The 133,971-nt window shown below is 46.7% G+C and overlaps 1 protein-coding gene across 2 annotated transcripts; it reads right to left on the bottom strand.

Annotated features, from left to right (window-relative positions):
- Nucleotides 1-14,879: 14,879 nt before the first annotated feature.
- On the bottom strand, nt 14,880-112,226 carry Adcy9 (adenylate cyclase 9). Of its 2 annotated transcripts, none has more exons than XM_042698253.1 (11): nt 112,074-112,226; nt 110,149-111,887; nt 48,876-49,066; nt 38,585-38,746; nt 37,404-37,621; nt 35,136-35,238; nt 31,854-32,062; nt 29,900-30,059; nt 27,593-27,741; nt 23,709-23,750; nt 14,880-19,067 (listed from the first exon to the last, which is right to left on the bottom strand). In XM_042698253.1, the coding sequence occupies exons 2-11, from the start codon at nt 111,842-111,844 to the stop codon at nt 17,876-17,878; spliced, it is 4,122 nt and encodes a 1,373-aa protein (XP_042554187.1). In that variant the 5' UTR covers nt 111,845-111,887; nt 112,074-112,226; the 3' UTR covers nt 14,880-17,875. The 2 variants fall into 2 exon arrangements, with proteins under 2 accessions (XP_042554187.1, XP_042554188.1); XM_042698254.1 differs by having other exon boundaries at nt 38,642-38,746.
- Nucleotides 112,227-133,971: the final 21,745 nt, after the last annotated feature.

Below are 133,971 nucleotides of genomic sequence, written 5' to 3'. Positions count from 1 at the left end.
GCTGCAAACCTTCAACAGGCTGGTGCCAGTGGTTCACGCCTGTAATCCCAGCTACTGAGATCTGAGATCCGGGGACCACGGTTCTAAGGCAGCCCAGACAGGAAAGTCCATGAGACTCCTATTTCCAGTCAATCACTAGAAAGCCAGAAGTTGGAGCAGTGGCTCAAGTGGCTAAGTACTAGCCTTGAGGGAAAAAAAAAAAAAAAGCTTTGGGACAGTGCCCAGGCCCTGAGTTCAAGCCTCAGGACCCGGGCACATGGGTGTATGTGTATGTGCACATGCACACGCACACACGGGATTTCCTTTACCTTTAGAGCAAGAAATATATAAAAAGAAAAATCACAACCTGTTACCATGGCTATAAGAGCCACAGGCATAGCCCCTCCCCTGACTGCACAAACATTATCAAACCTGCCACAGCTCACGTTCCCACACGGAACATTCTTCCACCAGATGTTCCCATGGTTCCGCCTCCTCTCAGTGTCCCCCTCCTCCCGGTTCTCTACTGCCTTATCTTCTCTGGTGGTTTTTATCACCAGCTAAAATACCCTATCTGTGTGTTGTAGTCTGACGCCCACACCAGCACAGTCTCCCCAAGCCTCACTCTGTGTCCTTGCTCCGGGGACTGGAAGGGGGCCAGGCACACGCAGGCACTCAGTGAATGTCTGGGGCTGAAGAGCCTTTTGGACATCACTCAAGTTCCTTGTTGCAAGGGCTAAAGGCAGTTTTCTTCACAGGGAACTCTTTGGAAAGTCTTTGCACGGAGGAAACCTGCAGATTTTGATGCAGGATGTGGGGGTGGGGGCTGGGGCTATAGACAGGACTGGGCTGGGGGAGTCTGGGAAGGAGGCTGAGCATGGAGGCCTGCGGTGGTGGTGGTGGTGGGGTTACAGCACAGGAGGGGTCCACTCGCAGCGCCTGGGCTGCCTCCTGCTAGAGAGGGAGCTCAGCCCTACCTCCTCCGCCCCCCTTCTGTGAGGCCTGCGGTTGTGGGGTTACAGCACAGGAGGGGTCCACTCGCAGCGCCTGGGCTGCCTCCTGCTAGAGAGGGCAGCCTGGTGCCCGGGAGCTCCAGCCCTACCTCCTCCGCCCCCCTTCTGTGAGTTTGGCTGCTGGCCCACACTCTTTCATGACTAGACACCTGTGCTATTTCTCTCTGCGACCCCGAAACCCCTCCCTGAGGCCAGCCCTCACCCCAGTCCCTGCGCCCCACTCCCTTCTCAACTCCCCTCCTCCTTCCGGGGGCCAGGATACCTGCCACGTAATTCCTAGCTCCTAATTCCATAAGGAGGAGTGTTTTCTACCCGTCTGAATCCAGAGGCTTAAGCCCAACTGAGTTTTGCTCACTATAAGACAGTGGCTCACTATGCAGCCCAGACTGGCCTTAAACAGATGATCCTCCTGACGTACCCTCCGACATGCTGGGATTACGGGTGTGCACTGCCATGCTCAACATCTCATTAAAACAGTTAGAGAGGACAGGCAACCTGCTCAGTGCTTTGTCCCTCCATTCTGTTTGGCTGGGCTGTTGGGGCTTTTCTCCTGGGAATGTTTCACCTTTCCTAACTGTCTGGAAAGTAGCAAAGGGATTTAATTACCAAGTATAGGTTAAATAAAAACCACACTGCTCTTCTATCCTTTCTTTGGTACCATACTAAACATGGAGGAACTTTTTTTTGGGGGGGCAGTGCTGAGGGTCTCATGTGTGCCCTATGGCTTCCCAGTAAGCCCTTCTGTTTTTAGTGATGTTGGGGTTTGAAATCAGGGCCTTGCGCTTGAAAAACAAATCACCTGTTGCTTTGAGCCATTATTTTTCCAGGTAGGTTATTGAATTTTTGCCCAGGGCTAGCACAGACCTCAATCTTCTTACTTATACCTTCTATAACTGGGATTACAAACATATACCACCATTCCCAGTTTATTTCTTGAGATGAGTCTATCTTTTTACCCAGTCTGACTTTGAACCTCAATCCTTTTGATCTCCACCTCCTCAGAAGCTGGGCTTACAGGCCAGAGGTACCAAAGCCCAGACTTTCCATTCACAGCTGGCACTCTACCACTTGAGTCACACCTCTACCTCCAGCTTTTTGCTGGATAAATGGAGATAAGAGTCTCCAAGATTTGTCTGTCTGAGGTGGTTTCAAAAGATTCTCAGATCTCATCCTCCTGAGCAGCTGTGATTACAGGTGTGTGTCCCAGTGCCCCCACTCTTCCATTGCTAACACGGACAAGGTTAGCAGAACAGACTTTCCTGAAGTGCTAGGCAGAGTGCGTACAGGGCCCAGCATTATTGCCCTGACTCGGGGTAACACAGCAATGCCTCAGGCTGGGCAGCCATGGCTCAGCTGGTCCAAGAGCTGCATGTCATCACAGAATCACACAGGAAATGAAGTTGCTGGCCAGACTCCCTGCACAGATGCCCTGAGGAGCAGCCACCAGAGCCCGGACTTAGAGAGTCAGAGCGGAAGCCGGGTTCTCAGAACTGAGCAAACCTGTTCTGTGGTGAGAGAGGCCGCGCTGGGGCTCGCGCTTGGGCCGCAGACTCCTGTTGGGGTTTGTCAAGGGACTCTTTTTCCCCTTCTGACAATAATATGATTTGAACTCAGGGCCTTATGATTGCTAGACAGGAACTTTGCTGCTGAGCCATACTTGTGCCTTTTTTGCACTGGTTAGAGGAGGTCTTGTTTTGTTTTTCCCCAAGGTCCACACCTGGACCACAATCCTATTTTACACTCCCTGCTTGAGTTGGGATGACAGGTCCTCACCACCACGCTCAGTTTCTTTCTATTGAGACAGAGTGTTAGCGAAATGAGCTCCCTTCCCATAGCTCAGCGCACTATTTACGCTATTGCAGACTCTGAAATTCATAGGAAGATAAAATGGACACAGAATCACCAGTACAGCAGTGGGACTAATACTGCGCCTTTCACAACCTACCACAGAGTGCGGTCATCAACACCACGGGCGCTCACCAGAGAAGGTGGTGGACAGACGCATGGGCCAGAGCAGAGCCCAGAAACGCAACTGACCTGAGGCAAGGGAGTGAGGGCAGCTCCTGGAAGGGCGTCCGTCCGTGGTCTCTTCACGGGGAGTTGCTGGAACTCTGGAGTCACATGCGAAGAAACCAGTGCAGCCACACGCGCTGTGCCCCTTACAAACACTACCTCTGAGCCACTCATGGGCCGAGCGCCCGTGGCTACGCCTGTAATCCTGGCTACTCAGGAGGCTGAGATCCCAGCGAAGGGCTAGGTGACGGCCTTGGGTTAGCAGCAAGTGCTCCGGGCGGTGCCGACAGGGGGAGAGCCTGATCAAACGCAGGAGGCCTGGCTACACTTCATTCTCATCCAGAGCCAGCGTGTTTTATACGTCCCTCCCCTCCCAGGGGACATGAAAAATAGACTAAAAAAAAAAAAAGTTCTTTGTGCTCGCTGCGATCACGGAGCGAGCGGGCTGCAGCTTTCACCGCGAGACCTGGCAGCCCCGGCTGGGCAGGATGTTCAAGGATGCAGAATCTAGTTGGGGGTCTGCTGACTCACTGTTTCTCAGGCCAAAGACCGATTCCCTCACCCCCACCCCCACCCCCGCCCTAAACCAAATCGGGGTGAAGGAAGTTTAGACATACCGGAGCTGGACCGCAGAACGATGCTTTCTTAGGACATGTTAGTCAAAGAAAGGGACTCAAGACCCATGTGGTGACTCATACCTGTAATCCTAGCTACTCAGGAGGCTCCGATCTGAGGATTGGGGTTCAAAGCCAGTCCAGGCAGGAAAATTCATGAGACTCTTATCTCCAATTAACCACCAAAAAGCCAGAAGTGGAGTTGGCCTTGAGCTCAAACCCTAGTACCAGCATGGAGGAGAGGTAAGAAGGAAGGAAGGAAGGAAGGAAGGAAGGAAGGAGAGAGAGAGAGAGAAAGGGAGGGAGGGAGGGAGGGAGGGAGGGAGGGAGGGAGGGAGGGAGGGAAGAGACCTCATGTAGGAAGCAGGGAGGGTATAGCAAAGAATTGAAGGGAGGCTCAGGCTTCCCTCCAAGTGTAAGGTGGCTTTGAAACCATTCACAGGCCCCTGCTCTCTTCCTCTAAGCTAGCCAGCCTGGGGCGAGGCCCAGACACTTGTCTTTTTAAAAGTTCCCTTGAGGTCCCAGTGACTGCCAGGTTAACAAACTGCAGAGGTTTGGAGGGGTTCCAGGACAGGGCTGGGGCTCCCGGGGGCGGGGTGGGGCGGGGCTGGAGGCTGTGGTGGGCCCCCGCCCAGGGGGACCCCAGGCAGGGTCCTGTCCCATCCTGAGGGTGCCCCCTCTCCAGGCCGCACCCCCACCTCGTGCCCACTGGATGGGGTGCCCAGCCTGGGGTTCCCAGCTGCAGGCTGCCCATGGCTAGGCAGTGGCCGCAGGCCCCCAAGCAGGGATGGGGCGGCCGGGTGTGGGGGGGCTCAGGACGAGGACCCCGGGGACCCCGCATGGAGGGCCGGATCTGCCTTGCAGATCTGGGAGGCGTCTGAAAGCCCCCGGGCCGGGGCCTGTTGGTTGTGGACTGGCAAGAACACGACTTCTTCTATCACCTTTAGACATTTTTATTGTGCTGTCCTAGGCCTTGAACTCGGCCTGGGTGCTGTCCCTGAATTTTTTTTTTTTTAACTCAAGGCTGTTGCTCTAGTATTCCAGCCACAGCTCCCTTTCTGGCTTTTTTGCTGGTTTAATTGGAGATAAAGAGTCTGACAAATTTTCTTTCCCTGGGCTAGCTTCAAACATATCTTAGCCTCCTGGATAGTTTACAGGGGTGAGCTACTGGTACCGGAAAGAATGTAACTTTAAATTAGTAGGTAGTAGTTATTGCAGGAGATACAATGTATCCCCACCAACAATGTATCCTCCTCCAGATTCTCCCTGAACCCCTTCCTGCTCTCCTTGGAAAGAGATTTCAACAGGTTTCATTGTTCTATTTTCCATAATGCATGAAACTACCTGAGCCATATTCATCCTCATTCATCCTCTATGTTTTGCCAGGGTTGGCCACCTCCACTCCCAACAGATATTGCTTTGCTTTCCTGGAAAATGACATTTAAAAACAACACATGGGCCAGGCACCTGTGGCTCAAGCCTGTCACCCTAACTAGTCAGGAGGCTGAGATCTGAGAACCACGGTTCAAAGCCAACCGGGGCAGAAAAGTCCGTGAGCCTCTTATCTCCAATAAACCACAGAAAACTGGAAGTGGTGCTGTGGCTCAAGTGGCAGAGCGCTAGTCTTGAGCAAAAGAGCTCAGGGACAGTGCCCAGGCCCAGAGTTCAGGCCCCAAGACGGGACCCAGCCCCACCCTCCAAAAAAAGAAAGAAAAGAAAAAGGGAAATATAGAATTTGATTACAAATTTACAACCAGGTACTGATAATGGTGGCATCCTCCCTAAAGCAAAACACCACAAAATAAGCAAACACAAAACTGTCCACACACACACACACACACACCACACACACACACACACACACACACACACACACACACACACACTCGTCTCAAAACTACGTTGAAGTGCCATGTTCTGTCAGGTCTGCGCGTCCTATCTGAGTGATTTCCTTTTGAGAAACTTGAGTTCACTTTTGGGAAATGTTCTTCCCCATGTTACCAGATATTTCTCTCTCATTTTTTTCTCTCTCTCCATTTTATTTTAAAAAGTTATTCCACTAACATTTATTTGCCAGCCTGTGACTCAGACACTGGAAATAGACACAGCAGCTACTAGGAAGCAGTTTGGGACTCTAGGAAGCTCACCTCTAACTGTCAGGGGGAGGCAGCTGGTGAGCACACAGCATGCTGCTGGAGGGCAACAGAAGCACGCCGAGCAGATCGTTGACTTAAACAAATATGAACGCGTGTATTATGAGAAACTTTTAAACAGGAAAGAGGAAGCCGGGCACCATCCCGAATACTCATTACCTCACGCACAAGATCAGTAACACTCTATCACTCTTGTTTAATCTGTTCCTTAACCTTCTGACTTGGTCTCCCCGCCCCCCCCCCCCTCCAGGTTCAACGCAGAGCCTCACAACGCAGAGCTCTCGACAACCTAAGTCACATCCCTAGTCCTTTTTGCTTTTTTTTCCCTCCTTCAGGGCGGGTCTTATGGTTTTGCCCAAGCCAATATGATCATTCTATTTAGACTTCCCAACTAGCTGAGGTGACAAATGCTCCCCGGCATGCCTGGCTTACTGGCTGAGTTGAGCTATCACTAACTTTTTGCCCAGGTTGTCCTTGAACTTTGATCCTCCTGCCTCTCAGTAGCGGATATTATATACATGTACCATCTGCTATGCACCTCATTATTCCTCAAAAAACCCTATAATTTTATTACCTTATTATTACATTTATAAAGCAGAAAATGCAACATCCTAAACAGAATCTCCAAAATTTACTATGATTTACCAGATTTGCTGTGTTATCAGACACACAAAAAATTAAGGAAACCAGCAAATATTTAGTAAACTACATCAAAAGCTTTAAAGTCTAAATGTATGGAGCTACTATGTACATTTAACAGTTAGTAGCTACAACCTGCAGCTTATAAATAAGTATTTTCTCTACAAGGAATCTTATCAACTATATATAACTCTGAAGCTTAATTCTACAGCTAATGTAGAGCTACACTTGAATTCATATTCTTAAGAAACAAGTGCCTGAGCACTTTCCCTACCAATTATCCCAGCCAACCATTTCTCCCATCTTCTTCCTCTACTCCACCTCTTTCTACGTGAAGAAGGCATGCAGGAAGGCAGAATGGTGACTCCCCCGTGTGGGCTTTTCCTAAGAGTTCCACAGAGTTGGAGCTGGACCTCACAGGGCTTCATTCCCAGAGTGCTGGTGTGAGTGCTCGCTCTCTCTCTCTCTCTCTCTCTCTCATCTTTCTCATTCTCTCTCCCTGCCCCCCCCCACAAGATTCACCCACTCTGTATTACATGACAATGCTTTCCAGCAAAATTAGTAAACTTGGGGCTGGGAAGGTGGCTCAGTGGGAGAGTGCTTGCCTTGCACGTGTGAGGCCCTGGGTTCGATTCCTCAGCACCACATAAGGAGAAAAACCTGGAAGTGGTGCTGTGGCTCAAGTGCTACCCTTGAGCTAAAGAGCTGAGGGACACGCCCAGGCCCAGAGTTCAGGCCCTACGACTGACAAAAAAAAAAAAAAAGTAAACTTATGGTCATACAACCATCACTTCGGTCCAATTTTATAACATCTCCAACACTGCAACCATGTCACGTCTCATCCGCTCCTCAAAGCAGTCACTTATCTGTGTCTCCTGTGGATTCTCCTTTTCCAGACATTGCATATCAATGGGATACATGATGTATGCTGGGTATTTCTCTTAGAACCATGCTTCTGGGGTAGCAGGAACTGGCGTGCTATCCCTCTTTGTTGATGAATAGTACTCCACTGTGTGAATACATCACATTTTATTTTATTTATCCCCTTACTTGATGACACGTTCAGCTTACAGTATTTCTATTTTCTGATTATTATGAACATTCTAGTTTCAGTGTGGACATATTTTCATTTCTCTTTGATAGACACCTAACAGTGGTGTTAAGTTTATGTTAACTACATGAAACTACCAGGTGGGTTTTCCTAGATGGCCATACCATTTCAAATTCCACCCAGGACACACATGACATTTAGTAGTTATGTTAGGCTCTTCATAAGACTGTGACAAGATCTTGGATTTTTTGTATCTGGGATTGTGTGTGTGTGTGTGTGTGTGTGTGTGTATGTGTCTGCGCGTGCGCACGCGTGTGTTGGTATTGGGGCTTGAACTCAGGGCCTGAAAAAAATCTCAGAATATTCTGCTCAGACTGGAGTTTCAGTACTTGAGCCAGCCATGTATACTTGAGTATTAAGGAATGTGCTTGAACACATGAGGAATTTAAGCCACAGGCTTATTCTTGGCTTTCTTCTAAGGAGCCACCACAGTTGGGAATATTTGCTTCCAGAGTCAGCAAGGCCTGGGCCCTCTGTGGGAAGTAGGGTCTGGCCTCAGGCTCTGGGGCACAGGTAGGAAAAAAAACCTTGGTCTGATCCCAGGTTGATTTTCCTGCCCATGTATCTCACACATGTCCGAGCCTTTCTTTGCTATAGGATGGAATGCTTTGCATTTGATTGAAGTTTAAGTCATTTTTATTATATTGGCTTTTGGGAGTGGAACTACTGGGAGACCAGAAGTCCAGACGTTGTAGGACATTTTGATTTAATGGCTTTTCACTGGTGCTGGATTCCAAGCATGAACTGGAGTTACAGGGTGCTTTGTGCTCTGCAAGAGGCAGCAGGGCTTGACTATGACTTATGTTCTAGAAGCTTGTTCCTGGCTTTCTCTCCATTTCCTAGCCACCATGATGTGCATGGCTCTGCTCTGTCACACCCTCATCACTGCCATGAGCCCACACCTCTGAAACCCAAAGTGGAAACATTCTTCCTTCCACCATGCTATTTCTGCTAGGTATTTTGCCACAGCAGTAAGAAAAACAATACAAGCCGGGCGCCAGTGGCTCACGCCTGTAATCCTAGCTACTCAGGAGGCTGAGATCTGAGGACCACGGTTCAAAGCCAGCCCAGGCAGGAAAGTCCATGAGACTCTTATCTCCAATAAACCACTAGAAAACTGGAAGTAGCGCTGTGGCTCAAGCGGTCGAGCACTCGCCTTGAGCTGAAGAGCGCAGGGACAGCGCCCAGGCCCAGAGTTCAAGCCTGATGACCGATAAAAGAAAGAAAGAAAGAAAGAAAGAAAAACAATACAAAATAATTAGTACCAGTGGCTCATGCCTGTAATCCTAGCTACTCAAGAGGCTGAGATGTGAGGATCACAGTTCGAAGACAGCCCAGGCAGAAAACTCCCAGGAGATTCTTATTTCCAATTAACCACTTAAAAACTAGAAGTAAAAAAGTAAAACAAAAAAAAAAAAAGTAAAAACAACAACAACAACAACTAGAAGTGGCACTGTGGCTCAAGTGGTAGAGTGCTAGCCTTGACTACAAAGAGGCTCAGGGCCAGCACCTAGACCATGAGTTCAAGCTCCCAATCACCACTACCACCCTAGTACCAGAGTGGGGGGGGGGGGGGGGGCTGCTGCTATGATTCCTGACTTTGTGGCTGTTGAGTCTTTGGAAATGGTTTGTGGAGGAATGTGGGAAAGTTTTAAGAGAAATGGGTGAGAAAATGCCTAGATCTCCTGCAGAACTGGACAGCAGGATACCTGATGCTGGAGATGTATTTGTGATCTAGTAGATTAGGAATAAAAGCATCTTTCCTTCCTTCCTTCCTTCCTTCTTCCCTCCTTTCCTCTCTCCTTCTTTCCCTGCCTCCCTCCTTCTCCCTTCCTTCTCCCTCCCTTCTCCTCCCCTCCTTGGTGAAGGGTCTGTATTTGGGAGAAGGCTCAGGGTGACTGAAGTGGTCTTCACTGGGCTGGTGGAAGGCAAAGGTCTCCCTATCTCTCTGTGAGAACCCAAGAGTGAGTTTACTACCTCCAGGATGTCCAGGGCTGAGACGGGGCTGTAAGGAGAGACAATTCAGTGCAGAGCAGAGGAAGTTCATTTCGCCATGAATCATCGCCTCCTGTGCCCAGGGTTTTCAGCGCGATCTGAATGGTCTTCAGGCCGTGCTTGTGCGGAGTGTGTGGGGGCCAAGGAGTTATTGGCAGGAAAACAAGAGCAAAATTAGCTTGCGTACTTTAAGTCTGTGGCTGTCTGCCAACATTTCCTTTAAACACAAACGTTCTTATTTTCATTCTGGAAGTTTCTGTCAGGTTTATTGCAAAGCAAAGGCTGGTGAGCAGACAGAAAGAAACTGAGATTTGCAGAGCTGGGAAGAAGACTTTCTAAGGTCTGCTCTCAAGGGCTCACGAGAATATTGTGTTTCTGGGGAAATACTAACTTTCTGTCATGGAAACTTTAGACCTAGTTAGGTACAACCTTATTTTACTGCTTGCCAGGGTCTCCATGCATGAGTGTTTAGGTGTGAGTTCGTAAGTACACACATGTCCAGTGAAGGCAAGAGCCACTGAAAGCCACTGCTGAAGACACACACCAGATGGGCACTGAATTCACCTCACAGTGGGCATCTTCGTGAACCTCACTGGTGTCAAACTCTCATGATCCTGGAAACTTTTGAAAGCTACAAAGTTAAAATAGTTCAAAGCCAGTCTGGATGGACAGATCCACGAGTCTCTTTCTTTCCCTCAATTAACCAGTTAAAAACCTAGAAATGGAGCTGTGGCTCAAGTAATAGAGTGACTGTTTTGTTTTGTTTTTTGTTGGTCACGGTGTTTCAACTCTGGGCCTGGGCACTGTCCCTGAGCTCTTCAGCTCAAGGTGAGCACTCTACCACTTGAGCCACAGCTCCACGTCCGGTTTTCTGGTGGATAATTAGAGATATGAGTCTCACAGAAGTTCCTTCATGGGCTGGCTTTGGGCCATGATCCTCAGATCTCAGCCTCCTGAGTAGTAGGTCTGAGTCACGGGCACCTGGCTAGAGTGCCAGTTTTGAGCAGCAAAAGCTAAAGAAAGAGGCAAGGCTCAAGTTCCAGTAAAGAAAAAAAAAAAAAGAAAAAAGTTTCTCAGCAAAAGCAGTTCATAAATCAAAACTAAATCTAACACCTTTTGAGAATGGAGAGCAAGACCCATGAATTTTTTTTTTCATTTGCTCATAAATCTGTTATACACGATACATTTTTATTCCAAAAGGACCTTCTGAAGTTAAGTGTGGGGGCACACACTTGTAACCCTAACTCTTTGGGAGACGGATGATGTGCACCCATCATACTCTGGGGGCAGAAGCACAGTGTTGGGTGCGGTAGAGCAAGCCTGTCATCCCAGCAACAAAGGGAAGTACAGATGAAGGCCTACAGCCCAGGCCAGCCCAAGTATAAAGTGAGATCTCAAAAACAATTCATACAAAAAGGGACTGGCAGAAAGGCTCAGCAGTAGAGCACCCACATAACAAGCACAGGCTCTGTTAAAAGGACATTCTGGTATGCTGGCTGCCAAGAGGGATCTTTCCTGGTGATAGAGGGCCAAAGAGCACTGGGGAAGGGGCTCTGTGAGATGATTGCTTAAATCTCAGGACGGCCACCTGGCCAGAAAGCAGTTCCCTTTGTAACCCAATGGTACTTAAATATACATTGGATAAGAGAAGGGCAAGCAAGTGTGTGGTTGGCTACAAGAGCATCTATTTCTTCTATTAATATGCACATCTTCCTACCTGTCTGGCACAGTGCTGAGCGGAGAATAGAGAGAGGGTTTTCTTTCTCTCTTGCAATGCTGGAAATTGACCATGCATGCTCACCAAGGGCTCCATCACAGATCTAGACCCCCAGCAGGAAGTTTCTCTTTCTAAAGAGTAGGGCTGAATTAAAACAGAAAACAAACAGATAAACCAAACTGCTAATGCTCTCCGGAATGAGAGTCCAGCCTTTCTTTGTATTTGTGGTTGTCAATCAGCCATACACACTCGTTTCCACAGCTAAAGAAGCCAAACTCCTGCCCTACCTGTCCATGCTGGAAATCCAACCCACTACACACAGGAAACTTTCTTTTTTTTTTTTAGGTCGGTCATGGGGCTTGAACTCTGGGCTTGGGAGCTGTCCTTCAGCTCTTCAGCTCAAGGCGAGCGCTCTACTGCTTGAGCCATAGTGCCACTTCCAGTTTTCTAGTGGTTTATTGGAGATAGGAGTCTCACGGTCTTTCCTGCCTGGGCTGGCTTTGAACCATGATCCTCAGATCTCAGCCTCCTGAGTACCTAGGATTACAGGCGTGAGCCACTGGTACTTGGCTAACACACAGGAAACTTTCTATGATTCCTGGGCACCTAAGCTTGGTGGCTTGTTTTCACCAGATACTTAAACAATCTAGGAAATTGATGGTCATGCTTCTAAATTAAGAGACTGGGAAATTAGGCCATTGAATACTTACTTTGGATCTGTACTTGATGAAAAAATATACGTATCACTGGAAAATATAAGTCCTTTTCTTCTATTTTTGCTCAAAGCAGTCCAAAGGAAATAAGCTTTGGTTCACTCCTGACCATGAGCTCAGTGTTGAACAAACTCCAGCAAAGTCTCACAGAAGGGAGGGGGCAGCTATGCAGTGCTGATTCTCCTTTACGGCTAGAGAGAGAACAAAGAAGTTCCTCTCCCAAGTGCCAGGAAGGACGGTGTTGGGGGTCCTAGAGGAGACATGATGCTGCTAGTTCTCAAATGATCTCTAGTACTGCAGCACACCTAACCACCTGAGCCAAATGAGCATGGTGCCATTAGCTGGTACAGAGTAGACACTCAACAAACACTGGCTGAATTTTATTCAGCTGTCAGAAGTAGTTGGGCTAACTTTAAAGTTATCTGTTGAAAAGTCCTTTGGCTCCTCCAAAATAAGTAACAGATATGAAATTTTGATAAGTAAAGTATACATAAATAAACTGAACAGCAGTGGCATGTTCTGGAGTTTGCAGTGGAAGATGGTTTGAAACATTATGTACAGAGTCATGATTAAAAGTTCTCATTCCCCTAATTAGGGGGACCTATACATTTGAAATCATATGCAACGTAACTAGTGCTGCGTCAATTGAGCCACATCTTCAGCTAGGCTTTTTGCTGTTTCGTGTGTCTTTTGGTCGTGGGGCTTGAAATCTGGGCCTGGGCGCTGTCCCTGCGCTCTTCAGCTCAAGGCAAGTGCTCTACCTCTACCTCTTGAGCACCGCTTCCGGTTTTCTAGTGGGTTTTTTTTAATTGGAGATCAAAGTCTCATGGACTTTTCTGCCTGGGCTGACTTTGAATAATGATCCTCAGATCTCAGCCTCCTGAGTAGCTAGGATTACAGGTGTGAGCCAACGGTGCCTGGCTGCTGGTTATTTTTGAGATGGGACTGTCTCAGACTTTTCTGCCTAGGTTGGCTTTGAACCTTGATCCTCCTGATCACAGCCTCCTGAACAGCTGGGATCACAGGTGCCTAAATAAGAGAGTTGACTTTTTATATTCATTTCCCAAAGAACCACAACTTTCATCAAGTTATTAAAATCTCTACAAGCCAAAAAAAAAAAAATTAAGAACCACTGTTGATGAATGAGATTCCAATAGTTGCACAGATTGCTTAATTTACTTTTCCTCCAGTCTTTGAAAGCCAGCTGGAAAAGGAGCATTCCCCAAGCTTAAATCCTTCTAATACTCACTAACAGCCCTTTGGAGCCATGCTATTTCATCAGTTAAAGGAACTATATAAATACAGACACTTGGGAAGGTGGTGGCTGTGCAAGTACATTGCCTCTCATGGGCTCTTCCTCCCGTGAGCTTCCTTTTCCTGGTCCTTGGGATCCATTGCAGATGGCCATAATGGTAGAGTCCCACAGCAGGGAGAGGAACCACATGCAGAGAAGACGCATGGTAAGTTCTGGGGCTTATTGCAGAGGCCCAGGCTGGCTTGACTGAGAAATCCTCTAAGTCCCTGGGTGCCTTTGGTAGCAGAAAGCCTGCCTCCTGACGTATCAGGACTTCAGTGCAGTGGGAAGATGCTTATTCCCTAACCTGCCATCCTTGGAATGCCCACAACACAGCTGGAAGGCAGAGTCCTGGCTAGCAGTGTTCACTCTGTCCTGGGGCCTGCAGACTTTAGATCTCCGCAAGCTGATGAGCAGCGGATGCAAGTGGAGGCTTCGTCTTCTTTCCTGGAGTCTGAAAGAATTTTTATGCTCTGATGTTGCTCATAAATTCTTGACTCCCCAGGAGAAGCCTTCATAGAAGATTCTAAATCCCAGGCAATCTACAGCTTAGCCTCAGATTCAAAGATGCCATGAACCCCTACTATATATACAAAATGGCATTTTTTTTTTCTTCTGGGAAACGACTCTTGACTTTCAGCATTCTGCAATGGGCTATGACATCTCCAAAAGGTTCAGGAACTACTGTACCTTTAGGAGTATACATCACTTTGAGGTAGACTGCATTTAAGAAGGTAAAGGAAAAACATTTAAAGGAAGTCCTAGTGACATAGGTATATTGTCCTGAAACCTGATTTTTTCTTATTTTCTTTCTTTTCTTTTTTCCAATTGTGGGGCTTGAACTTGGCCTGGGCACTGTCCCTCAGCTCTTCAACTCAAGGCGAGCACTCTACCACTTGAGCCACAGCACCACTTCCCGTTTTGAGTGGTTTATTGGAGGTAAGAGTCTCACAGACTTTCCTGCCCGGGCAGCTTTGAACCTGATACTCAGATCTCAGCCTCCTGAGTAGCTAGGATTACAGGCATTAGCCACCAGCGCCCGGCTTTATTATTTCTTTTTTGACAGTATTGGGATTTGAATTCACTGGCCTCATACTTGCTAAGTATGTGCTCTACTGCTTGAGTCACATCTCCTGACCCTTTTGCCTTGTTTTTAAGAATCTTGCTTTATGCATGGGACAGCCTGGACTGTTACCCTCCTACTCAGGCTTACATGCCATTGAGGACAACAGGAATGGGCTACCCTGCCCAGACACTGGTTGAGATAGAGTTTTGTCAACATTTTTGCCAGGCTAGTCTCCAACCACCATCCCCTGATCTCCATTACCTGAGTAGCTAGGGTTACAGGCTTGAGCAATCATGCCTGGCCAAATCCCTGTTGAAAATAAAACAAAACTTCTCAGCCAAAGTTAACTAGAGTCAATGTACCCATTAGACAGACATGTATGTGCGCATACATGTGTGCGCTCACACACACACACACACACACACACACACACACACACACACACCAACACCATACAGAGCTTTTTCACTGGTCTTTGTTTTGAAAGAAAAGCAAATTATTCTGAAGAGGAGTCCTGGGGTAGAACTGACACTGATTTTTTTTTTCCAATAAGAAAATGCCAGGCAACAAAGTTAGGTTTTAGAGTATTTTAATATCCATTTCTTCAGTGGATGCATTTTGAAATTCTTAGAATTAACAATTTAAAAAGAGCAGAGCAAAAGAAACATGGAAAATGCAAATAGTTGGCTCTTACTAATTTCAGATTGTAGGCATTATGTAATTTTCAAAACAACCAATCAAAACAAAATGCTTACCTCAGAAAGAAATCTAGAAATTCAAATGCAGACGTTATCTTTGGAAACTACGATTGATTACAGCCCAGGTAATGGCCGCGCACTGCCTTTGGCTTTCTGTGTCGTGTGCAAATGTGCAGGTGTAGTCCCCATGAGAGACGTCAGCGTCGGAGGAGCCATGCGCAGGTGTGGCACAATCGGTGGGACTCGCCAAGCGACTTAAGGGTTTGGAACTGATGCTCTACATTTGTGGGCGTTTGGTGAACCGATTGATGTGTGCTTGTTGATCATTACAGATGTATAAAATTTGATCTGAGCTGGGGCCAAGAGAAAAGAGCAATTGCAAAGCAACTATTTACACACATTCAATTCTGAAGTATTGCTTCCTGCCCTAGGCTCCTAAGAAGTACTGCCACCTGCAGGGTGCCTCCCTCCCAAAGACAAACGCTTGAGCCCACTGCCCGTCTGTCTCCAGCAAGCACTGTATGTCACTGTCAGCAGACTGAGATGCCCGGCAGGTGTGCCATGGAGATTCTGTGGTTCTGTGTTGAGGTATGCTTCGGAGCAGGGAGCTGGGAAAGCCCCAAGGGAACAAGAGAACGTCTGTACTGGTTCTTTAGGGAGGCTCAGGGTGTTCTGAAAGACCATATACACTCTGCGTGAGCTGCCCTTTTTTGGGGGGCTCCATTTGCACATTTCTGAACAGGATCCCATTGGCTGACAGCTCTGGGGTCCTGCAGGAAGGGGCAATCGCAAACACCTTTGCAGTAGGGGAAGAAAAACAGTCTGAAAGGGAATCCTATGCAGAGATAGACTTGGAAGAGCCCATTTTGAGCAAGATATTAATGGCATCAGCAGCCAGCCCCTCAAAGCTACACAGCCCAGAGGTGGACAGAGGACAGACAGATATTCAGAGATACACCTTTAATACTGACAGGAGGAAACCCAGCATGCTCACAACCCCGAGTACAAGGAAAGCATCAGGTAGTGTTTTTTCGTTCTCTTTTGGTGGTACTGAGGTTTGAACTCTGGTCCTCATGCTTGCTATAGATGGGTGCTCAGTGCGGAGCCAAACCTCCAGCTCAGGTAGTGTTTTTGAAGGGGCAAAAAAAAATATCTGTGGTGTTTTATAAGAATACATTCTTGAGAAGCAAGAGGTATTGTTACAGCCATCCTTTCTTCAGAGTTGGAAGACCAACAAACAAGTCAAACCTGAAGAAAAATCTTAAGTCAATGAGAAAACTCTGGGTCCCAGATGGCCACGTGGCTGATGGCACCCCACACCTCCCCCAGGGAGGTGGCTGGCCAGAACGGAGATGGCATCATGCTGCGCATAGAAGGTCCTGTCTGTCTTTGGGGAAGAGTGTTGAGGGGACTTACACAGATGTGGAAATCACACAGTGAGGTTTACCAGCGAAAGAGCACACGGAGGGGGTGAAGACCTCCAACAGCTGCAGGGCTAGACCTTGGTCATGTCAAGGGCGGAGCTGTCTGAATCACCTAAAAAATAACTACAACAGGACAACTGCAGACCGAGTTCCATTCAACAGAGGCTTCAGACTCAACATGGAAAACCACAATCACCAGCAGGATTGGCAATGAAGAACACAGACCTTATCCTTAGGTCTTTCTCCACCTCCCACTGGCTGGAGGCCCACTTTAGACAATGCTCTACCTCTCTGTGCAGCTCACGAGATTAAATTCTGCCGCCAGTCAGCCATGCATAGAAGCCAAGACAACCCTTGAGGACCTGCTTTGAAGCTGGACCAGTTTTGCTCTGGTTTCCCACAAGGGGGAGCAAAAAACATGAAACAGGAAGAGACGCTGGTCTGCCATGCCCTTCGCAAACCATCTTTCCCTAACCCCTGCCCCCGTCCCCCCAAACCAGCCTATTTCCACTCACCGACACGACCTGGCACCCCCTCTGCAAAACATACACATACGGATAAATAAATAAATAAATAAATGCAACCCTCAGACGTTTATTTTGAGTTTCTTCCTCAGACGAATCAGCTTCCAAAACACAAACACAAAAACAAAAAACAAGAACACCTTCACTCCTGACTGGAAGAGCCCTCCACAGAGGGTCAGGATGAGAAAAACCAAAACGGCTTTGAGATACCTGAGGCCTGGGTTTACAAGCTCTGTGCCCGGCGAGCATTTGAAATCTTGGCTAGTATGCGGGTGAATGCCTGAACCCGCAGGGTGCGGGGTGCGGGGGGGGGGGGGGGGCAGGTGCCCGCGCCAGCGGGGAGGGGCTCTGCTCTGCTCTCCAATCCCCTCCTGGTGTATTACTGGCACTTTATGTCAGATTCATAAATGCAAGTGTATGTGTGTGCGTGTGCGTGTGTGCTTAGAAAGGCCAGGTGAGTGGGAAACATAAAGAGGAAAACAAACTCAGAAGCACTTTATGAGCACAAAAATAAAATAAAATAATAAAAGGGGTCTGTGAGGAAAGGCAGTAACAATGAAATCCTAACCACAGCGTCTCTCTCTCTCTCTATCTTTTAAGACATCAAAGAATACCCAGAGCCATGATCTACCGGCAGCCTCCGTCCTGGACGAGGCCAAGGCCGACCCCTGAAGGCACTTGTTCTCCACGCGGCTAAACGGATCCCCCAATGGGGGCAGAATTCCAGGGAAGAGAGCAAAGGAAAGGAGAAATGGATGGAAAGGAACCCTGAATAACTGTGATCCACACAGAAGTTAGGGCTGAAATGACCACATAACACCACAACCAGGGACAGAAACTGGGGCGCCTGGAAAGCACGACAGCCAGATACAAATATTATTGTGTTTCAATGAACAGAGCACCGAGCAGCCGCAGGGCTGCCTCACACACTCTTTGAGACGTTGAGCTTGGTGAGCTCATTGGCTTCTTCCATTTCTGTGTCTTCACAGTCTTCCTTCTCTATGGCTTTGCCAGATCGACACCTTTCTTCGGCTTTGATGGGCTCCTTCCACAGTCTTTTTGAAGACAGATGCATGTCCTTGGCCTGCGTGTTGTCATCGGAGCCCAGGGACATCTTGTCCGAATACTGGACAGAAGGCACCAGATTGGCGATCTCATCGGTGGGGGACCGTCCGATGCTGCCGTCCACCTGGACGCGGATGTCCGGGGAGATGGACAGCTGGTGCTGTGGCACTATTCCATTGTCCATGCACTTTGGGTAGAGGTAGGTCTTCATCTGCCCCTTCCCCTTGACGTTCACGGTCCCGCGGTAGTCGAAGTCATAGCCCATCTTGCTCAGCACGCGGTAGCTCTCTTCACTCACCTGGATGCGGCATTCCACGCCGGTCGTGTCCATCCTGCTGGCAATGTTGACCGTGTCCCCCCAGATGTCATACAGCAGCTTGGTGGTGCCAATGACGCCAGCCGTGAGGGGGCCATGGTTAAAGCCCACCCTGAGCTTGAAGTTAAACCACAGCATGTTGTTGTTGAAGTCGTCCACCACACGCATCATCTCCCTGGCGAACTCGAACAGGATCCGCAGGTGCTCTTGGGGGTGGCCACCTTCCTGGCACTGGGCCGTGTTCAGCCCCGAGGCTGCCATGTACGTGGCCCCAATGGTCTTGATTTTCTCAATGCTGTTGTAGTCTGGCTTGCTCAGGAGCTCGTCGAAGTCACCAATCAGCTCATTGAGGACGCGGTAGCACTCCTTGCCCCCTTCGTAGTTCTCCTCGTAGAACTCGCTGAAGTTGACGATGCTGGCGAAGATCACGCCGCCACTGTCGTGGTTCTTGGAGTAGGTCTGGGAGACCTTCAGCTGCTCGGCCACGTGGTAGGGGATGATGTTCCTGAGTAGCCAGTCGGCCTGGTCCCTCATGCTCTGGATCTTGGTGCGGTGAAGGTCTGCTTCCACGTCCCCGTGGTAGTGCAGCCGGTAGCTGACTTCAAACTCTCGGTTCAGGAACCAGACCAGCAGCAGCAGGAGGAAGAAGGCTAGGATGAGCTCCTTGCCTACGAGGCTGGCCGGCCTCCTGCTGTCCTGCAGCAGTGAGCTGTTGCACGGGCTCCTCTCGGCACTGCGGAGCAGAGAGATGAGAAAGGACAAGCCTGCTAAGTGCATCTGGTAAGGGAGGGGTGAACCCTCTGAGAGAACCAGCACCCCGCCCCAAGTGAGACCAATTCCATCCTCCATCCTCAGAAGGGACCAAGTAGACCATTTTTGTTTGCTTGGCTGCAGAGATGGAGCAGCAGACTGACTTCTGTGACTGGGACTTCAATCAGAGCTTTAGAAATGGCTTTAGAGGAGAGTCTTTAGCCACTGCAAGACTTTCAGACCTTTTTCTTTTGACAATCTTAACTTTATAAAGTTAGAAGTCTGGTAAAATAAACACTCATAACCCTTTATTTGGGCTCCATAACTTGATATTTTACCTCTTTGCTTTTCTCTCTCGACACACACGTATGCACACACACATACATGGCTAAACATTTTTTGGGGGCTGGTTGTGGGCTTGAACTCTGGGCCTGGGCTGTCTCTCAGCTCTTCAGCTCAAGGTGAGCACTCTAACACTTGAGCCACAGCCACTTTTGGTTTTCTGGTGGTTAATTGGAAATAAGTGTCTCACAAACATTCCTGCCTGGGTGCTGTCCCTGAGATTCTTTTGCTCAATGCTACCACTTTGCTTACTTGCACCACAGTGCCACTTCCAATTTTTTGAGTAGATTGTTGGAGATAAGAGTTCACAGCCTTTCATCCTGGGCTGGCTTTGAACTGGATCCTCAGATCTCAGCCTCCTGAGTAGCTAGGATTTCAAGCATGAGCTACCAGCACCCAGCAAGTGTGTGTGTGTGTGTGTGTGTGTGTGTGTGTGTGTGTGTGTGTGTGTGTGTGTGTGTGTGTGTGTGTGTGTGTGTGTGTGTGTGTGTGTGTGTGTGTTTTAGGTTAGCTGAGGCTGTTATTTTCAGTGGCTGCCTGGTATTTTTGTTTGTTTTTTGTCAGTCGTGGGGCCTGAACTCTGGGCCTGGGCGCTGTCCTCAGCTCAAGGCTAGCGTTCTACCACTTGAGCCACAGTGCCACTTCTGGCTTATTTTGCTTATGTGGTGCTGAGGAATAAAACCCAGGGCCTCATGCATGTGAGGCAAGCACTCTACCACTGAACCACCTTCCCAGTGCATGCTGCCTGGTGTTCTAACAGATGGATGCACCAGGTTCCGGCAGAGGGATGCTGGGCTGTATCCTCATCTTTTATGACCAGAAGCAGTGTTGCAATAGACATTCCTGAACCACTATCTTTGTGCTTATGGGGTTGCTGACTCATTTTAAATACTGCACACTTGGAATCTTATTAGAGATTTCCAAACTGTCCTACGAGGCTGAACCGTCACAGAAGGCATTGGTAGGTATGACAAGTGGGCACCTTGCTAACCTGTGTCCCATTCTAAGAAAGGGAGGCAAAGGCCATGATCCCATTCCTAAAATCAAACAGCAAAAGTCAGTTTCAAAAAGAGAGAAATTTTATGTACTTAAATTCAAGAGTCAACTTGTGACCAAATACCTGGACATTAAATCATATGTGGAAGTAAAGTAAAATATGGAAGGAGCTATTACCATAGAAAAGATTTTGAAATGGAGAAAAACAGAAAATAAAGATTGCTTGTTTGGGGCCTAATTGTTAGGTCCATAATTGGTATTTGTTAGCATCTCTGTGTGTTTCAGGGGCTCTGAAAATCTATACCTGGAGTTGTGTGTGAGGAGGGGTGCCATCAGGAGCAGCTGGGAGGGGCCCAGGGTGTTGGCAGTGTTCTGATTTTGGGTCTGGGTGGTAGTGACACAGTATGTTTGCTCGTGAAAATTCATGGAGCTGGGGCTGGGAAGGTGGCTCAGTGGTAGAGCGCTTGCCTTGCATGCTCGAGGCCCTGGGTTCGATTCCTCAGCACCACATAAGCAAAAAGAAAAAAGCCGGAAGTGGCGCTGTGGCTTAAGTGATAGAGCGCTAGCCTTGAGCTAAAGAGCTGAGGGATAGCGCCCAGGCCCAGAGTTCAGGCCCCACGACCGGGCCCAAAAAAAAAAAAAAAAAAAAAAAATTCATGGAGCTATCCTTTTAGAATCTGGGAACTCTTTAGTGCATGTGTTATACGTACATCTCTAAAATGTTAACTTTTAAATACTCTTAAGTCTTTTATATTAGCCATAGCTACAGCACACATGCAATTTCTCATCATAAAAATGCTTCCACTGGCGCCGGTGGCTCATGCCTGTAATCCTAGCTGCTCAGGAGGCTGAGATCTGAGGATCACAGTTCAAAGCCAGCCCAGGCAGGAATGTCCATGGGCCTCTTATCTCCAATTAAACACCAGAAAACCGGAAGTGGCGCTGTGGCTCAAGTGGTAGAGCACTTGCCTTGAGCTGAAGAGCTGAGGGACAGTGTCTAGGTACAGAGTTCAAGTCCCATACAACTGACAAAAATAAAAAAGTAAATAAAAAGCTTCCTTAGTTTCTCTGAACTTCAGGCTCTTCATTTGGAAATGGGGTCAAAGTCTCATAAAATATCATGCTATTGAGAAGATTAAATATATTTCAAGTGCCTGGCAGCTAAAATTTAAAAAAGTTAACTACTACCAGTAATTTATGAATATACCAGACACTTGCCTGCTCTTCATATTCACATTACAACTTTTTCAAAGTCCCAGCACTTGGGAGGTAGAAGCAGAAGGATTATGAGTTGGAGGTCAATCTGGACAACACAGACCCTCTCTCAAAAAAGACCTACAGGAACTTTGGTGCAAAGGCATCACTAGTAATGATATGACACTGTCTCCATTCTTGTCTTTTAGCCACCTTTATATTTTATTTATTTTTTTGGTTGGTCGTGGGTCTTGAAGTCTGGGCCTAGGCACTGTTCCTCAGCTCTTCAGCTCAAGACTAGCACTCTACCACTTTAGCCACTATACCACTTTCAGTTTTCTGGTCATTAATTGGAGATGAGAGTCTCATGGACTTTCTTGCCTGGGCTGGCCTTGAATCATGATCCTCAGATCTTAGCCTCCTGAGTAGCTAAGATTACAGGTGTGAGCCACTGGTGCCCAGCTACCACATTTATTCTTTCATAAACAGTTGTTGTTTTGATACTGGGGTTTGAACTCAGGGCCTCAAACTTCCTAAGTAGGAACTCTATCACTTGAGCCACCCCACTGGTCCCTTTTTTCATTGTGTTTCTTTTTGTTTTGTTTTGTTTTTGTAGGTCGTGGAGCTTGAACTCTGGGCTTGGGCACTGTCCTTGTGCTCTTCAGCTCAAGGCAAGAGCTCTACCACTTGAGCCACAGTGCCACGTCCGGTTTCTAGTGGTTTATTGGAGATAAAGAGTCTCATGGACTTTACTGCCCGGGCTGGCTTTGAACCGTGATCCTCAGATGTCAGCCTCCTGAGTAGCTAGGATGACAGGCGTGAGCCATGGGTGCCCAGTGCATTGGTTATTTTTAAAGGAGGGTCTTGCTTTTCATCCAGACTGGCTTGGACTATGGTCCTCCCATTTGTACTTCCTTTGTTGCTAGGAGGATAAGTATAGGCCACTGAGCTCAGCCACTGTGCTTCCCCTGCAGCTTGGGATGACAGGGCATGGACCATTATGCCCAGTCTTTTGTGGGCTGGCCTGGAACTAAGATCCTTTCAATCTCAGCCTCCCACCTGCTGGGCTGACGGGAGAAGGTTATCATGTGTATGCCTAGGCTGTCTCTGAACTGCGACCCTCCTGATCTCAGCTTCCCAAGTAGAAGGTTTTTGTTTTGTTTTTGGAGTAGCATCTTGCTACTTTTTCCTGGGCTGGCTTCAAACTTAAGATTCTCTGCCTCCCTGAGTAGCTGGGATTACAGTGATGTGTCACCATGTTTGATTTTTATTTTTATTTTTTGCCAGTCCTGGGGCTTGAACTCAGGGCCTGGGCACTCTCCCTGAGCTTTTTTGTTGTTGTTGGCCGCAGGGCTTGAACTCTGGGCTTGGGCGCTGTCCCTCAGCTCTTCAGCTCAAGACGAGCGCTCTACCACTTGAACCACAGTGCCACTTCCAGTTTTCTAGTGGTTTACTGGAGATAAGAGTCTCACGGACTTTCCTGCCTGGGCTGGCTTTGAACCATGATCCTCAGATCTCAGCCTCCTGAGTAGCTAGGATTACAGGTGTGAGCCACTGGCACCCAGCCCTGAGCTTCTTTTGCTCAAGGCTAGCACTCTATCACTTGAACCACAGTGCCACTTCTCGCCTTTTCTGTTTATGTGGTACTGTGGAATAGAACCCAAGGCTTCATACATGCTAGGCAAGCACTCTACCACTAAGCCATCTTCCCAGCCCCCATGTTTGACTTTTAATAGCTCTTTACATAAGAGCCCTGCAAATATTTCTGTCTGCTTCAACTTTTTCCATTAAACTAGTTTTAACGTATGTGCTAATGATCAATTTATTTTTACAACAAGCTCTAACAACAAGTAGCTACTTTCCACTTTTCTTCTTTACAGATGCATACATTGCTTATTGTGTGTGTGTGTGTGTGTGTGTGCGTGCGTGCGTGCATGCGCACCATTCCTGGGGCTTGAACTCAGGGTCTCTCACCCCCCAAATGTCCTCATTTTACCTGGATGATGGCAGTTTCCAGAAAGCCCAGGGATAAGCAGAGACAAAGGCAGCCCTTCTTATTTGTTCAGACACAGGTCCTGTGCTGAAGGCTTACCTGAAGTTCTGTGCTGCATCCAGGGGCAAAGTTGCTATGGAACTGAAATGAAAATGCAGAAAAAACATTATGACAAAAAAAAAAGTGAGGAAGGCCTTATAGAAAGCAATCCAAGAAGGGGACAACAACTTTCCTCTCTTGGGACATCTGAATGAACGGTTTCTAATCCATGTGCCAACTTCCTTCTTCACAACAGTGTCCCCTTCTCCCCCACCCGCCCCAGGCTGGACAGCCTCAGAACTCTGATGTCTCCCCCTCTCTGTGAAAGAGCTGATCTAAGCTTGTGCTCACCACTCTCGTGTCCCCTACCTTGGATAGGCCTAGTGACAGATGGGAGGGTCCTGGGTCCAGGGAGTGTCATTCATTCACTAGTCCCACCCCAAGTTCTTGCTGTTTAGATTCTGGGTAGAAAGGCAGTGGCATGGTCTCCACCATTTTATCTCTCTGGATCCAAGTGAAAATGCCCCACAGCCGTAGCTAATGTCAGGATTAGTGCTAACCAAGCGTCTGTGTTGAGTCTTAAGTTCAAGGATGGTTTTAAGCTCTTGGTACAGAGCTTGATAATCAGGTAACTCTAGATGGCCACATCCTCACAAAGATAAAAGTAGGCTTCATTCTGCTTAAAGCAATTGAACAGTTTCCCTCCAGGTACAGAATGACAGTTGTACTTTACATTCTCTCTTTTTTTCTGTCGATCGTGGGGCTTGAACTCAGGTCCTGGGTGCTGTCCCTGAGCTTTATCACTCAGGCTAGCACTCTACCCCTTTGAACCACAGCACTACTTCTGGTTTTCGGGGAATTAATTGGAGATGGGAGTCTTATGGACTTTCCTGTCTGGGCTGGCTTCAAACTGTGATCCTCAGATCTCAGCCTCTAGCTAATAGGATTACAGGCTTCAGCCACTGGCACTTAGTTTAATTTGCAGAGAATTTGAATCTCTTTATTTTTTCTTTTTTGTCAGTCATGGGGCCTGAACTCTGGGCCTGGACACTGACCCTCATCTCTTCAGCTCAAGGCTAGCATTCTACCACTTGAGCGATAGTGCCACTTCCGGCTTTTTCTGCTTACGTGGTGCTGAGGAATGGAACCCAGGGCCTCATGCATGCAAGGCAAGCACTCTACCACTGAGCCACCTTCCCAGGCCCTTGAATCTCTTTCATGCTGTTATTATTCTATTAAGTAAACTGAGGGAGGACACTTACTTTGTCGGTTATTGGTCATTGCTTTGCTAATACCCACACATCCACTAAACCCGTTACATTTGGTACTGTTGGTACTGGGCCAGGTTGGGTTATTTTGGGTTATTTTATTAAAGCAGTGGTACTCAGCAGCAGTAATGCCACTCCTGGGAGCTGGGGGAGCCCTCAAAAATGGGGGATTCTTTTGGCTCTCATAAACCAGACAACCGTAACTCAGGGAAGTCAATGTCCCATGGAACCTTAAAACTACTTCTGTAAGTATGTGGAAGTATTTCGTCAATACCTGCTAATTGCGAAACACTAAAAGAGAAATTGTAGAAAAAGCTTAATGTTATTTAGGAAGGTTTGTTACACACAGAGAAGATGAATGGGTTTAAGAGATCATGAAACTTTTAACTATTCACTGTGTGCATTCTGCTATATGAAGTATTATGATTTCCAACCACATATTTAGATGACAGAGCTTAAAACCCCAAAACCAGTTTCAGATATACAACAGGTAGTTTAAGACTTTTTTTGTGTATGTGTACTGGTCACAAGGCTTGAACTCAGAGCCTGGGTGCTGTCCCTGAGCATTTTTTTTTTTGTCGGTTGTGGGGCTTGAACTCTGGGCCTGTGCTCTGTCCTTGTGCTCTTTAGCTCAAGGTAAGTGCTCTACCACTTGAGCCACAGCACCACTTCCAGTTTTCTAGTGGTTTTCTTGGAGATAAGAGTCTCAGGGCCTTTCCTGCCCAGGCTGGCTTTGAATTGTGATCCTCAGATCTCAGCCTCCTGAGTAGCTAGGATGACAGGGTGAGCCACTGGTGCCTGGCTTCCCTGAGCTTTTTTGCTCAAGGCTATTGTTCCACCAGTGGAGCCACAGCTCTACTTCCAACTTTTTTGTTGATAAACTGGAGATAAGAATTGCATAGACTTTCCTGACTGCGTTGGCTCTGAACTACTAAATCAGATCTCAGCCTCCTGAGTAGCTAGGATTATTGGTATGAGCCACTGGTGCCTGGCTAGTTTAAGACTCATTTTAACAAACTAAGAACCAAACACAATTGAATTAGTGGAACCCTTGGAAGAAAGAGGTCTCACTGGCCTTAACTTGGACAGGGTATTTTAATTGTCCTTCTTGTCATGTTATCTATCTATCTATCTATCTAGATATAGATATAAATTACATATAGATGTAAATTACATACATCTACCTATATTGAGAGAGATAGACAAATTTTTTTTTTCTGGTCCTGGGACTTGAACTCAGGGCCTGGGGTGCTGTCACTGAGCCTCTTTGTGCTCAAGGCTAGCACTCTACCACTTGATCCACAACACCACTTCCAACTTTTTCTGAGTAATTTACTGGAGATAAGAGTCTTGTGGAGCCGGCACCAGCACCAGCAGCTCACACTTGTAATCCTATCTACTCGGGAGGCTGAGATCTGAGGATCGAAGTTCAAAGTCAGCCTGGGCAGGAAAGTCTCCAATTAACCACCAGAAAACTGGCAGTGGCACTGCTCAAGTGGTAGAGCACTTGTCTTGAGCTGAAGAGCTGAGCAACAACATCCAGGCTCAGAGTTCAAGCCCCATGACCCCTCCTCCCCCCAAAAAAAAGTGTCTCATGGACTTTTCTGCCCTGGCTGTCTTTGAACCAAGATGCTCAGATCTCAGCCTCCTAAGTACCTAGGATTACAGGCGTGAGTCATTGGCACCCAGCATATTTTCATTTTTTAAGTTTCTGTGGCACAGTGAGAGCTAATTCTGTCCCCAGAGGCCTACCATAATACCCTTATTTTTTTTTCCCTAAACGTCTCTCTACTCCTGAGCACCTGCAGCTGTAGTTCTGAATTCTGAGACTGAAATGAAGCCCAAGGATGTGGAGAGATTTCATGATCCAAGACTGGTGTCCAGTGACTCGCCACTCTTCCTGGCATTCCTGTCAAACCGTGTGAGCTGCTCCAATGGGAGTCCAGGCACTTCCTGTCAAACTGTGTGAGCTGCTCCAATGGGAGTCCAGGCACTTCCTGTCAAACCGTGTGAGCTGCTCCAATGGGAGTCCAGGCACTTGCAAGGTGTTTACAGGTCCTCATCTATTCCACTGTGTCCCGCTTAGTGAACGCTAGCACACTTCTTTTGCATCCCTCTGTCAACCTGGACCTCTGTTCTTTCTTTCATGTGTTTGTGTTGGGTGTGTGGGTTCTTTTTTAGGTTTTTTAGGGTTTTACTGTGTAGTCCCGGATGGAATTAAACTTGAGCTCCTCAGGCCTTCCCCTCCTTAGTGCTGGGATTATAGGTGTGTACCATCATGCCTGGCTTCTCTCCTGATTTCGTTATAAGATGGCTTCAGGACTTATTTTCTTAGATTTTAATTAATGATACTTGTAAAATCAAAGATGCTACTACTGTATTCTGTTTTCGGTGAAAGCCACCCAGAAAATCCCAATGCTAGATTCTCTAGCATTTTGGATTTCAGACTTCTAGATCAGGGATGCGCAGCTTCTAGATGTGGTTATAAATTATTTTCTTTCCTTTGTGAATCAATCTGAGGGCACTTTTCTGCTTTCTGGAGGTTCTATGTGTTGGAAGCTATTTTGGGTCATGAGAACAACTATCTTTGAGGAGTCAGTGCTAATGTGAAGCTGCAGTCGTGCTCTAAGCAACACTGGGCAAGGTGGTCATGAGTTGATGGCTCCAGTCACGTACCTGTCCTGGCACAGGGAGATGTAGAGCAGCAGCAGCGGCCCGGCCCCCACGACGGTGGCAAGGGAGGACCTCATCCAGGAGCTGAGCTGGCAGAAGTTGCAGTAGTGCACGACAGCCACCAGCACGGCGGAGCCGGTGAACATGGTAAACTGCAAGAGGCAGCAGCAGTCAGTCCGTGCCCTCCTCCCTGTGCCTGCCCCCACCTCCACCTGGGCTGACCATCCTAAACCAGAGCACCTGCTCACCCACCGCTGTGTTTAAGACCTAACATCGCGGCACCACAGAGCGGTCCATGCGTATGCAGTGGTTCTGATATCTGGTGAGCCAGCAGTTTCAAGGACAGATCACACATTTTTAGGCCCATAACTCAGTGCTTTAAGTTACAAGCTTCCATGGAGGCCATTCATTGGGGACCTACCACTGTCAGATCAGTTACTTCCCAAATGCTCCTCCAGGCCCCTGCCACAAGCTCGCTGAGATTTGTGTTATACTATCAAATACAGTCAAGCTCATCACGTTACAATGACTCACTTACTTTTTTATGGTATTTAACTCAACAGCTTTTTCCCTGAGCAGTGACAGCTAATCCAGGGCAAATCTTACTTCTGCAAACTTGCACATTATCTTGTTTGGAAACATGGGCAGATGCTGCTTTGTAAAGCATGAAAGGAAAATACAAATGCTCCTCAACTTACCCCAGGTTACATTCTGATAAGCCTATTGCAAACGGGAATGATGAGGCTAGGGCTATAGCTCAGTGGTAGAGCATTTGCCTACCATGCACAAAATCCTGAATTTTACCCCTAGTACCTTGAGAAAAAGGTGACAAATGGGAATGATAATAAATAAAAAATGCTGGGTGCTAGTGGCTCATGCCTGTAATCCTAGCTACTCAGGAGGCTGAGATCTGAAGATCACAGTTTGAAGCCAGCACAGGCAGAAAGGTCCCCATGAGACTCTGACCTCTAATTAACCACTCAAAAACCAGACATGGAGCAGTGCCTCAAAGTGGTAGGGCATTAGGCTTGAGCAAAAAAGCTCAGGGACGGGCTAGGAAGGTGGCTCAGTGGTAGAGCGCTTGCCTTGCATGCCTGAGGCCCTGGGTTCCATTCCTCAGCACCACATAAGCAAAAACAAAAAAGCCGGAAGTGGCGCTGTGGCTCAAGTGGTAGAGCACTGGCCTTGAGCTGAAGAGTTGTGGGACAGTGCCTAGGCCTAGGGTTCAGGCCCCATGACTGGACCCCCCCCCCAAAAAAAAAAAAAAGCTCAGGGACAGTGCCCAGGCCCTGAGTTCAAGCCTCACAACTGACAAAAAAAAAAAGAGTAAAAAATGTTTTTTAATATTCCTAATCTTGGGGCTGGGAAGGTGGCTCAGTGGTAGAGCATTTGCCTTGCATGCATGAGGCCCTGGGTTTAATTCCCCAACACCACATAAGCAAAAAGAAAAAAAGCCGGAAGTGGCGCTGTGGCTCAAGTGGTAGAGCGTTAGCCTTGAGCTGAAGAGCTGAGGGACAGCGCCCAGGCCCAGAGTTCAGGCCCCACGACCGGACCCAAAAAATTAAAAAAAAAATTCCTAATCTTTATTCATAAGCTTTACAGCTTAGCCTAACTCATCCTAACTGCACTCAAGAAAGCTTATGTGAGATTACAGTTGGGCAGTCATCTCACCAAGCACTGACTCTCTGAGGTAAGCTATTGGATGCTGTACAAAGTGAGGATCAGAATGGTTGTTTGTAGCCAGGCGCCAATGGCTCATGCCTGTCATCCTAGTTACTCAGGAGTCAGATCTGAGGATTGTGTTCAAAGCCGGCCTGGGCAGGAAACTCCCTGAGACTCTTACCTCCAATAAACTACTCGAAAAAGCTGGAAGTGGTGGTGTGGCTCAAATGGTAGAGCGCTCGCCTTGAGCAAAAGCAGCTCTGGGTCAGTGCCCAGGCACAGAGTTCAAGCTCCAGCACTGGCAACATAAATAAATAAATAAATAAATCCCAGAATGTTTTTTTGTGTGTTGTGCTTGCTTTTGTACGCTATGAGGTAAAAATTTGACGTTGAACTATGAGGAGTCAGGGACTGTCAGCTGATTTGAAATGTAAAGGAGGCCATGCCGCTGGGAAAACCCTATGCTACTGGAGAACCTGCCTTGCCCAGCCGGGCGGGGCAGTGACAATGCTCCATGTAGTGCAGCTCTCGAGGGAGCTGTCTTTAAATTGTCTTTAAATTCTGAGTAACCAGGCTTGATTAAAGAGAGTGAGCCGGAGGTTAGGGATCCCGGAGAGTGTGGAGACAATACAGCCAGATGCTACTCACATGGATGTTTGTCTCAAACTCAGAGGTGATGTGGGAGTAGACGGCGAGCGCAGGCAGCGACACTAGGATGGCCCCGATGCAGTGACGAGGGAGCCACCCCGCGATCCATTCCAGGAGCCGCTTCGTGCACGCCATGACGTCCTCCAGGAAGAACACCATTCTGGCTCGGGAGAGGAAGGCAGCAGGGGAGCCATGGGTCAGCCTTCCGGAACTGAGGCCACGGTGCCTGGACCACTGTCCTGTGCTGCCGCTGCCCTGGGAGCGGGGAGTGGGTGCCACGGGCTCCGCATCCCTCACAGTGTGAACAGGCAACGAACAGCCCTCGCTCTGGCTCCTCACACCTGACTTACAAGGTCACCTGATGCACTGTGGTCAAAATGTGCTTGTCAAGAGCCAAGCTCATGCCTTTGTGGGTCCAAGAGAGCATGTAACAGACCCCAAGTAGAGTCTACTACAGGGCTGCCACCACTGTCACCTGCTCCGACCTGCTTCCATGGCAGATCCTGAACGGGGCCACTCTGAGGTGATCTGCAGGTCCACAATAGAGGAGGGTAGCTACTGGCATCCAGTGGGCTGAAGCCAGGGATGGAGGTGCCCTGCCAGGCTCAGGCAAGTGCCACACAGAGAAGCTCCACCTCACATCTCATGTAACTGCTATATGACCCCTGGCAGCTGGATGATAACATTGCAGCCTAGGGCCCAGTTGCATTCTGTGTGCCAACAGTGAAGTATTAAAGGGACTGTGACTCCTTTGTAAACCAAGTGAAGGCTGTCTTTTGTTTAGTCTGGGTCACAAAGGGTGGCTCCGCATTTCAGAAAGTCACACCATCACGATCCTGGCCACTAACTGTACACCCCGTGCTTCCAGCTATCACATTTGCTCCAGGGGTCCTGAGGGAAGACTGCAGACAGCTTTGTCGTTTCCCAGAGGGCATGGACCCCGTAAAGCAACGCAGATTTTAAGCATCCCCTTTCCTTTCCTTCTCTTTCTCTTTTCCTTTCCCTTTCTCTTTCTCTCCCCTCTCCTCCCCTCCCCTCCCCTCCTCTCTGCCATTTCCCTTTCCTTTTCATGCCTTTCCAATTGATCAGATCCTCTTGCTTGCTAGGCAGGTGTTCTATTGTAGAGCCACATTTCCAGCCCTTAAGTGACTTTCATTTCTCTTTAGTATTACAGAGATCATGTGTGTGTGTGCTGATACTGGGGCTTGACAGGGCCTTGTGCTCTCCTGCAGCTTTTTCACTCAAGGCTGGCACTCTACCAGTTGATCCATGACTCCATTTCTGGCTTTTTACTGGTTAATCTAAGAGTCTCATGAATTTTCTGCTCAGGCTGGCTTCCAACTACAATCCTCAGATCTCATCCTCCTGAGTAGTTGGGATTACAGGCGTGAGCCACTGGCATTCAGCCAGAGACAGCATTCTTCTGTTTTTTTGCAGCTGTGTTTTCTAGGAGGTAGGTTGTTCAGGAGGACAATATTAATGTGATAAAATTGTTTTTATGAAGAGCAGGCAGCTGAGTGTATGGGCTGGGAACCTCAGATGAAGAGGGTAGGTCTTGACTGAGTGAGGGGCTGCTGAGTTGGGGCAGGCCAGCAGTTGGAAGCAGAGGAGAAAGTACTGGGGGCCTTCCTGGGATGTTTGCTCCCTGTGTCCTTCCTCCGTCATTTCCTGTCTTTTTGCTTCTCCCGTTTACCCTCTAATTTAGGGGATCCAGGGATGTGCTGGTGGCAGAGGGACTGTGGAGGGAACCCACCTTCTCTAGCAAGCAGTCCGACTATGATGAGGGCTAGCATCTGTGAAAAGGGTGCTGTGGAGCAGAAATGAAACCAAATACCTGGAAAGAAGCTCAGAGGGACAGCTGGCTCCCGACTCCTGGCCACTGTGTGGCAGTCAGGAGCCAGAAGAGGGAGCTAAAGGCTAAGCACTGCAGAGCAGCCCTGGGGCAGGTACTCACCTGATGGATACGACCAGGGACAGCACCTCCAGCAGCAGGTCTGCTCCAAAGACAGCAAGGGCAGCTGGTGGGGGAGGCGTGGCAGTGGCCCCATACTTCAGGAAGCAGGTGATGGAGAGAATCAGGAACACTGTTGTGGACAGAAACACATCCAGGAGGGAGCTGAAGGTGGCACTGGCGAATGTCTTCACAGGAGAATTCTTTATGACCTGTTTGGAGCAGGAGACTGGGATGAACTGATGTGACCAGGGACCACAGTTTACAGGGAAAATAGCAACAATTACTGAGTGCTTGCCTACTCTAGACGAGACACAGGCTGGCAGGTGTTGGAGACACACCATCTCCTTGCTGTTGGTTGATTTAACAAAGAGGAAGCTAAGGCAAAGAGAGTTAAGCAGCTTTCCCAGGGTCATACAGCAGCTGATTATCAACCAGTCCACTCTGTCTCACAGAGATACCGAATACTGATCTTGAATGATGAGTTACTGCCTAGCAGTCAGTGAGTCCACATCTGTAAAAGGAAAATGGCAGCAAATACAGAAGTCTCCACAGAAGGATGGGCTCCCAGATTCAAGGGATGTAAATACCGGCTCCAGGATTAGACAGGTGAGGATGTGAGCAGCCACAGAGGAAAGCTCCCAGAGAGGTGGAATGGGAGCCCATGGCTGTCAGAAATCAAATCTCCATGCAGGAGCCTGCCTGCCTCGCCAAGTGTGTGCTGGTGTACATGAAATGATACCTGTGGGGAGCTCGTAGTCTGATGGTGGGAGAGACAGCAATAGGACTTGCAGGAGGGCGTGTCAAATGTAATAAAAAGGCATGTTAGGGCTGGTAGGGAATTAAGCCAGGAGGAAATAGCCACGGCACTAACAGATCAGAGACAACTAATTCTAGTCTTTGCGTGGGCCGTACAGGGTCATGATCCCGGTGCTCTCAACAGGTACAGGAGGAAATGCTCCTGATCTCACTCAACATGTGCACAAGGAGGCCAAGGATCCCCCCAGGTCACACAGCAAACAAGGAGTCAGATAAACTGACTCCTAACTCCTTCCTGGGGTCCTCCTGGGACATGGGTTCTGGTGAGAAGGAAGACAGCAGTAAATCACTGAAGATGCCTTCCAACTTTCTGCCTGCCCCAAGCAGGGCTCAGTTTGGGTGAGGCTAGAGGTGCACGGGAAGGGCAAGGCCTGTAACAGGTCTTGCATCTGGTGCATGTTCCCTTCAGGACACACTGGCTCTGGTGTCCCAGCCCCAGCAAGACCCCCAAGAGCTGGGTGAGCTAGGAGAAGGGGGGAGCTCAGATATGGGGTTGAGGCTACTGGTCAGCCCTGATCCCAAAGCTGGACCGGCCCAAGCTCACAGCCTGGATTATTTTCTGTAATGTCTTGTACCTCCCCTTGCCTTGGTCTCCTTTTGGAAACAGGGATAACACTTGTGCCTGTACTTTATGGATGGAAAAGCTTGCATGAAAAACACCATGCTGAGGATGTGGACTGCCCTGTACTCAGCAACAGCTCCCCATCTGTCTATCTACTCCCCACACGATCTTCATAGATACAACGGGATAGAGCCATCTCTCACTCCAATCACTGGCTCTGGTCTTTGGCACATGGGCAGCGCAAGCGTCCACCTCCTGCCATGCATTCACCACTGCCCCTCAGAGGCAACCTGACTTGCTGGACACACCAGTCTCTCTTGTGTCTCTAAGGGCTGCAGGGGCTCGTTCCTCCCTCTGGAATGTCCCTCTTCCTTCACTGGTTAGTTGCTAGTCCTCTTACTAAAGTGGGCTGAGGAGTTACCACTTCTGGGCCCTCCGTCTGGGGCTGATGCCTTGCTGTCTGCTCCCAGGGCACTATGGGACCTGTGGCTCTGTATTATCATCTCTGCTGCCCTGTCAGTGTACCCTTCTTTTCCCTGTCTCAGCACACAGAACCATCCAGGCAGCCCAGAGGCTCAGAAAGTGTTTGGTGACTGGGGGGTGGTGACAAGCACTTCTACGCGGGAGGCTCTGCAGTGTAGCAAGGGGGTGGGGCTGGTTGAGATAGTGGCCTTGAACTCAGATAGACTGGCATCCAACTATACTTATGGGTGGGTCACCTATTTTACTTCTCTTAGCCTTGGCTTTATCTTTGGCAAAATAAGGATAGTAATCATTGGCTTCCTTAACGGGTTGTGAAGGTTAGGTGAAATCATGTTTTGCCTCACTGGCCACCAAATGGCCTATTCAAGAGTCCACTGAAGGACTGATTAGCTCATGCTAAGTCTTGTTCACTGTCCCTGGGGAGTTAATAGAGAAGCTGGTCCCTCCCCTGCCTGGAGGCTCAGACTGGCTCTGTCTTGTTCACAATGTCTCAACATAACAGACGCAAAGTCCAGCAGAATGGGAAAATGGAATTTAGTTGGAAGTGCTTTGGGTCCTTGATTTGTGTAGGTATGTACTTTTGCCTCTGGAATGCTCTAGCTAAGTTTGAGCTTGGAGAAAGAACATTGGCATCTCCGGCTTCGAACATCAACCAGGCTCCACATTCTTGTCCTTACTCCTCCCAAGGACCTAGCTGAGCTCATTGGGTATGGGAGCCGTGCTGGATGCTGGATGAGCACGGAGAAGGAAGAGACAAGATCTAAAAATCGTATAGGACTCCAACGTGGGGTACACACAAAGGAGAAAAGGGACACAGGGGAAGTAAAATGCAGCTGGGGCCAGTGAGGGCTCCATGGGGAAAATGAGGAGTGACTAGGAGGCAGAGGACCACAGTCAGGCACCGTTGGCTGGAGCGTGTTGTGGAACAAGGTCAAGGCCTGCTGAGCTCTTGGGCCCATTGCAAGGGGACAAAACAGCACTCTCTTCTCTTCTTTTCTTTCTCCCACCCCTCTGTCTCTGTGTGCCTCCATCTTGTGTGGACCTGCAGTTTGCTCCCCCCCAATAAACTCTTTTTCTGCATGAAAACAAAACAAAACAAAACCACAAACCAACAAGAACACGATTTGGAGAGGAGAGCAGCTTAAGAACTGGAGACCTCCACAGGGCCAGAGACACCAGCTGCGGAGGAAAAGGTCTGATGACAACCAAGGTCGACTTTAAGATAAAGGACTGCAGAATGCATTGGATTTTTTTTTCCCTTTGCAGAGATAAATTTACCCATAGTTGCAACTTGATGCTTACTGATGATGAGAAACCCAAACAAGCCTTCATTTTCTGGTTACTTGCTGAAGCAGAAAACAAACAGTGGCTGGCTCAAGTGTCTGGTAGATTTCTGATAAGCAGACACAGGGAAAACTCACCTCTTCCTGGTAGCTGGTCCTGTAGGATCGTTCCAGCTCCTGATCCAGGAAGTTCAGGCTGAACTGATTGATAGGTGGCTTGAAGAAATAATCTTTCATCAGGCTAGAAGATACAAGAAATATAGCTGATGAACTTATCAGAAGATCACAATCAGCAACGTAAATGTCACTCACAGAGCAAAAAAAAGCTGCCTGTGGAAGCTAGTATGTGACCAGATTCACCATACCTTGTAGATCCCTTTCTCTGGAAAGTCTAGATATCAACCACATGTGCTGCTTTACCTCTATTGCAGATGACCACCTCAATCATACCACTAGACCGTGCGATTGAGCACATACTCCTCTCTGAAAGAATTAGAAGACAGTGAAAAGATCCTTTTCTGAAGAATGGGCAGATGTCTGCACTAAGGATACTTATACTGACTTGGAGACTTCAAGAGAAAACAGTTCGGAATGGGCTGTCCTGTGCTGACAGTAATTACGACTGTACAAGCTAACAGGTTGCTACTGCAAATGGTGTTTAGAGTTAGCGTAATTGTAGTGCTGTTGTCACATACACAGAGTGTGTGTGAAAACTGAAAAATGATAAAGTTCAACCATTTTAATAGAGAAATCAAATCTGCTTTATGTGACTCATTCTTTTATGAATTGCCAACAAACAGTAAGACCCTTTTATGTTACAGAAAATGACTAGAAAATTAAAGGAATGCTGATGTGATTTCAGAAGTCAAATATAGTTATGGCACACAGTGACTGTTAGCATGAAGTCAGATAAAATGTCAGGAGTCTAGCCTGCACCTGACACACAGTAGGAGTCTGTCGGTATGCTCCTTTTCTTGCTGCAGGGTGGACTCTCACTTACAGCCTTCTCAGGGTCATAGGAGGGAAAGTTCTGTCCCCTGATGCTGGCTCTCTCCCTTCTCTTCCACTCAGGAAATACAGACAGAGGGGAAACCACAGAGCAGCTGTGGGGATTCAGAGTTCACGCATGGAGGTTCTGCTTTTGGGAATGGGGAAGATAGCTTATTTTGGACCAATCATCTCACAGACCACACAACAACTGTAAACTAGCAAACAAACAAACAACCCCCCTTACACCTGCCAGAACAGAGACCAGGGTGAGCAGAGAACAGAGAGGAGGCTGCACCCTGGGGAGAAGGGAGCAGTATCAGGTAGGTTTCCATGTTCATTTTTGTTGTCTGTGGACTGAAGGTAGACATCAGTCAGCACATTTGAGGGAAGGGTGGCTAGCACTCAGATAGGAGAGCCCTAGTCTTGGATGTGGGTATGAGGTGCACCTGTGATTGAGTACCTGGGAGGCTGAGGCAGGAGGAACACAAGTTCTAGGCCAGCCTGTTCTACATAACTAAGATTCTGGGGAAAGAGAGGAAAGGAAGAAGTGAGGAGAAGAATGGAAGGAGAAGGGAAGGGGAACAGGAATGGAAGGGGAAAGGGAGAAGGAAAGAGGAAAGGGGAAGAAAAGTTAAGGAAAAGAGAGAGGAGAAATAGACAGACGAGAAGAGAAATGAAAGAAAGAGAAGGAGAGAAGAGGTAGGAGTGGGAGGGGAGGGGAAACCACAGTCAAACTGGCTTAAGAAGCTAGAAAATATAGCTTGGGGTGACCACAGGGAGAATGAGGTTATAGGTTCCAGAAGTGAAAGAACCCTGGGCTCCAGATTCAACTCTGCTCAAACTCAGGCTGCTCCGTGATATATGCACATGCATGGCTGACTCCAAGCAACCCAGTTAAATCTAAAAGAACAGCGTGACCATGCTCGCCTGCTGAAACAAAAATGGATACTCTTCAGAAGAACATCAACAAGATTTAGACCTTGCAAACGCCATGCGCAATGTCTGTGACACAATCCAAAGTTAGTAGTCATACAGAGAATTTGGAAAACACGATTATATTCAACAGAAGAAAAGCAACCAACAGAGATCAACTCAAGATCACTCAGAGGTTGGGGTTACAAGTTGACGGTTTAATAATGTAATCCATGCAACAACTACAACGTAAGGAATGAGAAGAGAGAGATGACCTCTACTGCAAGATATCTTCACTTGAAGGGAAGGAATGCAGTTGTAAGACTAAGAAGACATTAAAAATCTAATGGTGTGCGCCTGTACCTCCACTAAACTGAGCTGGGGACACAGTTCCGGCAGAACTATGAAGTAGCGTATCAGAGATGAGGGCAGATGTGTGGATAAGGCAGTTCAGGAAGAGGGAGAAGCTTCTTCAGACCTCCACCCTTGATGGCCGGGCCTTACCTGTCTTCTTTGATGACATCCACAAAATGGGCATCGGTTTTCTCACGGATGTTCTTGAACCTCAGTGGGAGGAGGGCTGACTGGTCCAAGCTCACACCTGCCCACCGCCCCTTTTCCTGAAGGATCTCGCACAAGGAGGTTTGACTGTTGGTAAGCTTCTCCTCTTGAGGGGGGCTCAGAAGTCCATTCTGGGTTTTGGAGCTGGGCCCTCCTGAGACCTGCCTCAAGACAGAGAGGAGGCCAGCGTGGGGAGTGAAGCAGGGAGCTGAGCCCAGCCTGAGCCCACGTGCCCCTCTGCCACGCTGCAGCCCTGGCCCTTCGCTTGTGCAGGTTCCCTCTCCCCAGAAATCTGTGAACATCTCTATCGACCTGTTTCTTGGTGAATTCACCTTAGGGAAAAGCCTTCCTTACTGGTCAGGCAGCCAGCAGAGTCAGGAGAGGCAGGCTGTGGAAAGAGCCAGTGATAGGGCTGAGATCCAGAAGTTTGCTTACCACAGAACTGGGGCTCTGGGGTTTGGAAGAAGGTCCGTGGGACCTCTGGGGAGGCACAAGAAGGGGTTCAAGGAGAGGAAGCCCAGGCTGCTGATGTGACACTGGGGAGCAGGCGGATGGCTAGTTGGGGCTTATGTTTTGAGAGGCGAGGCTGACCTGCACGCACAAGTTCTCTGGCGGATGCTGGGGTGGGGAGTGAATGACAGAGAGCCCAGGGCCTTCCTGAGAGGCAGCCGCAGAGGCTTTCCTGAAGCTCTCAGGCTTTTACCCTGTTTTCCACTCCAGCCCTGCCGGATCTCCAAGCCCCATTTCCCAGGGAGCCTCCCTGCTGCTAAACCTGCCTCTGTGTCTCTTTCAGGGGTCACTGGAGGAGACCTCTGTTCTCTCTACACTTCTGTACTCTACCTTAAGTTGAACCCAGCTTCCAGCCCACAAATCCACTCCCCACTCCCACCCAGAGGTGTCAAAGCCAATGGCTAGTTTAGCATGTAATCATGCTACTGCACCAGGGTCAGCACCGACTCCCCCTTCTGTCCACACTTCCACCCCCACAGTGCCTTCGGCATGCTGTACCCCATGCTCTGCCCAGCCCCTCCCTCATGCCCTTCACTGGTCTATTCAACACCCAGACTAGAAGGCAGTTCTGAGTTACACTCAGAACTAAGAAGTTGACGAGACAGGAATGTCACCTTAGGTGGATGCGCCAGGAGAGGAACTGACAGGAACAACAGCCATGAGCTTGTTACCTTGGTGCTGGCCTTGGGCTCGTCTTGACAGCCATTTTGTACAGCTCCTCCTTCTGCACCAGCTTCAGTTTTGGGAGCAAATGTGATTCCACATGAAGGGCAAGTCTGTGAGAAAAGCACAGGCGTAGGAACACTGACTGCAATGCACACTCCCAACACACCCGCTATGGTCGCAACTTGTGTGCCCAGAAATCCTCTGACCAAATGGAAGGCTTACTGAACTACCAAGGAGGAGCTGAGAGCAAACCGGCAAAGTAGAAAGACATGAGACGCCATCTGTCAACATGCAGAACAGCACCGTCCACACCAGCAGAGTGGAAACTCCGGTGTCAACTGACTGATGAATGGATGGACAAATAGTGGGCTATTCATACAAGGGAATAGTATTCAGCAGTGAAAAAACAATGACATACAGACATGTGATAGTATGGGTGAACCTTGAGCTTATTGAGACTGACCGAATACAGGAAATGTCCAGAAAAGGAGGACCCACAGAGACATAAAGCAGATTAATAGTGGCTGGGCAGGGTGAGGGGAAGGAGGGTGGAGATTGATTTCATGAGAAGCCCTAATTCCTACGATGATGGCATTAGACGGCAGGGGCTTGGAGAGATGATTAGGTGGAAGTGGGTTACTAGCTTTACAAGAGACCATAGAACCCCGTCACTTCCATCCTGCAAGAAGCAGCCATCTATGAACCATGAAGTGGAACCTCACTGGACATTAAATCTGGACTTCCCCACCTCAAGCCTCATGAAAGACAAATTCCTGCTGTCCATACAGCATTTTGCTGGAGCTGCCTCATGGACGGACACAGGCTTTCTTAGTAGTGATGAAGTAACTGTGTTCCAAAGTAACCCTGGTGAATGCCGCCCTATCCTGAAGATATACCGAAACCCACTGGATTGTACACTTTAGAGGGTCAGTTTCATTGTATGTGAATCATATCTAAACAAAGAGGTTACTAAGTAAACAAATTGGCCACTAACTGGTTCAGGAATGCCAAGCTTGGGTTTTTGAGCACTCACTGACAAAAGCTATTCTCTTAAGTCAGGCTGAAAGAGGTTCAAGAGGTTCACCCTGACAGAACTAGGAATTATTCAGTCTGTAGGAATTAGCAGGTAAAACTCAGAGCTGACAGGTGTAGTAGAAAGAGCAAGGCTGTTGTTACTTCTCACAATCCAGGCAGTAAGTCTCAGCTCAATTACTATCTTGGAGACCCTACTCACATCAGTCCCATTTTCATTTTTGCTAGTGCCAGAGCTTGAACTCCGGCCCTCAGGCTCTTGCCCAGCTTTCTTGTTCATAACTGGTGCTCTACCACTTAAGCCATTCCCCCAGCATAACTTTTTGTTGATTAACTGAAGATGTTATCATTGATAACGTGGCCCAGCAGTCTAAGAATTGTTGTTGGGATAGAAACTTTCCATTTTTAACAAAGATGACAAACTACATACAGTAGGAGAGACAATTTCCTTGCAGTACTAAGTCTTAAATGTTGGAAGACACTGTAGAGAGTAGGAATCATTATTTTAGAAAGTTGATTTTTTTTTAACTTAATTTTGTCATTGTGGACTTGAACTCTGGGCCTGGGTGCTGTCCCTCAGTTCTTCAGCTCTAGGCTAACGCTCTATCACCTGAGCCTCAGTGCCACTTAGTGGAGATAAGAATCTCACAGACTTTCCTTCCCCCGGGCTGGCTTTGAACCGTGATCCTCAGATCTCAGCCTCCTGAGTAGCTAGGATTATAGGCGTGAGCCAGCAGCACCCAGCTGAAAGTTGAATTTTTTTAAATCATTTTTTTTGCCCAGCAATAAAATGATTTTGAAGCAGGAAAATGACTCAGATCACACCTCAAGTTAGATCACAGGCCTATGCTATAGTAAATAAGAGAACAGAAATGCTTCTGGGCATGGTGGGCACAGGTCTATAACCCTAGCACTCAGGAGGCCAAGGTAGGAAGATTGAAAGTTGAAGGCCAAACTGGGCTATGTCGTGGAAGCTTATTTTAAAAAAAAACCCAAGAGTTTTGGAATCTGATATAATTCAGTTTAAACAGTTATACTCATTTGGAGTATGGAAATATATACTAGTTGCAAAATCAGCAACTAGTATATCTAGTAAACTGAAGTTCCTAGAGGTAACAACTGCTTGCAATTCTTGAAAAAGTGATTAACAGGGCTAAAGTGTTCTAGCTGTCAATGACAGTAAAATGATCTCAAATCATGGTATTAACTGAGTCAATCTTCAAAACATAGGAAAGCGTCTATGAGGACACTGATTTTCTCAAACAAACCACACATGCACGCGCGTGCACACACACAGAGTCCAACACCAAGCACACGGAGTGACCCTCTAAACTCCCAGTAGAGAAGTGAAGCAAATGCGCCCAACACCATGCCCAGCTAGACTCCAGAAGAGGCTGACATTATGGATTGATCCATATGATCCTGGTACTTTGGACCACAATTCCCTGAAATGACATAAGCCATCAATACTCTCTTGGTTCTCTAAAGTCCTCTCAGCACAATGATATCAAAAGAAGTTCCTAAGATCCATCCAAACAGCATACTCAATAGGGCAAGGTGTTTGCTGACTGTTGTCTGGGTAACTTGAGATTCTTTGGAGACTACTCAAGTGCAAACTCTACATTTTCCCAGACTAGCTGTGCCTCAGCCCCTTCTGTGGATATGGGCTCTGAAGGGAAGATTACAAGTATTTCTCTAACACATCTGTGTTTGTTGTAAACACATTCTAATATAGGCATAGAGTAGGGTGAATACATAGAGTGATAAAATAGTTTTTCTCCAAGGTTATTTCTCATTGCAAGACAAATAATTCTGTAACTAATAGTTGTTCCTCTTCATAACTGTCACAAGAGGGAGCCGGAAGCCTCTTGGGGAAGGAAACATCAGTCGTGTTCTGGCTTTGCCTGGTTAGTGCACTGAACAAGGCTAGTTGGCAAGGTGTCCCAGTATTACAGGCAGCATGAAATCACGTTGGGTATTGTGGGCAATGGTAATGCTGGCATTCCAATACTGAGCACTCTAATCTCTTCATGTGTACCAGTTTATGATACAGGCATTATGATTAGTCTTGTTTTCTTTTTGGTCAGGTGTGGGGCTTGAACTCTGGGCCTGGGCGCTGTCCCTGAGCTCTTCAGCTTAAGGCGAGCGCTCTACCACTCGAGCCACAGCGCCACTTCTGTTTTCTGGTAGTTAATTGGAGATAAGAGTCTCATGGGACTTTCCTGCCTGGGCTGGCTTTGAAACTCCATCCTCACATCTCAGCCTCCTGAGTAGCTAGGATTACAGGCGTGAGCCACCAGCGCCCGGCTGGATAGTCTTGTTTTATGTAGGAGGAATCTGAGGCAAAGAAGATAAGGGAATTGCCATAACAGAAAGCAGAAAAATTTTAGTGCAGGCATCAGAGCCTTTAACCCTAACCATACATGAGGCTCTCTCTCCCCTACAGTCAGTCACACATGGGACACAGGTCACTAGACTCGACTATGTGACCAATGAGTCAGGGCCAGATGGATTCGGAACAGGCAGAAACACTTCAAAATAGATGATTTCTGTTTTAAAAAAATAGAAAAATAGGGGCTGGGAAGGTGGCTCAGTGGTAGAGCTCTTGCCTTGCATGCCTGAGGCCCTGGGTTCGATTCCTCAGCACCACATAAGCAAAAAGAAAACAGCCGGAAGTGGTGCTGTGGCTCAAGTGGTAGAGCGCTAGCCTTGAGCTGAAGAGCTGAGGAACAGCACCCAGGCCCAGACTTCAGGCCCCATGACCGGACCCAAAAAAACAAACAAAAAATAGAAAAATAGAAGCAGTAATTATCACAGAAAAAGAAAGGCATCCTAGAACCTGTTAAGAACAGAAAGTAGACAGCCTACAGATGGAGGCAAAACCACACACACTTGTAAAATTCATAGACACAAGACCTCAAAGCCACATTGGGTAGAATCAAGCTCTGATTCCTCTGATTTTTTTTAACACTACTTTATAAATGGGCTTAAAAAATTGAGTCCGGTCATGAAAATCCAAGTCAAGAATGGATTAGATTAGATTCAACAGACAAGAGCAAGAAGAGTATTACTATGCTAAGGAAATATTCCATCACAAAATTAAAATGAAGCCAGGCACGGATGGCTCACATCTTTAATGCTAGCACTCAGCAGGCTGAGCTCTAAGAATCAAAGGTTTGAAGACAGCCTGGGCAGACAAAGCCTTGAGAATCTGATCTCGAATAAACCACAAAAAGCTGGAAGTAGAGGCATGGATCAGGAGGTATAGTACCAGTCATTAATTAAAAAGCAGAGCAAGAGTGCAAAGCCCTGAGTTCAAACCCTAGTACTGGCAAAAAAAAAAAAAAAAAAAGTTAAAAATTAAAAAAAAATAGCTCTGAGCTGGGAAGGTGACTCAGTGGTAGAGCGCTTGCCTTGCATGCTCGAGGCCCTGGGTTCGATTCCTCAGCACCACATAAGCAAAAAGAAAAAAGCCGGAAGTGGTGCTGTGGCTCAAGTGGTAAAGCGCTAGCCTTGAGCTGAAGAGCTGAGGGACAGCGCCCAGGCCCAGAGTTCAGGCCCCACGACCGGACCAAAAAAAAATTACAAAAAAGTTCTGTGGGAAATTCACATGCATACCACCACATAACCTAAGGACACCAGTTAAATAAAAATATCTTTTCATATTTCAATGGATTCATTTCTCTAAGAAATCATTTTAACTTACACCAATGGCAAAGAGTGTGTAGAACAAATTTACAATGATTCTTTACCATGTATGACAGAATATAGCTATTAGCACTACAGAAAGCTGTTGGCTTTATCCAGATATACCTAGTTTCCCTAATGTCCCTTTCTATTCTGGGACCACACACAGGATCATGTCTCCTTTGTCTCCCTCCAGTGTGACAGATCCTCTATCTCTCCTTGTTTTTTGTGACTTGACACTTGTGAAACATCCTGGTTGTTTTATAGAACACTCGTGGCTTGGGTCTGGCTGGTGCTTTTTCGTCGGTACGAGGCCTTTTAGACGAGGCTTTGGGATTGGGGGTAGAAGCCCGCTGAGCTGAGGCAGCTCCCTCGGCTCACCACATCCAGGTACTCGATGTCTACCTGTCTCATCCACACTCACCTTGACCATTTGACCATCTGCTAGCAGCAGGTTCTGCTGGGTCTTCCCATTAAAAAGTACTGTGCTTCCTGTTATAACTAATAAGTATTTGAGGTGGGAATCATGCCTTAAGGTGATGTGAATATCCTGTTTTTTTCTGAAAAAAAATTTTTTTTCGAACTTTTTTTTTGTCGGTTGTGGGGCTTGAACTCTGGGCCTGGGCGCTGTCCCTCAGCACTTCAGCTCAAGGCTAGTGCTCTACCACTTGAGCCCCAGTACCACTTCTGGTTTTCTAATGGTTTATTGGAGATAAAGAATCTCATGGACTTTCTTACCCGGGCTGGCTTTGAACCATGATCCTGAGATCTCAGCCTCCTGAATAGTTAGGGTTACAGGCATGAGCTGCCAGCACCCGGCTTTTTCTGAAATTTTTATCCATTCATTTGAGCTTCCTGGATCACCTGCCGTGATCATCACCCAGATCACACGGGAATGGTGATTTTTCTATTACTGTCATTGCTCCACATCTATTACTAGAAATCTTCTATGAAGAAGAGGTCATTTGGGCTAGGAATGCGGCTTAGTGGTAGAGTGCTTGCCTAGCATGATGAAGCCCTGGGTTCTCAGTATCACATAAACAGAAAAAGCAGGAACTGGTGCTGTGGCTCAAGTGGTAGGATGCTAGCCTTGAGCAAAAGAAGCTAGGGACAGTGGACAGGCCCTGAGTTCAAGCCCCAGGACTGGCAAAAAAAAAAAAAAAAAGGTCAATTTGTATCTGACCTGCTTTCTCCTCACAGAAGGAAACCCATAAGACTAAAACTATAGGTACAATTTGAAATGTCTTTAAAAACAAACTTACTTCACAAGTATATTTCAGAGACAGCAGCCAGACCACTACCCATTTATTTTTTAAATAGTTTCTTCAAGATATACTTCATCTACCATATAACACACCCATTTGAAATACATACATCAATGGTTCACAGGTGTACACTCATCACCTTTATCAGTTTTATTACTTATAACAAATGCTTCCTTAATTTCTAAACCATATATATATATATGAATGTATATATACAAAATACAAGCTTATTATCTTTTCAACTTCTATAATAAGCTAGAATGCCCTCTATTCCCTCATACTGAGCCAACTGAACCTATTCATAATTTTACATATAGATACAAGGAGGTAAAAGAAGTGATATTTAGCCGGTGCCAGTGGCTCATGCCTGTAATCCTAGCTACTCAGGAGGCTGAGATCTGAGGATCACGGTTCAAAGCCAGCCTGTGCAGCAAAGTCTGTGAGACTCTTATCTCCAATAAACCACTAGAAAACCGGAAGTGGTGCTGTAGCTCAAGCGGTAGAGTGCTCTCCTTGAGCTGAAGAGCGCAGGGACAGTGCTCAAGCCCAGAGTTCAAGCCCCATGACTGACCAAAAAAAAAGTGTTATTTATTTAGTATGGTTCAAAAAGCCTTACAGGGCTGGTAGCATGGCTCAACTGGTAGGACACCTGGCTAGCAAGCACAAGGTCCTGAGTTCAAACTTCAGTCCTTCCATGCACATGTGAATGCATGCATGCACACACACATGCACACAACTACACACACACACACACACACACACACACACACACACACACACACACACAGAGTCACAAAAAGATGGTTCCTTTTTTCTTTTGTGCCAGTCCTGGGGCTTGAACTCAGGACCTGGTCACTGTCCTTGAGCTTCTTTTTGCTCAAGGCTAGCACTGTACCACTTAAGTCACAGAAACACACACACACCCTTTTTTTTTTCTGTGTATGTGGTACTGAGGAATAGAACCAAGGGCTTCATGCATGCTTGGGAAGCATTCTACCACTAAGCCATATTCCTAGCCCAAAAAGATAGTTCCTAAGGCTAGTGATTTCACAGGGTAAGTATGAGCATTTTGAAAACAGGACAGTCCCTTCTAACTCATCACCATGGGGACAAATCTATATCATTAGCCAGGAACAGGCTGGGTATATAACCCCAGGATGACTGCTTCCTAAACACCTCCCCTTAATTCTCAGTCCTTGGAATGAAGCTCCTTCCACTTTACATTCTCAGATAGTGTCATAGCAAGGTGATGTTTAGCAAAGACATCTGTACTCAAAGAGGCCTAAGAATGCTGCACATTACCTGCCCCTGTTGGAGACTGCAACTCCTGCTGCCTACTAAGGGCTCTAAGAAACCCTGTAGTAATTCTTTTGTGGACTGTTTAATCCAGAATTTCTCAGACTCACTTTTGACCACAGAGCCCCTTTTAGGGCTTAACACCATCCTGCCTCCCTCCCCAGAGTCCACACTGAGAAACTAGTTACTTAGAGAAACACTGCCTTACACCAGGCCTCTTCAGCAAGGCAGGGGAGGACAAGAAAATAGGGTCGGAAGGCTACAAGTAATTCAGCAGCAAAGGAAACACAGCCTGATTCCAGAAGGAGCCAACAGAGCTTGGTAAAGGATGAGGAGAATTAGGTGGGATTCTAGCATACTGGAATAGCTAACCTTAATGCAGATTATATCGCTAAGTCAGCAAACTAGTGCCCTGAGTGTGAGGCATGGCAAGTTTGTAGGCTAAATCCACCCAAAAGGGAACACACAACTGGCATTTTGCATTGTACTACATTAAGCCTGGCACTGGTGGCTTATGCCTGTAATCTTAGATTCTCAGGAGACTGAGATCTGAGAATAGTGATATGAAGTCAGCTTGGAGAGATATCTGAGAGACCATTATCTCCAATTAACCAGCAAAAAGTCAGAAGTGGCTCAAGTGGAAGAGAGGGACTGTGCTCAGGCCCTGAGTTCAAGCCCCAATCCTGGCACAAAAATGACAATAAAATCTCTTACTGAAGGGCAGATCTTATAGGTGGAATGATAATCTACATAATCTTTTTTTTTTGTCAGTCGTGGGGCTTGAACTCTGGGCTTGGGCGCTGCCCCTGTGCTGCTCAGCTCAAGGCAAGCACTCTACCGCTTGAGCCACAGCGCCACTTCCAGTTTTCTAATGGTTTATTGGAAATAAGAGTCTCACAGACTTTCCTGCCCTGGCTATCTTTGAGCTGTAATCCTCAGATCTCAGTCTCCTGAGTAGCTAGGATTACAGGCACGAGCCACCCGTGCCCAGCTAGTCTACATAATCTTTAAAGCAGACTGGATTTTTCACTTTAGAATTTAGGATCATAGTGGATACGACTTGCTCATAGTTACCCAGCATATGTGATTCTGAGGCATTTGGATCTGCTCCCCTCTGACTTGAGGGAGGTAGAGTAGAGAGACGAGCCCCCAGTGGTGGTTAAGCTGGGTTTTCAGCTATTTGTGATCCTTTCACTCCAGCTGTAGAATCCAAATGATTCCAACATCCTAGGATAGCTTCAGACATCCTATCATCCCACCCAAACCATCCTCTATCCAAGATACTGTACTTTACCATCAAGCCATCTTTCTTCCCCTGGAGTGGTAGGGTGACCTGAGTTCAAACCCTACCACCAAAACTAACAAACAAAACCAACACCTCAAATGCTCTTTAGGGATGAAGGAAAAACTTCTTAAGGCAATGTAACACAGAATCACTGTTACTAAGACTTCAACGTGTGTAGTCATTGCAACTCCTGACAAGGTGGAAACAAAATATGCATCATCCAAAATGATTTCTTTGGTCTTTGAGTTCTATTTCGCTACTTCAATACAGCTCTGTTTGGAACCTGGAGATAACTGTTTCTCCCCATGTAATAAAACTGTACTTAGAAAGCCACGTTTTTGTTTTTCTCTCCTGCACCAAGTTCAGAAACAGTGTGAGAGCCAGTAGCTCCTCTGTCTGATGCACCAGCCTGAGCGAGAAGGCAGACAGGCGTCAGGACTGTCCTGCACAAGCGGAAGGAGCACAGGGTTGGGGGAGTTCTAATACTACTGTCCTAGAGCACTCTCCCCCCCCCCCCTTTCCCTTTGTGTGGCTGGACCCCAACCCCTAGGTGACACTGGGCGATGCCTACAAACACTTTTAGATGGTACAACTGGGGAAAGGGGATGTTACTGGTATCCAGTTGGCAAAGGCTAGGGAAGGTACTGACCACCTGACATGTGGTTGTCAATACAACCAAGGTCAAAAAATGTACTGAACTAGGCTGGGAAGGTGGCTCAGTGGTAGAGCGCTTGCTTTGCATGCATGAGGCCCTGGGTTCAATACCTCAGCACCACATAAGCAGACAAGCCAGAAGTGGCGCTGTGGCTCCAGTGGTATGGCGCTAGCCTTCAGCTGAAGAGCTGAGGGACCAAAAAAAAAACACAAAAAACAAAAAACTGTACTGAACTAACAAAGCACACAAGGAAAAGAATATATGGCTTCTCTCAATAAAACTGAAGGCAGTAGTCACCAGAATCAATGGATGGTGGGCAGGATGAATTCCAACATGAGAAAGTAACTTGGATCCCCTCACTGCGTGCCACATCATAAAGACAGCAAATATCTAAACTGTAAAAATAAACAAAGTACCAGTGGGTAAACAAAAATCTAATGTGAAAATAGAAGAATAATTCAGAATAAGAATGATTTTCAATACGCAAGGTGAACCATGTGTTTATGTGGATGACCTGCTGTCGGTCTAGAAGGCAGGCGATCTCAGTCCTAGTAATGAAATACCACAATGTCCTGAGAGCATATATTTTCATTGAGCTCGTCATAAGATTTACCCACACCAACAAAACTTTAGATCGTCACAAAATTGTGGATTTCCAGAGACACAGGAGAATCTGAAAAAGTGGGCTCTGAAATAAACTAGAATCCAGCTCTCCAAGCAAGATACAAGGAAAATTACCTTTGCTGTCATTTATCATTAGCTTTTAGAAGTCACCAAAGATGCCTCAGGCCGCAGAAAAAGAAAATAACCGAAGTCAAGTTGAAAAGCATCTCCATGTAACGCAGAAAGGAAATGGAAGTGTGTAACAGGTCAAAAAGCAAGAATACTAAAAATGAAAAAGGCATAAAATTTAAAAATGGTAAAAATCAAATTGAAGGGTAATCTGAGGCCAAGCCTTAGTTTGCGTGCTCTACCTGCGGAGTTAATATAAAGTTTTAGAAGAAAGAAAAAAAACTAACCTTAAGGTTATCAAAGGTTTTGACAGTCTGTGCCAAGTCACTGACACTCCCTGGCGACGCTGTCCCCTGTCCCCTAGGGCCCGAGGACACCTGTGAGCCGTCAATGGCCTCGAGGCCAGAAAGCAAGGCCTCTGCACAGCTGCAGTGAGACTCCTTGGCTCTCTGACCCGATATCAGGTATGTCTTCAAACCTATGATGGACAAAAGTTACAATCAGCATAGAGTGAACCATCGGCGGTCGAAACGCAGCTCCATCTTGCTTGCGCTCTCTCTGTAGAGAACACACTCCTGCAAGGTGGAAGTAAAGGAGAATGTGAGTTTGTCACCCTGCCTTTCCCCAGCTGTCGCCTCAGGGAGGCCATATGCCTCCAAGACGCACCGTTTACCGTCTCATGTTTTCTTTGAATAATGGCTGCCTGCTTTACCTTGGGGCTCAGGAGCATTACAAATTCCTCCATGAAGCGGGTGACGTGACCTCTTTGGGAAGGCAGCAAAGCGACCCGACAGCTCTCCACACTGCTTGGGTCGGCTATAATCTGCAAACACGCATCTGACTTTTTGTTTTTTTTTCCAGTAGTAAGGTCTGAACTCAGGGCTCCAAGCTCACACTCGCCAGGCCAGTACTCTACCACTTGAGCCTCCGTCCATGTTTCTAGCATTCTTTCTTTTTTTTTTTTTTTTGGGTCCGGTCGTGGGGCCTGAACTCTGGGCCTGGGCGCTGTCCCTCAGCTCTTCAGCTCAAGACTAGCGCTCTACCACTTGAGCCACAGCGCTACTTCCCGCTTTTGCTTTTTGCTTATGTGGTACTGAGGAATTGAACCCAGGGCCTCAGGCATGCAAGGCAAGTGCTCTACCACTGAGCCACCTTCCCAGCCCCCATGTTTCTAACATTCTTAATTGGCCATTTCTGATCAAAGGGCAACACCAACCTCATGCAGGATCCTTTGCTCAGGCAACTGACCAAACGCTCACTGTGCAGCCTCAGCACTACAAGAGAAAGGAAAGACGAGCATGTACTCGTACTCCCTAATGCAGAGAGGCTGAGCAAGGACACCGACGAGCCCTGAACCTAAGAGGACAGAGATGCGTTCCCAAGGCTGAGGGCATCCTTGCAGGGAGGGCTGAGCAGCAGCTGCTTGTCTCCAATGTCAGAAACCCCAGTCCTGTCGTAATGTACACGTCCCTGAAACTTGTCATTGCTTGGGAATTGTGATTCTGGGTCACTGTTCACTCACTAAACATTTACTAAACACATCCTGTTTACCAAACACTGTGGTGGACGCACGGAAGATGAGCAGACATGTCAGCCACCTGGAGTCTACTCTGTGAGAGGGACTTGAATGACAAGCGGGTGTGACTGTGGTCAGACTGTCAAAGTACCGGATGGGGCCTGTGGAATGCAAAGACTCAGGAAGGGGGGTGCTGTGTTTGGTTGTGTCTCCCCCAAGTTCGGGGGCTGCCAATGTGACGGTATTAGGAAGTGGGGTTGCAAGCGGGAATGAGGCCATGAGAGCAACTCCTTCATGGGTGGATGGAGGCCCGCCTACAGAGGCGCCACATGGCATTCAGCCAGCCTTCCCTCCCCGTTCTGCCCTGTGGAGACACCATTTTTTCCCTCCAGGAATGTAGCTCTCACCCCACATCAAACCTGTGTCCAAGTCTTGATCTTGGACCTCCTAGCCTTCAGAGCTGTGGGAAATACATCCCTGTTTCTTAGAAATCACCCAATAATCATTCTTAGAGCAGCAGAGACAGATTAAGACAGAGACTTCCGCCGGGCGCTGGTGGCTCACGCCTGTAATCCTAGCTACTCAGGAGGCTGAGATCTGAGGATCGCGGTTCAAAGCCAGCCCGGGCAGGAAAGACCGTGAGACTCCTATCTCCAATAAACCACCAGAAAACCGGAAGTGGCGCTGTAGCTCAAGTGGTAGAGCGCTCGCCTTGAGCTGAAGAGCTGAGGGACAGCGCCCAGGCCCAGAGTTCAAGCCCCATGACCGACAAAAAAAAAAAGACAGAGACTTCCTTGGTGATGTGTCTCTCAGGTGAGATCAGCCTAGGCCATACTGGGACAGTCTCCCCAGGGAATAAGTGTTCCATGGAGGTCCTGTCAATAAAAGAGCCTTTGGCAAGCAGAGTCAAAGTGATGCTGCTGAGTTTAGCAGGGCTGGGACAGCCAGACTGTATTTTGTGTGTGTGTGTGTATGTGTGACAGAGAGAGAGAGAGAGAGAGAGAGAGAGAGAGAGAGAGAAAACAGCCAAGATAGTAGGGTCTGCATTCTGGAGGCCCTAGGGAAGCAGGGAGGAAAGAATGAAGGAGAGGCCCAAGGCTGAAGGTGAATCAGGAAGTTGGGGGGCCATGGAAGTTAGGAAGTAATGATAGCAACGGAAAACTCAGCCCCCAAAAGAGGCAGTGACAGGTGCTTCAGTGCTAGGGAGCTGATGCCAAGGGGCAGGGGTTTGGCCTCTGGAGAAGACCCCTAAAAGCTGGGCTTGGGCTCCATCACCTAACATAGAACCTACATGAGCTACTTCATCCCTCTGTAACTCAGTTTCTATAGAGCGAGGCTGAGAGCAGGACTGCTCATGGGACTGATGTGAGGCTCTAGTGTCTCATATGCTCAGGTTTACAGCAGGTCCTAGTACAGTGTGCACACTTGATAACGGGAGCTATTATTATGTGCGATCCATTTGTCACGAGGGGCCATTTGCATGCTCCCTCTAGGTACAAAAGCATGTACAGAACTGTTAAGTCAATCATTGTTGCCAATCTGTTTCTAACTTGGATTTTTCTTTAGGGAACTCTGAATGATAGGCGTGTGGTAACAGTACCGCTGGTATTACAAAGGCTGATCATAGTAGATGTCCACAACAAGGAAGTTTTGGTCGACTAAACTTATTTAGGTTTCAGTGTGGAGAAGTAATTATAGTGGAGACTGTTGCCCAAACTGGAAGGATTTGGGGCTGATACAGTTAGGCAGGGTTGAGTTGCCCAAAAGTACACACCTGGAGAAAGGTGTCAGGATGAAGTCACTAGGCTCAAGGCTGGTGAGAGGCTCCAGGCACCGGAGCTAAGGGTTTAATGAGCAACCCCACACTTGCTTCCAAAGGCTCTGGCTCCACTAGAGCAGCTCTTTCTGGAGCAGAAAGTCAAAATAAGGCAGCTCAGTGGTTTATTTTGTTAACTACTTTATACACAGGAAAACAAGTCAGATTGCCCCCATTTTTTCTTAGTGGTTGACTCCAGCCCCACCAGCACTGATACTTTGGATGAGCTTTGTTTTTTACTAACGTGTTTCCAACTGGTGGAAGAATTTTGTCTGTAGCCGTGTGCTAAGATTAATGTGTGTCTTAAGTAACCCCAGTCTTCCTCATCCAGGGATACCAGTCACATGCAGACAGAAAGTTCAGAAGTGACTAAAGCCTGCTCACAATGAGTTGTAGACAACAAAAGGTGACTAGACCAGAATACTATAGAACACACTGGAACTTGAATTACCAGGAGCCTCTCTGAGCAAGACTGCGAGGAGAAATGGGTCACGAACTGAGATCAACAACAAGTCACCTATAGTTCACCTTCCAGACCCAAGAAGAGGTCAGGCAACTAGTTGAGAAGACCCAACTAGTCAACTGATGTTCACCAAATGAGCACACTGCCCACGCACCAGACGCAAGAGGAGGCCAGGTGGCCTGGGTGGAGGCAGCAACCAGAGTCAACAGAACCAAGAAATAACAGTTAGTCTGCATGTTAGGAGGTACAGACTTAAGTATAAGTAGGACATAGGGATATGTCTGGTAATAGACATCACAGGTTCTACAAAAAAAGGAAATGGCAAGATTCAAAATCTGAGACCAGGGCTGTGGGTGTAGGTCAGTGGTAGAGTGCTTGCCCTATGTGTACAAGGCCCTAGGTTCAATTCCAATCATGGCAACAGTGAATGAGTAAACAAACAAACAAATAGCCATACACTACACAATTCCATTTACAGGAAGTGTCCAGAAGGGGCATACCTGAGAGAGAGAAAGCAGATGGATGCTTTCCAAGGATCGGGAGGGTGGGCAGAGGCAACTGCTAACGGGTATATGGCTTTAGAGGGGATGAGTATATAAAATTAGATTATGATTATAGTTTTGAATATGCTAAAAATGCCACTGAACTGAACAATTCCTGAAGTTCCTTCTTTTTTAAAAAAGGCCAAGTGCTGGTGACGCATCCCTGTGCTTCTGACTACTCAAGATGCTGAGGTCTGAGGATTGGCTTTTCAAGCCAGCCCAGGCAAGAAAATCTGAGACTCTTATCTCCATTTAACCACCAAAAAACTGGAAGTGGTACAATAGTAGCCTTGAGTAAAAAAAAAACCTCAGGGACAGTGCCCGGGTCTTGAGGTCAAGCCCCAGGACTGGCACAAGTAAACAAATAAAATGATGTGAGCTATAATAAGATGTAACAGTTCCAAGATTCTGAGAAGAAATAAAGCCAGGAAGAAATATGTACTTCCAAGGTAAAGGAGTAGGCAGTGGCAGGTAAAAGAAAACCGTAAGGCTAGCCAGGCACTGGTAGCTCAAGCCTGTAATCCTAGCTACTCAGGGGGCTAAGAATCATAGTTCAAAGCCAGCCTGAGCAGGAAAGTCCATGAGACTTTTATCTCTAATTAGCCACCAGAAAATCGGCCTTGGGTAAAAATGCTCAGCAACAATGCCCAGCACCCCTCTCGAGCCCCTGACAACAACAACAACAAAAAAGGCTAAAAACAGCAAAGGTGGTAGAGCTGTGATGGAAAAATATACAAGAAATAAGGCTAAATAACCTTGAAGAACTGAAGATGCTCTGTGGCAACAGTTCAGAAGCCTGGGAGAGATTAAACACAAGCAAACAATGGGAAGTGTGACCTTCAGAAGATACTTCTAAGAATCACCAAATCTGTAGCTCTCACTTGTGCAGTGTAGTTCATAAAGGAGGGACCACAGATCGACAGGGTATGGTATGTTAAGCTACCATCGTGGCCGCCTCCATGTGTGCTACAAGGTGCAGCCAGGCCACCGCACACCCAGTGCCAGGCCACTGTGACAGCGGCCACAGAATCTTAGTTATTTCTGGTCCCTTTCTACCCAGGACATTTACTGGCAAGAGCACCTTCTGCTCTCCCACAGGTGGCTGCATGCCACCTCTGATGAGCACGTTTGGCTGGGAAGGGTGGTGACCTTTACCATGAGCTTCAGATTATACAAGGGGAAAGGTTCTTGCTTATCCCTTTGTGGGAGCAGCTGTGCAAGCCTTTGCTACCTGCTATTCGAGGAATCTTACCCAGGCTCTGGTTTCCTCCCTGACCACATTTCCAACACAGGCACATGCTGGCTGTGAATTTTTTCACTTTGCAAATCACTCTGTTTTCAGCTCGCATGCAGCTTTTTTGGATTTGGATGAGCAGTTTCTCTAATTGCATTTTCTTGTTTATGATGCATATGCAAGATTTGATTGGGCCCCAAACTCCTTTTCTTCTTAGATACCTCCAAGATTCACCTCTAGCTGCATTTCATTAGCAGTAGCATTCTCTTTTCAACCTTTTACAGAAGAATTAACGTGTGTGTGTGTGTGTGTGTGTGTGTGTGTGTGTTGTTGTTGTTGTTGTTTTTGGTGGGTTGTGGGGCTTGAACTTGGCCTGTGCACAGTCCCTGTGCTCTTCAGCTCAAGGCGAGCACTCTACCACTTTGAACCACAGCGCCATTTCCAGTTTTCTGGTGGTTAATTGGAGATAAGAGTCTCAGGGATGCCAGGCGCTGGTGGCTCACGCCTGTAATCCTAGCTACTCAGGAGGCTGAGATCTGAGGATCGTGGTTCAAAGCCAGCCCAGGCAGGAGAGACCGTGAGACTCCTATCTCCAACAAACCACCAGAAAACCGGAAGTGGCGCTGTAGCTCAAGTGGTAGAGCGCTCGCCTTGAGCTGAAGAGCTGAGGGACAGCGCCCAGGCCCAGAGTTCAAGCCCCACGACCGACAAAAAAAAAAAAAAAAGAGTCTCAGGGATGGGGCTGGGAAGGTGGCTCAGTGGTAGACCGCTTGCCTTGCATGCATGAGGCCCTGGGTTCAATTCCCCAGCACCACATAAGCAAAAACAAAAAACACCGGAAGTGGCGGTGTGGCTCAAGTGGTAGAGCGCTAGCCTTGAGCTGAAGAGCTGAGGGACAGTGCCCAGGCCCAGAGTTCAGGCCCCAGGACCGGACCCAAAAAAAACAAAAGATTCTCAGGGACTTTCCTGCCCGGTCTGGCTTTGAACTGTTATCCTCAGATCTCAGCCTCCTGAGTAGCTGGGATTAGAGGCATGAGCCACCAGCGCCCAGCCAAAGTGTGTGTGTGTGTGTGTGTGTGTGTGTGTGTGTGTTGTGCTTGTGCTTCCAATAACTTGCCAAGTGCTGCTGTGAGCGGGTGAGCGGGTGAGAGCAGAGGAGAGCAGGACCACTCAATCCCTCGGCTAGGTCAGGACTGGGATTTGCCCACCTACCACATAGTACCGGACTCTCCCAACTGTGTTGCAGGCTCAGGTATGATCAAGGTGAAAATGGAAGCAAGGCATTGAATAGTGATTTTCTCTGTACTAGAGGACGGGAGCGGGACAGGCTGGGGGTGGATCCCTGTCATGTAGAGACACGGCTCACACAAAACTCTTACCTAGAGCTGCCATGCACTCCATCACTCACAAAACAGGCCGGGGGGGGGGGGGGGGGAGGTTCCTAAGAGGCTCCGGAGGAAAGCGAGCCCTGCTCCAGACCCCAGAACTACTTTTGTTAAAGAAAAGATGAGCTGGGCGCCGGTGGCTCAGGCCTGTAATCCTAGCTACTCAGGAGGCTGAGATCTGAGGATTGCAGTTCAAAGCTAGCCCCGGGCGCAGAAAAGTCTGTGAAACTCTTCAATTAACTTCAAAAGGCCAAAGTGGAGCTGTGGTTCAAGTGGTAGAGTGTTAGCCTTAGGCACAAAAGCTCAGGGACAGCACCTGGGCAGGGAGTTCAAGCCCCAGGCCTGGGGGGAGAAAAAGAGAGATGGGATTGGGCAGAAAGAGAGGTGCTAGCCCCAAAAGTCACTGAGAACTTGGAAAAGAAGAGACATAAAGACCAGCTAGAAACAGGAAAAGAACTATTATTCTAAATGATGTTAGATTACACTAAGAAGCATAGAAAGACACCAATGTATAACAGCATCACAGGATTACAGAAAACATTCATTTCCTATGCTATTATCTATTTTTTTTATTAGCAATATGTTAAGAAAGAACATGAGCCGGGCTCAGTGGCTCAAGCCAGTAATCCTAGTTAATTGGGAGGTAGAGATAGGGGGGAATCAGCCTGGGCGAACTTTTCAAACAATGGTCTGGCCCAGTAGTACATGCCTATTATCCTAAGGTATAGGGGAAGCAAAACAACTGGCCATCCCAGCTACACAGGGGAACTCAAGCAGGAAGATTACAGCCCAGATTCCAGATATAAAGAAAGATCCCACCTCAAAAATAGCACAGAAAGGGGTCAGAGACCTGGCTCGATGGTAGAGTACCTGCCTAGCAAGGCCCTGAGTTCAATTCCCAGTACTGGTTAAAAAATATATGAAAAGATGAACTCATTGCAAAATATTTTAGACATAAAAACATGTCAGGAAAGATAAAATGACAGTGGTGGTGCCTCTGGTCTCAGGCATGACTACCACAAGCACTTTTAACCTCTCCTCCAACCCAGTGCTCTTTTGAGTTTTACTGAGAAAAAGCACAGTGCTAACCAATATATACAGTATTAACACATTCTGTAACACTCCTGTAAGTGGCATTACTATATATGATCCTTCTGAAAGTTGCTCTTTTTTGCTTGCATTATAGTTGAGATTCATCCATACTGACTTGTGTTCAACTATTAAAATATTATGAGGATTTCAACTAAATAGTCTGCAACTGGGCAAAGCAAAACTGGAAGTATCTAACACAAAGTATAAACTTTGTACTCTATTAAAAATAAGAAATAAACTGAGTGCTGTAATCCCAGGCTGGAGTAGGAGGATTATGAGTTCTAGGCCAGTCTGGACTACATAACAAGACGCAGTTTGAAAACAAAAAAATGAAAGAAATATGATAAATAGGACTGGGATGTAGCTCAGTGGCCAAGTGCTTGCCTTGCAAGTGCAACATCCTGGGTTTGATCCCCAGTACCAAAAAAGAAAAGGCAAACAAAAATAAATATGATAAGCAGGGTAAAAACATATAGAAATAAGTGGACTCAAACAGTGTGTCATTAGTATAAATTTAATAAAGAAATTAAAAAGGCTTTAAAAATCATGAGAGAAGCAAGAACGAACATAATCTTACAAAAAAAAAAAAGGCTCAGAAAAACAAAACAAGCTGGGCACTGGAGCTCAGGTCTATAATCCTAGCTGCTCAGGAGACTTAAGATCTAGAGGATTGCAGTCTGAAGCCAGTTCAGGCAGGCAGAAAAGTCCACAAGATTCCAGCCTTAAAATATCCAACAAAAAGCCAGGCTGGAAGGGTGACTCAGGTTATAGAGCATCAGCTGAGCAAGCATAAGACCTTGAGTGCAAACCTGGTATTGTCCAAAAACCACAAAAACAAAAAAACAAAAACCTTAAAATGGGGCTGGGAAGGTGGCTTAGTGGTAGAGTGCTTGCCTAGCATGCATGAAGCCTGGTTTGATTTCTCAGTACCACATACACAGAAAAAGCCAGAAGTGGCACTGTGGCTTAAGTGGTAGAATGCTATCCTTGAGCAAAAGAAGCTCAGGGAGAGTGTCCAGACCCTGAGTTTAAGCCCCAGGACTGGCCAAAAAAAACCAAACAAAATTTAAAATGGGATGAACAATTGATTCAAAGTAAAATTTGGAGCCCATACATATATTGCTTGACCCTGCTTATATTATTCAAAAACATAGTTTTGATGAAAATAAATCCACGTAGTGGCATTATACTGTGACTCACTATTGATAGATCAAGGATTTTCACCTATCATGGGGGTCTCTGGAACAGACCTCCCACAATAGGTGAGAGATCACTATTTACGTATTTAAAACAACACACGAACTCGTGATGCAGTAAAGCTGTAATAAGTGAACCCTGACATAGTGAAAGACAACTGTATTTTCTACTTTCATGGATTTTAAGTTGTACTACATGGTTTCTAAAAACAGGCTGTAAAACACACACCAGGCGCTCTGATCTTTTACACCCATTACGAGTGACACACATATTTTACAACACACCACTGCACAAATGACCACAGTCAGGGGCTCTGGTGCCGCAGGGCCAAGGTGTTTAACTGGGCACCTGGCCACAATGCTAATGGGATTGGACAGGAACAGCCAGGCAGGCTGGGAGCAGGTGTTCCTTGCACCGCGTCCTTTCTTATTCTAGGCAAATTCAGGAGGCAGGTGGGATCCAGCCTCCCCTTGATTAATCCCCAGCAGCCCACCAGGCTGGGTGAGCATTGCACAACCCCCTGGTGTACAATGATAAAGTGACTTGGAGAATTAAATGGCCACTGGAGCCCAGACTCGACTCTAGCCAACTGCCTCCACACTCCACCTGGTCAGGTAACTGGTTGATCTGCTATCACACCTTCCTGAGATGAACCTGGGGTGACATTTGTTCTTCCAGTGACAGACAGGAAATCTCCAGATCATGACATAAGGTCAGAGTTTCTGCAGGGCCTGTCATAGTGGCCTCTACATCAAAGCACTTTAAACACTTGAAATTCCCTGCAGGGTCCAGGGTGATGGCTCTGGACTGAACTCAGGGCCACACACCCTCTCCCATGGAGCTCCGTGATCCTCCAGCACAGCCTCACAGTGCTGAGATGTTCCTTGAGTGTAGTGATTTCATCTATACAGGAGAATATCCCTGTTCCTAGAATTTAAGTGCATGGCCACAATGCCTGGCTTGAAGTCTCCTAAAGAAGAAGGAGGGTATACATGGCTGGGTACAGTGGTATACATCTACAGCCCGAGACCTCAGGAGGCTAACACAAAAGGCACTGGGCCCAGGAATTGGAGGCCAGTTTGGGCAGCACAGTAAGACCCCAGGTCACAAAAGGCAGAGAGAGAGAGACAGAGACAGAGACAGAGAGAGACAGAGACAGAGACAGAGAGACAGAGAGAGAGAGACAGAGAGAAAGAGTTAACAGGTGTGAGTTGCACCTACCCACCCCCATATACATACACATAACCATGCATATATACACAAATACACATATATAGAGGGAATGCATGTATACACACATATATGTATGTAATTATTTATACACACATACATTAAGAGTGAATAAAGGTAGTAAAATGTTAACAATTAATTCATCTGTGTAAAGTGGGGAGCTGTTCTTCACTATATTATTCTTTCAATTTTTTTGTAGGATCAAATTTAGCTAAATAAAAAGTTGAAGATAAAGAGCAAAAAATAAGAGCAAACCAAAGAGCAGGCACAACAAAACTCCTTGAACCAAGCTCTTAAAGGTATATACTTGGGAAAGAAACTCATACAGCAGAGCAGGGATGTGACCAGCAGTAACACATCGCCACTGGCAAGGACAGAGTGGGGTCTGAAGGGTATCCGCTCTCTTTGGCAACTTGGTTGACTTGATAGTAATCAGGCTATATATTATTTCATGTGTTCTTCCATATGTGTATCCTCTTTCATAATTTTTCAAAAGAGAGTTTTACAAAAAGCGTAAGCATATTGAACAGATTGCTGAGGTGTGAGCAGCAAGTTAGCACGGGACTTTGGAGGGGGAGAGCGGCTCAGCCACTCAGCCCCAGGCTGCCAAGGGTTTGGTCCCCACCATCTGCCAACCCACAGCGGGGTGACACAACCATAACAATGTTGCTATCACTGGGCTGCAAGTGTTCAATTTGGTTGCTGTGAAAACACCTGATGAATTATAGCACTTGCAAAGTGATCACTCTTTGTAGAACAAAGTTATTACTTTCCCCCAAATCACATATAAACACTCACCAAAAGATATTTAAAACTCTCCTAAGTTTTAGTCCTACATTTTTTTTGCTGCTATCACTATGAAGTTAAGAGAGAACAAATATTTATTATTTATTGCTGCTCGGACAGCAAATCCAGTTGTGCTGGTCAGAAGATTCATTAATTACAGAGCTAAATATGCCTGGTTCCAAGTTGAGGGCAAGTCTGTGCATCTAGGATATGGAAGTCCTCCACAGTCTCTCAGTGGAAGGACTGTGACAGGTTCAGATCCACATCCTCTACCCACAGCCCATGTGACCTCTAAAAATTACTTAACATCTCTGTGCCTCAGTCTCTCAGTCTGGCAGTCTGCAAATTCATTAATTACAGAGCTAATGACAGAGTTCCAAGTTGAGAACCGAGTCTCTGTACATCCTGCCAAGTGGCTTCCATTTGGTGTTTCTGTAACAGCCCTCATTCCAGGGATCCACTGTTGAATACTGCCAGGAGCTACATTTAGATGCTCAGTTATGCCCTCCAGAACTAGACACAGAGTATACACTGATTCATTTTATTTTTTTATTTTTTATTTTTGCTGGTCGTGGGGCTTGAACTCTGGGCCTGGGCGCTGTCCCTCAGCTCTTCAGCTCAAGGCGAGCGCTCTACCACTTGAGCCACAGCGCCACTTCCGGTTTTCTGGTGGTTTATTGGAGATAGGAGTCTCACGGTCTCTCCTGCCCGGGCTGGCTTTGAACCGTGATCCTCAGATCTCAGCCTCCTGAGTAGCTAGGATTACAGGCGTGAGCCACCAGCGCCCGGCTATACTGATTCATTTTAGCAACTGCTTAATATAGCAATTATACTGAAGATGATGAAGGTTAATGTGAGTGTAGCTCATAGGTTAAATGATGATGTATGCTCAATACTGAACAAAAATTATTAAAATGCTATGCTCACAGAAATCATAATTTTAGACTAAAGCCACCACTGGAGTTGTTTCTTTGAAAGGATAGGTTAAGTTCAGTTGTTTCAGCCAAAGGCAAGTTTTATTTTGCAAGAGTGAAATCATGTGCTTAAACTAATTAAGCATTTTTATTATCTTTAAGTAGTTGTTCAAAGAGCTTTAAATTCAACGTGTCAGTTTACAAGGACAAAGCATCATGATCACTGCCGTACTTTGCCATATCTCCCACTTAAGGTGAGTGTAACTGGAGTTCCTTAAAAAGACAAGCCTGGAAAGCATGGAACATTAGTCTACCTACAGCGGCCAGGAGACAGCAGGAGAGCTTGAAAACACATGGGTGTTTGAAAAGTAGCAGCACAGGCATCTGGGAAGCAGCGAAGACAGTGGGCATAGGAGATGGGGTTGGAAAGGCAGCTAGGCCAGGGGTGGGTAACTGCACGCCATGCTGGGCAGCCTGCTTTATTCAGCGTTGATGCGGTTGAAGGCAGGGCCTTGCACTTGTTAGGCAGGTGCTCCTCTGCTGAAGCACGCTTTTGGCCCTTTTGGTTATTCTTCAGAGAGGGTCTTGCTTTCTGCCTAGATATATAATTTTCCTGTTTCCATTTCCTGAGATAGCTGGTTGTCAACTATGCCCTTGCTCGTTTCCATCAAGATGGACTCTCTATCTATGCTGGCTGGAACTGTGGTTCTCCTGATTTCAGCATCTCATATGCCTAGGTTAGCAGGCACACACCACAGTATTCAGCTACTGGTTGAAAAGGGGGCTTACACATATTTTTGCCTACGCAGGCCTTGAACCATAATCTTCCAAATCTCTGTAGCTAGGATGACCAATACCTAGAGTGACAAGTGTGATCCACTGGTACCCATCTCCCAGCTTTTAATAAAAATGTGATGATCATTTATATGCTCCAGACTCCTAGATTTTTTTTTTTTTTTGGTCGATCATGGGGCTTGAACTCTTGGCCTGGAGTGCTCTACCACTTGAGCCACAGCACCACTTCCGATTTTCTGGTGGTTTAATTGGAGATAAGAGTCTCACACACTTTCCTGCCTGGGCTGGCTATGAACTGCTATCCTGAGATCTCAGCCTCTTGAGTAGCTAGGATTACAAGCGTGAGCCACCAGCGCCTGGCCACTCCTAGATTTTTTACGTATCTGAAGGACCTAGAATTTAGGACATGAAGCTGTACAGTTACCTTCAACTAAGGTGGCTTACAATGGTGCTGCTGAGTTTTCTTTCCTTTCTAATCTTCTTTCATTTTTATTTAATCAACAAGGCCTCTACAGAGGGATGAAGTTACAAAGTGACACTGCAAATCTTTCTCAGCTGGGATGGCTGCTTTTCATACAGCCTGGGGAGGCTGCAGAACCCTGGCTCCCTCTTGGCTTGCGGAGGAGCGTCCCACGAGGCTGACCCCACCCCATCCCAGATGCGTTTATGGGGTGCCTTCTGAGTGTCATACGCTAAAACAAGACTTTTTTTTTTACCTGTTGACTGAGGTGTCTAAATCAAGGTGCTGGTGCGGTGCTCTGCACCCTCGTTACCTTGTTTGACTTTCCGATGAGACAGGCGAAAGAACGCTGCCCCCCAGAGACGAAGACCTGGAAGTGGCAGGGGAGGCCGCATCCCGGGGGCTCAGTTTTAAGTCAGAGGTGAACACCCACCCACAATTTTAAAATGGAACACACACACGACAAAATGGAACACACACACACACACACAAGACAAAATGGAACACACACACACACACACACACACACACACACACACACACACACACACACACACACACAAAAGACAAGGAGAAAAACGTCAGAGTGGAAATACTGAACACTGAAGGCTTCAGGACACTAAAGACCAGCAGGGTCCTAGGATTTCTGTTCACAAGGAGCAAAAGGGTCTGGGAGAAAAGTCTGTGCTGGAACTTGCTCTCAGCAGGGAAGCCACCCCACTCACAATTCCATTTCTACCCTTACTTCTTCCTTCTAAAAGACAAGTGTGGGCTGGGCAAAGCTCAAGTGGAAGAGCACTTGCCTAGCAGGCAGCAGGCTAGAGTTCTAAGCTAGTAGTGCAGAAAAAAAAATAATATAGGTAGGTTCTTGGGTAAACTTTTAGCTTTATTGCCAAACTCAAGACATACTTGATTATAACTGCCGGGTACCTGTGGCTCACGCCTGTAATCCTAGCTACTCAGGAGGCTGAGATCTGAGGATCATGGTTCAAAGCCAGCCCGGGCAGGAAAAGTCCGTGAGACTCTTTTTTTTCGGGGGGAGGGGAGGGTCCGGTCATGGGGCCTGAACTCTGGGCCTGGGCGCTGTCCCTCAGCTCTTCAGCTCAAGGCTAGTGCTCTACCACTTGAGCCATAGCGCCACTTCTGGCTTTTTTCTTTTTTCTTATGTGGTACTGAGGAATCAAACCCAGGGCCTCATGCATGCAAGGCAAGTGCTCTACCACTGAGCCACCTTCCCAGCCCCTGTGAGACTCTTATCTCCAATAAACCACTAGAAAACTGGAAGTGGCACTGTGGCTCAAGCAGTAGAGTGCTCACCTTGAGCTGAAGAGCGCAGAGATAGCGCCTAAGCCCAGAGTTCAAGCTCTATGACCGACCAAAAAAACAAACAAACAAAAAAGTATCTAACTCAGAAGTCACAAATGAAACCCTAAGAAAGTTCCAACTCTGTATGCTACTATTTCATGCCAATGCCAGATGGAAAAGAAAAAATATGGTTTGTAGAAAAGATAGTTGGTTCATAAGTTTAAATTAATTTTGATATTTATCTGAATTCATTTTTTTAAATAAAAAAAATGCATGACTCCTCCTCATGCCACTATTACTGGTTAAAGGCTTTATACAAATTGAATGATACTTTCTTTCTTTTTTTTTTTTTTTGGGTCTAGTCGTGGGGCCTGAACTCTGGGTCTGCGTGCTGTCCCTCAGCTCTTCAGCTCAAGGCTAGCGCTCTACCACTTGAGCCACAGGGCCACTTCTGGCTTTTTTCTTTTTGCTTATGTGGTGCTGAGGAATCGAACCCAGGGCCTCATTCATGCAAGGCAAGTGCTCTACCACAGAGCCACCTTCCCAGCCCTAGGCTACTTTCTCTAGCAAGAGTAAGTATATTAAAAGTTCATTAAAGCCAGATGCAAGTGGCTTATGCCTGTAATCCTATCTACTCAGGAGGCTGAGATTTGAGGATCATGGTTAAAAGCCAGCCCGGGCAAGGAAAGTCCATGATATGCTTATCTCCAATTTGCCACCAGAAAACTGGAAGTGGTGCTGTGGCTCAAGTGGTAGAGTTCTAGCCTTGAGCTGAAGAGCTGAAGGACAGCGCCCAGGCCCAGAGTTCAAGCCCCACGGCCCACAACAACAACAATAACAAAAAAAGGAAGGAAGGAAGAAAACCATGTGAATTTACAATCATTCTGCTGAAGAACCCGAAGCTTTCATAAGCTGCCCATTGTCACAGGGCAAATAATAAATATGAAGTGGTCTCAGCACAAACCACAGCCCGTGTATGTCCTATGCTGCCCCCTCCATCCTCCAAGCTTATAATAATCAATATAGTTCCTGCTGCAGCTTTAGCCAGACTCCAAGCTTGTGTAGGCTAGGTTTACAGTGCCTGGAAATCTCAGACTGAATTCTGACAACATAATAGAGAAAATATCTTGGTGTGGAGATGGCCTCTTACCTCATCACACAGTTGCCGCTGTTGCTTCATTGGTAACAACCCTAAAACTCTTTCCCAGGTAGCAATGAGACCTCTCCTCTCACAAACAGTAGCTCTTGAGTATACATGTGCCCTTCCTGCCAGGGACCTGCCCTGACCCACTGGGCAACATAACGCCACCCTCCCTCTCTTCAATCCCACCAGGCCCAATTCTGTGCTGCACTGAGTCAGGGAAAAGTGCCAAGGAGAGAGCTGTTCATGGCTCCTGGTCCCTGTCATTCTAGGGTAGGAGTGAAGGGAGGAGGGGACAAAAACACCTAATAATCAGAAACTGTCAGCCCGACACAAAGAAATCTAATTAATCATAAGTACTGTTTTAAAGCTATATTTTCACTGCCATTTTAGAATCAGAAAACACTAACAACACTAAAATGAAGTCTCTATTACAAGAAACTGGCTACGTATTGTTCAAATTTCAATTAGTTCTTTGACAGTGAGAAGTCCTGAACTAATTCCACGCACTGACTGCGAAGTACAACTTATTCCTTTGTTTCTGTAGCTTGGATAACTTACCTTTGTTTCACAAATGGCAAAATAATGCCAATGTGGAGGTTATCATAAAAACAAGTGATCCATGGGAACCTGGGTGAGTAACACCACCTTGGGCTCCAGTCTTTGAAAAGGGGCTGCAAGAATGACATCGACATACCTGCAAGAATCTCAAAGACAATTGCTCACTCCACCTCAAGGGGGGTCCAAATGATGAACAAAATTGAACACAGCCAGGTCAAACTTCCTGCTTTCCCACGTGTGGCCCATTTCTGCCCTTGCTAGATGCTGTTGGGAAGCCGGATGCTTACGCTCATCCTCCCCCAGAGTATATCGGGACATCGCATACACAGACACATGCAATGGGCGTGGCCCAACCCCACTGCAGCTGAGCATGCCCACTGAAGACCCTCTCACAGGCTTGCCAGTTCTCTGGCCACTCCCATCCCAAGGGCCTCCAGTCACTTCCATTTGAGCCACGTCTCCATTCCAGCATACTTTCTGCTGGTTAATTGGAGATGGAGTATGGAAAACTTAACGAGCTTGGCTTGTTTCAAATCAAGATCCTCTAAGCCTCAGACTCCTGAGTAGCTAGAATACAGGTATGAGCCACAGGTACCCTGTGGCTTACCTGTGGCTTTACCTGTTACTCTTATTGTTTGACAAGAGATCTAACCAGGACACAGAGAAAAGTTGAAATGAGCCATATGTAAATCTTATTTTTTATATCTATTTGGGTGGATAAATAGAATTGTAAGTGTATGTACACACACATATATACGAATAAACAGTTGTGGAGGGAAGTAAATATGTATGTATAGTATCCTAATTATAAAGAAGTCTAATAGCCAAAACACCCCAATAACAGAGAATATACATATAGTGCTTAGATCTCTATTTCTAATTGGATGGGCACACACACACACCCCCCCCCCATACATTCACACATACATACATCATACATTCACACGTACATACACACATGCATACTGGGTTCAGTACTGGGCCTAGACAAGCATTTTGCCACTGATCTACATCCTAGCCCATGGATCTCTATTTCTAAAAGCCATTCTCTACTAATAGGAGGCAGGGCTTACCCGAGAAATGCTTAATTCCATGGCTGGGGTAAGAAACACTTAATATGAACCTGAAATGCATTCTATCAAAAAGTAAGGGCTGGGTGCCAATGATTCATGTCTGAAATCCTGGCTACAAGAGCCTAAAATCCAGAGGATCAAAGTTTGAGGCCAGGCCAGGTAAGAAAATCTGTGAGACTTTGTTTCCAAAATAACAAAGAAGGAAGGGAAGATGGAAGGGAACTCTCCTAAAGTGGGATGCCAACTTATAAACAAAAGAAAGGGTGTGATTAGCAAATCACCATTTGGCAACCATCATGCTAACTAATTCAGGCAAGTATTATCTAAGATTCTAAAACTAGCAGATGATTTTAATGAGAAATAGGATGTCGATGTAGCCTCAAAATATCTCAAAATAGGGGCTGGGAAGGTGGCTCAGTGGTAGAGCGCTTGCCTTGCATGCCTGAGGCCCTGGGTTCGATTCCTCAGCACCACATAAGTGAAAAGAAAAAAGCCGGAAGTGGCGCTGTGGCTCAAGTGGTAGAGCGCTAGCCTTGAGCTGAAGAGCTGAGGGACAGCGCCCAGACCCAGAGTTCAGGCCCCACGACAGGACCTCCTCCCACCCAAAAAAAATCTCAAAATACTACTTTTAAAATAATTATAAAATTAATTTTACAGTGAAAAAAACTAATGGACTTCACCTCAAATGACAATCGTTACATCTCTAGAAAAGAAACAAACCGAACTGTGTGTCCTGTCACCAAGCCCCTGGGAGGACATGGAGCCTTCTGCAGGGCCCCTGCCTGAACACCTCGTGAAGCTAGCTGTGAGTGAACACAAGACAAACCCACACTGAGCGACGCGCCACAAAGTAACCAGCCTGTCCTCTGAAAAAATGTCAAGGTCATGAAGGCCAGTGACGAAGGCCCTGTCACAGACTGAAGGAGAATAAAGTGCCAGGACAACTCATGGGGCCTCTGAAGGACATTTCAGGGACAACTAGCTAAATGCTATCATGTATGGTGACAAGCTGAACTTCCTGGTTTGGGTGGGCACGTGGTGGTGAGGAAGAAGACCATCACTGTTTTTACAAAATACACACTGAAATATCTAGGAGCACTGTTTGCAACCTAATTCTGAAAGCATTCACAGGGCCCTGGGTTTGATCCCAGTACTGCCAAAAGAGAGAGATACACATATAGACACACAGAGACAGATTGCTAAGAGCCTACTATATGAATAGTACCATTTAAATATGTTCTAACATATCACACATAAACTACTATAAATACTTCTTGGAATGTGGGTAAAATATGGAATGAATGTGATATTTAGCAGGCATGCATTTCCAGTCATGAATCACAACATACAAAAAAGGGCACATCATCCATAAATCTACCATTTCAAACGGGCCATACAAAATATTAAAAAGCAATGGCAACGATGACTGAGTAAGCACAAGGTCTACCTGGGGTTAGTAGTAGAGAGAGAAAACAGATTTGGATTGGAACCGTGGAAACATTAAGTTAGGCAGTGCTTTCATGGATTTAAAAAATAAATGAATTAGCATACATTACTCGTATAAAAAGGCTCACTGTGACATTCCCACACATGCACACCAAGTATCTTGATCAGCCTCAGGCCCTCCGCCGCCCTCTTCGACCCCACTCTCCCTTCCTGAAACACTCTCACAGGCTTCACTGTTCTATGTTCATCCAGGCAAGTGAACCACATCTACCCTCATGCACTGTCTGTTACCCCCCACCCCCCCGCTGGTGTCCCCTCCACAGAGTCTGTTTTACTCAGCTCACAGTTGTTTTCTTAATTCAGTCAATGAAACATAAAACAATATTGATCTTTGAGAAGGGCTTTCTCCGGGAACAGCAGTTGGCCCTCATCCCCCACGCACTTGCCCTTCATCTGGAGTGTTCTGCGTACCAGCCTCTGTCTATTTATAACAGTGGGGCCTGTGTCACTACAATGCTGGATTGTACTGTACAGCTGTGTGTGTATCAGGAAGGGCAAAAATGGACAGCCTGCACTTTCATGTTTCCCTTTTTTTTTTGAGATTTAAAATAACATTTAAGAGGCTGCCAACCAGCAAGGTCACGGCATATTTTGGATGGTGGGGGTGGGGGAGGCTGCTGGCAAAGCTGTAGTTCACATCGGATGGGAGGCTGGGCACAGCCAGCCCCGTTGCACAATATCCTGCCAATGCCAACTTCAAAAGTTCTCTGCTTCAGCAAGTTCACAAACGACCCTTTCCTGGTGATAAAACGGGGTTTCATAAGCTTACAGGGTCTCCCTGATAGGAGAGGCCCAGAGGAGCGAAGACGTCCCTGGGCATTGTAGTCCCACTGCAACACCCCCAACCCCTGGCCCCTGGCTGCTTCACCCCGGTCTATCCTTTGTGTCTCACCCCCACTTCACAACCCTGCCCTCCCCTGCTTTATAATTGCAAAGGATTTACCATTGCCATATACATATTTTTCTAACCTGTCAATTTTTTGGGGGGGAGGGGGATCCGGTCGTGAGGCCTGAACTCTGGGCCTGGGTGCTGTCCCTCAGCTCTTCAGCTCAAGGCTAGCGCTCTACCACTTGAGCCACAGCGCCACTTCTGGCTTTTTTTCTTTTTGCTTATGTGGTGCTGGGGAATCAAACCCAGGGCCTCAGGCATGCAAGGCAAGCGCTCTACCACTGAGCTACCTTCCCAGCTCTAACATGTCAATTTTTTATTCCCTAATTTTATACAACAACCATAACAGTAGGGTTGAGTATCTGTTTCTTTGATTGGCTGATTGATTCAAGTGACAGACACAAAAACAATCAAGAAACACTTGGAGGCTGGGTGTGGGTGGCTTATGTCTATAATCCTAGCTACTCAGGAGGCTGAGATCTGAGGATCATGTTTGAAGCCAGCCTAGGCAGAAAAGTCCATGAGACTCTTATATCTAATTAACCACCAGAAAACCAGAAGTAGAGCTGTGGCTCAAAGTGATAGAGTGACAGCCTTGAATAAAAAGATCCCTGAGGAGGACACTCAGGCCCTGACATGTTTGAGTTGAATCCCTTTGTACAACTACTTAAAGACAATAATAATAATTTTTTAAAAGTTTAAAAAGGAGCTGGGAATATGGCTTAGTGGTAGAGTGCTTGCCTTGCATGCATGAAGACCTGGGTTCGATTCCCCAGTACCACATAACCAGAAAAAATCCAGAAGTGGCTCTGTGGCTCAAGTGGTAGAGGGCCTGCCTTAAGCAAAAGCAGCTCAAGGACAGCGCCCACGCCCTGAGTTCAAGCCCTAAGACTGGCACAAAATAAAAAGGAGGGGGGGGCTAAAGGGCATTAGTCATCTGAGGAGCCAGAGTTAGCTGTTATTATAAAAAGCAAATCCTAACTCCAAAATTGGTCCCTGGGACCAAAGCCAGGGAAGCAGAATACGATGGTCAAAAGAACCACTTCTCACACTCTCCTGGGAACCAGGGCAGTTAGCCTGAGGCATCAATAAATACACGCCATGTCCAGTCCATTGCCATGGCTGAAGGCGCGGGCACGAGCCTTGGTGTCAACTCCCTTTGCAGAGTGGCCACACCTAGCTGTGTCCCCACTCTATTAGCCTCTGAAACCGTCTCATTGACTTCAGGCGCTGGGCTTCTTAGGCCCGGGGATTGTTTGGGTATACATCACTGAAGCTCCCCTGAAAGTCCCAGGCCTGTAGCTAACACGTGGCTTGTCATAGTAGAGACCTGGCTGACAACTGGGTTCATTCGGGTCTCCCGCACTGAGGAAACCATCTTCCTCTTCCTTTACTTACTGTTATCACGTGATGAAAAGATAAAATAATGTTATCTTTTTAAAAAAAGCTTTGATGAGTTTGATGTCTGTCTTCACCACACCCAGTCACTACAATTAAGACCCCATCCATTTTTCTGACCTTTAAATGACCTAGAAAATGATGCTGTTCAACCAAGAACAAGGAATACAGACTCCCAGAAGTGAATCCAAGTAGAAGGGGCAAATGCTTTTAGTAAAGGGAATCACATAGTGAATTGATACATCAATAATAAGATATAAACAAATGGTCCTCTAATGAGAATATCAGCAAGTTTCTGATGTGCCACTTTCAGTCATTTTTTTGGTCAGTCGGGGGTCTTGAACTCTGGGCCTGGGCGCTGCCCCTCAGCTCTTCAGCTCAAGGCTAGTGCTCTACCACTTGAACCTCAGCACCACTTCCAGTTTTCTGGTGGTTTATTGGAGATAAGAGTCTCACAGACTTTCCTACCCAGGCTGGCTTTGAATCTCCATCCTCAGATTTCAGCCTCCAGAGTAGCTAGGATTACAGGAGTAAGCTACCGGATGTCCAGCTTCACTTTCAGTCATTTTATAAGTATACTTAATATAAGTGTAACTGTTTGACCTTAATGACCCTAAGACCTTTATGTAAGGCAGTTAGCAGTGCTGTGATTTGTTTTTAGAGATTTTTACACTTCTTGTTGAAATATATACAGAACACCCTGGGACCATTAATGCAAATTAAATGTTTTAAAAGGGAGAGAAAATACTTGTGTTTGTTATTATAAAAGCAATAATATTGTGCTGGAAATACTTGAAAGTGCCTAACATACAGCATAACAAAGAGATGAAGATGGGTTTGGCGGCTTCCCAGTTACTTGGTAGTTCAGGCCTGAGGATCATGAGTTTAAGATAAGATCCAGTATGCAAAAAAAAAAAAAAAAAAAAAAAATCCCAGCACTGGTGACTCATGCCTATAATCCTAGCTACTCAGGAGGCTGAGATCTGAAGAGCATGGTTCGAAGCCAGCCCGGGCAGAAAAGTCTGTGAGACTCTTCTGAGTATCAAAAATCCAAAAGCAGAGCTCTGGCTCAAATGGCAAAATGCTAGCCTTGATCACAAGAGCTCAGGGACAGTGCCCAGGGCCTGAATTCAAGCCCTATGACTGGCACACACAAAAAAAAAATTAAGGGCTCACATATAGCTCTTACTTAACATGTACAAGGCCTTAGGTTCAACCTGCAGTACTATCAAAAGGAAATTCATTACCCTAGAGAGCCATCAGCCCCGTACTTCTTAAAAAAATTTTTTTAGTCAGTACTGAGATTTGAACTCCAGGCCCCACATATACAATGAGTGTTTTACCACTTGAGCCACAACTCTACTTCTGGTTACCTGGAGAAAAGAGTTTTGCAGATTTATCTACCCAGGCTAGCTTCAAACTGAGATTCTCAGATCTCCGCCTCTTGAGGATTATAGGCACCATTTCTTTTTAACTTCTTCAAAACTCAGGATATGTATAGTATAAAAACTATGCCAAGCAGAGCGCCGGTGGCTCACGCCTGTAATCCTAGCTACTCAGGAGGCTGAGATCTGAGGATCACGGTTCAAAGCCAGCCCGGGCAGGAAAGTCCATGAGACTCTTATCTCCAATAAACCACTGGAAAACCGGAAGTGGTGCTGTGGCTCAAGCGGTAGAGCGCTCGCCTTGAGCTGAAGAGCACAGGGACAGTGCCCAAGCCCAGAGTTCAAGCCCCACGACTGACAAAAAAAATAAAAAACAAAACAAAACTATGCCATTCTTAGTATTCAACCCTGACAGAGATGGCTACTAGTCTTTTATTAAAAGAAATTGTTGCTAGTTAACTTTATCTCCTAGAATAATGGAAGCTACAAGAAGTCTCTGAATTGGATCTCTCTTGGCGATGGGTTGAGGGATTTGGTAGGGGCCACAATCCAAAACACAGACAGTTAAAGTACACTTGGAAGGAAATTCACCGATTTAGTCAAAGTGGCAGCCCTGAAGGGGTAGAATTAATACAGATACTTTATATTCATTTTATACATTTCTAATGCTGTTGAACTTTTCACAGTGAGCTTCTTGTCATCAAAAAGTTGTGGAGAGACACAAAGGCGTAGAGAGAAGGCTTGGAGTAGGGACAAAACTAAAATAACAGAATGAGAACTTTGGCAAAACCTCTCCTTAAAACGTAATTATAAAACTGGAAAAGTTTGTCAAAAACAACCATTTCGGAGCTGGAAATCTACCAAAGGCGTACAACACATTGAGAGGTGTTTGTTCAGAAGTACTGAGCCCTGAACTGGAACCACGTAGTCTGTATGTTCGGCCTGAGGTGTCCCTGGCCTCCCCCCAACTCCTTAGGGCGGACCTACCAGGGCAGGGAACACTCTAAAAACTGACAGTGCTGGGGCTGGGAAGGTGGCTCAGTGGTAGAGCGCTTGCCTTGCAGGCCTGAGGCCCTGGGTTCCATTCCTCAGCACCACATAAGCAAGAAAAGAAAAAAGCCAGAAGTGGCGCTGTGGCTCAAGTGGTAGAACGCTAGCCTTGAGCTGAAGAGCTGAGGGACAGCACCCAGAGGCCCCATGACTGGACCCAAAAACAAAACAAACAAACAAACAAAACCAACAGCGCTGCTGTCCAACCAACAGAGGTTGGTTTCGTTTGGAACAGAGTACGTACCCAAGGGCATTGTCACAAACAACAGTGCTCATGGAAAACTGCAGGAGGTCAACATCTCAGCCAGCCAGAGGCTGTAATACTGGTGTGACAAGTGACAGATCTTCACGCTCGCCAAAAACCTGATGGGTAGATTCAGGGGCTAAGACAGCTGTCATGGGAGACAGGAACCCTCCCTCATGGCCCAAGTGATCTGGAAGGCTATGCACGTGCTAGAGACAACGCTTCAACCTTGGCTCAGAGGAGCCCAGGGTAGACAAAGAGGAGTGAGGAGAAGGCATGGCAGGAAGTAAAAGCCAAGGCTGACTTCTGACGCCTGACCTCAGCCCACGTGCAGATTTTGTAACTGTGCAAGCAATCCAGACAGTCTTCATCAGAAAATAACCAACAAACTGTATTTTGTCTAACGTGATTTTCATCCAAAGTTGCCACAACATATTAACGAAAATTTCTACTTAAAAATGCATACGTGGGATGAGATTGATTAGGATACATTGTGTACATGTGTGGAAATATTACAAAGCAACTTCCTTACACAACTAATGTATGCTAATAAAAAATGCAATAGGAAGCATATAAGGAAACCTGTATTCTATGTAAACTATACTCAAGAAAAAGAACATTACTAGAAATTCTGAGGGAGGCCAATATCAAACTTAACAGATTTCAAAGAGTAATTATATTTTTTTAAAAGAAATTCATGTTTAAAGAAATTTAAAAAAAAAAAACTTGGGCTAAGAAGGTGGCTTAGTGACAGAGTGCTTGCCTAGCATGCATGAAGCCCTGGGTTCCATTCCTCAGTACCATAGACACAGAAAAAGCCAGAAGTGGCACTGTGGCTCAAGTGGTAGAGTGCTAGCCTTGAGCTGAAGAGCTCAGGAACAGTGCCTAGGCCCAGAGTTTAAGCCCCACGACCGACAAAAAGAAAAAAGAAAAAAAAACAGTGGAAAGATGTTATAGAGAAGGAAACCAAACAAATTTTAGAGATCTACAATATAATAATTATAATGAAAAATTACTAGAAAGGCTCAACAGCAGACCTGGCATGACAGAAGGAAGGATTAATGAAAATAATACAGTCTGAAGAAAAAAATAAGAAGAAAATGAACAGCTCCTCAGACTTGAGGGACGTTGTCAAGCATACCAATACACATAGAAAAATGGTCAGAGCCGGGCGCTGGTGGCTCACGCCTGTAATCCTAGCTACTCAGGAGGCTGAGAGCTGAGGATCGCGGTTCAAAGCCAGCCCCGGCAGGAGAGACCGTGAGACTCCTATCTCCAATAAACCACCAGAAAACCGGAAGTGGCGCTGTAGCTCAAGTGGTAGAGTGCTCGCCTTGAGCTGAAGAGCTGAGGGACAGCGCCCAGGCCCAGAGTTCAAGCCCCATGACCGACCAAAAAAAAAAAAAAAGAAAAATGGTCAGAAAGAAGGAAAACAGGTGAACAGAAAACAGCATTTGAAAAAAAAATAATGACCAAGACCTTCCAAATGTAATTCTGGGAAAATTACTCTTTGCATTAAAAAAAAACTGAACTAAAAAAAAGGCTAAATAAATGTAGCAATGGTACTCACCAGACACTATGTTGAAAATGAACTATTCAACATGTGAGAGGGATGGGAAGGGGCGGCATTGTCCAAAAGGAGATGCACGCTTTACCTGAATTAGGGTAACTGTGACCTTCTGTTTAAAGATAAAAAACCAGAGAGTGACCGTGACACATCACAGATAAACAGTTGACAGCCAAAGGCAAAGAGAAAGTCTTGAATTTATCAAGAGAAAATGCCTATTTAAAGAGAAAAACTACAATAGACTAATAGCTGACTTTACATCTGAAACAATGGAGACCAAAAGGAATTGAATAACATACTCAAAATGCTAAAGTAAAATCTGCCAATCAAGAATTCTATATCCCGTGTATGGCTGTGGCTGTACAGCTCTGGTATAAAAGCATCTGTCTGGCAAGCATGAGGCCTAGAATTCAAACTCCAGTCCCACCAAACCAAGAAAGAAAAACAATAATTCTATCTCCAACAAATAACTCCAGTAATGAAGTAGAAATAAAGATATTCCTAGATAGGTGAAGACCAATACAATGTGCTGCCTTGTAAGAAACAAGGGGGGAGGGAAAGTGGGAGGAAAATGAAGGAGGGGGTAACAAGTTGGAAAAGAAATGTACTACCTTATGTATGAAACTGAAACCCCCTGTCCATCACCTCAACAATAAAATTAAATTAAAAAAAAAAAAGAAACAATAAAGGAAGTCCTTCAGGCTGAAAGTAAAAGAATCAAGTGCTAACTTGTTATCGACATGAAAGAATAAAGGACATCAATAATAGTAGATATACAGGAAAATATAAAGAGCTACAGATTCTTTTTTTGTTTTAATTTTTATTTTTTTTTTGCCAGTCTTGGGACTTGAACTCAGGGCCTGGGCTCTGTCCCTGAGCCTCTCTGTGCTCAAGGCTAGCACTCTACTGCCTGTGCCACAACCCCACTTCTGACTTTTTCTGTGTATGTGGTACTGAGGAATCAAACCCAGGGCTTCACGCTTGCTAGGCAGGCACTCCACCACTGAGCCACCTTCCCAGGCCAAGATTCTTTTCTATACCTAAGCAATTTAAACAAAAAACCCATAAAATGGGAGTTGCAGATCTTAATACTGGGCTTATAACACATAAAGGCTGAATATATGACAAGAGTAGAACATATACGTTTAATGGTACAAACCTACTATATGTATTACCAATGACTTGCTAAAGTTGACTGCTGTGAGATGCATATTGTAATTCCTAGACCAGATACTAAAGTAAAACTCAAGCAAATTTGCTTTTAAAACCGCATCAAATAGAGCCAAGCACTGGTGGCTCAAACTTAGAGCCAAGCACTGGTGGCTCAAACTTAAAATCCTAGCTCTTGAAAGGTTAAGGTTAGGAGGCTCAAGGCTAGAGGTCAGCTTCAGCAGAAATGTCTGAGGAATTCCATCCCAATAGAAGAATCTGGGGGTGCTGACATTATCATCAGTCATCCCAGCCACAATGGGAAGTATAAAACAGACAGATCCAAGTCTGGGTGTGGACCTGTGCAAGAAATGAGCCCCTATACTAAAAGAATCACCAGTACTAAAAAGAGTTGGAAGCATGGATCAGTGATAGAGCACCTCCCTAGAAAGGGCAAGGTCCTGAGTTCAAATCCCAGAACTGCAAACAAACAAACCTAACCAAGTGGGACTAGGAGTACAGCTCCGTGGTAGAACACTCACCTAGTAAGATCTAGGTCTGCCCCATCACCGTAAAAGAAAACGAGCAGCCAACTAAATAAAAAATTTTAAACCCATAGAAGATCAAGATTTATGTATGTGGCTACGGGAAAAAGTGCTTAGAGAGAGATGTCTAAAATGAAATGTCTGGAACCGAGGAGCAGGGGAAAGTCTCAAGTGAATGAACTAAATGTCGACCTTAAAAAAAAAAGGAGGGCTAAAGCCGGGCGCCGGTGGCTCACGCCTGTCATCCTAGCTACTCAGGAGGCTGAGATCTGAGGATCGCGGCTCAAAGCCAGCCTGGGCAGGAAAGACCGTGAGACTCCTATCTCCAATAAACTACCAGAAAACCGGAAGTGGAGCTGTTTGTAGCTCAAGTGGTAGAGCGCTCGCCTTGAGCTGAAGAGCTGAGGGACAGCGCCCAGGCCCAGAGTTCAAGCCCCACAACGGATCAAAAAAAAAAAACAAAACAAAGGAAGGCTAGGGATGTGGCTTAGCGGTAGAGTGATTGCCTAGCATGCATGAAGCCCTGGGTTCCATTCCTCAGCACTACATACACAGAAAAAAGCCAGAAGTGGCACTGTGGCTCAAGTGGTAGAGCACTAGCCTTGAGCTGAAGAGGACAGCGCCCAGGCCCAGAGTTCAGGCCCCAGGACCCACAGGAAAAAAAAAAGAATTTAAAAGATGCCCAAACACAACCTACCAGTCCCAACGCTGGCATCTGCAGCTGTTCCGGAATACAGCTGTTGTGTGCACAGGTGAAGGGAGCAGTCCATTATGTCACAGCACTGGCGCTCTACTCTTCAGTTGCCTTTCCTTTCACACAATTAAACTGAAAGTCATTGTTTGAGATAGATTTGGAGGGAAAAAAATGGCTTCTGATGTTTAGCTCTTAAGAAAACTAAAATGGGGCTGGGAAGGCGGCTTAGTGGTAGAGCGCTAGCCTTGAGCTGAAGAGCTGAGGGACAGCGCCAAGGCCCAGAGTTCAGGTCCCACGACTGGACCCCCCCCAAAAAAAGAAAGAAAACTAAAATGATAGAGTAAGAATCCATCAGAATGATAGGGAAAAGAGAAAAAATGTTACCCTAATTCAGACATGTGAAGTCCCACCCAAAGTACATGCTTTAAACAAACAAACAAACAAACATGAAGCCAGGCACTGGTGGCTCATGCCTGTCATCCTACCTACTCAGGAGGCTGAGTTCTGAGGATCGCGGTTCAAAGCCAGCTGGAGCAAGGACACTCTCTGAGACTCTTATCTCCAATTAACTACCAAAAAACCAGAAGTGGTACTGTGGCTCAAGTGGCAGAGCACTCGCCTTGAGCTGAACAGCACCCAGGCCCAGAGTTCAAGCCCCACAACCGACCAAAAAAAAAAAAAGGATTTGTAAAACATATTAGAATATTTGTAACCAACATTACTTCACAAGCATAGTAAAATAAATACTCATTCTTGAAATCCTTCCTCTTATACTTTAGCTATTTTTGTGTTGGCCAAGCAAGTCACTTCCTTTCCTGGGGCTTAATTTGACAGCAGTATATATTCCAAAACTCCGCTGCAAACCAAGATGGTTCTGGGTTAAACCCAAGCCTGCCGGTTCAAATTAGGATAGATATCGACTCGAGACAGTTCTGGCTCAGCTGCGTCATCTATGCAGGCAGCTGAGTCCATGTCAGAGCAAATGCCTTCTGTGTGGAGCCCCACACGTTCCCAGATGACTAGATTTCAGGGTCTGTTCTAAACTGGGAGGTTCAAAAACCAACACAGCCTGCCAGTGACCCTTGGGTGAACGTTAATTTAGGACTCTCACTCACCCTTTCCAAGAGGTGAGGCTGTGCCCCCAGACAAACTTCCACTCCGAGCCATGTACACAAATATTTCCTTCATGGATGTAGTACTTTCACGAAGTCAGCAGAAGCAAGCCTCTGGGCTAACTCTGCAGTTTCACTTTTGGTTAAAAAAAAAAAATTCTTCCTTTCGTTAAACAGGCCAGGGGGAAAAAACTAGCAAGAACATTTTTCCTTTCCTCTTTCACTTTGGGGGTTTGAAGGTCTTAAAATAAGCTTTTCCACAGGGAAAAGTCTTTTAATATTGTCCCTTACAATTTAAGTAACTCAGAAATACAGTCGGCCTGGGTACCTGCAGTAAATGGCTCCAGCAGACTGCTGCTGAGGAAACCCACACATGCTCAGATGCAGAGTTCCTGCTGCACTGCAGGCGCTATGCGCTCCCCGAAGCTCTTCCCAACTTCCGCCAAACACTGTCTCTCTCTCTCTCTCTCTCATAAAAATCTCAAATTTTCACTTTATCACTTCAGTTAAACATATTCTCTTTTACCTTGCACTTTGCATATCATTTTAGGGGACAGACTTTCACAAAATTAAGGGCAAGGAAAGAACAGATTACATAATGATGTAAACACAACTGACATCAACACAGGACTAGCAGCGCCTCTGAATCAGCTGGGCCGCATGAGAATATCAATTTTTTTTTCTTGATTTTCTTTTCTTTTTTGGTAGTACTGGGCTTTGAACTCATACTCCTGCTCTTGGCAGGCAAGTGCTCTACCAGTGTGTACACACACACACAGCCCTTTTTGCCTTAGTTATTTTTTGAATAGTCTTATGTTTCTGCCCAGGCCAATCTAGACCGTGGTTCTCCTACTTAGGCTGCTCAGGCAGCTAAGATGACAGGCACACATCACGCTCAGCTTTTTGTGGCTGAGATTCTTTGTTATCATAAAGGTGATCTACAGAGGGGTTACAGTTACATCAGTCAGGTAAAGAGTATATTTCTTCTTGGACAATGTCCCCCATGATAAGATTCTTTTTTTTTTTTTTTTTTTTGTCGGTCGTGGGGCTTGAACTCGTGGGCCTGGGCGCTGTCCCTCAGCTCTTCAGCTCAAGGCGAGCGCTCTACCACTTGAGCCACAGCGCCACTTCCGGTTTTCTGGTGGTTTATTGGAGATAGGAGTCTTACGGTCTCTCCTGCCTGGGCTGGCTTTGAACCGCGATCCTCAGATCTCAGCCTCCTGAGTAGCTAGGATTACAGGCGTGAGCCACCAGCGCCCGGCAGGATTCTTAAGAACTGTTCTGCCCTGGCTAGCCTTTAACTGAGACCCTCCTGATCTCTACCTCCTGAGAGTTGGGATAAGTTGTGAGCCACCATATTTGGCCTCCTTGATATTCCTTTTGATTAAAAAACTTTTTTTTTTTTTGCCATACTGGCCAAAACTGCATACAATAAATCCACAAATAAGACAGGCCTTCCTATAAAGAATACAGAGAACTCTCTGACATTCCGACAGGCTCACATCTGAACTGCACCCAGGGCCCAGCCAAGATGATTTTGCACCAATTAAAGTACCTTATATAATGGCTTGTCAAACATCACAGTTGCTTTTACTTCTAGTAGAAGTAATCGATGCCTGCTATAGAAAAAACAAACAAACAAACCTGGAACACCAAAAAAAATCAAACACAGAGTAGACTTTGATGAGAATGTAAATTAGTGCCACCACTATGGCAACCAGTATTAAGGTTTCTAAAGGAAACCTAAAAATAGACTCAGTTATCCCAGTCCTGAGAATATACCCAAAGGGACCTAAGCATAAAATACAGATCAAAGTGTACATAGGTATGTGCATGTGTGAGTATGTAACTATGGACTATGACACCCATTATTGTGTAAATATACACTGATAAAACAGATTTAAAAAGAACACAGAGAAGTGCCTCTAATCACACTGAAAGACAATCACTTACATAGATTTGTGCATATCCTTCAGCCCATATTTTATTATCTCTGCATACACATACCTCAAACATGTGTTTATGGAAAGTGGGGTCATGTTTTACATGGGGCACATTCACCTGCCTTTTTCAATTAACAGTTAAATAGTTAATATATATGTCTATCTGCCTTATTCTTGGAAATGTTTACAAATAGTTTACTTTCCAAATGAACCATAATTACACTTGACAGGTAGTCAAGCTATTTCCAATTTTCTATTACAAAACAGTAACCAAGATCCTCATCAGTACACTTTGTACGCTCATCTAAGCATTACCATAGAGTAAAAAAGTAAGCATTACCATAGAGTAAACTCCTAAAAACAGAATGGCTTAGTCAAGGGTACGACATGTAGAAAGGTCTTTTCAGTTTGTCTTCTCCCATGTTTCCAAGTGCCTGGTTTCCCTAACCCTCACCAACAATGATCTCTCCCAGTAACAGAGATTTGTTTCCATTTTTTAAATTACAACCTGTGTTGTTATTCTTGCTACAATTATTATTTGATGAGGCAGGTTTTTCAGCTCTCCACTCACTGACTGTGTGCACAGCTCCTCTCTCATGAGATGGAGTAAGGGTAAGGCCTCCCTCCTAGGAGAACTGTGAGGATTTAGCGGGAGAAGGCATCCAGGATGCTGGCTGGGGAGCCTGCCATTCAGATATATGAGGCAGGCTTAGGAGCAATGTATGCATAAACTCTTCTCTCTAGTTCACCTGCCACTTGCCCCATCAATACCTGCAGGGAGGAATTTGGACACTGCCCAGATTCTATTATCATCAATTACATTTCCACTTTGGAGCAAATGACTCCCTTGTATGCACAGGACCTTTCCCAGGGTTATTCTCCAGTGTTTAAAGAGTGTTATGGTTCTTCCCTTTGGTTTTAGAAAATGGGAACCAGCAATGACACAGCATCTGGTCACTGCTGAAGTGTCAATGGCCCAGATGAAGTTTAATCCTCTTGTGACTTCTGACCAAGTGACAACCACAAAAGGGATTTCTATGTTCCTTGCCACATTCGTGGGAGAGGGATATCCCCACCCCCAGACACCTGAGGCAGAGGTACAATGCTCAATTCATGCCCACCTGAAAGGATGCTGACGTTCAGGTGGTAGGACACTCTAAAGGTCAGCAAACTGGCAGTGTCCAGATCTACAGGAAGAAACGTATCACCCCACTGACTGGATGCAGCAGGAAAAGGCTAATAGCACACGTGAGCCAGCAAAGGGCCTACCACTGGACAACTGCAGCAAAAAAGATCCTCAAATGAAAAGCCAACTCTTACCCAGTGCAGAAGAAAAGGGCAAACAATTGGAAAATAATAAACTTTATCACTTTTTTCACATGTACACCTTTTAACCAAATTATGAGCGGAAACAATTTGCCAGTACTAAATTACAGATCTGCTAATATATATTAATAAAAGAATAAGAAACATATGAATTATTATATGAGACTTTTTTTCACCAGCAAAGAATAGAACATAAGTAAAAGTTAAAAATAATATCATCATGGGCTGGGAGGGTGGCTCAGTGGTAGAGTGCTTGCCTCGCATGCATGAGGTCCTGGGTTCAATTCCTCAGCACCACATAAGCAGAAAAAGCTGGAAGTGGCGCTGTGGCTCAAGTGGTAGAGTGCTAGGCTTGAGCTGAAGAGCTGAAGGACAGCGCCTAGGCCCAGAGTTCAGACCCCACAACTGGCAAAAAAAAAAAAAAAAAAAAAATCATCTTACCGATCTCATATACTTTTTTGTGTGATGCTAGCATTTGAACTCAGGGCCTTATGCTTACTGGGCAGGTTCTATATGACTGGGCTTCCAGCCCTGTTTTTGCTGGTTGGCTTTTGTTGTTGTTGTTGTTGCTTTTGTTGTTGGTTGTAGGGGTTGAACTCTGGGTCTGGGTGCTGTCCCTCAGCTCTTCAGCTCAAGGCTAGCACTCTACCATTTGAGCCACTTCCAGTTTTCTAGTGGTTTACTGGAGGTAAGAGTTTCACGGACTTTCCTGCCCAGCTGGCTCTGAACCGCGATCCTCAGATCTCAGCCTCCTGAGTAGCGAGGATGACAGGCGTCCGCTGGCTGGTGGTTTTTTAGGACCAGGTCTCACTACTTGCCTGAACACATGCCTGAACCACAATCCATCTATGTTAGGCTAAGATGACTGGTACACCATGCCTAGTGTTCCTCTACTGAGATGAAGCCTCAGCTGGACTGGATCCATGATCCACCCAATCTCAGCCTTACACATAGTTTAGAATGACAGGCACATACACCACTGTGCTCAGTTCCGGGCTGAGAAGAGGTCTCACAAACCTTTCTATCCAGGATGGCCTCAAGCCACAGTCTCTCCATTCTCAGCCTCCCAAGTAGATAGGATTATAGGCATGAGCCTGCGTTTTGATGTTTATAACATGTAAAATACAGTACTGTGATGGCAATGGCCCCAAGAATGGTCACGTGATTCTTAAACAATGGAGTAAGTGGTATATATACTATCTGAAATTTTGTGGTATGCTATTGTAAACTTCAGGCATCTCCAAGAAAGATAAGAAAATAGATACAAGCCAATAGAAAAGTAAAAACTGAATCATAAAATCATCCAAAAGGAGAAAAAAAAAAAAGGAAAAAAGAGCCTACATAGCCTATGAATACAATCTGTTTCTAAGGCCTACTATCCACCTAATAAGGCTGACTTTTACAAAACACAGTTATGCCTAACTACATCTGATTTTTTTTTCTGCCAGTTGTGGGGCTTGAACTCAGGGCCTGGGCACTGTCCTTGAACCTCTTTGTGCTCAAGACCAACACTGTACCACTTGAGCCACAGCACCACTTACAGTTTTTAACTGGTTAATTGGAGATAAAGAGTCTCATGGGGACTTTTCAGCCCAGGCTGGCCTCAAACCGCAATCCTCAGATCTCAGCTTCCTGAGTAACTAGGATTATAGGTGTGAGCCACCAACGCCTGGCTGATGTTTATGTTTTGTTATTGTCCGGTCTTGGGGCTTGAACTCAGGGCCTGGGCTCTGTCCTGTCACAGGTCCACTTCCTGTTTTCTGGTGGTTACTTAGAGATGAATGTCTTAAGAACTTTTCTGTCTGGGGCTGGCTTTGAACTGTGATCCTCCTCAAATCTCTGCCCCTGAGTAGCTAGGATTACAGGTGTGAGCCACCAACACTCACCTGACTTTATTTTTAATAAGGAAAAAAAAACAAGTAAGGAGTCTTTATCCTGCTAAGTTAAATTTTAGACCCAAAACAGGCAAATAAAACTTCTGCTTATTAGTCCATATATATAATGCATCATTTCATACAGAAAACTGCTGAACACTCATACTTGTAATCTAATTACTCAGGAGGCCAAAATTGGAAGAATCACAGTTCAAGGTCAGCCCAGGCAAAAGTTAGTGGTATTCCATCTTAATCTATAAATCAGGTATAGTGGTACACCACTATGATCTCAACCACATGGGAGGTTATAGGTGGAAGGATCATGGTTTAAGGCTGACTTCAAGCAAAAACTCAAGACCCTTCTAGAAAAATAACTAAAATTTTAAAAAGGACTGGGGCGTAACTCAAGTGGCGGAAGCCTGCATAACAACAAGCCTGAAGCCCTGAGTTCAAACCCTAGTACCAATACACACATACACGCACACACAGAGTATGTGCGAATTGTTACAAGAAAATGTGACATGAACTCCTCTAGCAGTTGCTTTCACCAAAAGATGCTCCCTCTATCCACTTGATTGACAGGAGATGCATTGACAAAGTAGCATATCTCCTAGCAATGCTTCAAAGAGCTCCAAATGCCATCAACAAAGACATAACAGCTTCCTTCCTACCTGATCTCCATGACTATGGTTGCAGACAAGTTACTCATTCCAACCCACTGGAGTCTAGGGTATGAAGTGAAACCAAAGTCTAAGCCTCACTTGGAAGTCTTTGTTTTGTTCAAAACTCACATGGAGGATGGTCTGGGTCACAAGTGAATGGAGGAACCAGCAGCCCCTCGCTCTAGCCCAGCTCAGCGGTGCCTTGTGTCTCTGCGCCCAGGGTTATAACACATGCATGAGGAGTGGTTCTCTGCAGAATTTTGGCAACTAAGAGACCAAATACCACTCCCCAGAGCTAAGGAACAGTCTTCTCAGAGAGGAAAAGCACACTCTCACAGCTAATGTCACTGTAGCTCTTAAGACTTCTACATTCAGTCTGATAAAAATAATTGAGTTATAAAGACCAAAAAAGGGATAAGAAAATATGAGTATCTGATTTCTTTAAAATCAGACACAATAAGCATTCAATTAAGTGTCCAGTTACAAAGAGAAGTAACATTTCCAGCTTTTAGTTTCTTTTGAAGATAAACACATTCACCACCCAACTCTTCACTCCTCTGTATTTAACTGAGAAATGAACCTGCGTGCTCACAAAAGAGCTGTGGATGTTTGCAGCAGCTTTATGCGCAAGACCCAAACCAACCTAATGTCCATCAATTGATAAATGGGTTTAAGAGGCAAGAAAGGAATGAACTTCTGAGACATGCATTACAAATCTCTGAAGTATCATTCCAAGAGAAAGAACTTGCCACCAAAGATGGTCAGTGGTCCCCAAGCTGCAGGGGGGGGCGGGGGGGGGGGGTAAGGAGACCTGATGGCATCAGGCTGAGGGACTGTGGGGCATGTCTCACCACCATTCCTGCTGGTGATTATACAACCACAGGCTTTTGTTAGGAATCATCCGCTGTGCACTTGTGATTTCAGCGCATGAAAATGATAACGGACAGCACTCCCAAATACCAACTAGTAGCTAGCTGAAAAATAAAGTGGGGAAAAAGTCCTATTCCTCATAGTAATGAAAACAGTAACACTTAAGAATAAATTTAACTAAAATACTACCCAACTTCACTGAGTGGCATAAAAGAGATTTGCACCAGTGGAAAGATCTGCGCAATGTCAAATTAATCAACAACCCAAGAGTACTGGGGTCAAGTTTCCAGTGGAGTTTATAAGGAAACCAGACATTACAGAAATCATCGATAATAGTAGGATTTGTGGGATTATGTATTAATTTTCCCTGTGAAGCTAATTTAGTAGAGGTGATGAGACACACCCCTTTCAGAACCACTCTGGAGTTGTACATACAGCCTCTGAAATAAACACTACGGCATGTTTCCATGTCCGCTGTACATTCTAAAAGCACTCCACAGGGGCTGGGCGCTGGTGGCTCATGCTTGTAATCCTAGCTACTCAGGAGGCTGAGATCTGAGGATTTTGGTTCAAAGCCAGCCCCGGGTAGGAAAGTCTGTGAGATTCTTATCTCCAATAAACCACTGGAAAACGGGAAGTGACCTTATAACTCCAGTGGTAAGAGCAGTTCACCTTGAGCTCAAGAGCACAGGGACAGCGCCAAAGCCCAGAGTTCAAGCTCCAAGACTGACCAAAAAAACAACATCAACGGGGCTGGGAAGGTGGCTCAGTGGTAGAGCGCTTGCCTTGCATACATGAGGCCCTGGGTTCGATTCCTCAGCACCACATAAGCAGAAGAAAAAAAAAAGCCGGAAGTGGTGCTGTGGTTCAGTGGTAGAGCACTCGCCTTGAGCTGAAGATCTGAGGGACAGCGCCCAGGCCCAGAGTTCAGGCCCCACAACCGGACCCAAACAACAACAATAACAACACTCCACAGGGTGAGATATAGCCCACGAACTGAGCATATTTTTCCCTTTGTGTCTTATCTAAACTTAATTCACAATTTTAGTTTTCAAGAACCTGCTAAATAACAACAAAAGCTCACACAGAAATGCAGCAAGACATTCATCTCTGTACAAGAGCATTTTTTTCCTTCTGTTTTCTGGTTGAGGAAAACATTGCCATGTCCATAAAAACAAGGAACTAAAATTAGATAGGGAAGAACTGAACCTTGACTCATGGTGGGAAAAACATTATTTTTACACTGAAGAATGTTTATAGGCCCGGGCTGTATGGAGAAGTTAGGCGGTTGCTAGCTGATGAGCACTTGAGACATCTGTCCAGTTCACACAGGACGAACGGTGCAGCCCTCTCCCCCCACGCCACGGCCAGCTGTGCGTGTCTGTCACCGGCTCAGCCAGGAGCTGCTCATGCTCCTCCCTGCAGAAGATGTGACGCTTCCCAGCGCTCCAGGCCAACGTTGAAGAATTATGTTTGCTACGAAGTTTTTATAAAGATTCGTCGTCTTTGTGAAATTGAAGACGCTTTACAGGTAACTATTAAAGGAATAAATCTCTCCAACACATTAAAGCCACATTCATCTTGACGTTCAGAGCTCTGTTCTGAAACCTTGCCGGGGCCTTTGCCTCCCACCACATCAAGTGGCAATGTCTTCCTTTTGTTCCTCCACCCACAGCTTCCATCAGAGCATGTGCAGGGTGCCCAGGGTTGAGTGGCGAAGAGGGCGTTTTGTCTACGAGCAGGGGCTGAGGGAGGGCGCAGGAGGCTGGGAGGTGGAGAGTCAAAACATCCTAGAGACACGGGGGAGGAGGGGAGCCACAGGCAGTGACACAGAAGAGGAGGAGTCTCTCTCTAGTGCTCTCCACGGAGGACTAACTGCGTGCCATAGGGTGAGGAGGGGGCAGCTTGTGGGAGTAAGACTGGACCCTAAGTCAGAAAGCACCAGGTGTGCGACGCAGGTCACAGGTCAAGGCGGAGTGAAGTCTTGAGGCTGGGAGTTCCCACATTGCCCAGGATTTTAAAGAAGGAAAGAGCAGACTCATCTCATGACAACTGAGGTGACAGGGCCAGAAAGACCGAGCAGGACACAGCAGTGTCCAGAGAGGCCACTGCCAGCCAAGATGGAAGTGTCAATAGAATCATGAAACTAACTCTCCCTGGCACCAGTGCAAGATTGTAGCGTTTATCCACTGAAGGTTCCATAATTATCTCTAAAACAAATAAGACTTTAAAAAAATAGCCTAACGCCATTTGTCAGAGCAAAAACAAATAAGCCCTACTGCAACATCAGCAATTTGTTAGATTCTGGTGGTCAGCCGTGTTAAACAACGGGGTCAGCAGCAACAGGGGGACTGGAGGACCCAGATCCGACACCGAGGACTGAATGAGCTCAGACAGGTGAAGTGGTTCCTTTCAGCAGAACACCACGACCCACGTGACCCCCACTCCAACCCCCCACCCCACCCGCACCACGGCCTGCCCTCCCGGGGGCGAGGCCATAGTGTGGCTGTCCTGCTCCTCTGCCTGTGCTGGCTGAATAAGACTACCTGCGCTAGGACATTACCCTCCTTTCGCCACCGAGTGACAACTGAGGCCCCCCCAATACCTTGGTATTAAGGAGGCAGTGCCCCGAGTAACCAATACGAACATTCTTGCCACTGGAAAAGCACATCCTATTCCCCCAAGTAACCTAATGCACTGGCACCTAGTTCATAGGCTGGTCTCATGATGACCCCAAGAACCTCTGTCCCTCCAAAAGGCTGCAACAGCATCATCTACTTCAACCGCTTCTACTGCATGATTTACAAAATCTGTACTTCTATCTTTTTTTGGGGGGGAGGGGTGGAGGGAGACTAGAGTTGGAACTCAGCATATCATGCTCATTTGATTTGTTTGCTCCTGGTTGGTACTTTACAACTTGAGCCACGCCTCCAGTGCTGCTCTTTGCTAGTTATTTTGGAAATGGTCTCTTTTATGCTTGGGCCAGCCTTGAACCACAATTCCCCAGATCCCACCTCCTGAGTAGCTAGGATTACAGGCATGAGCCACAGCGCACAGCGCCCCAGCTTAATCTAATTTCTTACCTCTAACTTGCCTTTTCCTACAATACGTTCTAATTAATTGTTAACATTAATGTGGTCAGTAACTCCACTGAAATATAACTCATAAGCTATGAAACCCACTCATCTAAAATATATAATTTCGGTGATTCTTCGTATATTCAGTGTACATCCATCACCACAACCAACGTTTTCATCATCCCCAAAGAAAACCTGACCACCATAAACAGTCATTCCCCATTCCCCCAAGTCTCTGGTGACCCGGCGGTCCCTCATCTGCTTTCTACCTCTAGCATTCACCTAGTCTGAATATGTCATAAAGTAAAATCTACAATATGTGGCTCGACTTCCTTCCTTAGCATGAAAGTTTCAGCTACGTGGACAGACCACATTCTTTGTCTCCATTCATCCATGACACACACGTAGGTAGTTTCTGTATTTCGGCTGCTCTGTGACATATGACCTCAGAGTCTTGGACACCCTGGGAGTGGACCTGCTGGGTCATGTGGTTACTTCTCCAGCTCACATCCGACCAGCAATGCTATGGGTAGTCTGAGAGGTTTGGGGACAGAGACTGTAGTTTATACATCCTGTGTCCTCATCCATAATAGAAACTCAAAAACTCTGCTCAGACAATGGATGTGTGCAAAAACAGTGTTAAAGGAAAAAGTAAGAACTAGAGGCATAGCTCAAGCAGCAAAGTGCCTCCTCCTCAGCCCTGAGTTCAAATTTAGTACTGCCAAGAAAGAAAGAAACTGGGCGCCGGTGGCTCATACCTGTCATCCTAGCTACTCAAAAGGCTGAGATCTGAGGATCATGGTTCAAAGCCAGCCTAGGCAGGAAAGTCTGTGAGACTCTTATCTCCAATAAATTACTTGGAAAAAGCCGGAAGTGGTGCTGTGGCTCAAGTGGTAGAGCACTAGCCTTGAGTACAAAGAAGCTCAGGGGCAGTGCCCAGGCCCTGACTTCAAGCCCCAGGACCAGCAAAAGAAGAAGAAGGAGGAGGAGGAGGAAGGGAGGGGGGGAGGAGGAGGAAGGGAGGGGGAGGAGGAAGGAGGAGGGGGAGGGAAGGAAGGAAGGGAGGGAGGGAGGGAGGGAGGGAGGGAGGGAGGGAGGGAGGGAGGGACAAAGTGAAGCCTGCCCACAGAGTACAGGGCCACCTTTCATATCCATTCTCTACCTGATGTGCACTGTGCACCCTTGCAAAGTCTCTTGGGGAAGCTCCTGAATAACTGGTTGTGCGATTCTAATGCTGGGGACTAAACCCAGGGCTCTGAGTAGGTGATACAAGTTTCTGCGCTTGAGTCATGGCCTGCAGACCTTTTGCATGTATGTCTTGTTTGAGGACAGGGTCTTGGCAACATTGTAAGGTACACAAGATCTTCCTCACTCCACCTCCCAAGCAGCTGGGATTAGAGACATGTAATCCTGGGCATTTTTTTAAATCTGCCTGTGGACTTGAATAACACCCTAAAATCAGTAAACATTGACTGGAGCCCACACACCTGAGGGCCACCCGGCAGACACAGTGAAGAGGAGCTGCCAGAGCAGGCCCTCATCACCTGCAGACTTTACCACGTTCCCCCAAGTCTCAACAATACCAGATTGCAACCCCTGCTGTTTCCAGTGTCACCTGCTCCACCACAGAGGGTCCCTGCTTCTTGTTTTGCAAGCCTGTGCTGATTGGCATGGTATCTATTCTCCTAGCTACCCAAAAGGTGAACATCAGAAGGGTTTTTGTTCAAGGCCAGCCCAGACAAAAAAAGTTAGCAAAACTCTGTCTCACCAAACAAGCCAGGCACAGTTGCATACACCTATCATCCCAGCTACGAAAGAAGAATAGGAAGGAGGACCATGGTCCAATGTCAACCCTAGGCAAAAGCAAAATCCTGTCTGAAAAATAGCTAAACTAAAAAGGTATGGCTCAAGCAGTTACAATACCTGCCTGGCAAGCACAAGACTGAGTTCAAACCCAAGTACTGTATCAAAGAGAAGAAGAAGAAGAAGAACAACAACAACAACAACGAGGAGGAGGAGGAATAGGAGGAGGAGGAGGAAGAGGAAGAGGAGGAGGAGGAGGAGGAAGAGGAGGAGGAGGAGGAGGAAGAGGGGGAGGAGGAAGAGGAGGAGGAGGAGGAGGAAGAGGAGGAGGAGGAGAAGCAGCAGTAGCTGCAGCTCCTTGAATTTCTTCTCTTCTACCCTAAAGCACACTGATACGCAGTTACATTGACAAGTTTACATATTATCCCTTGTTTTAACTACACACAAACAAAATAAAAATGAACTATGAACTGGCGGCCATGTTTGGGCATGGAGCTCCCACAGGAGCCAGCGCTTCTCTTGAAGGCGTTCTATATTAAGGAAGTGTGTGGGAACCGTGCTGGCTGCGGAGAGCAGCCCACGTCCCAGGCTGTCGGGACATCTGGCAGGAGGAGGGCAGGCCGGCTGGGCACAGGGGGTGCGTGGGCTCGCTCAACCTCACGGAAACCGGAGGGGAACCTAATTTTACCACACTGTATTAGACATTTTGAGTTCATCTTGAACAAGAAAGTTCCTAGAGCTGCTTGCGAGTTTTCTTTTTCTTTTTTTTTCACTTTGCCTTAGTTACCAACTGTGTATTGAACCCACAATTCCACAGTAGCCAAGTCCCAAGCCAGCTTGAAGTGCACAACCAAAACCCCTTTATTTGTCTTTTGAATAGATCTGCATTTTATCTGAATCACAGTACTAATCTGACTTACAGTGAACAAAATGAGCATTTCAGTCACGAGCTGGGTGTGATGATGCACACCTGGAACACCAGCACTTGGGAGGTTGAACCTGGAGGAACTCTATCAGTTGAGCACCAGTGACTCATGCTTCCAACCCTGGCTACATGGGAGACTGGGACTGGGACTGCAGCTCTAGAGCAGCCTAAGCAGGAAAGTCTCCACATAGGGAAGGTGGGAACTCACGTATACATCCCATGGTGATGTACACTAGTGACCACAGCCAAGATGGGAAGTAAGAACCTATACTGGAAATAATCACTGAAAACCAGGGCTGGGTATAAGCAAAAAGCCAAGTAAGGGCACAGGGCCTGAGTTCAAGCCCTAGTCCTGCCAAAATAAGGAAATAAGAAACACTACCAAAAGATTACATAATTCATAGAATATCCAGCACTGGCTTGACTGTGAACTTTCAGGGTGTTTTCTGAAGTATGTGACTGCCAAGTGTCTTTTTTGTCAGTTGTGGGGCTTGAACTCTGGGCCTGGGCGCTGTCCCTCAGCTCTTCAGCTCAAGGCTAGTGCTCTACCACTTGAGCCACTGTGCTACTTCTGGTTTCTGATGGTTTATTGGAGATAAGAGTCTCATGGACTTTTCCTGCCCAGGCTGGCTTTGAACCTCGATCCTCAGATCTCAGCCTCCTGAGCAGCTAGGATGACAGGCGTGAGCCACCAGCGCCCGGCTTCCACATGTCTTTCTCTAGGATCCTTCTTACAAGTTCCTCCTCTGAAAGCAGTAGAGTTTTATCAAAAAGTTAAACAGTTACCAAAAGTTACCATGCAATGAAGCAACTCCATTCCCAGTTATGTTCTGAAGAACCCAAGAAATTTACTTAAATGAAACTGTGCAGAGGAATATCCAAAGCAGCCCAAATGTTCATCAACAAGATATGGAAAAACAAAGTGTGGTTCTAGCCTTACAAGGGAGTACCATATGCTTATATAAAAGGAGTAAAGGGGCTGGGAAGGTGGCTCCGTGGCAGAGCGCTTGCCTTGCATGCATGAGGCCCTGCGTTCGATTCCTCAGCACCACATAAGCAGAAAAAGCCGGAAGTGGTGCTGTGGCTCAAGTGGTAGAGCGCTAGCCTTGAGCTGAAGAGCTGAGGGAAGGCGCCCAGGCCCAGAGTTCAGGCCCCACGACCACCAACAACAACAACGAAAAAAAAGGAGTGAAGCAATGTCACACGAACCTTGAAAAGATGAAAAGGAAGTCAGAGACAAGAAGTCACATGTTGTAGGATTCTGCTTGTATGAGTGCTAGAGATGCTTGGGATTTGGGAAGAATGGGGAATTATTTAATGGGTGTAGGGACTTTTCTTTGGGGTGATAAAAATGTTTTGGAACAGGCAGAGGTGACAATTATACAATATTGCAGCAACGTTACAACTTCATGTCACTGAATCATTTGACTTAAACAACTGATGGGATGTTCTGAGTCTTTCGCATGCACGTATAGAGGCAACAGGACACTGGGAGTCCACAGGGAACGGGAAGGACGAGGCTGGCAGGATGTGAGCCCTGGCTTCAGTGGGGCAGTGGAGAGAGCTTCTGAGAGGTTCACAAAGGCAACTTCTGCCAGCAGTCACACAAAGAAATCCCTGCCTGAGGGGGGTCTCGTGACCATCAGAGACTAGTTGTGACCACCCCGGGGCTCTTGTCTGTGCAAAGTCTGCGCTGAGCACCTGACATGTGAGGAGACACTGGGGTGCAGTAGGCCAGGCCACACCCACTCTTAAATCAGCCACAGCCCGGTGGTCATCTATCTAGCTATCTGGAAATACTAGCTCAGCTTTCGCCCACCAGACACTAGATTGCTACTTTGGTGTCTGAGCCCCTGGCCGGCTTGCTTTGTGTGCACAGCTGGCATCACCGCAGCACACGGTGTACAGCTTCTTGTATTATCTGTTTGGATCAGTCTACTACTCTACAGGGTAAGTTCCCGGGGACAGGGGTGGGAGTATTGTCACCAAGTGTCCTAGCACGGAGAACAGAACCTGCTGTGCGTTGTCACTGTGGAGTGTTCTTCTGAGCCACAGTCACGGCAAACTGTCCTGAGCCCAGGAACACGGCCTGGGAGAGGCTCGGGGACCATGGACTCCAGGAGATCAGGCCAACAAGTCGCATGAGATGTAGGGTTGGCTGGAGATGCTGCTGCTTATATCTGTTTAAGTCAGCAACACGTCTGGCCTGCGGTATCTTCTTTTTGGTGGCACTGGAGTCTGAACTTGGGGTCTTGTGCTTCTTGGGTAGGCTCCTACTGCATAAGCCATGGCCCCCCCAGCCGTTGGTGCTTTTGTTATTTCTCAGAGAGGGTCTCACACTTTTGCCAGGCTGGCCTCATACAGCAATCCTCCTATCTTTCTGCCTCCCACATAACTGAGAATATAGGCGTGCACCACTGCACAAGCTAACTTCCACGTTTTCTGAGCCCTCCACCCTCAACTAGCACTTCTTATGGGGGTGACATCAAATATGTGGGTTTCAGTGATGATGAAAACAGGTTTTGGAGGGAAGGATGGTAGGGTAAAAGCAGCACTCCCTGAACAAGATACCTTTATGGACACCTCCTTCATGTTGGGTGTCTCACTTTTCCCAAGAGAAATTAGTACTCCAATTGCTTTCTTTTCTAAACTAAACTATACGCCATGCTAAAGTAAGAACACAACTATTCTGACAGTGCGCACCGGAAGGCTGGCTCTTGGCAGAGCCCTGGGCAATAACAAGCCTTCCTAAAACCAATGACAAAAACCCAGCATGGTTCTAATGCTAAATGTCAGATGACCAGACCTCTAGCATGAAAATCTATACATGCACCTTCAGCTCAAACTAAAAAGGAAAAAATGAGACCACTCAGGCTGGAAAGGTGGTTTAGTAGCAGACTGCTTGCCTAGGATGCATGAAGCCCTGGGTTACATTCCTCAGTACCACAGAAACAGAAAAAAAACAGAAATGGCGCTGTGGCTCAAGTGGTAGAGTACCAGTCTTGAACAAAAGAAGCTCAGAGACAATGTCCAGGCCCTGAGTTCAAGCCCCAGGACTAAAAGGAAAAAAAAAAAAAAAAATGAGCTCGCTCTTCCTGGACAGTATGTGGAAGGGCACATGCAATATTCCCACAGCATCCCCACAGCTTCTCAGAAAGCTCTACAAAGCACTTTCCCAAAATTCTGGTATATTTACATTAAAAAAATCAATGCTCTTTTAGGGCATTTTAGCTTTATAAGAAGTTACAGAATTATTCATTTGAATTAATGATCAACTATAAAACTGAATCCATAACTCCCATTTTCCTTTTTCTTTTTGGTGGCACTGGGGTTTGAACTCAGGGCTTTGTACTTGCAAGGCAAATACTGTACCACTTGAGCCACAACTCTAGCCCTTCGCTTTTTTAATGTATTAGTGTCCATTCATTGTACAAGGAAATTTCATTTAACATGTCCATTTATGTGTACAATACACCAAGATTCTCAGGACCGAAATCCTCCTAACTATGTCTATGTCTCCCATATTGCTGACAGATTTGCACCAACATGTGGCTTATTCACTAGGTTGTGGATCTGCCTTTTTCTTTCTTTCTTCTTATTTTTCTTTTGCTTAGTCTGGCCTGGAACTGTGATCCTCCTGATCTCTACCTTCCAAGAACCTGGGATTCCAGGTATAAGCCACTGCATGCACACGCCCATTTTCTATTTTTACATATGCAAAAGAAGTCTATTTTTGGTGATACAGAAAACATGCTTTGTTTACTAAGACAAAATATGATGCAAATTTTTCCCTCAGTTCCTCTTTAAAGATACACTAAAAATAACTAATAACATTTATTCAACCTCAATTTGTGTACCAATCACCTCATTTATTCAGATGATAGCAGACAACCAGAAAATGGTCTAAAGACTAAATTTTTAGTCCTTTTAATCGAACTCTATCTGCAGGATTAAGCTGCTTGGTTTTTTTTTTTTTTTTTGGGTCCAGTCTTGGGGCCTGAACTCTGGGCCTGGGCGCTGTCCCTCAGCTCTTCAGCTCAAGGCTAGCGCTCTACCACTTGAGCCACAGTGCCACTTCTGGCTCTTTTCTTTTTGCTTATGTGGTGCTGAGGAATCAAACCCAGGGCCTCAGGCATGCAAGGCAAGAGCTCTACCACCGAGCCACCTTCCCAGCCACTGCTTGGTTATTTTTTATTTCCTTTTGTTTTTATGGACCAAACTAAAAACCTGAAGCAAATCTGTTACAGGAAAGCATAGTTAACGGCTACCGAAGCTGATAGCAAGAGAACAAGCAGAAAACATTTTTGTAAATGTAAGAACTAGAAAAACAGAGCAATCTTGGTTATTTAAAGCAAAGGAAAATTTAGTTTTCCTTTATAGAGAAATTGCTATATTAGTAAAAGGCAAATAACAAGTAGTAAAAATATCTGAGTCATCATGAAAATTACATTTTATTTGGCATATTTCATCTTTATGAAAGTAAGAAAATATCTCATACATGGCAGAAATGTGAAACCAAATGTTTAAACTGGGTAAAATGGGAAAACTTCTGATGGACTAATGAGGGAAATCCTCAACCTTTCAGAAAACTCAGCCATGCAGAAAGCCTAAACTATAATTGGTATTTATATCTAGCAACATATCAAATGTGCTTGGTTTCACATTCAACCATATGCTTCCCTAAAGCCCTCTATTAAGGAATTGCTGGGAGAAAGAGAAAAGATCCAAAAATTTAATATTTAATCAACCTGGAACAAGCTTAGAAAAGCTGTTTAAAAACAAACTAACTAAACTGGTTATAAGAAACATTTACATCAAGTTCTAATTCAGTATTAAATCTCATTTAATCATAACTTTCCGGAAAATTTGTAAACATTAGCAGAATTGGTTTTAGTCAAGGTATCTTTCTTATTTTTGCCTTGTGGTCCTCCCTCCCTCCCTCTCTCCCCTCCCCTCCTTCCTTGCCGTGCCGGGGATCGAACTCAGAGCCTCAGGCTTGCGAGGCAGGCACGCGACCACTCAGGCCTGCCTCCAGCCTTTCTTGCATTGGTTGTTTTCAAGGTAGGCTCTCACCTTGTGCCCAAGCAGGCCTGGACAGTAATCTTCCTATTGCGCTTCCCCATGCTGTTGAGGACCACAGGTGTGCACCCCTGCACCCAGCTATTGAGATGGTAAGTGTGTACCACCATGCCCAGCTACTGGTTGAGATGCAGTCTCATACACTTTTATGCCCAGTCTGGCCTCAAACCATGATCTCCTGACCTCCATCTCCCAAGCAGCTATGGGAGACATAGCTATATGAGACATAGTGTCTGGTTAGCCAACATATATTTCTAAATAATAAAAGTACTTTCTAATCATTTTAAGCAACTGGTTTATTAGTTTCAAAAAGAAAATTTTTTGCAAGTGCTAGTAGTTCATGCCTGTAATCCCAGCTACTCAAGAGACAAAAATGGGGGAAGACAGAGGTTCCATGCCAGTCTAAGCAAAAGTCTGCGAGACTTCATCTCAACAGAAAAAGCGAGGTGTGGTGAAATGCACCTTCCATCCCCGCTATGGTGGGAATCACAAATGAGAGAATCTTAGTCCAGGCCAGCCTGGGGGAAAATGTCAGTTATTATTTCCAAAATAAATAGAGGGAAAAAAAAACCCACAAACCATAGCATACCTGCCTAGCAAACCCCAGGACCACACACACAAGATAAAAACAGAACATAACAAATAAAAACATCAGGAATACTTTTTCCATCAACTGATGGATACATAAACAAAATGCTGTCTGTACATACATGGAATATTATCTAACTATGTAACGGAATGAAGCTGGGTGCTCACTCACACCTGTCATCCTAGCTACTCAGGAGGCTGAGATCTGAGGATACGGTTCAAAGCCAGCCCGGGCAGGAAAGTCTGTGAGATTCTTATCTCCAATAAACACTCAGAAACCAGAAATGACACTGTGGCTCAAGTGGTAAAGCACTTGCCTTGAGCTGAAGAGCTGAGGGACAGTGCCCAGGCCCAGAGTTCAAGCCCACAACCAATCAAAAAAAGAAAAAAGAAAAGGTACACTACCACCTGCTGTGATGAGGATGAACCCTGAAAACATGGTGTTCATGGGGTAATGGAGGTTAACCACTTACCTAGCAGCAAAAAGGTCCTGAGGTTAGCACCACAAAACAAAACCAATCATGTTCAGCAAAAGAAGCCACACACCACAGGCCGCACACTGTATGATTCTATTGGTGTGAGAGGCCCAGAACAGGCAAACACAGCCAGTAATCAGATGAATGGCCGCCAGAGTCTGGGAGATTTGGGAAAAACGGAAAAGCGACTACTCACAGGTGCAGGGTTTCTTTTTAGCATGATACTAAGGTCCTAAAATTGATGTGGTGATGGTTGTACAGCTCTACTGACCTGTTAAAAACCATTGAACTGTGACTGCTGAATGAGTAGATTGCACATCATGTGAACAATATATTTTTTAAAAGCTGTTAAAAAAGCAAATCAAAGAATAGTGTGAAACGATGGGCCAGGCCGAGAGCCTTGTTGGTAGGAGTCCCTGCTCAGAAAAGCCAAGCCACAGGCAATGGGGCTGGGAGACACAGAAACTTTAATGCAAGCCAGGGGAGTATATAGAATTGGAAACTTAATAGCTACTAAATAAAGAAACAGCATGACTAGAGCTGTGAAAGCAAACATTTCCACTTGAACTCTGTATGGTAGAGGGACAGAGTTGACATTTTAGAACCATCAGCTCCCTCTCCCAGCTTATGACCACCATTGCTTTCAGGAACCAGAAACAGCAGTGAGATACGTCATTCCAGCTGAGCGATTCCCTGTGCACTGAGAGAAAGACAAGGAAAGGCCTGTGAAATGCCATTTGGCCTGGTAGCCCTCACACTTGTAACCTGCACATTAGGGCAGTCACAGGCTCGGGCAGCTTCTCTGAGGAAACCACGGTTTCACCATCTGGTCTTTGTCCAGGTGAAAGCCTCCCAGAGGTTCAATGACACAGTACCCAACGGCCATCCCATCTTTGAGGACCTGGTATAGCTTTCCCCTTTCCCGCTTTATCTCAGCAGCCCTGCCAACCACAGCAGATGTTAGAAAGAGTAAGCAATCCACCAAAGAAGAAATTACTACATTCAAATTATCATAAAGAAAGGAGAAGCTGGGGGCAGTGGCACCGGTGGCTCACACCTGCCATCCTAGCTAGTCAGGAGGCTGAGATCTGAGGATTGTGTTTCAAAGCCAGCCCAGGCAAAATGTCCCCTTGAGACTCTTGAACTCTGGGCCTGGGCGCTGTCCCTCAGCTCTTCAGCTCAAGTCTAGCGCTCCACCACTTGAGCCACAGCGCCACTTCTGGCTTTTTTTTTCTTTTTGCTTATGTGGTGCTGAGGAATCGAACCCAGAGCCTCATACATGCAAGCCAAGCGCTCTACCACTGAGCCACCTTCCCAGCCCTGCCCTTAAGACTCTTATCTCCAATTAACCACTCAAAAATCCAGAAGTGGAGGTGTGGCACAAGTGGTAGAGTGCTAGCCTTGAGCACAAAGAGGCTCAGTGCCCAGACTCTGAGTTCAAGCCCCACAACTGACAGAAGGAGGAGGAGGACGAGGAGGAGAAAGGAGGAAGGAGAAAGGAAGAGGGAGGTAAGGGGAAGGAGGAAGAAGGAAGGGGAAAAAGGGGGAGGAGGAGGAGGAGGAAGAGGAGAACCCAGAAGGAGGAGGAGGAGCAGGAATAAGAGGAGGAAGAGAAGGAAGAGGAGGAAGAGAAGGAGGAAGAGGAGGAGGAGCAGGAATAAGAAGAGGAGGTGGAGGAGGGGAAGGAGGAGGAGGAGGAGGAGGAGGAGGAGGGGGGGGGGGGGAGGGGGAGGAGGGGGAGGAGCGGGAAAGGAGAGCCACAGGATGTGGTTCAGTGGTACACTGATAGCTCTTCTCTCACGCAGGCCATAAGCTACGACAAGGAGGAGAGGCTTCTCCTGTGTGTTCATCTTGGGCAGAAAGAAGACTGTCTTGTGCAGAGAAGCGCTTCAGGGGCTGGGCACCCCTGTCAACCCATCTACTCAAGAAGCCGAGGCAGAAGAAAGGCGAGTTCCAACCCAGCCAGTACAACTTGCAGAGACTCCACTTCAGATGCTTAAGTAAAAAAGTATTGATAAGCCGATGGCTCACGCCTGGAATTCTAGCTACTCAGGAAGCTGAGATGTGAGGATCACAGTTCAAAGCCTGCCTGGGCAGGAAAGTCCATGAGACTCATCTCCAATAAACCACCAGAAAACTGGAAATGGAGCAGTGGCTCAAGTGGTAGAGCGCTTGCCTTGAGCTGAAGGGCTGAGGGACAGCACCCAGGCCCAGAGTTCAAGCCCTACCACCGTCCAAAAAAAAAAAGTATTGCTAATGTAGCTCTGGGTCGGGTATTTTTCTAATCATGTGCAAAAAGCCTGGGCTCAGTCGTCAGCACCAGAGAGAAGGTGGGGTGACCTACAGAGAGCCCAAGAGAGAGATACTTGGGACAAAAAAGGCCATGTCGGGGCTGGGAAGGTGGCTCAGTGGTAGAGCACTTGCCTTGCATGCTCGAGGCCCTGGGTTCGATTCCTCAGCACCATATAAGCAAAAAGAAAAAAAAAGCCGGAAGTGGTGCTGTGACTCAAGTGGTAGAGCGTTAGCCTTGAGCTGAAGAGCTGAGGGACAGTGCCCAGGCCCAGAGTTCAGGCCCCACGACCGGACCCAAAAAAAAAAAAAAAAAGGCCATGTCGTTCAGTGGTAGAGCATACAGGCCCTGGCTTCCATTGCCAGCCCTGGGGGTGAGGGGAGTAGCCAGGGATTAACTGTTCTACATCAGTGGTTAATAATAAAGGAAGAAAAATATACAGAGAAAACCATGCAAACCCTTTACAGCATCCAAGGGCTACATTAACATGAACAGTGCATCCCCGAAACACTATAGAAAAAGCAGAAGCCCGATGCCTGCAGTAAGCTACTGGAAAGCCTGGTAAAGGACACCCCTAGTCCAGTATTTGTTAAGTCCTGCTACTATGAAGTTATTTTATTGGCAACTAGCCTTCTATTTTATTTTATTGTCAGTTCTGGGGCTTGAACGCAGGGCCTGGGGCGCTGTCCCTGAGCTGCTTTTGCTCAAGGCTAGCGCTCTACCACTTGAGCCATAGCACCGCTTCTGGCTTTTTCTGTTTATGTGGGACTGAGGAATTGAATCCAGGGTGAAGCCCATTTTTAAACAAATTTATTCACATTTTCTCCAAGACATTTCTAAAGGCTTTCTCAGACTTTCAAAGCCCAGTGAGGATCCTCTAGCAGTGTCCAGTATTATGTAACAAATATGATCCTGAAAAAAATGTGTAAATCATACTTCTAAGATTAAATCTCATTATACTTAGAGGACGTAAAGAATCCTTTATAAAGTTAAGAATCTCATGCATACCCTGCAATTTTGTGGTTGTGTAAATCCAAGTGTCCCTCTGCTAAATTTGTCTAAATGAGGGTTCAGAGTTTAAACAAATGGACAAAGGAAAAACCACTTTTCCGTATTAAGAAAAGTACTATTTCCCAATCATGAGAAAATTCTCCACTATTCTTAGAGAATGCTGGGGATCTAAAGGCACAACTACTTCAAAGTTTACATTTCACAAATATGAGGAAACTGCGATCTGGCAAGATTAAGCAGAACCAGAGATTTCTGCCCAAATGTGCTAAACTTTATTTCTGGAAAACACATCTTAAGATGGAAAGTTAACTTAAGAAAACAAATTCATTTCACCAAGAAGATAATTCTATTAGTAGTGCTTTCCTTTCTGAAACCAAGCCCCTTACTGGGCTGCTCTTACACAAAACAAAAATTAACATTAATAACCAAAAGAAGCAGTATTTTCTCATGGGGAAAAGTACTTAGCTATGAAGTTTCCAAACACAATGCAATCCACACTTAAAATAGGAACATTTAATAGGGTAAAACTAACCAAATAAATATACCAAAAAAAAGTTTTTACTTAAAATGTCATAGCTTTAGTGATACATTGTATTTTAATATCCACATGCAAGAAAATAAATCACAGGCCTGTGGGTTTTCTTCCCCTCTCCACATTAGATTGCTTTAAAAAAAAAATGAAGCTAATATTTCCCAAACTACTCAAGCACAAAAATAAATTATTCAAAAGTTGCTTTCTGTAGCACATTTTCCCCTTTTGGAAAGAAAAAAGAACCGAAGTAGAACTTAATAGCATTACATAAAAATCCTGGAAATTATGCTTAAAGACTAAACCTGGAACTTTAACCGCCACCCGCCCCCAAAAAAGGTATGCTGGATTTTCATGTGTAGAGATGATAATCAAATAAGAATTATTGAGAGCTACAGTATTAGAGATAAATGTACTTCTTAAAATCTCTATTTTAAAAAGCTAAAAAGAAAAACTGCCAGGCTGGGAAGGTAGCTCAGTGGTAGAATACTTGCCTTACATGCATGAGGCCCTGGGTTCAATTCCTCAGCAACACATAAGCAGAAAAATGCTGGAAGTGGCGCTGTGGCTCAAGTGGTAGAGGGCTAGCCTTCAGCTGAAGAGCTGAGGGACAGCGCCCAGGCCCAGAGTTCAAGCCCCATGACCGACAAAAAAAGAAAAAACTGCCTCAACTAAACCACCCAACCCCACATTTTCTGGTCCCTAAATAGGTGCTTAGGCTTTAAATCCCGCTCCTTCCCTCCATGCTCCAGGCTCCGCCAGCCCTGAAGCTGTCTTGGCTCTGCTTGGAGCCCAATCAATTTCTCATCCCCAATCCCTTTACACTAACTGGCTTTCTTCATTCCAACCGTCTCTAGCTAATTTCAACACCCCACCCATTGAGGTTGGGTAATTTAGCCCAATGCTAAAGCACTTGCCTAGCAAGAATAAGCCTTGGATTCAGATCCCAGTATGTACAAACAAACAACAACAAAATATCCCTGCCGGTAGCTTCAATTCAGCAAACCATTCAACCATTTCAAGCAAAACTTGGTCACCTTTCCTGACCTTCCAAGTTATTCGGTGCAGGTATGCAGGGTATCTGACACACAACAGTGTCCTCACACAGAGTATGAACAAACGTAAAACTCACTGGAGCCAGGCACCAGTGGCTCCTAGCTACTCAGGAGGCTGAGATCTGAGGATCACAGTTCAAAGCCAGCTCTGGCAGGAAAGTCCGTGAAACTCTTATCTCCAATAAACCACCAGAAAACTGGAAGTGGTGCTGTGGCTCAAGTGGCAGAGTAATCACCTTGAGCTGAAGAGCTGAGGGACAGCGCCCAGGCCCAGAGTTCAAGCCCCACGACTGACAAAAACAAAAAACAAAAATAAAACCTCACTGGACTCACTATCCCTCACACTGGAGGGGAGATAGGTTTCAGGACCCCCTGGGACATGACTATGCATGGATATATCAATCCCTTATTATAAAATCGCATAATATCTGCAAATTACTTACACATATTTCCTGCATGCTAAGTCATCTCTAGGTTATCTGTAATATCTAATACAATGTAAATGTAAGTAGCTGTTATACTGTATTGGGCGGGGGTAATACAGCTTAAATTGTTTTCTGAGTATTATCCATCTGTGGTTGAATCTGAGGATGCACAAATCATGGCTACAGAGGGCCAGCTGCATTCACTATTTGCTACAATATATTCCCAGCACTGGAAATGTAACAGTCCATAAGCATGAACATTTTTCATCTCAAAGCAAGTTGCAGTAGGGTACAGGATGATCATGAGTCTCACACACACACACACACACACACACACACACACACACACACACACACACACACACACACACACACACACACACACACACACACATACCCGCTGCCCTGAGGACTGGGGTGAACCAGCACTACCTTCCCGGGAACACTGGTCAGAGCACAGCTCTTGGGAAGGGGATTGGTGGAGGTGGGCCTCTGGTACCTCACACCATTGTGGGGATGAGGCCTGTGGGGCTAGCAATGCTCCAGTCTGCAAGTGGGCCTCCTACATTTATTTTTATTGCTTCTTACCACAGTTTAGCTACATTCACAGACACCTGTCCCTTAGCACCTTAGTAGGTATGATGGGAGAATACCATAGACATAAATGCCACTCTGCTTTATAATTGCCAATTGTAAGAATGCAAATTAAAGCTTCCAGAGAGCTAGGAGACACATAGGGCTTCCTTCCGAGGTTCATTTTTTCATATAAACATGCAGATGCTATTATTAATTTTCTTTTCAAAACTGGAGAGAGTAAACTTTAAGCTCAGTCTCTATGAATAAACATATCAGAAAAAAATCAGAATTAATGAGATTTCAATACCTATAATTTTAGGAGCAATTTCTCTACTCTTTAAAAATGCTAACAGCCAGGTACCAGTAGTAGCTCACTGCCTGTAATCCTAGCTACTCAAGAGGCTGAAATCTGAGGATTACAACTCAAAGCCAGCTGGGGCAGACAAATCCATGAGACTCTGATTTCCCCAATTAAATCAGCAAAAAGTCAAAAGTGAAGGTGTGGCTCAAGTATCAGAGCACCAAACAGTGAGGGAAAAAAACAGGCTAAGTGAGAACATGAGACCCTTGAGACCTAGTTCAAGCCCTAGTACTAGATCACAAGTTAGCAGAGACCACTGGGTCTATATGAAAAGGACTCAGAGGCTAACCTGTGGGTTGGGACAACTTGGGTATCCAAAATAAGATAGTTGTAATGGGATGGGATATATTAGATAAACTAAAATCTCAGAGTCTACATGGATTCTTGAAAAATGTCTTTGGTTACTTTTAGAGGATGTTTTTAAAAATTAAAAAAAAAATCAACTCAGTCTGAAAACTGGTATAGGAAGGAAGGAATGGAGCCAAACATCTAAACAAATCTGAGATGATGACCCCGTGAGGGAGAGGGCCGCGTGCACTGGGGGTGCTGGGCAGGTATGCATCTTCTGCCTGGTAATGCAGCTGAGGACAGCGCTCCTCATACTAGCTCTGATGAGAGTATGTGTCAAGTACTTCACTAAGTACTTAACATTTAATCCTTACGTCTATTCTATGAGGTAGACACTAGTGTTTTCTAATATGGTGCTTTAGGCTTTCGGTTTGAATACAGGCTTCCTTGTTTAGAGCTGTTTCTGGCTGTGTGAACATCACAAGTTACTCAATGTCTCAGTGCTTCACTTCCAGCCCTGCTCATAATGCAATCACTAAGTTTGGTGCCAATTTTCCATGTGATTGTTTGTTTAGTGCTGCCTTATCCTCCTGGCTATCCATGGCAGGAGGGCAGGACAATGGCCCTGACTCCAGAAACTCGTCCGAATCTCACAAATACTATGACTTCATTCAACATCTAGAAAATAAAAAGCTGAGTTTACAGAATAACGATTCCCTGCCTACCCCGGCCAAGATTTCCAGGGTAGCAAAGCAGAGGATTTTCCCATAATTCCTCAATTATCCAGGGCCACATTGCTGAAAGTATCCCCCCGAAAGCCTGGGGAATTGAAGCAGCCCGAGAACAATATTGCCCCAGCTCCCCAGGGTTTTCAATGAAGAAGCTGCCAAAATCGGCAGCTCCAGTTTAACCAGGGCGAGCTATCAGTGTTTCAGATTTTTGGACACTTGCCCTTTTTTGAGAAGCGGACACAGTCACAGTCCCTGATGGGTTCTAGGTTTCAGTATCACATTATACAAGATGCGAACCAAACAAAGCGTAAGAAACAAGCAACACTCTTGAGCGCAGAACAAACTGTGATTTGCCCACAGATGGGAGTTGGTTCTTAGTGACCAAAAGGCTGCTGCAACCACGCTAATAAGTGAGTGAGTGCCTCACTTGAAATACCACATCCAATTCTCCCCAACAACCCCAGCCACTGCAGACTTCAAATATATCAAAAAAACAAATACCGGGGCTGGGAAGGTGGCTCAGTGGTAGAGCGCTTGCCTTGCACGCATAAGGCCCTGGGTTCAATTCCTCAGCACCACATAAGCAAAAAAAAAAAAAAAGCTGGAAGTGGCGCTGTGGCTCAAGTGGTAGAGCACTAGCCTTGAGCTGAAGAGCTGAGGGACAGCACCCAGGCCCAGAGTTCAGGCCCCACAACTGGACCAAAACAAACAAACAAAAAAAACCTAATGGCTAAATTATATTGCCAGAGGGCAAGGACTCCTCTTGGTGGTGGTGGTGATGGTGATGGTGGTTGTACAGCTTGAACTCAGGGACTGGACACTGTCCTCTGAGCTCTTTTGCTCAAGGCTAATACTCTATACTTTAGAGCCACAGCACCACTCCTAGTTTTCTGGTGGTTAATTGGAGCTATGAGCCTTCCCACTTTCCTGCCTGGGCTGGCTTTGAACCATGATCTTCAGATCTCAGCCTCCTGAATAGCTAGGATTACAGGTGTGAGCCACCAGTGTCTGGCTAACTCTTTTTCCCACATAGCTTAGGATTTCTCAAAGTGAGGTTCCTAGAGCTCTAAGGGTCCCTGAAACCTTTGCAGGGCATTTTTGAGGTCAGATCTATTTCCAAAAGAACACTGAGATCTTGTTTGCCTGTTTCAGTGTTGATACTTTCAGCAATGATAAAACTGCTGAAACCTGACTGCCAGTCAAAGCAGGGGGAGCAAGCTGTCCTAGATGTGGCTGAGCTCTTCACCACACATGCTTGCTGAAAGAAATCAGATTCACTGAAGAACATCCTTGATTAAGCAGCAAAAATCAATGACTGTGTTAATTCTCAGCCTTGAATATGTGCCTTTTTAATTGCATGTGGGATAAAATGCAAAACATTACTAAGACTTTGTGTCATACACTAAGGTACTGTGGCTGTGGGGAAAAGCAGCAAGCTACTTCTTTGTAACTGACCTACAGACAAACCCTGGACTTGAGTTCTAGAAGACTAGTCCTAAAAAAAAAAAAAAAAAAAAAAAAATGAGTGAAGGGCTGGGAAGGTGGCTCAGTGGTAGAGCGCTTGCCTTGCATGCATGAGGCCCTGGGTTCGATTCCTCAGCACCACAAGCAAAGAGAAAAAAAAGCCAGAAGTGGCACTGTAGCTCAAAGTGGTACAGCGCTAGCCTTGAGCTAAAGAGCTGAGGGACAGCGCCTGGGCCCAGAGTTCAGGCCCCATGACCGGACCCAAAAAAAGAAAAAAAATGAATGAAGTAAGCCTGTCACTTGGATGGAAACAACAGACGATATTTGCTGCTGGTGATAAAAATCCAAGCTTCCAAGTGAAAACTAAAATCTTGGAAAACTTCTACTAGCCACTGTGAAGTCAGCAGTGGCCGATATTTAAAGACTTCCCCGATGTCAGCACTTGCATCATCTGTATCACCCAAGAAACCACTTATTTTCCCCATTACCAAGGTATGATGTTACAGAACCACACCTAGGGACAACCATTCAGAAGTCTTAGCATGGGGGGAGAACACTGGTAAACATGGAAATTCCGAGAGGAGAAGCAGGACTGTCAGCTAACAACAGGGTGGCAGTTGGCACTACAGCGTCAACTGTGAAGACCTACAGACTTCTAAAGGGGGTCAAGCCATCCAAGCTGTCAGAGGAAACAAGGAAAGCATCTGAGCACACGGCGTCTGGCTCTGGCTTTTAGCTACCAGATGACAGGCTCATGCCCACGAGGCAAAAGGGAGCCTAGACTTCTAACATGGGATAGACTGGAACTAGCAACGGCTAAAAAACACAGAGGGCCTTGGCAGCTTCAGAGGAGCTGGGTAGGAACTCTTTTTTCTAAGTGCCACCTGTTAGGAAAGGTAAAGTTCTCCATTACTGAGTTGGCCAAAGGATAACAATCTGTCCAAACACACATCCACAGATCTCTTGCCCAGGGGCTCCATAAACCTAAACTTTGGCTTAAATCCTTAGGGAAAATGTTCATCTTATTTTATCTTTCCTCTAGCAAGGTGATGGCTATCAGACATCTCTCTGTAAAGATGTAATCTTTACTACTGACCAGGAAGCACTGAGCAGCCATTGCTCTATCTTCCAAACATCCTAACAAACAGTTTCACTTTCTGTCCCTGTGTTTCCACATCTGTGACAGGAAAAACCAATAGCTCTGGATAATATTGCTCATCCTTTTGGACAAGGACTAAGGTACAACGGAACAGACCAAAACCTCTTCTACAGACCCTCAGGCTTTCTACCTCTCAAAATAGGCCTTTTCTCATGGTGATGATTGATGATTGATGACTGATGATGATGATGTAGTTGCACGAAGAGGTTACAATTCTATGTCAGGTCATGAGTAAAATGCAATGTCATCCCCCACTCTCCTTTCTCCTTATTCTTTTTTGTTTGTTTTGGGTCCGGTAGTGGGCCTGAACTCTGGGCCTGGGCTCTGTCCCTCAGCTCTTCAGCTCAAGGCTAGCGCTCTACCACTTGAGCCACAGCGCCACTTCCGGCTCCTATTTTTTCTGCTTATGTGGTACTGAGGAATCGAACCCAGGGCTTCATGCATGCAAGGCAAGCGCTCTACCGCTCAGCCACCTTCCCAGCCCTCCTTATTCTTATAATCGCCTCTCACTGTCACTTCTGAAATCCTAACCCTATGCTAAAAATTCCTTCAAACTTCTCTCTCAGTGCCTGGCTATCCTACCTAAACACATCCCTTAGAATTTAACCTAAAATGTATCCTCTATTGGAACTCGGTAACAAATTCCATATCCTGAAGGCAGGAACACTGTCTGTCCACTATCTGTGCCCTGCTGTATTGGCAGGATTTGCAACTACACCTAGCACAGAATAAACAGCATGTGGAATGGTGAACAAGCTTGACCACAGACAAATCAACAGCATCTCAACCCTGCTTCACTCTAGGCCATTTCCAGAGCAATTACAGAAACTTAAAGAGGGCATTTTCCACCCAAACTCTCACCTGCCCCACCTGTCCCTGCTTAGGTGTGGCGTGGAGTCCCGTCAGGCCACAATCCTGCTCACCTCTGCTCCATCACTTCCACTGCCACTGCAACGACCTGCATTTGGGCCATCCCTTCCTCCTCCCCTCCCTCCCGCCCTGTGATTTGCTCAAACAACTCATAAATCTCCAACTCACACTGTTGCAGGCCATACCCACTACTGCTGAAAGGGTGAGCTTTCTACAGAGACAAAGTGGACCACTGAGGCCTTGTGCTTAAGGCCCACCAACGGCTTCCTTCACCTACAGGATCAAGTCTAAACTCCACTCTAATCACAGGCTTCTTTGTCCTCATGAACTGGTACACAACCCAACCCCACAAAGAAACACGGTTTTGAGCCTCTGAACCACGCTATCCACCCCACACTTACTGCCTTTCCTATGCCCACCTGTAAGGGCACAGCTTGATCTCCTGGATTGGCTCCAGTATGTGCCCCTCTGTAACTAAAATGTTGGGTACATACACACACACACACACACACACAGTGACAACACTGATAACCAGGAGTTGGTGTGGGTCAGGAACTATCAGATCTGTCAGGTCAGGTGTGTCTTCACATCCATAGTGCCTGGCCAGCCAGTGGTGGGGGCAGCAGTAAGGATTTTAGGGAGCATGTGCGCAAATAATGAAATACTGTTCTTCTGCAAAGCCTGTTCAGATTAATTAAAGTAGAAGCAGCTTCCTGCTGCCAGGCTAATTCTACAATCCTCTGCTCATCCCACCAACGTTCAAGTCTACAGACTCCTCACCTGGGTACTTTCTAATCCTGTCATCAGGAAAGAGGATGAGAGGTAAATGCTAATACCCAACACACAGAGAATAAGCCTGCCACAAGAACAAACCTGGGAGGCTGTGATAAACCTTACATACATAATAAGCATAATGACACGTGGAAAGGTCTGTCTTCTGCACACTACACTATCATCTCCCCTTAGCAGTTCTGTACATCAAGATAGTTTCAAAAGGGTCAGGAAGTTGTGTGGACATATTTGTTACCAGAGTCTTGTCCACAAAGTTTTCAAAATGAGCTGAAGAAAGCAAAAAAATCACTGTCTCCAGGAAATAGCTAACAGGGGATTAAAAAAAAAAGTTCAGCTGAGCCTTCTATATTTTCCTCCCTCTATGAAGTACTTTTTCTTTAAAAGTACATAATTTATACAAATTTAAAGAAAATCAATTTACCAAATATATACTATTTGAAGTAAAAATAAAATCAGTAACCCTCCCTACGATTTTTTGGGGGAGGTGTCTTTGAAACCTTTGGTCTACAAATTTTTTAATTACAAAAAAAAAAAAAAAACCCAAAAAACAAAAAAACTAACAAAAATGAATACTGCCAAAGGTTAGTGCTTTCCAAGTACACTTAATGATTGTGATTGTTTTTATTTTTGAAATTCAAGTAACACATCATGTGAAGTACAACTTACACAACTGCTGTCATTGTCCTTTGACCCAACATATCTGACCATTACGTAGACCACAGGACAGCCCAGAGCCACCATCTAGAATCTGCCCCATAATCCTAGACAGCAAAGCCTGCACCTCTTGTGTCCTAAAGATGTCAAAATGTCAAGGAGGGATTACATACACATCCCATGGACTGAAACCTTCGGACTCAAGAGCAGGTGCCACCTTCCTAATTAGAAAGACACTTGTTCCGGCAATCTTTTAAAGTGTCCTTTCCGACCTCTTCAGTTCAACACTTACGGTTCTCTAAGTTGGGAATTCTCAGATGAAAATATTTTTACTACCATATCCATAAATTGTCCAATAACTAACAAAATAACTATAATAAATAAAAACCAGGAAGATTAAGTACCCTTGTAGATAACAAGTAAATAAATAACATGGGAAGCTCAGATCACAAACTAAAGAAAGAAAACGCCCGTTAAGCATACAGCATTATCATGAGGCTGACAACCAACGTGATCCCTTACTCAGCCACAAGCTGCCTCTCACTTCTCCCAAGTCTGACTTAAACCATTCCTTGTTCTTTGGAGGATTCCCTCCCCTGGGGCTTTTAACTGTGTAATTATGCAGCTGGTGAACACCACAAAATACAATACAGCTTTACAAATGTAGGCTTTTAAAAATCAATGCTATTTTCACTGCATACTTCTAAAATAGATGTTCCCCTCAATCCAGAAGATTTTTAGTAAAGGCTAAGAACTGTTTAAAAGAGCAGGGGGAGCAGGCAGAGAGGGAGGGCAGACGTATCAGATTACTCGGAATTGTTGTTTTTGATCCCACTTATTTATACACCACTTTCCAGGCCTCAAAAATTTGTCCTATATAAAAATAAAATAAGCAGCCCAATAAAACTATCAAGAATAGCAGTAAAGAATGTAAGACCAGGGACAAGGGGACAGACAAAAGCCTACCAGGATAAGGGTCAGTTAAAATCTACCAGGATAAGAGAGGAAAACATTAAGAACTCCTTGGGAGCTTTTCTCATTTTCAAATTACCTGGTGGTTTGTGAAGTTCAGTGTTCTAAAATGCTAGGATTTATATGGCAAGACAATACCATGATAAGAAAGCTTCATTAAACAAATGAAAATTGAAAATGCAAATTTTTTTCTTGAAAAAGTGACCTAGACGAAAGATATTTTTCATTGAGAAGTATATCATTTCATCTAATTCTGGAGTCCTGCAAGGCAGAACTAACGTTCTATCTATTTTATTGATAGCAAAGGGAGGCCCAGAAAGGAAAAAAGGTTTTAAATAGAGAAATGGCAGAAGGGTGGCCAGATGAAAAAAATGCAAAAGCAGTATCTTAGAGTGCTAAAAAGTTCACAGGACATGTTTTGCCTCCCCTGCCCACAGCCCCAATTTCAGAAAGGTCCTCAGCCAAGCAGTAGTGCATACATTTTCAAAGTTCTCCTTCCTTCTAAAGGCCTCATCTCTCAGCACACCATGCCGGGGTCCCTGTTTGCAGCCTGTGGAGGTCTGTGATCTGCGACTCACTGAAGGAAAAGGCACCCTGATCCTATGATACTCCCATGGTCAGGAATCCAGAGGAAGCTGAACTGTTTCCAAACACTGATGAATCCTAACAAGATGGGGGAAGGGAGTTGAGGAAGCAATGAAAGACACATACCTTTCAATTGGTCAGCAACCACGCTCTGGCCAAGGCGCTCAATCACTTTCCCGTCTTCCATTTCGTACCGGTCATCTAAGTATTTTGCAGTGGCCTCAGATATGTGGACTTTGCCAGCCACCCCCAGCTGCTCCATGAGATTAGCCAAGTTCACATCGTTGGACCACACATCAAATTTAAACCTCCTCATGCCCAAGATGCCACACAGGACCGTCCCCGTGTGAACCCCGACACGCATGTTCACCATTTCTTTCTTCTCCTGGCAGAACTGCTCGATGGCTTTGATCATGCCTAAGCCCATTTCAATGCAGCAGTAGGCATGGTCCACCCGGGGCTCGGGACACCCCGCCACACAGTAGTAACAGTCTCCCAGGGTGCTGATCTTCTCACATTTGGTTTCCTCACACAGCCGGTCAAAGCGACCAAATAGATCATTGAGAAGACCCACCAGGGCGTGAGCAGACTTGTTGGCACTCATCTTGGTGAATCCCACAATATCTGCAAATAAAATACTGACTTCTTCGATCTGCTGCATCTTAAAGGGCCGGAATGCTATAGGAGCTTTCTGTATGGAGGATTTTTTCTTCCTGTTCTTGGGGCTGGAAGCGGCATGCCTCTTGACAGAATTCTCACTCTCCTCATCCCCCTGTCTCATTAAGTCATCAGCTATGATCCTAGGCATCACAGAGTGAATCATCCTCTCTTTGAGGGCTTTTTCTACTTCCAGATCTTTTCCGTGCATGATGGACTGTCCCACCTTGAGGAAGGTGCTTCTGGACCTCACCTGAGACATGACGAAGAGGTGGATCCCAATGGCGTGAATGCAGACATGGAGCAGGGCCCTGCTCAGCAGCTCCCAGTGCAGGGCTCCGGCTCCCGTCGAAGGGAAGCAGTTTTCATCCCGGAAATGGTAGCCAAAGGTCTCAAAAAGGACGGAGTAGACCACCCCCAAAAACAAGCTCAAGTACAAAGGTAAGTGCATGACGGTGTAGAGCAGAAAAAGCACTTCGATGCACATGGAGAAGCTCCCCACTTGAGATAAGCAGGTGTCCGCGGGCTTGGCTGCGGGGGTATGATTGGAGCTGTCAACACGTCCGGAGAGAGGCGTCAGATCCTGAAACTGCGCAGCCAGGGTGAGGGCGCACACCAGCAGGGTGAGAGCCAGAGAGGTCCACGCGTAGTGCCGGGCGTACAGCTTGGTGAAGGTAAACATAAAAAAGCCCACGCACACCACCAGGAAGCACAGCGCGGGGACCACCATGACCATCAGTTTAGACCGCATGTGGACCGCAAAATAGGCGCTCCAGAGGAGGCAGGCGAAGCCCACGTAGAAGAGCGCGTACCGGAAGCGGCGCTGGGTCTGCGGGAAGCAGCGCTCCAGGCAGGCCTCCTCCAGGTTCACTGAGTCGAATTTGGGGTCCCACCACCGGCTGGAAGCCCTCTCGAACAGCTGGGGCAGCTTCTTCTGCCTGCGCAGGCGGCCGCCGCCGGCGCCCGTGCGCCGGGGAAGCCCCCCGGAGTCCCCGGAGCTGCTGCAGCTGGAGGAGATGCTGTACTTGCAGTGCTTGGGGTGGACGTTGGAGGACAGCTGCTTGGGGTTGATCTTGACCCTCACGCTGTTGCTGTCTCCGCTCGAGTCGCAGCTCACCTCGGTGCTGTGGTGGTGCAGCAGCTGCTGGTGGGGCGGGGAAGCCATGTTGCCGGGCTCTCGGGGCCTCTCCCGGCCGGGTGAGGGGTCCCTGCGGGCCAAACAGCCGAGTGAGCGCGGCCTGGCTGCGCCGGCGCGCCCCGAGGTGCGGGCTCTGCCCCGGGGAGGCACTGCATGCTCTCCCACACCGCGGGCCCCCGCGAGCCAAAGCCCCCGCGGCGCCGCCTCCCCGGACCGGGCGGGGCGGGCGGGGGGGGAACCGCCGCCCGGGACGTACCTGGTGCTCCCGGGGGTCCCGGCTCCGTCGCCCGCCGGCGGCCTCCGCGCCGCGCGCCTCCCGACCGCGGCCCGGGAGGGAAGTTCAGCCCTTGGGCGCTCCCGGCCCCGCGAGCGGTCCTCGCGAAAACAACTCCGGCGAGCGGCGCTTCATCCTGCGGCGGCGGCGGCGGCGTTGGCGGCGCCCGGTGCGTCAACCCCGCGCGGCCCGGACCCGCGGCGCCGCCGCGCCCCCGCGGGCGACCCCGGGCCCCGGGCCAGCCCTGCCCCGGGCGGGGTGGGGGGGCGCGCCCCGGCCCCGAGTCTGCGGCGCCCCGGGGGCGCGCGGACGCCCCCGTCCGAGCGACCCGGTCTGGCGGGGCCTGCTGCTCGCCCGCCGAGCGCGCCGCGCCCCCGCCCGGGGGCCGAAGACGACGCCGACGACACCCCCCACCCCCGACGCCCCGGGCCGAGCCGCGGGGCCCCTCCGCGGGCGGCGGTGCGGGGCCGCAGCGCAGCCGGGCTCCCGAGACGCGGCGCCGGGACGCCCCGCTCGCCCGCTCGCCGCGCCCACGCCCCGGGGGCCCTGCCCGAGCTAGAGATGCCGCTGCGGCCGCGCCCGCCGCCAGCCCTCACGCGGCCGCTGCTTCATGTCGGAAGAGCCGCCGCCGCCGCCGCTGCCGCCGCCGCCTCCCCCTCCCGCTGTCACTGACACGCGCGCGCCCGCGCCGCCCCTCGCCCCGCCGCAGCGCGCACGCGCGACCCGCGCACGCCGCCGCCGCCTGTGTTCGCGCGCGCGCGCGCGCGCGCACCGCGCGCCACCCCGCTGGGCAAGCGCGCTCCCGGCGCCAGGCTGCGGCGGGGCAGGCGCGCGCTCGGCTCCGCCCTCCGCCGCGGGCCGGTCCGCGCCCGGCCGCCCGGCTCGCCGCCGCGCTGCCCGGCCTCGGCCCGCGGCGCCCCGAGACCGCCTGCCCCCGCCGCCGGGCTCCGGGGCGGGGCCCCCGGGAAGGTCGCGGCGGGTGAGAATTCGCCTCTCGGACACAGTGAAGTTTCCAACTACTGCCCGTGCCTGAAGAGAGCGCGCCCGGCCGCCCCGGGCGGCCTCCGGGGTTCGCCTCCCCACCCCGCCCCGCCCCGCCCCGCCCAGCCACCATTTCCCCCCCTTGGCACAAGTGAAGCCTTCAAGCGAGTCTCGGTGTGGTGAGCAGTTCGTCCCCGGCCGCAGGTAAACCTCCTCCTCCCTCCCGCCGGGCCAGCCGCCACCCGGGCCGGGCCCGGCTCCCCGCCCTTCCCCGCGCCCGGCCCGTCCGGGGCCCGCACTCGTTCGGGCCGAGGAGCTGGGAGCTGCAGGGGAGAGAGTGGCCGCGCAAGGTGGATGAGCCTTGAACACCTGCCAAGCAGGGCGACCGCAGAGAAGAGGCCCCGGAAGGCTGAGTTCACGTGCAGGGCCCCGGCAGGCAGAGCCCCCGGGCGGGGCGCGGATGGGTGCGCGGCGGGGCCTGGGAGAAGACGCGGGCGCGGTGTCCTTCGCGGGTGTTGCGGCTTCCAGGGTCAGTGCTGGGAGCTTCGTCCCCCTCCCCCGCCCTCTTCTGTAGTGCTGAAGTTTCCAGGCTGTGTCTCCCACTGTGTTCGGCCCGTACCGGTCCCTCTCAGTCATGTTTTTCATTCATTCTGGGAACTTTTCTTTTTGTTGTTGTTGTTTTTGTCGGTCGTGGGGCTTGAACTCTGGGCCTGAGCGCTGTCCCTCAGCTCTTCAGCTCAAGGCCAGTGCTCTACCACCTGAGTCACAGCGCCACTTCCGGCTTTTTCTGTTTATGTGGTGCCTAGGGATCTAACCCAGGACCCGGTGGATGCTAGGCAAGCACTCTACCACTGAGCCACATTCTGAAACCTCCCTTTGATTTGGACACCACTTCCCAGGCTGCTCCTCTCATGGTCTTGTCTCTATATTCCATCCCTCACTCTTATTCCTCTCTTTAACTTTTTGCTCAGTGATCTAGGAGGTTTCCTTAACTTTCCTTTTTTGTTGTTGTTGTTTTTGTTTTTGAGATTTGTCTTTCCATCCTTTTTTTCCTTTTCAAGAATTTTGCACAACAGTAATTCTGCTATCATGTTTTCACAGTCAAGAATTTTTTCTGCCTTTTGTATTTTTTGTTTGTACTAGTACCGGGGCTTGAACTCAGGGCCTTACCTTCTCACTCAACCTGCTTGTTCACAGCTCTCTATCACTTGAGTGGTGAAAGGACTGACCGTTCTAGGCCAGTCTGATCTGGCAAATTCTCAAACATATAACCTATGTCTATTAAAGAGATTTGATCTCTGGAAATCTCAAGCTTATCAGGTCTAAGAACAAAAGATGCAATTAGAAAAGGCCTATCACTGCAAATGATTAATACTCTATCTTGAAAATTAAAAAATAAAATAAAAATACCATTGCCATAATGAAGAGGAAGTCATTTGAGTGAGGACAATCTTTCTCATAAAGTGTGAGATGAGGTGTTTCCAAGTGATGTTCTTGATTACATGCCAGTTCTTGTTATCCACTGATGGAAACCATTGGTTCTAAAAGTTGTACTGCTTCTGGGTAGCCATTAAGTTCACAAACCAGAAACAGTGATGTATTTGGGGCTGTATCCACACTCCCTTGGCTACAGCCCTGAGACAGCTGGCTAGCTTGGGAAGAAGAGCCAGAAGGTCTCTGTGCCTTGTTTTTGGTCTGGGTCCATTTCTGTCACAACAGTGCATCTTCTTTAAGAATCTGTAGTCGGGCTGGAAAGATGGCTCAGTGGTAGAGCGCTTGCCTTGCATGCCTGAGGCCCTGGGTTCGATTCCTCAGCACCACATAAGCAAAAAAGAAAAAAGCCGGAAGTGGCGGTGTGGCTCAAGTGGTAGAGTGCTAGCCTTGAGCTGAAGAGCTGAGGGACAGCGCCCAGGCCCAGAGTTCAGGCCCCACGACCGGACCCAAAAAAAAAAAAAATCTGTAGTCATGCTGAGAGACGCACATCTGGGAAATGAATTACTACTGGGCATCTGTGTTACAAACGCACACAGAGTTGCATGTGTTTAATGGCCCTACTTCAATGTTCTGCATTGACCTGAGAGATGAAGTCTGTCTTCACAATATGAAGTACTTCCCAGAGAAGAGTCAAGCAGGAGGTGGGACTCAAATAGCTTCACAGTTTCTCCTGAGCCAGCGCTTCTCTATCCTGTGTGAAGAGGATTCCCAGAGCACCTGACATATCCATGTTCCAATGGACAGAATCAATCCATATGCCAAATATAGGTTGTAGAGTGTTGTCTGTCATTTTCTCTAAGAGCACCATTTGAACCCTTTGTCCTTCACGTAGGACACATATCTTCCCATTTGGAGGGAATGTAAAGGCCACTGCAACTGAAAATGGAACTGAGGTAAGCTAAATTGGGAACATTAAGGCATGAGAACCCAGAGCCAGGAGCTAAGAATAAGCACTGTATTAATAGGTAACTTGAAGTCTCTAACTCCTCATTGGCTACAGTGGATGGCCATGCTCTTAACCTTGCATTAATGATTTGCCCAGGCCTCTGGATAAAGCACATCCTGAGTAAATATCTCAAGAAAAACATCTTGCAAAACTCATCCTTGGACTAAGAAGAGACCTTGTTAAAAGAAAATAAATATCTCCTAATGATGGGCTTTTCTGCCCTAAATAAACATCTTCTAAGAGGAAACACCTGGCAGATTCTCAAACATATAACCTATGTCAATTAAAGAGACTCAATCTCTGGGAATATCAAATCTATCAGTTCTAAGAACAAAAGATGCAATCAGAACAGGCCTACCACTGCAAATGATTACCATGTCAGATGTTGGAAGTGAAGGATCATGTGCAGAGATAAGGGCCTGTAGACTCCTAGACTCGCTAGCCTTGAAATCATGCATTCATGAAGGGTTTTGGTGTGCTTTTCCAGTGCCTGCATCACCAGAACATTGGGATGTGCTTTACTTCAGGCTTTTCTACTTCATTCTCCTGCTTTGCCAAATAAAACTATAAGTTTCTTACTCAACTAGATGGCTTCTTAAATTCCTTTCTGTAGAATGTTAATAATTCAGTAATGGCCTGGCCTTTGTGGCTCATGCCTATAATCCTAGCTACTCAGGATACTGAGGTCCAGAGAATCATAGTTCAAAGCCAGTCTAAGCTGAGAAGTTTAAGAGACTCAGAAAAAAAAGCCAGGCTGGAGTCATTGTAGAACAAGCACAAGGACCTGAGTTCAAACCCTAGTACCACTACCAAAAAAAAAAAAAAAGGAAGGAAATTTGGACACATTCAGCATTAATGAACCTAAGCAAAAGAAGAACACACACACACACAGAAATACTCGGAATCGTCAAATTCAGAGACAGGAAATAAAATAGCAGTTGCCAAGGGCTGGGTGAGGGATAGTCTCCGTGTTACAAGATGAAACAAATTCTAGAGAAGGATAGTGGCAGTGGTTGTACAACAGTGTACTTCCCATCACTGAACCATACATTTGAAAATGTGTGATGTTGCAAGGGCTATAGGTCTTCAGCCTATAATCCTAGTTACTTGGGAGGTAGAGATCAGAGAATTGTGGTTCAAGGTCACCCAGGCATAAAAGTTCAAAAGATTGGGCTGGGAAGGTGGCTCAGTGGTAGAGTGCTTGCCTTGCATGCCTGAGGCCCTGGGTTCGATTCCTCAGCACCACATAAGAAAAAAGAAAAAAGCCGGAAGTGGCTCTGTGGCCCAAGTGGTAGAGCGCTAGCCTTGTGCTGAAGAGCTGAGGGACAGCGCCCAGGCCCAGAGTTCAGGCCCCAGGACTGGACCCAAAAAAAAAAAGTTCAAAAGATTCCCTCTCGGAATCAGGGAAAAACATACCACAGCAGGACCCATCAACTGAAGTGGACATTGACCAAAATGAACTAAGCAACTCAATGGCAGCGATGGGAGGGAGGGAATGAGTGGGAAAGAGGGAACAGCTGATGCTATGCAAAACAAAAGAAATGTACATATCACCCAATGTAGAAGAAATAACTATTGCAAAGCTCATAGAACTCATAAATGTTATAGACTGTGATAGATGATTTGTCCTATGAAAGTTAGAATGTGTTTGTGACTTTAAGCTTCACTATCCCACAATACGGTGAAATTTGGGAAATTTATGTAACCACTTAATCACAATAAAAATTTGAAAAAAAAAAAAAGATTCCCTGTCACTCAGTGGCTAGGTGAGATGGCACATGTCTGTCATCCCAGCAACTCCAAGAAAGAAAGGAGGAAAGTCATAGCCCTGGCTGGCTGGCTTCAAAAATAACCAAGGCAAAGCCCTGAATTCAATCCTCAGCACCAGCAAAAAGAAAAAGAGGAAGAAAGGGGGGCGGGGAGGAAGGAAGGAAGGAGCGAGCAAGGAGCAAGCACCACAGGCACGTTGGGGTGCTTTCAAGGAAAGGTAGGAGGGGCACGGCACACTGGTGTGGCCAGATCAGGGCCAGGCTAGAAGGTGAGAAGACAGGGTAGACAGGACCCGATCCAGAGCTCAGCACAGTTACTCCAAATTCTGTCCTATCGTGTGAGAAAAGCTATTTTAAAATTTCCAGTCCTTCCCAATCACTGCTGTGGCTTTTCCTTCCCACCCATTGTCCTGAACAACTCCCCCTTTCCTACCTCCACAACCAAGAACCTTCAGGGTCAGGAACTTCACAGGAATGGCCCCAAGGAAAGCTGCCGTGTGAAGCTTTCCTCCACATTCCCAGGACTAAGAAGTTGACCTTTTGTCTGTGCTCTCTTAGCAGTTTGGATCTGCTCCTGTCATTGACATAAGGCAGTTTAAACTTAGGTGCCCTAAACAGCTGGAAGGCAGTAACCCAGTCACTTTTTTTTCCTCCCACCTGAGGGCATAATCCCCAGCCTACAGACTTCCTGATGCTCAGCGCATCAGACTTGTCCTGTGAAGGGTCTGTAAGAAGTGCTGGCTTTGGGGCGACTTGGAAGATATTGCTTCTCCAGACCCCGGATCCATATGTTAATTCCTTAGTGCTGTGCTAACAAATTACCCACAAATTGGATGGCTTATAACAAGAGAAGTTCTGGAGCCAAAAGTCCCAAGTAAGCAGGCTGTAGAGAGTCCTCCTCCCTCTGGATAAGCGCCTCTTCTGTGGGCTCTCCAAAAGCATCCTCCCCTGCCCTGTCTAGCTGCTGGCTATCCCCAGTGTTCCTGGACTTGGAGATGCATGGCTCCCATCTCTGCCTCCTCTGTCTCAGGACTGCCACGCTCCTGCTTCAGTCCTAAGAGGACACCTGTTGCTCTCTGCTTCTCCACTGCCATGGGGTGAGCAGCTCTGCCCCCTCTGTCCTCACCTCCAGGGTGTCTACCTTACGCCACTCAGCTCCACAGTAATGGATCCAACCTACCAGCAGAAGCCTCTGAAACTGCAGCGAGAAGGGCAGAATGTCAGCATACGGCCATATAGGGGAAAGCGGGGAGGGGGCGGTATCAAGAAATGCAGCAAGAAACAAGGGCAGGAGCAAGTCGAGTCCGCCTACAAACACCAGATTGCACTTCATGAAAAAGAGGCTCAAGGTTACCATCTCAGGGTTCATGTTTTGTTGGAGATGATGGGGGAGAGCGAAGGGAGGCTGCCCAGCAGAGACTGGAAATAGTCCAGAAACGAAGGCAGCCAGAGGGACATGAGAAGGCCTGCAGATTCTAGCAGGTTGGCCAGGCCTGGGAAGAACCAGAACTCATTCTCTACTGGTGACAAAGAGAAACAAAAAGTTTAAGGACCGTCCCCCTTCTTCCTGGGATACCCCTATACGCCCTACTCCACGATGGTCCACTCACCATCCACCTCCATGGCCACCATCTTCTCTGTCAGCTTTTGGACAAGTACAGTGAAATTTGCAGAGAGCCCTGAGTGGTGACGGGCAGGCCATAGCTAGGATATAACTGAAAATTATCAAGAGGTCCCATTACACTCTGACTGCTTCCCTGCCCGATGCTGCCTCTTCCCTTCTTTATCTGCCAGAGTGGTTCCCCTAATAAAGGTTTACCTGATAGGTAGCGGGGAGGACACCTGTCATTTCATTTCAGACCCAGCTAGGGGACCTTATCTTGGGAACCTTAGATTAATTTTATCCACAACATTCATTTTCCCAAATAAGGTCACATTCACAGGTGCCAGTGGTTAGAAGTTAGACACACCACTCAGATTTAAGTGTGCAGCGTCATCTTGTTTGTGAGGCCGGAGCTCAGCCAGGCAGGCCGCAGGAAGGCGCCTCAGCCCGCCGGGGCCAAGGCTGGGAAGAGGGTCGGTGATGGGGTTGTGCTGGCTCTCAGGACAGCGGGCAGCGTGACACAGGACCAGGCAGGGCTGAAGTCAGTGGTTCCTGAGTCTGAGGGGGCTGGGGCGAGCCAGCTAAGCCTGCAGCCTCGGGCCAGTGTTGCCAGGACAGGTCTTAAATCACATTCCTGGGCTACTTAAGTTTCCCGAGAAGGCAGATGTTGTATTAATGGCCTCTGCTGCCGCCAGGCCACAGTGCCCTGCTACAGCTAACCTCATTTGACTCCTTAAACCAGAGCTGGGCTTCCTCCCAATTCGTTATCAGCTGAGGCTGGGAGGACTGCGGAGCCTGTGGTCACAGTGCCCAGCTGGAGAAGGGCAGGCAGGGGGCCAGGCTGCTGGGGTAGGGGCATGGTACAGAGGAGCCAGGCAGGCCCCATAGTGTACAACTCCGGGCTGTCATCATAGTCAACCAACCTGCTATCTGTTCCCAACAAGTAGGAAATGACACGGCAGATGAGGAAAAACATTTCAGAAACCTGCAACTTAAAATAGAGTCGTGACTCAGAGGTTAGGGAAAGAGGCAGCAGCACCACGTGCAGCTAAAGCTGTGGGTACTCCATAGCACTGGCCTCAGATCCCAGCTCCTCGGCTTGCTGTGCAACCTTGGGCTAGTTACTCAACCTCTCTCAACAGTAACCCACTTGATCCTTTGTAAACTAAGGATCAGAATAGAGCTTACGTCATAGGGTTATGACAGGATTAACCCCTGTGACCCAAAGAGAGCACTTAACACAGTACCTGGTATGGAGTAAATAGTCAACTAATGCCAGCTACTCAGAGGGGAATGGGGGAGGAGGGTCTGGGGTGTCAATATGGGCGGGCATGGGGTCCAGTTGTTTAGTCAGAGATGAGTCTAGAGGCTGCCGGGGGAGTGTATTTTAGAAGTGGTCGACATTTAAATCAGCAGCTCATCCTCCACGACACAGGTGGGCCCAGCCAGTCAGTGTATGACTGACCGCTTTCCTGAGGAAGAGATTCCACCTCCAGACACAGACTTCCACTCAAGACCACACCAACTCTTCACTGAGGCTTCGGTCTGCGCTGTACCTCTGCAGGAGAGGAAGGGGGAGAATAGATGGAAGGCAATCGGTTTATCTATCTATACTTCTAGTTCTGTTTCTTGATAACTCTAATACCACAAGATTCGTAGCCAGAAGCCACAAGAACAAACACCCCAGGCAGAGGTCCAGGAGTGTGGGCTGGACTGTGGAGGACAAAAAGGCCAAGAGAGGAGACCACAAGGAGAAGCATCAGGAAATTACATGGATCAGGTAGGCTGAGGGGAGGCTCAGAGGTCAAAGGAAAGATTCCCGAGGCACAGTGTGTCCTTGTAGAGGAGATGCTACCCAGGTTGCTCCTGCTTCACAAGTAGAAGCAGGACAGTCATGAAGCAGGACAAGCATGCTTCAGATGAAGAAGCGTCTCTTGCCTGAGAAACACTATGCACAGATACAGAGGCGCCACATCCCTGCCTGACTGCACCGCAGCTCAAAGTCACGGGGCAGACACACCTGAGAAGGTGGGGATGGCCCGCAGGAGCAGGCAGGGCTGGGAGCCTCTGTCTGGAATCTGGGTGTGCCACGCTACACAGAGATCTGGAATGTGCTGCACTGCAAACTGAATTCCTGGTGTGCTTTTTGAGACTTAGGTGATTTCTGAGGGTAGACTGCTGTGGGAGCAGTACTCAGAAGGTTCTGCTGGTGGGCAAGGGAGCCGGCTGTACCCCAGAGTGCGGCTCCCCAACTTATGCTAAGTGAGACCAACCTTCCTTTCCTTCTTTCTTTGTTTTTCTTTCCTTCCTTCCTTCCTTCCTTCCCTCCCTTCCTTCCTACTTTCCTTCCTTCTTCATTCCTTCCTTCCCTCCCTCCTTCCATCCCTCTCTCCTTCCTTCCTTCCTTCTTCCCTCCTTTTCTTCCTCCTTCCCTTCTTCCCTGCCTCCTTCCATTCCTCCCTCCTCCCCACTTTTTCCTCTCCCTCCTCTCCTTCTTTCCTTCCCCCCCCCCCAAATCTTCTCTTTTCGTTGTTGAGTTTTGGAACAGGGTCTAGGTACATATCCAGGCTGGGCTTGAGTTTGGGATTCCCCTGTCTATGCCTTTGGACACAGGCTTGGACCGCCATCTCAGCGCTTTCTAATGGCTGGCTGCTATCATGTCATACATCTGCCTCCATCCTTTCTTCCACCCGTATAAACACCAAGATAGGATGTGGACGGGAGGTATCTACCTAGACAAGTTAGAGCAGCAGGGCCCACATTGACTAGGCCAAAAAATCCCTCTGCTCCAGACACCTAAAAAGGTGTGTGTGTGGGGGGGGGGGGATATTGAGGCACAAATATATACGACATTAAAAATTTACCATTCCCGCTGTTTTCAAGTGTGCAGTTCAGCATGGAGTACACCCAAAGTGTTGTGTGAGCACTGTCTCACCAGACTGAAGCTCTGGCCCCATGCCATGCTAACTCCCAGCTCTGACCACCACGCCTCTTCTCCCCATAGACATATATAACCATTCTAGAAGCTCCACTCCAGTGAAGGGTGGCAGCATTTGTGCTCTTATGTCTGGATTATTTCACGTAGCATAATGTTTTCAGTGTATCTCTGTGGTAGCATGTGTCCGCATTCCATTCCTTTTTTGGTTTGATTTGGTTTTTTGAGGTAGAGTGTTTTACTCTGTCCTCTAGGCTCGTCTCAAACTCCTGAGCTCAAGTGATCCTCCTACTTCAGCCTTTCTAGTGCTGGGATTACAGGCATGCACCGCTGTGCCTGGCAGAATTTCATTCCTTTTTTTTTTTTTTTTTTTTGGTCCGGTCGTGGGGCCTGAACTCTGGGCCTGGGCGCTGTCCCTCAGCTCTTCAGCTCAAGGCTAACGCTCTACCACTTGAGCCACAGCGCCACTTCCGGCTTTTTTCATTTTGCTTTATGTGGTGCTGAGGAATCGAACCCAGGGCCTCAGGCATGCAAGGCAAGCGCTCTACCACTGAGCTACCTTCCCAGCCCCAAGAGTTTCATTTCTTGTTAAGACTTAATAATATTCTCTTGTTTTTCCATTCCCTCATATTTGACACATTCCCACCTTTTGGGTATGTGAAATATGCTGTATATGAACATGAATGGACAAGTAAACTTCCTTTTTTTCATTACATAATTTTTTTTGGTACTAAGGTTTGAATTTATGGCTTCACACTCACTAGGCTGGTGCTGTACCACTAAGTCATGCCTCTAGCCCACGCCAATTTTAAATAACTGTACAAAGGGGATTCATTGTGCTACTTCCATACATGCACATGATGTACTCTGATGGAATTCAACAAATACATTATTTTTATATTAGCATGCATTAGTGATACAAGCAGGGTGGGTTGTAACATTTCCATACATTTATAAATGTAAACCTCACCTTGACTATCCCTGTCCCTTATTCCCTCCCCTTAAAACAATTTCAACAGGTTTCATTGTTCCATTTTTCACTTTCTTTCTGTTTTCTTTCTCTCTCTTTCTGTGTGTCAGTTGGGCATGCACTCAGAGCCTGGGTGCTGTCCCTGAGCTCATCCACTCAAGGTTAGCACTCTACCACTTTGAGCCACAGTGCCACTTCCGGTTTTCTGTGGGTAATTGGAGGTAAGTCTCATAGACTTTCCTGCCTGGACTGGCTCTGAACCACAATTTGCAGATCTCAGTCTCCTGAGTAGCTAGGATTACAGGTGTGAGCCACCAGCATCTGGCTTCCTGCTTCTAGCATATTCTTCCTCATTCACTCCCTTTGTTAGCCCACCTACCTCCCAACTTTCTCTCTGTCTCTCTGTCTGTCTGTCTCTCTCTCTCTCTCTCTCTCTCTCACACACACACACACACACACACACACACACACATACCAGAATGTGAGCAAATACTTCTAAGTGTCTGCTTTTTGACAGTTCAGGTGATTTTTCCCCCTAGAAATATATTCATATTTTTCTGAATATGAAAAGCTACTGCTGGAAGGTTTTTCATATTCCTTTATGATCTCTGCTACATTTATGTCCCTGTACAGACTTAGAGCGACTTGACCATAGCCATCTTGAGTCATCAGTGCCAAGGTTGCCCCTAAGAAGCTCTGGTGTTGGGGCTGGAAAGTGGCTCAATGGTAGAGTGCTTGCCTTGCATGCCCAAGGCCATGGGTTCGATTCCTCAGCACCACATAAGAAAAAAGAAAAAAGCCGGAAGTGGCGCTGTGGCTCAAGTGGTGGAGCGCTAGCCTTGAGCTGAAGAGCTGAGGGACAGCGCCCAGGCCCAGAGTTCAGGCCCCACGACCAGACCAAAAAATATATATATATATTCATACTATTTATTTGTGTCATATATTTGTGTCAGATATTTCAGATATGTCATATATGTGTGTGTGTGTGTGTGTGTGTGTGTGTGTGTGTGTGTGTGTGTGTGTGTGTTGTGTGTGTGTGAGATATTTACCAGCTATCTGACTTGTTTTTTTTTTTCTCAGTCATGGGGCTTGGGTGATGACCCTGCGCTCTTCAGCTCAAGGTGAACACTCTACCACTTGAGCCACAGTGCCACTTCCGGTTTTCTAGTGGTTTATTGGAGATAAAAGTCTCACAGACTTTCCTGCCCAGGGTGACTTTGAACTGTGATCCTCAGATCTCAGCCTCCTGAGTGGCTAAGATTACAGGCGTGAGCCACCAGCACCCGGCTCTGACTTTTAAAATAACCATATTTGTTCAATTTGAGTTCAGCTCTGGGCTAGAAAAAAAACATTTCAAAACCTCCAAATAACAGTGGCTTAACAAGATCCTTTTTTTTTTTTTTTCCTTTCACTGTTAAAATGTCCAGAAGGTTCAATTCAAGGCTGGGCTGGTGATCTACATATAGCTGCTGAAGCTCCAGCCAGAATTCCAGGCAGAAAGGAGGGAAGGAGAGGTAAGTACTTTGTCTTTACATCTGAGAATTGCACATATCACAGCTGCCTGAGCCGTTGGTCAGATGGTCATGTCAACTTGCAAAAAAGTCAAGGAAATGTTGGCATCTTACAGTCCCTCCCTTCATGCTTTGCTTGCCAAATTTGTGTTTCTACAAATGTTATGAAGTCAAGGAACAACATTGTCTTGCTGTAGGCAATTTCTTTTAAGAAAACTTTCTGTGTGCATGGTAGGCAAACATTTTACAGCTTAGATGCATCTTCTGTCCTTTAAACAAACTTTTGAATGAGAAAAGGTATTTTATATTTCCCCTTACCAGGGTCTTAATTTTTATTATCCATCCAAGTTTGCATCTCTGATATTTCTTTTTTTTTTTTGGATCCGGTCGTGGGGCCTGAACTCTGGGCCTGGGCGCTGTCCCTCAGCTCTTCAGCTCAAGGCTAGCGCTCTACCACTTGAGCCACAGTGCCACTTCCGGCTTTTTTCTTTTTGCTTATGTGGTGCTGAGGAATTGAACCCAGGGCCTCATGCTTGCAAGGCATGCACTCTACCGCTGAGCTACCTTCCCAGCCCTCTCTCAGGTTTTTTTTTCACTTGAAAGTTGGTTGTTTTTTTGGGTTTTTTTTGGGTCCAGTCGTGGAGCCTGAACTTTGGGCCTGGGTGCTGTCCCTCAGCTCTTCAGCTCAAGGCTAGTGCTCTACCACTTGAGCCACAGCACCACTTCCAGCTTTTTCTGCTTATGTGGTGCTGAGGAATCGAACCCAGGGCCTCTGGCATGCAAGGCAAGCACTCTACCACTGAGCCACCTTCCCAGCCCTTGGTTGTTGTTTTTTAAGTCCTCACTACAGAATCCTAAATTGATGCTTTTCATTTTCTATTAGCAGCTTAAAGATGCTCCAAGATTTCCTGGCTTGTATTATTTCTGACAATAAAACTGTAATTCTAATCTTTGTTCTGTATGTAAGGAATCCTCTTTTCTTTTCTCTTTTTTTCTCCCTGAAACTTTTAAAGCCTTTTCTTTGTCAGTGGTTTTCAGCAATTGGTTCTGATGTTTGATGTAATTTCTCTTCATGTTTATTCTATTTGGGGTTCCTTAGGTGTCTTGGATCTGTGAGTCTAGAGTTTTCACCATATTTGGAAACATTTTGGCAATTCATCCATTCAAACATAATTGTTACTGAGCTTTGATCACATTCAATTACACAATACACATTTTGTTTGATATTATCTCACAAGTCTGAGAGGTTCTGATTTTTTTTTCTGTTCCTTGGTCCATTACTGCTACTGTCCATTTCAATGTTCATTAATGTTTGCAAGTTCACTGATACTTTCTTCTGAAGTATCTACTCAGCTATTAATCATACCTGACAAAGGTTTCATTTCACTTATTTTTTTTCCAGTCTTGAGGCTTGAACTCGGGGCCTGGGCACTGTCCCTGAGCTACTTTTGCTCAAGCAACAGAACAACTTCTGGCTTTTTCTGTGTATGTGGTCCTAAGGAATCAAACCCTGGGCTTCATGCATGCTAGGCAAGCACTCTACCACTAAGCCACAGTCCCAGCCCCTCATTTCACTTACTGAGTCTTTTTAAGTTCTAGACAGTTCACTTAGTTATTTTTTAGATATTTTTTCCTTTTTCTCCTAATATGTGGTTTATTTTACATGCTGTGCTGCAATAGCTGATTTATTTTATTTTATTCCATTCTGGGTCAGTGCTGATCTCAGGGTCTCGTGCTCTCCCTTAGCTTTTTCACTCGGGGGCGGCTCTATCACTAGAGCCTCGCCTCTACTTCTGGCCTTTTCTGGTTAATTGGAGAGAAGAGTCTCATGGGCTTTTCTGCCTTGACTAGCTTTGAACCTTGGTCCTCAGATATCAGCTTCCTGAGTAGCTAAGATTATAGGTGTGGCCCCTAGCCCTTTGAGCTCAGCCTCATGTTTGCCAAACTCTGCCTCCTTCAGCCACACTCCCAGCTGAATAGGTGTTTGAGGTCCAATCCTTTTGGTTTTTTTTTTTTTTTTTTTTGGTCATGGGGCTTGAACTCAGGGCCTGGGTGCCCCCTTAGCTCTTCAGCTCAAGGCACGTGCTCTACCATTTGAGCCACAGCGCCACTTCTGGTTTTCTGATGGTTTATGGGAGATAGGAGTCTCACAGTCTTTCCTGCCCGGGCTGGCTTTGAACCTCGATCCTCAGATCTCAGCCTCCTGAGTAGCTAGGATGACAGGCGTGAGCCACCAGCACCCGGCTTCTGACATGGTCTTGATATGTAGCCCAGGCAGGCTATAATCCTTACAGTCCGCCTGCCTCAGTCTCCCAGGTGCTGAAATTGCAGTCATGCACCGTCATGCCCAGCTGGCAAATACTTTCCTCTAAAGTAAATAAATACAACAAAAGAGGTATAAGACACTGAAAACAACAAAATATTATGAGCCAAAAGGTAGCTTTGTGGTTGCCAAGGCCAGGAGATGGGGGCCCCCCCAGTGGAGAGAGAGGGGAAGTAAGCAATAGGAAGGCGTTTCCTTTAAAGTGATGAAAATCACTAGAATTAAATCATTGTGACAGCTGTACACTTGTGTCAGTGTACTAAGATCCGTCAAATTATACACTTTAAAAGATTGGCTATCAGGGCTGGGAAGGTGGCTCAGTGGTAGAGCGCTTGCCTTGCATGCATGAGGCCCTGGGTTCGATTCCTCAGCACCACATAAGCAGGAAAAAAAAAAAAAGCTGGAAGTGGCACTGTGGCTCAAGTGGTAGAGCACTAGCCTTGAGCTGAAGAGCTGAGGGACAGCGCCCAGGCCCAGAGTTCAGGCCCCACGACCAGACCAAACAAAAAAAGATTGGCTATCATGCTGGGGATATGGCTCAGAGGGTAGAACACTTGCCTGGCATGCATGCCTGGCACCCATAAGGCCTTGGTTTTGATCCCCAGCACTGAGGAGGAGAGGGAGGAGGAAAGGAGATTTTCATAGAATGTGAATTATATCTCAAAAGAAAAAGGAGAGGTCTGGGAATGTGGCTTAGTAGTAGAGTGCTTGCCTTGCATGCATAAGCTCTGGGTTCGATTCCTCAGTACCACATACACAGAAAATACCAGAAGTGGCACTGTGGCTCAAGTGATAGAGTGCTAGCCTTGGGCTGAAAAGCTCAGGGACAGTGCCCAGGCCCAGAGTTCAGGCCCCATGACTGGCAAAAAAAAAAAAAAGTTAAGCCAGGCACCAGTGCCTCACATGTGTCATCCTAGCTACTCAGGAGGCTGAGATCAGAAGATCACAGTTCAAAGCCAGCCCAGGCAAGAAAGTCTGTGAGACTCTTAACTCCAATAAACCATTCAAACAATCTGGAAGGGGCACTGGGGTTCAAGTGGTAGAGTGCTTTGCCTGGAGCTGAAGAGCTGAGGGACAGCACCGCAGCCCAGAGGTCAAGCCCCACAACCAAAATCAACAACAACAAAATTTTTTTAAAGAAAAGAAAAAGGAGAGAATAGAAACAGAAAAAACAAATAGAAAGTGAGACTAGGTGCTGGGAAGGTGGCTCAGCGGTAGAGTGCTTGCCTTGCATGCATGGGTTCAATTCTTCAGCACCACGTAAGCAGAAAAAGCTGGAAGTAGTGCTGTGGCTCAAGTGGTAGAGCGCTGACCTTGAGCTGAAGAGCTGACGGACAGCGCTCAGGCCCAGAGTTCAGGCCCCACAACTGACAAAAAAAAAACAAAAAAACAGAAAGAAAGAAAGTGAGACTAACCAGTGAATCAGAGCATTTTTCAAATAAATTTATCTCTTCACCTACAGGCACATCTGTGGAAATTTCCACTAACGATAACCTGGAAATGTTGCTAATATCACCTCTTTGGCCACAAGCCAGACATCTTCCCTCAGTGGTTATGCCAACATGGCTCATAAAGCAATGAAAAAAAGCTATTCTGCCCCCATGTCTTGTGATAACCAAAGTAGAGAAAATACTCTACATCCTTCCATTCAATTCTCAGCATCCGTCCTCTTTGATTCCATATCCAGGGTGACAAAGTCACAGTCCAGTGGATATACCATGGCTTGTTGCCACACCTATAGCTAAAAGACAAACTAAATACCCACTGGGCAGTAAATAAAAGTTAATTTTAAAATATCCCTCCCCATCCAAAAAATATAGAAATGGGCTGAGCACTGGCAGCTTATGGCCTGGAATCCTAGATAATCAAGAGGCTGAGATCTGAGGATCACAGTTCAAAGCCAGCCCACGCAAGAAAGTCTGTGAGACTCTTATCTCCAATTAATTACAAAAAGTCAGAAGTGGAGCTGTGGCTCAAAGTGGTAGAGTGCTAGCCTTGAGCACAAAAGCTCAGGGACAGTGCTGTATTGTTCAAGCCCTAGGACCTGCAAAAGAGGGGGCGGGAGAGAGGGAGAGAGAAAGAGAGAGGAGGGGGAGAGAGGGAAATGAGGGAGGGAGGAAGGAAGGAAAAAAAAGAAAAAGAAAGAAAAAAGATAAATACATGATAGATGTAAAATGAATTGCACAATTCCTGGCATACAGTATGTACTCAATAAATGATAGCTATTATAATTATTGGCAGAATTCAAAGGCCTTCCATGACTTTTTCCCCCCCTGTGGTACTAGATATTGAACCAGGGCCTGACACATACTATGCAAGCACTCTACCACTTGAGCCATATGCTTTTGTTTTGTTTTGTCAGTTGTGGGGCTTGGACTCTGGGCTTGGGCGCTGTCCCTCAGCTCTCCAGCTCAAGGTGAGCACTCTACCACTTGAGCCACAGCACCACTTCTGGTTTTCTGATGGTTTATTGGAGATAAGAGGCTCACAGACTTTCCTGCCTGGGCTGGCTATGAACCATGATCCTCAAATCTCAGCCTTCTGAGTAGCTAGGATTACAGGTGTGAGCCACCAGCGCCCGGCTATGTATTTTCTTTTTGAAATAAGGCCTCATTAACTTTCCCCAGTTTGATCCTCCTGCCTCTGCTTCCCAAGTAGCTGGTATTATAAATGTGCACCACCACCATGCTCAGCTTCCATTTGTCTGAGTTGACATTCTCTTTCCTCTCAGGCCCAGTATTTTGCCCTCCCCTCTACCCCCAGCCTCCCACATGCCTGACAGTAAGAGTGGCTGTGAGGTCAAACTGACTCAAGCTGAGGCATCAATGGCTAGCAACGCCAGTACCTCCCTTCTCCTCTCCCAGCTGTCTGCTTTGAGCAAGTCATTCCACGGCCCTATCACACCTAAGTCATCCATACTTGACACCACATGGATGTGAGAATACCCCTCTTCCATGAACAAATGTGACCTGGCTTCCTCCCTAATTTCTTTTCTTTGGCCAGTCATGGGGCTTGAACTCTGGGCCTGGGTGCTGTTCCTCAGCTCTTCAGCTCAAGGCGAGCGCTCTACCACTTAATCCACAGCGTCACTTCTAGCTTTATCCGTTTATGTGGAATGGAACCCAGGGCCTCATGCATGTGAGGCAAGCACTCTACCACTGAGCCACCTTCCCTCCCTAATTGTCTCTTCCAGGAAGAAGAGAAATGAGACAGTGAGGTCTCTACAGTAGCAAAGCAAACTAGACTTCCCAAAGGACTGGACTTTTGACTGAAACTGAGGCCAATAGGACAGTGAAAATTAGGTTTCTGCAGCAGTACTGCCCACTTCCCATCACACCCCACCCGGATCCATTCTCCTGGGATCCACACACCCCGTGACACTCTGACAGAGGCCAGGCCGGGGAGACCTGGGTCACCAGACACACCCAGGATGTTGTCAACATTTCCCAAAGCCAAAATGCCCTGATTGAAAAACAAAAGTGCAGCTGGACATTGGTCGCTCACTCCTGTAATCCTCGTGACTCAGGAGGCTGAGATCTAAGAATCCACAGTTCAAAGCCAGCCCAGGCAGGAAAGTCTATGAGACTCTTTTTTCCAATTAACCACCAAAAAGGCAGAAGTGGAGCTGTGGCTCAAGTGTAAGACAACACCCAGGTTCTGAGTTTAAGCCCCTGTGTGAGCATGCACAGGTGTATAAACACCAAGCACGCACATGCACATGCACATGCACACACACACACACACACACACACACACACACACACACACACGCGACATAAAATCTATAAATAATCAAAGTTTGTTTCCAATCCTGGCTCTGATAAGCGTGCTTGCCTGTGGATAGAGACAAGAATCCACATGCTATCTATCGCTATACATGAAGGTATGAAGGTATAGATACAGACACAGGTATATATCAGTTAAACGTATGACAAAAATTTCCTTTTTTTTTTTTTTTTTGGTTGGTCGTGTGGCCTAAACTCTGGGCCTGGGCGCTGTCCCTCAGCTCTCCAGCTCAAGGCTAGCGCTCTATCACTTGAGCCACAGCGCCACTTCTGACTTTTTCTGCTTTATGTGGTGCTGAGGAATGGAACACAGGGCCTCATGCATGCAAGGCAAGCATTCTACCACTGAGCCACCTTCCCAGCCCCATAACAAAAATTTTCTAATTTTCTTTTTCTTTCTTTCTTTTTTTTTTGTCAGTCGTGGGGCTTAAACTCTGGGCCTAGGCGCTGTCCCTCAGCTCTTCAGCTCAAGGCAAGTGCTCTACCATTTGAGCCACAGCGCCACTTTTGGTTTTCTGGTGGTTTATTAGAGATAAGAGTCTCACTGACTTTCCTGTCCATGCTGGCTTTGAACCGTGATCTTCAGATCTCAGCCTCCTGAGTAGCTAGGCTGACCGGCGTGAGCCACCAGTGCCCGCCAATTTTTGAATTTTCTAATTTAATCTCACCAGGCTGAGAAGAAATATAATCTATTCTACTGAAAAATAATAGATCTATAATAACTTTCCTTTTTAAGCTTCAATGGAGGTTGCCAGCTACCAGGGACTGGAGAGAGGCTGGGTTAGGCTGGAGGACTGAAGTCACCGCCGTCTCCTCTGTCTCATTTTCGCCAGGCTCCTTACTCTGAGCCATACCACAGCTCAGATGGACCACTGCTATTGGGCACATCTGTGTCGAGGGCTGACCCCCATCTTCCTTGTGCAGTGCCCTGGCCTCCTTTGGAGACTCTACTTGAACACTGCCTCCTGCTTGAAGCCTGCCTCAAACACCAATTGCATTCATTAGTTTTCCATTTGCTTTAGGATTTTGTTTTTGTTTTGTGAGATAGAATTTCGCTACATAGCACGGTCTGGCCTTGTACGACCTATGTAGCATAGGTAGGATTCCAACAATCCCGCTCCCTCAGCTTTCCCTTGGCTGGCATTCCAGGAATGTGCCATGGTACCTGCTATGGAATTTGGTGATTCTTCCTCTCTCTGTCAGAGGACTAGCTTCACTCACGGAATCCAGGGTTCATGGGCTGGGACTAATGCTGTCAAGTTTGGCTCCAGAGTCTGATGGAAATGGCAGCCAAGGAGTGCTGACTGAACAAGCAATTTCTTCACTCACAAATGGTGGTTGGTGGGTCTACCTTTCAAAAACAATTGATTAGCCGGGCGCCAGTGGCTCACGCCTGTCATCCTAGCTACTCAGGAGGCTGAGATCTGAGGATCATGGTTCAAAGCCAGCCCGGGCAGGAAAGACCATGAGACTCCTATGTCCAATAAACCACTAGAAAACCAGAAGTAGTGCTGTGGCTCAAGTGGTAGAGCGCTCGCCTTGAGCTGAAGAGCTGAGGGACAGCACCCAAGCCCAGAGTTTAAGCCCCACAACTGACAAAAAAAAAAAAAGGTTCCTACTTATAAATGCATAATGTGGCAGCACAAAATACACTAGCAATGTGGGGCCATCACTGCCATTCATCGCTAGAATTTCATCTTCCCACACTGCAACTCTGCCCCCACTAAACACTAATGCCACAGACTCCTCCATCACAGCCCCTGGCAACCGTCATCCCCATGTTCTGGCTCTATGAAGCTGACAACTCGAAGTATCTCCAAGAAGTAGAATCATATAACATTGTCCTTTTGCATCTGGCTTATTTCAGATAGCATAATGTCCTTGAGATTCATTCGTGTTGCAGCATGTGTCAAACCATTAAAAAAAATTAAAGACGCTCACTGAATCATCACAAAGTGTTGATGAGTCCTTGCTATAGGCAATACTCACTGTTCCAACAAACAAGAGGTAAAGGACAGCCTCTGAGCCAAGTGGCAGCCAAATAATTTCCCTTCTAAATTGTCTAACAAGCTACTTGGTAACAGACAGCCAGTGTACTTGTCCTACCTGGCTCTTTTCTCTATCTTCTGCACTCCAGCCTACAGACTATTTTATTTCTCCAGATGAATCTATTGATTTTGAAAGACAATAAAAAATAGACTAAATGAGGAACTTCAGGCCACATCTAGGTAGTGAGAAAACAGGTAATAGACAGAGTCTGATTCTACTCTATCATTAAGGACATGGCCGTTTACTGACTCGGGGGCCTGTTCCCTCCCACACCCACCACTGCCTGCTAGGTGGCCACCGAAAAGATCTTGGATAGAGTGAAGATCTGAGTTCCCAGGAAGGGCTGGGAAGAAGAGCGAGGGAGGAGGCATTCACTTAACTCCTACTCAAAGCCAAGTACCACACCAGGCACCTCCACCTGTAAAATCTCACTGAATAATCTCAAGAACAAGAGATTCCATTGCCTGGTGTTTGTAGGTGAAGAACTGAAGCCCTGATGAGCTCATCTGAGTAGATGAGCTAATCAACCTAGGATCACACAACAAACTTGAGTTGTGACTGGCAAACAAATTCAGGCATTCCAACATCAAGTCTTTCTCCTAGCTCGCTCTCCTCCCTCGCTCTCTCTCCCCCTTTCTTGGTTTCCTTCCTCTTTTTTCTCTTGTTTATGCTAGGCAAGCACACTACCACTGAGCTACATCCCCAGCCCGTGGCTCTTTCCTTCATTCATGATGGGAGTGCTGCATTTTCACTCTACTCCTCTGCACTGTATACCACTTAGACCTCAGAGATACATCTTTGGAAGGTACATCCACAGTGGGACCAGCACAAGGAAAGGGTGATATCTTCTACCAGCAGATACCATAATGAGGGCCCTAGGGAGTGAGGAAGGAGTGAATGCCTGCAACTCAACAGCTTGAGCATGGGCAGAGCTTCGGATTGGGGTGGAGAATGCTCAGGCAGTATTTCTAATTAATGGTGGCTGAGTCATAATAAGAAAGAAAAGTTGGCTCTGAGCTGATGCTGAGAGAAAGGTGCCTCCTTGGATGCCTGAGTAGGCGTCCTGCACCACGTCCTCCACTCTCCTCCAGCCTGGATGCCACCCCTTCTGGTACTTTCTCAGGGATAGAACTGCACAGAGGCGGAAGCCTAGCTTAACTGGTTTGGGGGAGGTTGGTTTGGCCAAATTGAATGTGAGTGAAGAAGGCATTTCCACATGGTAGATTGAGGCTGATTTCCTAATCGAACTACAGTAGAATTGGCTCATGCCAAGTCATGAGCCAAAAACAGCCAGCCAAAACGTTGGTATCACTACTCCTAAAAACCCAACTTTCAAAAACATTCAGTTATTCAACTATCGCCATTAACTAATTCCAGAGGAAAACAGGTAGCCCTTAGCACTCACCCTTCTAGCCTTTGCCAGCTATTAACCTACTTTTCATCTCATTGGATTTTCCTAGTCTGCACTTTCACATAAATGAAATCACACATATGGCCTTTCCTGTTTGGATGGC

This window comes from Dipodomys spectabilis, unplaced genomic scaffold (genome assembly GCF_019054845.1).
Source record: "Dipodomys spectabilis isolate Male_0828 unplaced genomic scaffold, ASM1905484v1 ptg000231l, whole genome shotgun sequence".
Lineage (NCBI taxonomy): Eukaryota > Metazoa > Chordata > Mammalia > Rodentia > Heteromyidae > Dipodomys > Dipodomys spectabilis.
This window is presented reverse-complemented; position numbering and strand designations above follow the sequence as displayed.

Coding starts and splice junctions, on each gene's coding strand:
- Adcy9 (XM_042698253.1), bottom strand. CDS start 111,844: ATGGCTTCCCCGCCCCACCAGCAGCTGCTGCACCACCACAGCACCGAG. Junction 37,622..38,584: donor TCCTGGCGCATCCACCTAAG/GTGACATTCCTG, acceptor GTCTTGAGGCAG/GTCTCAGGAGGGCCCAGCTC. Junction 35,239..37,403: donor GATGTCATCAAAGAAGACAG/GTAAGGCCCGGC, acceptor TGTATCTTCTAG/CCTGATGAAAGATTATTTCT.